General features: G+C 42.4%; 1 protein-coding gene across 1 annotated transcript; it reads right to left on the minus strand.

Moving 5' to 3' along the window:
• Window positions 1-1,735: 1,735 nt before the first annotated feature.
• SLC2A9 (solute carrier family 2 member 9) lies at window positions 1,736-103,470 on the minus strand. The gene is made up of 12 exons (XM_070948180.1): window positions 103,419-103,470; window positions 95,692-95,790; window positions 85,432-85,592; window positions 78,291-78,415; window positions 35,348-35,493; window positions 34,731-34,863; window positions 29,113-29,300; window positions 22,184-22,294; window positions 19,581-19,682; window positions 18,197-18,272; window positions 4,661-4,788; window positions 1,736-3,832 (listed from the first exon to the last, which is right to left on the minus strand). Exons 1-12 carry the CDS (start codon window positions 103,467-103,469, stop codon window positions 3,578-3,580), a joined length of 1,575 nt encoding a protein of 524 aa, XP_070804281.1. The 5' UTR covers window position 103,470; the 3' UTR covers window positions 1,736-3,577.
• Window positions 103,471-144,179: the final 40,709 nt, after the last annotated feature.

A 144,179-nucleotide genomic window follows, 5' to 3' on the forward strand; every position in this document is an offset into this window, starting at 1 on the left:
TCCATATGAATAAATTCATTTAACAGTTTTTTAAATCTATTTGCCATTATTGAAGCAAAAATCATATAATCCACATTTAGCAATGAAATCGGTCTATAGTTTTTTAATCAATTGTAGGTCTGTATCCTCTTTAGGTATAAGTGTCACATAAGCCTCCCTCCATGAGTCTGGCATTCTTGCCTTCATTACTAATTCATTAAATAGTTCCAACATTACATTACTAATCACTTCTTGTAATATTTTATATAGTTCAGCTGGTAACCCATCTGATCCTGGTGCTTTCCCATTTTTTTGGCCTTTTATCGCTTCTGTTAATTCCATCATTGTTATTCTTTCTTCTAACATTCCCTTATATTGTTCTGGTATTTTAGGTAAATCTGATTTTTCAAAATATTTTAATATCTCTTCACCTTTTCCCAATTCTCATATTCAGAAAAAAAATTGTAAAATGTGAAATAACTTTTTTGTGTAAATCTATATGCCTTTAATCTTGATTGATAACCTATATATAGGTTTCAGTTTCCTTGCCTTTGGTTGTCCTTTCCTCCTAATTGTTTTGGGAATGTGCACCCATGCATTGCTGCCAAAGATTCTTAAATGTGCCAAAGATGGTTGTCTTTTTATAACATGTAATATAGAGTTTCATTAATTGCTGAACTCCATAGTCTATTGACCAAATAATTTGTCAGAGTATGAACATTCATGGACTGGAATAGATCAGCTTGGTCTGAATGGAGACATGGTAACAAGATCAGCCAGTGAATAGGCATGGTAACAGGCGAAGGCTGTTTAGAAACAGAAACTTCAGCTAGAAGTCTAGGTGTGGCTTAGGCAACCGAGTCTGTGCAGCAGCTTAACTGTCCTGTATAGAGGAGGCTCTCTTTGTATTAAGCTCTGTGCTCACTCTGAAATGAAACAAATCTGGACTTGAATCTCTGCTGTACTGCTGCTTGTGTTTTGCTTGTAACTGCTACTACTTTGAAGAAGAATCTATATTGGTATTGTAAATTTACTTCATTTATTATTGTGTATATAAAGAAGTTAATGAATCCTGGTGCATCAGTCTGCCTGTGTGTGCTTTCTGGATTTGATTTTTGCAACAAACTCTGACAGGTTATGGGCCCAGAACACACAGAAAGATTGAATTGTAATTGAGCTAGAAGACTGCTTTCTAGAAACCAGGAAGAGAAAGATTGCAGGATGGCTGCTGTTGAATTTAAGGAGAGCTCTCTGCCTCATTTGGGACAGAAGAACTATATTATCTGTATTATCCATCTCCATCTAAAGAATTTGGGTCTTCAAATACAGGTCTAGGAAGAATATTAAATTATTTGATTTTATTTCTATTCCAGTCATGAAAGGAGGAGTGTCAGAGTATGAATATTCATGGACTGGAATAGATCAGCCAATAGGGACAGAATGGAGACATGGTAACAAGGTCAGGCAATGAATAGGCATGGTAACAGGCTCAGCCAATGAAGGTTGTTTAAAAGCAGAAACTTAAGCTAGAAGTCTTGGGCGTGGCTTAGGCAACTGAGTCTGTGCAGAAGCTTAACTGCCCTATATAGAGGAGGCTGTCTTTGTATTAAGCTCTGTGCAGAGCTCTGAAATGAAACAAGTGTGGACTTGCATCTCTGCTGTACTGCTGCTTGTGTTTTGCTTGTAACTGCTACTATGTTGAAGAAGAATCTATATTGGTATTGTAAATTTACTTCATGTATTGTGTGTTCTGACCTAGGCTTCCTGAATCATTAAAACACACAAGTAGTCCCAAAAACCTCTTTTATTGCAACAGCTATGAATTCTGTTCATTCACAGATGAGTCCCAATTAGTTGTAGAGAGTCCTTCGGGAGAAGTCCTTCAGGATAATCACCAACCTTTATCTCCCTTGACACGCTGCCAAAGACCTAATTGGCAAAGCCACACAGAGTCCAGAATAAAACAGAGCTTCAGGCTTTAAGCTGAACTGAATGAACAAACATTGCTTCCTGCAAAGGCCCACGTGCCTTTGTTCCTCTTTTAAGTCTTATGGGAGGGGCCAATCATCTCCCAGCCTTACTCCCAAGTCATCCCTTTTGTTTTAACTGTTCTTGCCTTCTGGCAGCTGTGCGCATGCGCACACTGGGAATAGGTTCCCCCTGTTCCTCTGCCTCGCTGAGGTCTGACTCTGGAGGCTCTAGAAGCAGCACGTACCTCCCAGATGGCCCTTTCTCTGCCTCCAACGCAGAGCCCTTGTCCAAGCCTTGCCCAGACTCCAGGACTGGCCCATGGTCCTCCCCAGCCTCCTCACTCTCCAACGCTGCTGCCAGCTCCGCAGGCTGCTGGTGGACCACAACATTGTGTATATAAAGAAGTTAATGATTCCTGCTGCATCAGTCTGCCTGTGTGTGCTTTCTGGATTTGATTTTTGCAACAAACACTGACATAAGTGGCAGTTAAAATTGCCTCACCCCAATACAGCTTACCTATTCTTGCATCTTTCATAGTTTGTAACACATCATTCTTGTGTTCAACATTATGTAACTAAAACTACAGTATTTTTCAGAGTATAAGACGCTCCGGAGTATAAGACACACCTTATTTTGGGGGGAGGAAAATAAAAAAACAAATCTGCTTGAGAGGCTCTCAGTTTGAGAAGCTGCTTTTGTAGCCTCCAAAAGCTCCGTTTGCAAAGGAGCTTCTCTTTGCAAAGGAAGCCTCTCAAACGGACCTTTTGGAGGCTGTTTGGGAGGCTCCATTTGCAGCCTCCAAAAGCTCCAAAAGGGTGGGGCCCAGTGGGTGGGTGGGGTTACATTCAGTGTAGAAGACACACCCAAATTTTCACCCTCTTTTAGGAGGGGAAAGTGCATTTTATACTCCGAAAAATACAGTATAAAAATACAGTATAAAAATACAATATAAAAATACACTATAATGATAAAGATGAACCACAAAGCAAGATATGTTTTCATCATTGGACTGACTTGGGATAAAGATACTGTAAGCACTAGATTTACAAAGTAACTGCCACTCAAAGATGTAAAACAAAAATAGTCCGCAAAAACCTAAAACCCTGATTATATTTAAAGAGAAAAAGATACTGAAGATCTGAGATTTAAGTATGTCCTCATAGATAGAATTGCCATGAGTCTAAGAAGTTATCTATATGGGACAAATTATTTTAGCATTAACCTCAAAAGGTTTAAACCCTCCATAAATCCAATCTTCGCTATAAAAAAATCTGAATTTTAATTAAAGTTGTAAATAAAAAATAGGTTTTTGAATTTGCAAAACATATGCTTGAGAAAGTGAATCATGCTTGAACCATGAACCCAAACTAGTAGTAAAAGTCAACTGCACTCCTACAATTAATCAAGGAAGTTTCATTGGAAATGATAGCTACTTAATATGCCTCAATGCTCAGATGTGAATTTGCATAGTTAAATGAATCAATGATCTTGTTCAAATAATCCAATTCCCCATTTTTTGACTCTTTATCAACTCTAGTCACAACTTCTCTCCAACCACGACAATTAATAAATAGCTTTTTAAAATGAAAAAAAAAAACAAAAAAAAACAAACATGTAAAAATTGAATTTAGGCCATTTCACTTTTGTTTTTTTCATTTCCCAATGAATGACAAAAATTGGATTCTTGTACTTCACTTGATTTTCCCTTAGGATCAAAATGACCCATTTCCTGGATTTCCAGAGATATTTTCTTCTTGGCAAATGCCTGGTTGATTTCAGCAAGTGTTTTCTTTTTTGTTTCGGGTAAAACACAGAAAAGGAAAGTGGCTCCAATAAGACAGATGGCAGCAAAAACCAGGAAACAGTATGTTTGCAACCCTTCCTGAAAGCACAAAGCAAAATGAAACCTGGATTATCAGGATCCCTACCACAGATATCAAGCCAGTCTTGGTCTACAAATGTATAAGAACATCTTCCTTTGACTAAACACATGCCTTCTATTACCAGCATTTCATAATATGCTTTGAAGCTGAGCACTCCATTTTGATCTCTCTAGCTTAAAAACAATAAAACCTGTAAAAAATCATCCAGCCCGAGCTATTTTGGACTATCCACACATATTCTTAACCTCTAGCTCTGGTCATATTAAAACTGTGCTATTTAATTGCATACAAAATTATGTAGGAAAGTTGATCAGAACTATTTTCCATGGTCACAAAAATTAGGGTGGAAAAGGAGTATAAGTTGTAGTTACCTAAGCTTTATTTAAATGTAAGGAAAAACTTCCTTAAGTAAGATTTGTATAAGTTACCAAGGGAGCTTGTGGTTTCTCATTTTTGGATGTTTTAAAGAGGTTTAGCCTTTGTGTGTATTATGCAAACTGGCACATTAAGTTGCCTCATAAACCGGAACAGATCAATATACCTTTTCAGAGCCTCGTCTTTTCATGTGTATTTTTCAATTAATTCTTTTGTTAATTTTTATTTAAATTGTCCTATGTTTTTATTTTTATGTCCCCGACCCATGATGGTTTGCATGTAATGACTTAAAGCTATTCTTTTTAAAATAAAAAATAAATAAATCAGAAGTTTTAAAACACTGAAAAAAGACACTATAAATAGATCAAGAGGGTTATATATTGATTTCACTGCAAATCATATTTTGCCATTTTTAAAATGTTCTCGTACCTTCTGTAATTTGGAGCCCATACCTGAATGAAAGGGAAAAGGAGTCCAACTATGAAATTGCAGAGCCAGTTGGTTATTCCTGCAATCATAAACGCTGCTGGCCTTTGAGTCTGTGGAAAGAACTCTGCAGTGAGGATAAATGGAATTCCACCTGCAAGAAAGAGACAACAATTAGGTGCTTCATAAACCTATTCCTAATAAGAAAAACAGAGGCTTGAGGTCTATACAGGCCAGGAACCTATTGCTAAAGTATACTCAAGAGTGTGCTGCCATGAGGCCTTTCATCCTCTTGTAAATAATAATTTGTACACCTAGGAATCATCACTCTTGATCATTATATATTGAAATTAATTTTATTTTACCATGATTCCATTAAAAAAGAATGATAAACACAAACAAGAATAGGTTTGATTCCTTGTAAATGGTATGTGGCATCGTGCTTGGCATCCTGACTTGATATTAATAATCCAATGACATCATACTAATCTCACCTATTGTCTTCTCCTTTCATGTTCCTCAATTTGACAAATTTAATATTTTTTTTAGTCTATCTTCTGTCCTATCCTAATATAAGATCTACTCCCAAAATAAGGCCTTGTTAAGACCTTACAGCTGGACACCATGTGGCACTTGCCCAGTGCTGCCGCTTACAGCAGGAGGCTGTATGGCATGTTGAGCCAGTGCTGCTGCTTGCAGCAGGACATGTGCCACTTACAGCTGGACACCATGTGGCACGTTACATCAGTTCCGCCGCTCACTGCAGGAGACTAAATGGCTCATTGCGCCGGTGCTGCCACTCACATGCTCAATGGCTCAACATGCCACGTGGCCTGCCACAAGCAGTGGCACTGGCACAAGCCACACAGCCTTGTGCCGCGAGTAGCGGCACAGGTGTGATGCACCATGTGGCGTCTGGCTGCAAGTGGCCATAAGCAGCCACAGAACAAGTCAGGCTGCAGTGCAACAGGTGTCAGAGTGTGGGCTGCAGTGGTTCTAAGGCAGTGGTGAAATCTAAAAATTTTCCCTACCGCTTCTGTGGGTGTGGCTTTGTGGGCGTGGCTTTGTGGTCATGTGACCGGGTGATCATGGCCAACTCAATGTCACTCACGTCAAGGGGTGCCTCACCTGGACCTTCCCCTCCCAGCCATTCTTTGTCACACCCAGCCTCAACATATCTATAGTTCTGTAAAAATGTTGTTCACTTTTTTTCAACTTTCTTATCTACATACTATGTACTTTTATGGACCACTGAAAGGAGGAAATGGCCCACACACTTTGCCCAAGAGTGTGATAGGCAACAGGCTTTTAAGGGGCTGCCAGAAAGAAGGGGGGGGCAATGTATTTTCCAAAGCACCAGAAGGCAAAACAAGCAGCAGTGGATGGAAACTGAACAAAGAGAGAAGCAGCCTAAAACTAAGGAGAAACTTCCTGACAGGGAGAACAATTAACCAGTGGAACTGCTTCACTAGAAAGGCTTTCTTTTGCTCCAGAAGAAAATCAGAATACACTGGAAAAGCCTTCACAGGAAGAGGCTTTTTTGTTCTGCTGTGAAAGAAAAATAGAAGAAAGAGAGGTTCTGTGGAAGAGGCTCTCTGCTTTTGCTCTGGAAGAAGCCCAGACATCTCATTAAAGCTAGTATTCCTTTCCCTGCTTGGGGGGGGGGGAGGGGAAAAAGCGGCAGAAAGTGTCCCTTTATTATTCTAGCTGACGGCAAATGAGATTAAGACTCATTTACTATTTCTTAGCTCAGCTGAGGTGGCAATCGCTCTGTCGCGCAAATCAGCTGAGCTAATAAACAATAGAATATAGGAGAGGTGAGAGGAGGGGGAGATGGGCAGGACCAATCAAAATTTTCCTTACCAGTTCTCCGAACCAGTCAAAATTTTCCCTACTCGGAAGGCAGAACTGGTCCGAACTGGTAGCATTTCACCCCTGTTCTAAGGTAAACGGGTAATACATCCCCTGAAAATAAGACCTGGTGCTTATTTTGGGGCCCAAAAGAAAATAAGACTGGGTCTTATTTTCGGGAAAACATGGTATGTTGTCTCCCAGAAACAAAAATCAAAGATGTGACTGACAGCCTTACTAAAATAATCAAGCCCACATCTTTCTCTTTCATGTGGGGATGAATGATACAATGAACCAAAAACACTATCAAGACGCTATGGCATGAAAGCTAAAGACTTAGGAGTACAGATGGTGTAGTAGTCATCTGTACTTCCAAAGAGGGAGCAGAGAATTTTAGAAATAAACCAGTGGCTTAACGGGTGGTGGTGTCAATAAAACTTTGAATTCTTAGACCATGGTCCACATTACTTACATGAAGGCCTTCTGGCAGGGGATGGGCTGGGAAGAATGTATTTGAAAAATGACTGGCTTATCTTATCCCAGAGGCTTTAAATTAAAACAGAGCAGGGAGGGTGACCAATCTTTAAAATCTTTAAAACCTAATCCCAGGCATAAACCCCAAAACAGCTAACCAAACAAATTGGTAGGGAGTGGTGGGAGGGAAGAAAGACTCAGATATAAAACAGGAGATGTAGGCAGCATACCCAGGGTCAGCCATAAAGGACTCAGATGCCTAATGCTCAAAGTTTGGCAAACAAATAGGGCAAACTTGAAATACTAGTACATGAGGACAGGTATGGTATAGTTGCCATTAGCAAAACTTGGTGGATGAAATTCTTGACTGGAATATACTGCTGGAAGGATATAAACTGTTCAAAAGAAACAGACCTAACAAAAGAGGAGGTGGAGTTGCATTATACATTAAAAAACCACTATAGAAATGCATAAAACCAAGGATGAAAGCCTCCTCGAATGCATATAGGTTAAAATAAAAGGAAAAAGGAATGACATTGGCAAAGGTGTATACTATAGGCACCCAACTAAGTAGATGTCATGAGTGTTTTCAGGATTGCTGTAGCTACTTGATCAGTTACAAACAGTATGGATCCAATCAAGCCATCTCCTGTTTGCAATTAACTGCAAGCCTTCCCGCCCTAGTTAATTGCAGGTTAACTCTCCATAAAAGCATGGACCTTTCTGCTTGCTATTTGGGCCTAAACGCTGTTTAGGCCTAGATGCAGAGCCAGTGCTGAAGCACCTGGACCCAGAGCAGAGCTGCAGAAGGAAGGAGAACTCAGATAAGGAGTCCTGACGGCTGCAGCAGAGATAGCAGCAGAAGAGGAGCTGAGCTGTGTAAAGATACTCCCAAGGAGCTAGCTGCAACTGTGAGTTGAGATAGCTGAGAACCTTTTGAAGTCTCCAATTTTGGCTTGCCTTTTGCTGAGTTGAAGCACGCAAGCCAACATCTGAACTGTTGCTGCTGGACAGTTTCCCTCCCAGGAGCTTCAAGCCACGTTTGCTGATTTGAATTGTTTTTCACAGGTGACTTTTAGCTGTGAAGCCTATGCTGCTGCCCTTCTACCACCTCGATGATGTATCGACACCGAAGCTGTTTAATGTCATGTTAGTTTTTTCCTTATGGACTGTTTCGGTATTGTGGAGAGGAATTTAGGGAGATGGCTTGGCTTCATTTAACTAAGATAAGACTTTGTTATTAATGTGCCTTTTTAAAGATATAGTGTTTTTTAAACATTTTGAAGTAAAGTATATTTTTATACAAGACTCCTCTGCTAGTTTTATTTCAGTCCCAGTGTGTTTGCTCGTGAGCTGGTTCACGGTTCGGGGACAACCCTCTACCCCATCTTGACAGTAGAGGAGATAGATTAACATTTTGCTAATCAGTTAACTAATGTGTGCAGTAGTAATGTGGGACTTTAATTGCCCTCACATCAACTGGGAGACAAACTCTGCATCAAGTGCAAGATCAAACAGGTTCCTGACAAGCTTAGTTGACAACTTTGTCATCCAAAAGGTAGAGGAAGGAACTAGCGCAACTAGCTCCACAAAGGCAAAAATTGTTGTGATGCATCATGATACATCACGTGACATGATCGAGTTTGACACCAGTAAACTTGAGGGTCAGCTATTCTGGACTTAATTCTTATTAACAGACATGAAATGATAGAATGGGTTGAAGTTGCAGGAACTTTGGGGGAGGATGACCATGTCATATTGGAATTCAGTATAATGCAGACATAAGCAATAGAATAAAATCTAACTAGTGTCTTAGACTTTAAAAGAGCTGATTTCAACAAATTTAGAGCTCGGGAAGGATTCCATGGATGAAAATCTTAAAGGGGAAAACAACTCAAGAAGCTTGGGAAACTCTGAAAAATGTGATTATAAAATCCCAGTCCAGCACAATACCACTTTATGCACAGTTGCATAAAGAACTCCCTGATAAACTGAAAAACTCCCTGAAAAAAAATGGGAAGAGGGACACATAATTAAGGCAGAATACCAACATATAGCCCAAATCTGCAAAGATGAACTCAGGAAACTAAGGGTCAGAATGAACTAAGACTTGCAATAAATGTCAAGAATATTTTTTAAGCTTTTTTCAATATGTAAAAAACAAGAAAAAGTTAAGGAAATGATTGGTCCACAACATAGCAAAGAAATGATGGGCAGCAGGGAGAAGTAGAACTGCTTAATTCATTCTTTGCATCTGTCCTAATCTAGAAAATGGTACAACAATACCTGTCCACCTTAGAAGGATTCAAATCACCAGGACCACATTTCTGAAGTTGCTGGCAGATTTGATTTCAGAACCACTAAACCATATCTTTCAAAGAACCTGGAGCCCCATGAAACTACCAGAGGATTAGAAAAGAGCTGATATGGTTCCCATTTCAAAAAAGGGGGAAATGGATCCAGGAAACTAGAGACCTATCAGTTTGACATCAATACCTGGGAAGATCCTGGAAAAAGTAACCAAGCAACAAACAAATCTGCAAACACCTAGAAGCAAGCAAAGCTAGAAGCAATGAAGACAAACCATGGGCCTGTCAAAAACAGAACATTTATTTATTTTATTATTTTATTTTATTTTATTTTATTTTATTATTTTATTTTATTTTATTTTCATTTTATTTAGTATAATTTGTATGCCACCCTATCTCCGTAGGACTCAGGGCAGCTCACAACAAATAAACCAAACCCCAGTAAAACATAAAATACATAAATATGCATACATAAAATACATAAATGTATAAATATATAATTTAACATATATTAAAACCCATTAAAATAATCAAAAAACCCCTCAGTCCAGGCTGGGCGATGTGAACAGCCATGTTTTTAATTCACGGCGGAAGGTGCGAAGGTCAGGAGCCAACCGAAGCCCCAGGGGGAGTTGATTCCAAAGAGTGGGCGCGCCCACAGAGAAAGCTCTACCCCTGGGGGCCGCCAGCCGACATTGTCTAGCCGACGGCACCCGGAGAAGGCCCTCTCTGTGAGAACGCACCGGGTGATGGGAAGCCGTTGCTGGCTGCAGATGGTCCAACAAGTATCCTGGGCCTAAGCCATGTAGGGCTATATAGGTCATCACCAGCACCTTGAATCTCATCCGGAGGGCAACCGGTAACCAATGCAAGTCGCGCAGGAGAGGTGTAACATGGGAGTATCGGGACCCTCCCATCACAACCCGTGCGGCCACGTTCTGCACCAGCTGAAGTGGTCCTCAAGGGCAGCCTCAGGTAGAGAGCATTACAGTAGTCAAGACAGGAGGTGACTAGCGCATGAGTAACTGTGCGTAGAGCATCTCGGTCCAAATAGGGGCGCAACTGACGCACCAGACAAATCTGGGCATATGCCCCTCCGGTCACGGTTGTTATATGATCATCTAAACTCAACCGTGAATCCAGGAGGACACCCAAGTTGCGTGCCCTGTCTACGGGGGGTAAAACTTCACCCCCTATAGCCAACAATGGAACCTCTCCTTCGGATCGAGATGCCGGTACCCACAGCCACTCAGTCTTGGCAGGGTTGAGCCAAAGCCTGTTCCTCCCCATCCAGACCCATACCACTTCCAGGCACCGGGACATCACGTCGAGTGATTAAAGTGATTTAATCACTTTGTCAAAGAATGCAATAAGATATATATCTTATTGCATTCTTTGACAAAGTGATTAAATTAGTTTGACAAAGTGATTAAATTAGTGGAAAAGTGAAAAGATGTGGACATAATATACTTGGTCTTCAATAAGGCATTTGAAAAAATAGACCACAACCTATTTCTTGGTAAGACAGAAAAATGTGGGATAGTATCACCACCAAATGGATTCGTAACTAGCTGACAAACTGCACTCAACTTGTGGTCCTCAATTAAATTACATTTACATGGAGGGAAGTATGCAGTAGGAAGCATGCCCAAGGTTCTGTCTTAAGCCCAGTACCCATCAACATCTTCATAAACAATTTAGATGAGGGGATAAAATGAGAAGCATCAAATTAGAAGATGACACCAAGTTAGGAGGAATAGCCTAAAGATCCAGAAAGATTTTGACACACTTGAATACTGGGCCTTATGTAACAAAATGTGATTCAGTGGCAAGAATGGGCGTTGGTCCTACCTGAACACCATTTCTAGTAGAGTTGGAAGAGAGCATCCAGAAATGCATAGTAGCTCTATCTTCTGCATGAAGACTGAGCACATGATCTTATTTGCATCTCTGGTCACTCCCTCCTTGACTGGTGATTCCCCAGTTCGACGAAGGCATAGCGATGAATAGACTTGTGACCTGCAAAACAGTAGCTCCTCCCGGACTGTGGACCAGACATTAATAAGGATGGGGCTGGATGCTCTCTTCCAACTCTACTAGAAATGGCGTTCAGGTAGGACCAACGCCCATTCTCCCTAGAGCTGGAAGAGAGCATCCAGGAATGGGACAAACCAAAGCCTGCCTGTCCCCTATGGGTGGGAGCAGTCTGGTCTCCAGCCCCCTCCCCCTGACACTGTGAACTCTCTGGAGGACTCGCCTCCCAAATGCCGCCTCTGCCGAGGCAAAGGAGTCTAATTTATAGTGCCGAATAAACGGAGATAGGGAGGACCAGGTAGCTGCCTGACACACTTCCTCAATAGAGGCCTGTGTCGCCCATGCCGCAATCATGGCCGTGCTCCTGGTGGAATGCACTGTTATGTGCCTAGGTGTTGGCAGGTGTTGCACCTCATATGCCTTGGCAATACAAGCTCTAATCCAATGACCAACCATTGAAGGAGTGACCCTGTTACCTAGTGTAGATGGTTGAAATGAGATAAATAAAGATTCCATCTTCCGGAAAGAAGCCACGCATTGATGTAGATACGGAGGGCCCTTCTCACATCCAGCTTGTGCCATCCCTGTTCTAGGGCATGTCTCGGGTCTGGGCAGAAATTGGGTAAAATCAACTCCTGGGCCCTATGGAACCATGAATTGACTTTAGGAATGAAAGAAGGGTCCAAACGTAAGACCACCCTGTCCGGGTGGAATATGCAGAGGTCCTGTCTCACAGAAAGAGCCGCCAGCTCTGAAATCCTTCTGGCTGATGTAATTGCGACTAGGAAGGCCATCTTAAAGGAAAGGAAATGTAGACTGGCTGACCTTAAGGGCTCAAAGGGACTCTCTGCAAGGGCCTGTAAAACCTTAGTCAGATCCCAAGTGGGATACCTGTGAACCACAGGTGGTCGCAAGTTGGAAGCATCCCTGAAGAATCTGCAAACTGTGGGATGTTTGGTAAGTGACTCTAAACTTCCACATGATAGGACAGAAGACAGCACTGATAACAGTCTCCGGATGGTGTTGGGCATTAACCCCTTGTCCAATCCCTCCTGGAGGAACTCCAGAACTTGTGGCACTGATACCCCCAAGGGATCAGTCCCAGATCTAGAGCACCAGGCACAAAATGCCCTCCAGATGGAATTATATATCCTGTCTGTGGACTGTCATCTAGAAGCCTGAATGGTTTGAATGATTCTGAGGGAGAAATTCTCCCTCTTCAGTGACTGCTACTCAATCGCCAGGCGGTCAGTTGGAGCCACTTAGGCGCTGGATGGACCAGGTCCCCTTGGCTGAGGTAAAGCCTCTCCCGAGGTATTCTCCAGGGAGGTCTCACAGACAGGTGGACCAGGTCTACAAATCATGGTCTCCTGGGCCAATAGGGAACTATCAAGATCACCTCCGCCTTCACCGTGAGAACCTTCCTGATGACTGCTGGGATCAAGGCCGGGGAGGCCACTGACATCTCAGGGCATCTGTTCCTGCCGTCCCCCTTGTTCTGAACCTGCTGAAAAACCTCAGCAGGTGGGTGTTTTCTGGAGAAGCAAACATATCTATAACTGGCCTCCTGTAGTGGACTGTCAGCTCCTGGAACAGGGGTGTAAGCGCCACTCTGAGTGGTCCACTGTCACCCTGCTGAGACAATCTGCCTGAACATTCAGGGTCCCAGATATGTGCTCTACCTTTATGGACTGAAGATGACTCTCTGCCCAGTGCCCCAGACAATCCGCCAATCCGCCATGAGGGGTCTGGAATGTGTCCCCCATTAGCGATTGATGTGGGCCTTGGCTGCCACATTGTTTTTTGTTTTGTTTTTTAATTTGATTTATATGCCGCCCTTCTCCGGAGACTCAGGGCAGCTTACAATGCGTTAAGCAATAGCTTTCATACTTTTGTATATTTATACAAAGTCAGCTTATTGCCCCCACAATCTGGGTCCTCATTTCACCTACCTTTGAAAAGATGGAAGGCTGAGTCAACCTTGAGCCTGGTGAGATTCGAACTTACAGTAATTGCAGACAGCTGGTATTAATCACAATGCTTTTAGTCTGCTGAGCCACCAGGCCTTAACATTGTCTGTTAAGACCAACAGTGTTGTCCCACTATGGCTTCTTTGAAACTCTTGAGGGCCAGGTAAACCACCCTGAGCTCTAGCCAATTGATCCTGTGCAACAAATCTGCCTTTGTCCACTGGCCCTGCGCAATCTGTGACTGGCAGTGTGCCCCCCAGCCATAAAGGCTGGCGTCCGTCATGATGGTCAGATGGTCAGATGGTCTACTTCAGGGGTGAGCAATTGTGGCTCTTTTACAACCTTTGGACTTCAACTCCCAGAATTCCTGAGACAGCTTGGCTGTCTCAGGAATTCTGGGAGTTGAAGTCCACAGGTTGTAAAAGAGCCACAATTGCCCATCCCTGGTCTAATTCTTTGAAGAGGCACCCTTTTGCAAGAGTCTGTGACGTCCACCACCGAAAGGACTGCAGTACCTGTAGAGGAACTCTTACCCTGTCCTGGGAATTGCTCCTGCTGGATCGTTGGTAAGGCAGGAGAAACCACTGCAGCGCCCTGGCGTGAATTCGTACCCATGGAACGATGGCAATGCACAACATCATCTTCCCCAGGAGCTGTGAAAGGTATATGAGTGGTATTGTGTCCATGGCCATGATGCAGCTTGCTAACTGTTATAAGCTGTCCTTTCTCTCCAGGGATAGAGAGACTACGCATACAGATGTATCTATAATGGCTCCCAAATGGAGAAATCTGGTGGTGGGATGAAAATGGCTCTTCTTGTTGTTTATTGAAAAGCCATGTTTTTGTAGAACCTGGATTGTGATCCGAAGATCTGCTTCTGCCTGAGGACTGAATCAGAATGTCGTCCAGGTATCATTGGACTCTGACTGGCACGGATCGAAGGCTGCTAAGGCTGCCAATATCTTTGTGAAGGCTCGTGGCGCTGAAGACAGGCCAAATGGCATTGCCTTGTATTGGTAATGCTTTTCCGCATATGAGAAACAGAGGAACTGTCTGTGAGCAGGTCTGATGGGTATATGGAGATATGCCTCTGTGAGGTCAATGGAGGTGAGGAAATCGTCCTGGCGTATGCTTCCCAGAATTGATTGGAGTGACTGCATCCTGAAGCATTTGTACTCCAGACACATATTGAGACATTTGATATCTAAAATCGCTCTGCATCCCTCGGAGCTCTTTTGAACCAAGAACAGTATTGAGTAGAAACCCAGTCCCCGTTCCTCCTGTGGGACAGGATGAATTGCCTGGATTTCCAGCAGGTGTTGAATCGCTGAGTTCATAAGGCTTTGTTTGGCTGCATTCCTGGAGTCAGGGCAGCTGATTAAAAAACTTGGGGGGGGGGGTGGAGAGGAATTCTAGAGCCAAACTTGAGCGTATTGTGCTGAGTACCCACCTGTCTGAGGTGGTGGCCTCCCACTGATGGTAGTGGAGGCTGAGCCGACTGCCCAGATGCGTGACAGTCCTGCAGTCATTTTGAATGATGATATGGGCGACTTCCTGCTCTGTGAAAGGGCCGCTTGCTCTGAAACTGTTGGCAGCCCCGGAACTCCGATCTCTCCATCTGTCTCTCCTGTCTGCCTGAGTAAGATCACTGGAACTGTTGGAATTCGCCTCCCAACTCTGGAGCACGAAAGAATTGCCTCCTAAAATAAGGAGAGTACCTCCTGTCCCCCCTCCGAAAAAGGGAGGGCATGGCTTTGCCCCTGCCCTTGGTCTCCACCAGAATGGATTCCAGAGCCTCTCCAAACAAGTCATTGCCTGTGAAAGGGGCAGAAGCCAACTTCCACTTGTTTTTATCGGGCCACCTGCCAATGTTTAAGCCATAGCAAACGACAGGCTGTTACTGAAGAGGCCAGTGATCTGGATGTGAACTTTGCCACATTCAAGGTGGCATCTGCTGAAAACTCAGCTCCAGCTGAGTTATTTATATCCTGATGAATTCTCACATCTTCAGGGGGGATCCTGTCCTGTAACTGGCAAAGCCAGAGCAAGGAAGCCATATTGAAGAAGGAAGCTGATGTGGCAGCCTTAATAGCCCAGGCAGCTGCCTGGTGGGCCTTCCTCAAGGATCCTTCAGCCTTTTTGTCCTCTGCGTTCAGACAATCCATTGCCTCTGCAGGCAAGAATGCCACTGAAGTCATGACAGCCACTGGTTTGTCAACAGCTGCAGACAGATCTGAAGCTACATTGTAAAGCCATTTTTCAGCTATAGACTGAGGCATGCCCGCTCCAGGATTAGTCCACTGCCTTTGAACTACATCCAGAAATAACTTGGGTGAAGGAATCACCTCGGTTTCCACAGTAGGTTCAGAAAAGAGCAAATGACCGGAATCCCCCGGGCTCTGGGTAGATACAGAAGCCTGGTCAGGATCCAAGTTAGTGATAGCTTTGGCCTTATGTAGCAATGATTTAAATAAATCTGGCTTAAAAAGACCTGTAAAAGGCAATGGATCTGGAGGCTTCCCCTCATCTCCTGAAAGGTTCTGGAATTCCTCCTCCTCGGCCGAGGAGTCCCCACTCCTTATAGAAGGAGCTAGAAGTAAGCTCACGAGGATCCAACCACTCCTCCTGAAGGATAGGTGGTGCTTGCTGATGGCGGTAAGAAGAACCCCCTTGAGAAGGGAAATTCCTCTGCTGCAAGCCTGTAGCTTTTCCCTGCGTAATAGCTTAGAAAATTATCTGTTGTAACTGTTCAGGAAACTCTGCAACAGCTTCTGCCACTGGGTGGAGCCCTGCTGCAGTGGGAGTAAATGAGGCAGCTGGCCTGGCTCTTGCAGGAGGAATAAGCTCCTCTGGCAGGGCTTGCAATAGAAAAGGCTTCAGCCCTATCCAAAACCTCTCCTAAAGTTTGATTACACGTCTCACCAGTGCTAGCTGGTGACCATTGTCTGCAAGAGGCAGTTTGCAAAGGCTCTGGATCATTAGCAGGAGCCAATGGCCTTTCTTCCTGAGGGTGGGAAGCCGCTGCCTCTCCTATAGGAGAGCCTTCTGGATCCAGGCTTTTCTTAGCCTTACAGATCTTAGCCAGCTCTTTCTCTAATGCCTTTTGGCATCGTTCTGCGTCCTTATCCGCCATCTTGGAGCCTCTGCCACTCCTAGAAGCAGTTGCATGACTTATAGTTGTGGCTCCCCTTGCTGCAGCTCTCTGTGCAGATGGGCTCAGGCTTAGAGCCGGAAAAGCCCCAGGGGAAACTCTCTTTCTGCCCGTATCAGGCTACTGGCTGGTGGAGCGCACACGAGACACCATCTTCCACCTTAAATAGAGGCAGGTGGACCCGCAATGGGTAACTGCTGCCGCAGCTCAATTCGGACTCCCTGTGCTACCACCACTTACCAGAATGCCTCAGATGCCACTGGGCGGTGACTGAGTCCCCCTTCCGCCTTCCAGGCAGGAATGCCCGGGCCTCCGCTCGCCAAGGAGCCAGATGCTATTTACCGGCCCTTACCACTAACCAGGACTGGCTGGGACCTCAGTTGATCAAAGCCAGCAAGGGAGACAGCTGATCGGCAGACAAAAAAGCTTCCCGATCTCTGGAGTGATCCACAATTAAAGAAACAATGTTTTGTTACGCTCAAGAGTTGGAGAATCCCAGCCAAAGGCGCAGCTCTCTCCAATACATCTCTTCTGCATGAAGACTGAGCCGAACTGGGGAATCACCAGGCAAGGAGGGAGTGACCAGAGATGCAAATAAGATCATGTGCTCAGTCTTCATGTAGAAGATAGAGCTACTACCCATTCCTAGATGCTCTCTTCCAGCTCTAGGGAGAAGAGTAAGGTTTTACACTTAGGCAAGAAAAACCAAATTGCAGGTATAGAATAAGTAGTACCTGGCTCAACAGCAGTAACTGTGAGAGGGATCCAGGGGTCCTAGTGGACAGTCACTTAAATATGAGTCAGCCATGTGTAGCTGATAAAAATGCCAATTCAGTTCTGGGCTGCATCAACAGAGGAATAGAATCAAGATCACATTATATATTTGTACTGCTATATACTGCCACACTTGGAATACTGTATCCAGTTCTGGTCACCATGATACAAAAAAGACATTGTAACTCTAGAAAGAGTGCAGAGAACAGCAAAAAAGATGATCAAGGCACTTATAGCAGCTGGCTATGTCTAGTCTAACAAAAACTAGGGGTGCCATGACAGCAATCTTCCAATATTTGAGAGCTTGTCACAAAGAAGAGGGGGACAATTTATTCTCCAAAGCAACTGAGAGCAAGACAAGAAGTAACGGATGGAAACTTAGCAAAGAGAGATCCAACCTAAAATTAAGGGGAAATTTCTTGATAGTGAGGATAATCAATCAGCATTTATCTGGAATGGTACAGAATCTCCTGCTTAAGTGGAGGGTTGGACTAGAAGACCTCAAAGATCCCTTCCAACTGTTATTCTGCATTCTGTAAAAAATGTAATAGATTTTAATTTATATATTTAGATTTATAATCATATAATATATGATTACAAGGGCAATGGGTACACCATTGCAAGATCTGAAGGGCCAAGTGGGTGACCAATCATCCTAGGGAAGATCTATGTGATCACAACAAGCTGACACTTTCAAAAGTATATAATAGTCTAATCAATAAAATAACATAATATATAGCATTTGCATATAATAATGTTATAGTGTATATTATTATCCTTAGATACATGTAACCTAGTAAGTATGTCTTTCTCAACTGCCACAATATATTTATTATCACCTGAAGTACATAATACTTTATACTATTACAGAGATTTTGTATTTCCTCTTTTACCCCACTCTAATCCAACTTTACAGGCCATATTATGAGCAGTTTAATTATATTAGAAAAACCATCACAACTCTCTCTGTCAGAGCATCTTTGAAAAGATGGTCATTACCTGGTCCGATGCAAAATGAGACAATGATTGCAAGAATGCAGACTATACTGAGATATCGAAGCCAGACTGCTTGATCCTGAAAAATACATGATAGCATTAAAAATGAATTATTTTTTGTAAACCTACAGTAATTTATACAGTGTTTTTATTTTATGTTTTATTGTTTGTGTTTTATTCAAATTGTAACTTTTTATTATGTTTGATTTTAAACCATCCAGAATAGTTTTTGGGCATTTTTTTTTTAAATAGCAAATCAAATACAAAGAGATCCTCAGACTGCTTGTAGAAAGCAAGAACATTTGCAGAGTGATACAAAGACCACTTTGCTGATACCCTATCTTTGGAAATCTGTATGTCATTTAATACATGCTTAGAATAATAAATTCTAGTCATTAATATGTCATGGGTAGCAAATAAATTCCAGCTTTATTACTCAGATTAAAGGAACAATAACAGAAATACTCTCTACAGACTGAGACTAATCAGTGGAAGACATCCAAAAAGAGAGAGGGCAGGCCCTTGCTCTGTGTGCAGCAGCTTTCTAGTTCAATGCCATCCAAGCTCTGTCTCCTCTTGTCAAAATCAGCCAAGGTCATACCTAATCATAGTCTCTGATTACCCAGAACTAAGACTGTTGGATTGCTTAGCATTTCCATCAGAAATGGATTTGGCTGAACGCAAAGTTTTAATTCTAGTTTTCCCCCTTGTTATTCAAGACTGATGGAAGTGCTCTGACATTCAAATGTCATAAGAATATGAAAAAAAATCAATATTCACTAGCAAGAAGGACAACTCACAGCACCTCACATTTGTCAAGATCTGTACGATCAGGCCAAAGGGCTGTCTTGGGCAGACAGTTATGCAGAGCAGTCCCAGATCTTTGGAAAAGTGGAACAAACATATATGCTTCAAAGCAATTTTCACTACCTCCACAGCTGTGATCCTGAGAGTATGCTTTAATCTTTGAAAATGAGATTTTAATTAAAACTGGAAATTAGGACTGGTGAAGACATAGTTTAAAACCATGGTTTGTCATAATGGTTCTGAAACATTTCCATGTTTTTCAGTTTACTATAAATAAAACTGGGAAGGTATTACTGCAAAAAATATAATGCAGTTAGATATCAGGGGGAGCACTTCATCATTATGCCTGTTTGTTACATTACAAATCCTGTAAACTACAGTAATATTTTTAATGTAAGGTTTGAACTTGCTTCTTAAATACAGTTCACAAAAGAAAATTAGTATTTGTCCATTATTCTAATTCAAGGTTGCACAGAAAAGATCTAATATTTGTTGCATATAAGAATGATTTTTAAAAAAACGTTTAAACCTGATGATTTCACGTATTTAAAAGAAAATAGATCGATTAACATTTACCGACCTGTAGACTCATACACATAGTAAGTATGATGAAGAAGCAAACCATCAAACCAAATCCCCCAATCAAAAGAGGTCTGCGCCCAACTCTTTCAATCACTAAACCCTGAAGAAAAAATATATGGTTAATTATATTACAGAATTGTGGATGGATTCATCCTAAGACCCTAGTAGAACAGAATCATCCTTAGGCAACTCATTAAATTCACAGTATTAAGCTTTTTACAAGGCAAATCAAGAGTAATTTCCATAACTGCTTAACTGCTCTTAAATCAATGTATAAACAGACTGCTTTGAATTTTGGTTTTCTAACTTTATAGGATGCTTTATGTTCTTATCTCAATGTCCTATTCTGTCCTTTTATTCCTCCTTTAGCAGAATCTGACTCATAAAGCTAGTAGGTTTATTATGCACTTGGTACAAAATTTCCAATTCAATGTATAAGAGTTCCAAAGGCTTTGTATACACTTTCATATTCCAACCTCTATTGTTCTGTAATACAGAATATATCACTAACTGCATACTGCAGAGTGGGTGGGACACCACAGGGATTAATGGCTAATAAGATTGTGCAAAGCTTTGATTTAGAATCAATTTGATCGTATCTGTTTGAATCAAGTCTGAATAACTAGGTGGCTTAGTGGCTAAGGCACTGAGCTTGTCGGTTAGAAAGGTCAGCAGTTCAGCGATTCGAAACCCTAGTACAGGTCTCCTGCATGAGCAGGGGGTTGGACTAGATGACCTTCAAGATCTCTTCCAACTCTATTACTGTTATCATTAACGTAATCAATGTGATGCATCAAATCTAACTAGGTACATTATTCAGTAAATTAATGTGCTTTTACACTTTCATGCTTCATCAAAATGAATCAAATTTGTGAATAAAACTGATCTGATTATTTGAATTCAATCCAGCAAAGCTCAGATTCAAATGTACTAAATCAGATCAAAATTCTAATTAAATCTTGGCTACTTTCACATGCTTGCAGTGCTTAAAACCAGCAAGCTTGCAACCAGCAACAGACCTGAAGCAATATCAATTACTGTATTTCTATACTCAAAAAATAAAACTATTTTTAGTTTTTTTTAAAACTATTATACATTTGTTTTTGGTTTTTTTGAACTATAATAATTTTTTTTAAAAAAAATAGATGACCTTTTAAAATTTCTTTTTGCTCCTATATACTCATGACCTCACTACATCTTCAACTACATTATTAAATGTATATTAATACATTATTAGAATAGCAATTAGAATAACAATGTATTAGTAGCAACATATACCGTAAATATATTTTGTAAGTAGATTTCAATATCTCATGGTATTCAACAATCAGAATGATAAGGGCTAGAGTTGTCAGTGGCAACCTCTCTACATGTAAAGAAGTAAGTGGCATTCTTGACATTCTACAAATCACAGTTTCATACAAAATATTATGCATATTTCTTTCTCTTAACAGCTTTAAAACAAGGGCTTCAGGCAGTTGTTTGCAAAATGTGGCTTTTTCAGTATTTTCTCTGTAACAAAAAAAGTTTGTCTTTAAGAAAAATATCCTTGAATGGTAGAGGTGAATAAGAAATCTTCAAATAGTATAGGTCAATGTTCCCCAACCTTTCTGGCTCTGCTGACCAGCAGTGATAGTGGAGGGGGGAAGGGGATGGTTTCGCATGTGTGCCCGCTACCTGCATAAATGGAGTTTCACCTGATCCCCTGCCGCTTGAGTAACCCAGTACCCAATGACCCAGTGACCCAATACTGGTCTGTGAACCGGGGGTTGGGGATCTCTGGTATAGGTAACAGTTTTATCTAACCCAAAGTTCAAGTGTAATCCTAAACATTTTTTCTTGGAAGTTCCAATATTCTTCAAAGAGCCATTCCAATTATTTCAACAAGAGATTAAAATGTACATTTCAATTGCAGCCAGGAGTTCTTACACACTTAACATTAGCTGTCTATATTTTAAACATAAATTAGTTGTCATTAATAACTTTCATCTATTTTTTTTTCATTAATATGTTATGGAGTACATTTCTTCATGCCACTCATGATTCCAAAAAATTAAATAAATATTGATCTATTCAAAAGAAAGAACACCTAAATTTGTAACAAAACATTAGATACAATCTCGGTTCCTTACCTGATTAACTATTTTCCCCTCAGATTTTCAAAACAAGTAAAATCATTGAGATGGTGAACTATGTCTGTTATTCACTCTAAAGTGTTGTGCACATTTTATTTATTTATTTATTTACTTACTGTTTGTTTGTTTGATTTTTATCCTGCCTTTATTACTTTACAAGTAACTCAAGGCAGCAAACATACATAATACTCCTTCCTCCTCCTGTTTTTCCTCACAGTGACAATCTGTGTGTGGTGAGTTGGGCTGAGAGAGCGTGACTGGTCCAAAGTCACCCAGGCAGTTTTTAAGCCTAAGGCAGGATCAGAACTCACAGGCTCCTGGTTTCTAGTGAAGATTTTTATAAGATTCAGTCCTTTTATTTCCTTATTGCCAGTTCAAAACTAAGATGGAAACTGAAAAAGATTTCATTCTAAATTATATACTCCTTATACATTTCTATAGGTTTTCCAATCCACTACATACTTACTGAGAAAAGAGCAGCCAAGATCTCCACAGCTCCTGTGCTTAAGGTAACATATGGTATCATTTCAGGATTTAGGCCAGCTCCTTTGAAAATGTCATTTGTGTAGAACCAAATCTGGAATAGAAGCCAGTTACTATGTTTCAAAAAAATAATTTGGCCCTATCAAATTCTAAGTTCTACATATATACATACATTTAATGATGGTCTGGAAATTGTCAAAATAGTTCTCCATAACCTCCAGATGCCAAGCCTATGGACATCACAATGTTGAAAACATTTGTCTCTGGGTATATTATTGAAGACAATGTGAAATATTTATCAGGTTGCTTCAAAACAGCACCAAAATGAATAGAAACAATACTATTCACTCAAAGCTTGAGTTTTTGTTTTTGTCCATTTTCCAGTGTCAACACATTAATGTTTTCCCACCCCAAAAAAGAGAAAAAAGGATCAGAATAGAGTGGTGAATTCTCTTCTTATACATGATAAAGGACATTTTTGTGGGATGTGAGGAAAGAGTCCATTACCCTTATTTTCATTTAGCTGAACAACCAACAACCAAACAACAAAGAGAAAAAAAGATAACGTAGGCTAAGTTGTAAGGTTTTTCTGTACCTCAGCTTTCAGCTCCTTGACGCCAGGACAAAAATTAAACTGCTTAAGAAACCCCTTTCTGGATTTCAGTCAATTTCATTCATTCATTTCATTCACTTTTGCCAGTGATGGTTGGACTGCATTTGCCACAAGCCCTAACTGGAGATTTACTTTCCCAGGGAAAGGGGACTGAGAATTTACTAGGGAAGGGAGTGGAAGGGAAGGGGAAGGAAGAAGGGAAGGGCGTCAAAAACAATTTGAAGAAAATATTTTGGAACTGAGGGAAGCATGAGCCCAGCACCACTTTAAAGTAGCTGGTGTCTCTTTGTAGTTTTCTGCATGAACCTGAAAAAAGGCACTGCTGCTTTAAGGAATCATATTAAAAGTACAACTACTTTGAATTGCCCTGTGCTCATGGTCCCAGTTTATGAAGCAAATCTTTTGAATGGCTATTTGTTTGTTTAGGAAATTTATTTGCTGCCTATCTCATATCCAATGACTCTAGGCAGCTTACAGCATTAAACATTAAAGCAGAAAGATATTGAAATCAAGTCATAGCACACAGCAGATAAAATCATTGACAATTATAAACCATTAAACCCAGATGGGAAAGGTGGTAGCCGGATCACAAAGGGTGGGGAAGTCTGATGAGAAGTGGTGGCGCAATAGTTAGAATGCAGTATTGCAGGCTAACTCACTGCTGACTGCCAGGAGTTCAATTCTGACTGGCTCAAGGTTGACTCAGCCTTTCATCCCTCCAAAGGTGGTAAAATGAGGACCCAGATTGTTGGGGGCAATATGCTGACTCGGTAAAACGTTTAGAGAAGGCTGTAAAGCACTATGAAGTGGTATATAAGTCTAAGTGCTATTGCTGTTAGGTTTTAATTAATCAACCACCTCCAATATGAAGCTTCCCCATTGGGTTTCCAAGCCATCTGGCAAAGCTAAATCTTGAGGCTCTTTTGAAACCTCAGGAGAGTGGGAGCCAATCTCATCTCAGGGGGTAAGATGTTCCAGAGGGCAGGAGCCATGGTACAGAAGGCTCTTCTACTGGAGCCCACTAGCCAACATTCCTTGGTTGATGGGATCCACAGATTCCCCCCTCTGCTGGTGTGGGTGATGCAGGCCAATCCCATCAGGGTGAGACAGTTCCTCAAGTAGCCTGGACCCATGCCATGCAGGGCTTTAAAGGTGATGATCAGCACTTTGAATTGCATCCAGAACCAGACTGGCAACCAGTGCAGCTCGCACTGATGTACTCTGCACCAGTTGTAGCTTCTGAATGCTCTTCAAGGATAGCCCCATATAGAGCACATTGGAATAGTCCAAACATGAGATGACTAGGGCTTGAGTGACTGAGCGGAGGGACTCCTGATCTATGAAAGGCCAAAACTGCCACACAAAATGAAGACGGGCAAAGGGTCTCCTGGCCGTGACTGCCACCGGTTTTTCGAGCAGGAGTTGCAAGTCTAGTAGAACCCCCAAATTGTAGACCAGATCTATCTGGGATAGTGCAACCAGAAATAAGTTAGTCCCAGATCTTGGAGCTCCATGCACCCATAGTCACTCAGTCTTACCGGGTTCAGCAGAAGCCTGTTGTCCAGGCCCCCACAGCCTCCAGGCATCATGAGAGGGCAGCCGTAGCATCACTGGGTAATCGGGATGGAGATATAGAGCTAAGTGGTGGTGGTGAGGGATGATCTCACCCAGTGACTTCATGTAGATGTTAAAGAGGAGAGGAGAGTGTAGAGTGAGGGCTGGACCTTTCACTCCTTATTAACACCGGTTGGGACCAGCCTTGAAGAAAGGAGCCAAACCAGCACAAAACTGTGCCACCCAACCCCAGACCCCATAGCCGGCCCAAAAGGATACTATGGTTGATGGTATCAAAGCTGCTGAGAGGTCAAGGAGAACAAGGATGGTTGCACTACCCCCATCCTGCTCTTGTTAGAAGCCATCAACAAATGAGACCAATGCTGTTTCTATCCTATAACTGTAACTGAATCCTAACAGAAAGGGGTACAGATAATTCACTTCATCCAGGATCCTGTGAAGCTGCCAGACCACTACCTTTTCCACAATATTCCCTAAAAAGGGAAGATTGGAAACTGGACAGAAGTTGTCCAGGCAGATTGGATCAAGCAATGGCTTTTTGAGGAGGGGACGAAACAGGGCCTCCTTAAAAGGTCCAGGAAATGTCCCCTCCTGAAGTAATATATTAATCAATGCTTGAACCCAACTGCTAATCAGTGTCCTGGAGGCTTTCACCATCCAGGAGAGACAAGGATCTAACTGGCAGGTGTTATCACTGACAGCATCGAGGATCCTGTCCACTTCATCATGATCAACAGAATAAAACTGTACCCAGATCATTGGGCAAGATCCCTCCCCTGGCATCTCATAAGGATCTGCCTCACATGGGTCTCAAACTGAGAATGAATCCAAATGACTTTGTCCATCAGGTGTTGAACAAATTTCTCTGCATGGCTCTGAAGATGATCACATGAGTCCTCCCATCCCAGGAGGGATTGCATAATCTGGAACAGGGCCACTGAGCGACACTATGTGGACATAATAGGAACAGAGAAATAATGCTCTTTTGACATTCTTGCTGCCACAAGATAGGCCTGGATAGTGACTCTAAGTTGTGTCTGGTCGGCATCATCCTTCATTATCCTCCAACAATGCTCTAGGCATCTCTTAACCCTTTTCAAAACCCACACCTCCTCCATGAACCACAGGAAGAGTCAGGAATGATGGGTGAAGAGAGGTCGCATAGAAGCGACCTCTGTCCAAAGCCCTGGTGGCCTGTCGGTTTCAGGCCATAACCAAGGCTTCGACAGGGCCATGAAGTCGAGCCCCTAGGATAGCCCTCAGTTCCCTCTGAAACCCAATTGGGTCCATCAGTCACTAGGGATGAACCATACAGATAGGCCTAGCTCGGGGGTGAAATCCAGCAGGTTCTGACAGGTTCTGGAGAACCAGTAGTGGAAATTTTGAGTAGTTCGGAAAACCGGCAAATACCTCTGGCTGGTCCCAGAGTGGGGTGGGAATGGAGATTTTGCAATATCCTTCCCCCAGGAGTGGGGAGGGAATGGGGATTTTGCAGCATTCTTCCCCTGGAATGGGGTGGGAATGGAGATTTTGCAGAATCCTTCCCCCACCATGCCCACCAAGCTACGTCCACAGAACCTGCATTAAAAAAAATTGGATTTCAACACTGGCCTAGCCTCCCTGCAGAGAAGGGAGTGGGGGGTGATGTTAAGGCCTAGTATTGTTCAATATCTTCCTAACAGCAGGTGAAGCTAAGCAGAATCACATCAGATACCTGTACAATTAGCACAAGGGCCCCACAAGGCTGTGTGCTCTCTCCACTTCTCTTCTCTCTATATACCAATGACTGAATCTCAAATGATCCATCTGTTAAACTACTAAAGTTCACAGATGACACAACAGTGATCGGTCTCATTCAAGACAATGATGAATCTGCATACAGATAGGAGGTTGAACAACTAGCCTTGTGGTCCGACCGGAACAATCTGGAACTGAACACTCTCAAAACCGTAGAAATGGTGGTAAACTTTAGGAGAAACCCTCCCATACTACCACCACTTACAATACTAGACAACACAGTTTCAACAGTAGAGACCTTCACATTTCTAGGTTCTACCATATCTCACGACCTAAAGGGGACACCCAACATCAAAAACATCATCAAAAAAGCACAACAAAGAATGTTCTTTCTGCACCAACTCAGAAAGCTCAAACTGCCCAAGGAGCTGCTGATCCAGTTCTACAGAGGAATTACTGAGTCTGTCATCTGCATCTCTATAACTGTCTGGTTTGGTTCTGCAACCCAACAAGACAGACACAGACTTCAGAGGATAATTAGAACTGCAGAAACAACAATTACTACCAACCTGCCTTCCACTGAGGACCTGTATACTGCAAGAGTCAAAAAGAGGGCTGTGAAAATATTTACAGATCCCTTGCATCCTGGACATAAACTGTTTCAACTCCTACCCTCAAAACGATGCTATAGAGCACTGCACACCAGAACAACTAGACGCAAGAACAGTTTTTTCACGCCATCACTCTGCTAAACAAATAATTCCCTCAACACTGTCAAACTAGTTACCAAGTCTGCATTACTATTAATCTTCTCATCGTTCCTATCACCCATCTCCTCCCACTTATGACTGTATGACCATAATCTTGTTGCTGGTATCCTTAAGATTTATATTTTTCCCTATGACTATTATATATTTCCCTATGACTATCATTAAGTGTTGTACCTTATGATTCTTGACAAATGTATCTTTTCTTTTATGTACACTGAGAGAATATGCACCAAGACAAATTCCTTGTGTGTCCAATCACACTTGGCCAATAAAGAATTCTATTCTATTCTATTCTATTCTATTCTATTCTATTCTATTCTATTCTATTCTATTCTATTCTATTCTATTCTATTCTATTCTATTCTATTCTATGATTTAGACTAGAAGACAGAAGGGAAACTCATCAAATTTGCAGACGACACCAAGCTGGCAGGACTAGCCAATACTCCAAAAGATAGGTTCAAGATACAGGAGTTTGATCGACTTAAACACTAGCCCCTATCTAACAAAATGAAATTCAATGTAGAGAAAAGGAAGGTTTTACAAGTGTACAGATATAGAACAGGTGGTATCTGGCTCAATAGTAGTAACTGTGAGAGGGATTTTGGGAATCCTAGTGGCCAATCACTTAAGCATCAGCCAGCAGTGTGCTGCAGCTACCAAAAAAGTCAACACAATCCTAGTCTGCCTTAAGAGGGAAAGAATCAAGATCATGTAAAGTGTTTCTAATGCCTTGGTAAGACCACACTTAGAATATTACATCCCGTTTCTGTTGAGACTCTAGAAAGGATGCAGAGAAGAGGAACAAAGATGATTAGGGGATTGGAGAATAAAACGCATGAAGAATGGTTGCAGGAATTTGGTCTAGTTTAGTTTAATGAAAAGAAGGACTAGGAGTGATATGATAGAATTCCAATATCCAAGGTCCTGCCACAAAGAAGAGGGGGTCAACCTATCTTCCAAAGCATCTGATAGCAGGAGAAGAAGCAATGGAAACTAATCAAGGAGAGAACTAACCTAGAATTAAAGAGAAATTTCCTGACGGTTAGTACAATTAATCAGTAGAATGCCTTGCCTCCAGAAGTTGTGGGTGCTCCAACACAAGGTATTTACCATATTTTTTTGGACTATAAGATGCACCAAGATTTTGAAGTAGTAAGAAAGTAAGAAAAAAAAAGGTTTTTGCCCTCATCAGCCTCCAGGAGCACTCTGGAGGCTTCCCAAACCCTCTGCGTGCCCTGTTATTCGCAAAAACAGACCTGTTTTTCACCCATTTTTGTGAGGAAAAAAAATGGGCAAAAAAACGGGCCCATTTTTGTGAAAAATGGGGTGTGTGGAGGGTTTGGGTGGCCTGCAGAGTGCTCCTGGGGGAGGGCGAAAGCGCCCCCGTTTTTGTGAAAAACAGGCCCATTTTTCACAAAAGTGGGGGCGTTTTGTCCCTCCCCAACCCCCAGAAGTACTCTGCAGGCCTCCCAAACCCTCTGCACACCCTGTTTTTGCAAAAAACGGGCAGGGCGGGGCAGGGCTTCAGGCAGGGCTTCAGGGCTTCTGAAAAATGGCTGTATTCGGTGTATAAGACACACCAACATTTCCACCTTTTTTTGGGGGGGGGGGGAAGTGCATTTTATACTCCGAAAAGTATGGTAAGAAGAGATTGGATAACCATTTGTCTGAAATGCTGTAGAGTTTCCTGCTTGAGCAGGGGGTTGCACTGGAAGACATCCAAGGTCCTATCCAACTCTGTTATTCTGTTAATTGCAGATTTGCAGTTCATATATTTTCAAGAAGGGGAGGGGAAAGAGGAAAAACACAAACAGAAACAAGTGACAATTGTATGTTCAGTAGTTTAGAGCAGAAGTGGGTTCTACTTACCTTTACTACCTTTACTACCGGTTCACAACGGGGCCGTGTGCGCTCTCTCGTTTGCTCGCTCACGCTCTCTTCTGCACATGCGCAGAAGCTTCTGCACATGCGCAGAAGCATTTTGATGATGTCAGGGTCAGTGGGCGGAGCCTCGCGCTGGTTTTACTACTAGTTCTATAGAACCGGTGCGAACCAGGGGCAACCCACCACTGGTTTAGAGCTGGAGTAAAAGCAGGAAGGGACAGGTCATATATCTCTTGGCCAACATATCTCCCAGATTTTGATGTTGAGGGAGCACTATTATAAATTACTGTGAAAGCAATAATTAAATATATATTTTATATAATGACTTACAGCATTAAGGCCACAAAGTTGATAGCAAGCCATGGTTACAACTACAGTGAGAATCTGCCACCGCTTAGTGTTGTCACACAAAAGTTGAAATACAGATGCTACTTGAGTATTTCTCTGTACTCGACTCTCTTCCAGAACTTCTTCTATTTCATGTGACACGTCAGATTTTCCAAGGAACTTCTGAAATGCTGCAGGCCCACAATTCATACAATTTATACACAATTAGTATTATTCACATGAAACTGTACTTTACACCAAATTGTACATCAATTACACATTTTACACATCAAATTGTAATTTACACCAAATATTTATCTTTTTATCTTTCAAAAACAGACCCTTTAGCAAAATATGTCAGCTTCATCAGTAATGTTTGGGTTTACTCAAATAAATAGCAAATAGTGATTCCACATTATTCAATAATAATTCCACAAATATTTACAAGTTTCATTTCAGGGCCAACATATTGCAATTTTGTAAATTCTAAATCTGCTGCTTTTGTTCATGCATTTAAAATAACAGCCTATTGTAACTATTATGTTACATATCTTATTTCCAATATATTTCTAAATATTTGTAACTGTACACATCTCATTCACATCTTTTTTCATTATTATGCAACAATATAACATGATTTTATATCTTTATTTGTTGGCAAAATCAGGTAATACAATAACTAATATGGTCTCTTGTAAGTAGAAATTTAGAAGCACAATGAAATCTAAACTGCAATCTTATATTTACTTCTCCTGGAATTAAGTTAAAGACATTTACTTCTAACTTGGATTTACAGTATGTCACAGATGTGAGTACCTCACATTTTGCAAATATTGAAGTATATCTTTTCATGTGACAACACTGAAGAAATGACACTTGGCTACAATGTACAGTAGTGAGTATACAGCTTGTATAACAGTGTAAATGTGATGACCCCTCAAAATGACACAACACACAGCCATTACTGTCTAAACTGCTGGCAACAAAAGTGAGTACACACCTAAGTGATAATGTCCAAATGGCGCCCAAGTAGCCGTTTTCCCTCTCTGGTGTCTTGTGACACGTTAGTGTTACAAGGTCTCAAGTGCGAAGGGGGAGCAGGGGTGTTAAATTTGGTGTTATCGCTCTCTCTCATACTGGTCACTGGAAGTTCAACATGGCAATGAACTCTCTGAGGATCTGAAAAAACGAATTGTTGCTCCACATAAAGATGGCTTAGGCTATAAGAAGATTGCCAAGACCCTGAAACTGAGCTGCAGCACAGTGGCCAAGACCATACATGGTTTAACAGGACAGGTTCCACTCAGAACAGGCCTCGCCATGGTCGACCAAAGAAGTTGAGTGCTGGTGCTCAGCGTCATATCCAGAGGTTGGCTTTGGGAAATATACGTATGAGTGCTGCCAGAATTGTTGCAGAGGCTGAAGGGGTGGGGGGGGGGGTGTCAGCCTGTCAGTGCTCAGACCATATGCCGCATGCTGCATCAAATTGGTCTGCAGGGCTGTCGTCCCAGAAGGAAGCCTCTTCTAAAGATGATGCACAAGAAAGCCCGCAAACAGTTTGCGGCAGACAAGCAGACTTAGGACATGGATTCCTGGACCCACGTGCTGTGGTCTGATGAGACTAAGATAAACTTATTTGGTTCAAATGGTATCAAGCATATGTGGCGGCAATCAGGTAAGGAGTACAAAGACAAGTGTGCCTTGCCTATAGTCAAGCATGGTGGTGGGAATGTCATGGTCTGACGCTGCATGAATGCTGCCGGTACTGGGGAGCTACACTTCATTGAGGGAACCATGAATGCCAACATGTACTGTGACATACTGAAGCAGAGCATGATCCCCTTCCTTCAGCGACCGGGGGTGGCAGTATTCTAACATGATAACGACCCCAAACACACCTCCAAAATGACCACTGCCTTGCTAAAGAAACTGAGGGTAAAGGTGGTGGACTGGCCAAGCATGTCTCCAGACCTAAACCCTATTGAGCATCTGTGGGGCATCCTGAAACAGAAGGTGGAGGTGCGCAAGGTCTTTAAAATCCACCAGCTCTGTGACATCGTCATGGAGGAGTGGAAGAGGATCCCAGTGGCAACCTGTGAATCTCTGGTGAACTCTATGCCCGAGGGTTAAGGTGGTGCTGGAAAATAATGGTGGCCACACAAAATATTGACACTTTGGGTCCCATTTGGACATTATCACTTAGGGGTGTACTCACTTTTGTTGCCAACAGTTTAGACATTAATAGCTGTGTGTTGTGTTATTTTGAGTCATTCTAGCTCTGACTTTAGACTTTACAAGATAAGGGACTCCAAAAGGTGCTTTTTTCAAGAGGCAACTGGACTTTCTGGTTTTTCTTTGAATATGTTTTGTTTCTCATCCAAGAAGTTTCTTTAACTCTAACTGGATGGTAGGGAATGGAAAGAGTCTAAATACCTTTGGGTCCGTCTAGGACCATGAAGGCGAACCTATGGCACGCATGCCAGAAATGGCACGCAGAGCCATCTCTCCGGGCACACGAGCCGTCACCCGTTGCTCTTCTAGGTTCTAGCGCACCAGCCAGCTGGTCTTCACATGCGCGGGAGCACCGGAAACTGAAAGAGCTGCCACCTGGTGCACATAGACGCACTGGGAAGATGATCTTCCGGTTTCTGGTGTGCACATGTGCACCGGCCAGTAGGTCTTTGTGTGCACATGCGTACCAGAAACGGAAAGATCAGGTGGCTGGTGCGCATGTGCATGCCGGAAATCAGAAGACCGTCTTCCCGGCACACCATGCACATCAGGCAGCTGGTCTTCCAGTTTCTGGCACGCACGCATGTGCTCCCATTTTGGCACTCGGTGCCGAAAAGGTTCACCAACACTGGTCTAGTACCTTTAGGCTCCTACCATTGGCCATGCCTCCTTCGCCTCCAGCCACCCACCTCTGCCCATTCACAGCCAGCTTTCCTCCTCCACTGGCCCTCCCCCGGCCATTCTCCACTGTTAATGGGCCCAGTGGTGGGATTCAGTCATTTCGATCCAGTTCAATAGAACCAGTAGCAAATTTTTTGCTGAGTTCGGCAAACCAGTTAGACGTGTTCTGGAAAATCTGTGTTTTCCAGAACACATCTTGTTTTCGTTCAATTTCCTTCCAGGCAAGGGAAAAAAAAACCCTTCCCAAAAGTCCAAGAGAGGAGTGACAGAAACCTTTGATCATGTCACTCAGGTGAAAACTGTCTTACTTTCCAACAGGCGATGGGGACGGGGCTTGCACATAAGGTGGCAGCTCCCCTCTCCCCCATTTGCATTTCACTGAGAGCTCTGCATTTTTACTTCTTCAATGGTGTGTGCTTACAGGTGGGATGGTGTGTTCTTAAGGAAGTGTGAGTATCCCAGGCAGTGGTTCAATGAGAGGGGAAGTCTAGAGCCCCATTGCTTCTCCTGTTCTGGGAGGATCTGTACACTGGTATAAGGGTTCATGAATTGGAATAGACATGGTAACAGGTCAGCCAATGAAGACTGCTTGGTGACCCAGATGGCTCAGAGCCTGGGCGTGGCTTAGGTTCAGTAATCTGTATATATATGAGTGCTTCTGTGATTATTGATTCTGTAGTTCTGGATTCTGAGTTTTGGTTCTGGTTTCTGCTGCATGGGTATTGTATATAAAGAAGTTTCTTATATAAATGAATCCTGCTGAATTATTTACTTGCATGCTGGTTGGATTGCTGCAAACTCTAACAGGATCCTGGGTTGAGAAGCTGAGTATTTACCATCATGCCCATCGCTGCCTCTCCCCAGAATCCCAGGCAGTGATTCTCTGGGAAAGGAAATCCCGAGTGCCTCTACAGTAATGGCCCCACCCACTGGAAGTCCCCCTGCAATTGTATCTCTTGTAAATGCCCCCATGGCAAAGATCCAGCTGCTCCCAAGCTCCCACCCAGCACCTCAGATATCCCTGCCACCAGACACCACACCCAGCCTCTCAGCCTTCCTTCCTTCCTTCCTTCCTTCCTTCCTTCCTTCCTTCCTTCCTTCCTTCCTTCCTTCCTTCCTGTCAACACATCTAAGAGGTGCCAAGACTGAGAAACACTGAAAAAGAAATGCGGACACAAGAGAAGCTGAGATGAAAAATTATTATTGTCCCAAATTGCCATGGTGGCTGACCAGGGCAAACCCCCCTGGCACTGAACCATTTCCACACAGTTATAATTCTGAATTATTTTCCACAGTTGTCTTTGGACTAAGGGAGGTTTGGCAAATGCCTTGTAGAGGATTAAAAATGCAAATGGGGGTGAGGGGAGAAAAACAGGGGAAGGGAGATCTTTTACTTAATTCAATTATACTCGTTCATAACCGGTTTCCAGAGGTTGTTGGGAGGAGTGATACTTTTCTGCAAGTAGAGGGTCATGGTAAAGATTCCCAGTTTTCATTTAGATTGCCCTCCCCCACATGCGCAGAGCAGGAAGAGTAAAGTGGAGCTGAGAGGAGGAGGAGTCAGCCAGGCGCAGCTCTTAGGGATGATGGGCAACCAGTTGCATTCCAAGCAAAGAATGGAAATTGTGTGCAGGAGGGGCATATGTGCTTAAATGTGTTAAACCAATGCAATGTTCACAGAATACTACCAGCGTATGTGTGAATATGGAGGCTCTTTTCCCCTTCCGCCTGTTATAATGCCAGAAGCCGCACCGGCCTTGCCTCCCCCCTTTCGTTGGAGCTGACTGAGTTACAAGCCAAGCTGTCTCTGCAAAATCCCCTAGAGGTGCCCCTCCCTCCCTTCCTGGTCTACCCCAACACACTTTTGACTGTCTGCCCCCACCAACAGTGGCAGTTATTCTTCTCCCCTCCACTCCCCCGCCCCTTGGGTCCTGGTGACAGATCTGCGCTACCCCAATAGCGGGATGCTTTTGTGCTGCAGCTTTACTATTTTCAATACTTTCCCCTTTAAGAAAAACTTGCAGAGCAGCTGCAGCACTTTAAAAAAAATCTTGCATTGCACGCTGCTCCCCTCCCTCCCCCCCCCAGTCCCTGCAATTGCCAATTCCACACTAACCACACAGCACCATTGCTTCTGCCTGCCATCCAACTGGCTGGGGGCTATTTATTCTGTGCAGCCAAAGGCCTGGATCAAACAATATTTGAGCAAATGAGCCAGGCCAAAGGGCAAGGGATGGGGGGCCAGGAGCCCACTGGCTGTGGAGAATGGTTGGAGGAGGATGGCCAGCAGAAGAGGAAAGCTGGCTGTGAATGGGCTGAGGTGGGTGGCTGGAGGCAAAGGAGGCATGGCCAAGGGTCCGTGCCTAAATGTCTCATTCCGCCTTTGGGACAACCATGATCTGGATGACTGAGAATCTCCATAGACAAAGATAAGGGACTGTTTCCAACAGGAGAGAATGTGCAAAAATCCTATAATTCAATGATCATCTCATTTTCCTTTAGGCAGACCAAGAGTAATTTTAAGCATGGCATTGCTGTTTTGTTGTTGATATTGATATCAAACCTAAAAGACTGGAGAACCACCCTACGGGCCAGATATCAGCATATAGTGCTCCTGAAGAATAATATTGCATTTGTGCTTATGATTTTTGCTTTTAAACCAGATGAACAATAGGATCAATTGAGATAAAATATGAATGTGGCAGTACCTTTTTCTGCTGCTTTTGTGTCATTTTTTTCAAGTAAGAGGAAGCGAGGACTTTCTGGAAGAAAAGGCAGGACTCCAATTTGGAGAGTTGATGGAACAATAATCATTGCAAACAGATAAGGCCACAGGAACTCCTGTAATTAGTCAAGAAAATTAGTATTGGTGTTGCTGCATTTCATGTAAAAATGTGATACTAAAAACATGGGCAAAATTCACAGTTCAGTAACAGAACAGATGCTCTATACTTAGGCAGGAGAATGCCAATTATGTAACCTAACAATAAGTATTTTAATTGTGAATGTCAACACCACCAATAAGTGTAAAGTTAGGAATGCAGATGAGTGTAGTTTCTATCCTTATATTCTCTCTTAAAAATTGACAGTAAAAAGATGTTTTTAAAAATTTTAAAAACTCATGTCTTATCAAAAAATCTCCAGCAAAAGTGAACAAAAGTTGTACAGCTTCTACTTATTTACACAAGACTGTAAATAAATCTTATTATTTGGTATTATAGTAAAGAATATCTGGATATCATTTATCTGTTTATAATTAATGGGCTTTCAATCTCAATTTACACAGAGTGCAAAAATGAATAAACAATTCAGAATTATTACAGACCTTTCCAAATATCTCAGGTAGCCCCAAAATCTGTCCACTGAAAACACCAATACAGATGAAAATTGCTGTAATTTGTCCTAGTGATCCACGGATCTGCTTGGGAGAAATTTCACTCAAATACATTGGGAGTACACTCAGAGATACCCCTGTGAAAAAGAAAAAAATGGTAAAGAACATTTTTTTAATAAAAAAGAAAAATTGTAGGCAGGCAGGCAGACATGGAAGAGAATATTTGCAGCCCTATGGAAGAGAATATTTGCAGCTCAGGGTCAAACTATGGGATTCTTGGTGCTCTTGACCTTGGTTGTTTTCTTGCAGATGTTTCATTACCAAACTAGGTAACATCATCATTGTTAGAGGGAGTGAGGTTTGCTCTCATTATATATGCTAGTGGCTTATCCTGTCAGTGTTGTTGGGAGTGGTTCCTTGATTGGGGTATTGTTTATTTCTTGATTGTTGGTCTACTGTTAATCTTGGTATTAACCTCTGCTCATCTGGGTGTTGTTGCGGGTGAGGAAATGTTTTGGTCTTTTGGATTGTCTCTTTTGAATAGTATGTAAATGTTGAATAGTATATTCCTGTTGATGGCTGCTTTGTGTCAGTGCCTGGCTTCCAGGAATTCTCCAGCTTGGTTAGGATGCTCAGTTTCCCAATTGAAATTATGGTTAAGTCTGTCCATGTATTGTGAAATTAAGGAGTTTTCATGTATTCTGACTACTAATTGGTAGTCCTCTTATCTTGTTTATCCTACATAATGGCTGCTACAGTCCTTACACTATTGTAGATGACTGTTTTTTCTTCTGAAGTTGCTGGGTTTTTTGGTTTTCTTAGATTGCTTTGGAGGACTTTGATTGGTTTGTGTGGTACTATGATATCATGTGGTTGTAATTGTCTATTAGTGCCTTCTGATATGTTTTTGATGTATGGCAGTGTTATGCTTTCAAAGCTTGTGCTGGTTGTGCTATATTGGGTTGAGTGGTCAGGCACTTTTTGATAAAGTTGCATGTGTGTATCCATTTTGTCAGAAGATGTTGTATTGATTATCGTTTCCTTTTTTCTGATGTTCAGAACTGCTGCAGTGTGTTTGTGCTCATTAAATAGTGTTCTTACATAGCTTCTCTTGTGGAAGGTTGGGTTGTTACTTTGCAAGGTTGGTATGGGCAGTTTTACAATAGACTTGTGTTTCTAATTTGTCATCATTGCCTCTACTGATGAAAACATTGAGAAAAAGTAGCATGTTGTGGTTTTTTTTTTTGTTCTCTTTTGAATTTTATTCCTTTGAAGATTGTGGATAGTTCAATGCAAAAATGTCTGCAACAAAACAACCAAGCTCAGAGAGCATCAAGGACTCCACAGACAGATCTCTATTTATTCTTGAACCATCTTGAGCAAAGTTTTAAACTGGATAGTTTAGTTTAAGGTTCAAATTGGAACTTTTTTCAATGTTGTTTAAGAATGAATTATGGATTATCATGCAAAAGCAGGGAACATATAAAATAGCTATTCAATATTCCAAAGACAGTCATTCTAGATTCAGTTTCAAATTTCAAGTATCTTCTGATTTTCCATTAATGAACTACCATACAACAGAAAAACTGATGTATATTTAAACTTTTTAAAAATATTTTTTACTGAAGTTTTTCAACAGAATTAAAAACAGCACAAATTTTGAATTAAACATCAATAAAGAAAAGAAATAAGTGAAAAAGAAATAGAAAAGGAAAAAAAAAGAAGAGGAGAAAGATTCTAAAGAAATGGTTTGGATCTTGTTGACAGTGATTTTAGATAAATATTTTAGCCTTTTCCCTCCAAGGAGGTTTCCAGCCACCAATAAATCAAATTAGTGATTAGTCTCTAGATTAGTCTCTAATCGAATTGTTCTATCTTTGCTCATTCTGTCATCTCCATCATCCAATCGTCCAATGTAGGTATTTCAGAGTCTTTCCATTTTTTGTGCACATAATAGTAATCAAAGCAGTATAAAAATAATCTTCTATATATAAAAATAATCTTTCATGGCTCTTTTCTAATTGACTACAATTTCAGCAAGAAAAATTCTGGTTTCAGTTGAATGTTGATCTCCAAATTTTTTTGTATCATAATATATGTATTTGAATCCAAATATTCTGATTTTTTTTTTACCAGGCATGATAAAATGACCTTTCATTCTGTCCATATTTGCAATATAAATTGGAAGAATTATTAGATTCTTGTGCCAGTGCCTGGAGGCTGGGAGTCAACAGGCTCAGACTTAACCCAGACAAGACCGAGTGGCTGTGGGTATTGCCTCCTAAAGACTATGTCAATTGTCCATCCTTGGTTCTGGGGGGGCGGAGAGAAATTGTCCCCCTCAGAACGGGCTCGCAATTTGGGTGTCCTCCTAGACTCACAGCTAAGATTAGAGCAACATCTGACAGCTGTGGCTAGGGGGACCTTTGCACAGGTTCGCCTGGTGCACCAATTGCGACCCTACTTGGATCGGGAGGCTCTCCTCACAGTCACTCATGCCCTTGTCACCTCACGGTTAGATTATTGCAACGCGCTCTACATGGGGCTACCCTTGAAAAGTGTTCGGAGATTACAGTTGGACCAGAACACAGCCGCGTGAGCTGTTGTGGGTGCACCTAGTTACACCCACATTACACCAATTCTCTGCGAGCTGCACAGGCTCCCTATTGGTCTCCGGTCACAATTCAAGGTGTTGGTTATTACCTTTAAAGCCCTACATGGCTCAGGGCCAGGTTATCTTTGAGACCGCCTTCTGCCGCATAGCTCCCAGCGACCGGTAAGATCCCACAGAGTTGGTCTCCTCCGGGTCCCGTCAGCTAAACAATGCCGGCTGGAGGGCCCGCGGGGGAGGGCCTTCTCTGTGGCTGCCCCAGCTCTCTGGAACCAGTTACCTCCTGAGGTCCAGACCATCCCCACCCTATTGGCCTTCCGAAAAGCGGTGAAGACCTGGCTTTTCTGGCAGGCCTGGGGCCGTTGATCTCGCTCTTGTGATCTGGCAAGATCCGGCCATGAATGGTGTGAATGAGTTTTTAATGTTTTTAATTTTTCAATGTTTTTTTTATAATGATTTTTTAAAAAGTATTGTGAGCCGCCCTGAGTCTTCGGAGAGGGGCGGCATATAAATTAAATTAAATTAAATTAAATTAAATTAAATTAGATTCTAGAGAATTTTTCTGGAATCATATGCTAATAATACATCATTTAAAAAAAATCTTTTCTAAATTATAATAATGTAAATTTAATTCCCTTTAACCACATATTTCCCACTATTTCAGCATACGTTATGTTTAAAGTTCTTAGCCCATTTATTTTTAACATTTGTTTTAATAAACTGGCTGTTGTAATTTGTTTTTTCCTGCTTTTGTTTCCATAAAATAAATTTGTTTTTAGACCAGTTAGCTAATTAAAATAGTTCACAAAACATCCTTGTATATCTACTGTATTCCTGATGGAGATTAAGCAACAGCGAAGCATAACAAAGTGGGATAATTTGCATGATCTCTTGGCTTTTCTAGGATGTGTAACTGGGCAACTGAGGACTGGTTTGGCAGATGTTCAATCTAATCTGTCCCCCCCCCCCCCCAATTTTCTGGTGAAGCTGCTGTAATGGCCTATTAGCAGTCTTCTGAAAGCTGGCTGTGGACCTGAATTCCCCAGAGGGCTTCAATTTGGATCAAAATGGATTTTACCTGTCCATTCCACTTCAAATAAATGAAGTTTTGTTTTGAATTATTTCCTGGAATCATCTTTCAACTACATTTGATGCACAGCTGCAGCTACTGCAAAAATAGTTCATATTTTTTCCAAATACCTTAGAAAATAACAGAATAACAGAGTTGGGAGGGACCTAGGAAGTCTTCTAGTCCAACTCCCTGCTCAGGCAGGAAACCCTATATTATTTCAGACAAATGGTTGTCCAATCTCTTGTTAAAAACTTCCAGGGTTGGAGCAGTCACAATTTCTGGAGACAAGTCGTTCCACTATTTAATTGTTCTGTCAGGAAATTTCTCCTTACTTCTAGGTTGCTTCTCTCCTTAACTATGAGAAAGTGTATATTAACATGAAGATCCATTAGAAGACCCATACAAGGATGTTTTACTTTCAAGCATATAATTAAATATAGGCCATTAAGGGGAATGCTGCTGATGAGAATTTTCCTTCCTTTGTGTTCCCTAACACCAAAGGACCACACCTATACTGCAGGGAGACAAAAGGCACAGAGTGTGGGTATTGGTGGAAGAGAGAAAGAAGACTATTGGAGAACTAAAGTAATGATTTGTACTATATGTGGAGGAGGTAAAACTAAAGCAGATGATGAAGTAAGCAAAGAGATTCGGAAGCTACTATAGTTGAAAAAGGAATAAAGTCTTACAAGGCTTCCAAAGATGGAGACTAGCTACAGCCACAATAAGTAATTATTTTCTCCCTCTTCTAAGCTGGTAAGGACTGAGAGGCAGAGAAACAACTCAAAGGGAGCAGTGATCAGGCTACTTCAACCTCCAGCATAACCTACTAAAGTACAAGGGCTGGAAATAGAGGATAATATAGGTAGGCCTTGAATTACAACCACCTGTCCAGCAACCAATTAAAGTTATGATGATGCTAAACAAGATGGACTTAAAATTGTTCACCATTACAATATTACACTGAGCTGCAGTTATGTGATCACAATTTCCAACATTCCTTGCCAGCTTTCGATAAGCAATTTGAAGTCTCTCCTGCCCCTTTTGTGCTCCAGAGTGCCTGCCCAAAGCACCCCTCCCACCTGCTGAGTTCCTTGCCTGGGACTCCTGCCTCTTCCTGGGTTATAATGGCAACTGGGATTGCTTGCTGGAAATGCTGATGCTAAGCGGTGTGGTCATGTAACTTGAGGACTAGCAGTGTACAGCTAAATGTAAGGTAAAAAGATCCACATTCTCAGTCCTTAAAGGGAAAAACCGAGAAAGCATTGTCGCAATACTAGGAAAGCCGGGCAGTCAAGAACATAGGCAAAAAAAAAAGAGGAAAATTGTAACTTGGTTAAGGATTATCACTTTGTCAACATATTTTTGGTCAAAATCTTCGTTTTATCTTTATTAATTTTCAAACCAGATGCTTTCCCAAACTCTCCAATATTCTCTATCAATGTATTTATTGATGTTAATGGTTCTTCAATAATAAAGACCAGGTCATCAGCAAATGCTTGCAATTTGTATTCTTCTTTTTGAATTTTCATTCCTTTTATATCTTTTTCTTCTCTAATATTTCTATTTAAGACTTCTAATGTCAATATAAACAACAATGGGGACAGTGGACATCCTTGTCTGGTACCTTTTTCTATCTCAATAGAATCAGTCAATTCTCCGTTTATCATTACTTTTGCCGTTTGTTTGTGGTATATAGTTTCTATTGCCTGAATAAATTTTCTGCCAAAGCCCATCTGTTTCATTTGAAGCAGCATAAATCGCCAATTCACATTATTAAAAGCTTTTTGTGCATCTAAAAATATCAAAGCCATCTGTTTTTCAGGATGGGCTTCATAGTATTCCAGAGTATCCAAAATTATTCTAATATTATCTCTAATCTGTCTTTTTGGAAGGAATCCATTTTGGTCTGAGTATATAAAGTTATTTAAATATCTTTTAAGTCTTTCTGCCAGTATTGAAGCAAAAATTTTATAATCTGAATTCAGCAGGGATATAGGCCTATAGTTTTTGATTTGTTGTGGGTCTGTGTCTTCTTTGTGAATCAATGTAATATATGCTTCAGTCCATGATTGAGTATTTTCTTTTTCGTCATCACTTCATTCATAACTTTTAATAATGGGAGACTTAAAGAATCTTGTAATGTCCTATAGTATTCTACAGGCAAACCATCTGGCCCTGGTGCCTTTCCATTTTTCTGTTTCTTAATTGCTTCTGTTAACTCCATCATCGTTATAGTCCCCTCTAACATCTCTTCCACATCTTTGGGAATCCGAGGTAAATTTGCTTTCTGTAAATATCTTGTCATGCTTTCCTCCTCTATCTTTTCTCTCTCATAAATTGTCTAAAATATTCCTGTATTATTTTTCTCATCTCTTTGACAAAGCAAAAAGGAGAATTGATGGAGATATCAAAGATGCAGGTCACTAATAAAGTTAAATACTTGGGGATATATTTGACAGCAAGGTGTAGTACACTTAAAGAAAACAACTATAATAAACTTAAGCAACAGATGGGGGCAGACTTGGCGAAATGGGAAAATTTGCAGCTTTCCTTGATTGGTAGGATATCAACTATTAAGATGAATATTTTGCCTAGAATTTTATATCTGTTCCAGACAATTCCAATTAGATTGGGAAAAGACTTTTTTGAAGATTTGAATAAAATGGTGTTAAAATATATTTGGCAGAGAAAGAAGGAGAGGATAAAATTAAAGTTATTACAAGATGCTAGAACGCGGGGAGGCTTTGGTTTACCTAATTGGGAACTTTATTATCAAGCAACAAGCCTGATGTGGATTAAAGAATGGATAACTTTAAGAAATATTAGATTATTGAATCTAGAAGGACATGATTTGTTGATGGAGTGGCATGCTTTTTTATGGTATAAAGGAATAAAAATACAGGGGTATTTTAGAAGACACTACATACGTGAGGCTCTGTTATTGAATTGGGAGAAGATTAAAAAACATTATTTCAAAGTTCCAGTCTGGATATCTACAATTGAAGCATTTTCATATTCAGTAGTATTCAGAAGGGAACAAATTGTTAGATATAGTGAATTACCATATTTTCCGGCGTATAAGACGACTTTTTAACACAGGAAAATCTTCTCAAAAGTCGGGGGTCATCTTATACGCCGGGTATAAGCCTACCCGGGTTGATTTGACAGACTGACGGAAGCGGTAAGAGTGGCTACTACCATCTCTAGTCATTGCTAGAGATTTCTAACCCGAATCTGAGTTGCCGGTGCTGACTGATGATGCTACGGGAGCACCGACAACATTGAGGGGAAGCTGTGCCGATCTCGTCAAGGCTGCATGCCGCTGAATGCTGGACCCAGCTGGTTGCTGCGCAGAGCTTCTCCCACCGTCCCAGGCATCCAGGTAGATATTACCGATGCTCTGACTTCCCCAGACAGCTGGGGCTCGCCATCACTGTGGGTCTGGGGTAGTCGGAGCGTCGGTAATATTCACCTGGATGCCTGGGATGGTGGGAGAAGCTCCGTGAAGCAACCAATTGGGTCCAGCATTCAGCGGCATGCAGCCTTGATGAGATTGGCACAGCTTCCCCTTAATGTTGTCAGCACTCCCGTAGCGTCATCAGTTAGCGCCGGCAACTCAGATTCGGGAAGCTGTGCCGATCTCGTCAAGGCTGCATGCCGCTGAATCCTGGACCCAGCTGGTTGCTGCACAGAGCTTCTCCCACCGTCCCAGGCATCCAGGTGGATATTACCGATGCTCCGACTTCCCCAGACAGAGTGTTCTTCTGGGGAGGAAGCAGGGTGAGGCTCCCTATCCAGCTCGCCGAGGCTCCGGACTCCGGGGGCAACTCTGCTTTTTGCAGAGCCAGACGATGCGACCAACATAACGAGCGAAAGCCAAAAGAACCTTTCAAAATAAGCAGGGTGGAATCTGGACTCAAAATTTAAATCGCAAGTATTTTGATTAGCCCTGTGAATGAATCTAATAACTGAGTGAAAGTAATCTTGTTAAAATGGCATCTGGCTTTAGCAACAAGGAAAGCTGAAAGCGAAAGTGATTTTGCTTGAGTGTCTAAGGCGCTACAAAGTAATGAAAAGTAACAGCGCTGGCCAGAAGAAAAGGGAAAAGTTCTTTTAAAAGTGATTTGATCTGTTCCCTCTCTCTTGGGACTTGACTAAAGCTGGGGAAATTTCTGAAAGGTTTTTGTGGTGGAAAGGGAGAGAGGACATCTTTCTTAGAAAGAATCAGGCTGCATGGAAGAATGGCTTCAAAGCAGACAAAGCCAGCTAAAGCTGCAGGGTGGGGAGTTCCCCCACTCACAAGCCACAAGAGCAGCCTTTAAGTTTGCAAACACAGAGCCAAACACAAGAGTCTGGATTTAAAGATTTGAAGGAATTTATTGCTGTGGCTTTGAGGAATCAAAATGAAGTTTTAAAATCTGAGAAATTTGAAAAATCTCAGCAGGAATTTAAGGAGGTGGTTCAAGAAAAGTATGACAAGATGAAACGGGACATACTGACAGTTATGACTGGTTTGTCAGAAGTTGTGGTCCAGATTGATAAAAAAGTGGAACAACTTAGCTCAGAAGTAGAATCCAAAATGAAGGAAGCTGATCATAAAATTTCCAATGTTGATAATAAAACGCAAAGGCTTGAAAATGAAGTGACAATGATGCAATTTAGATTTATGGAGTTTGCTGTAAGACTCAGAGGCATAAAAGAGAACAATAGAACTTGAGACTTGACTTGAGAAGGGTTTGTGCTGATGCTCTTGCTGTAATGTTAAAGGTTGATCCTGAGGAGATTTTATGCAAGATTGACAACGTCTATAGAGTGAATTCCTGGGTGGCAAGGCAAAAGCAATTGCCCAGAGATGTCGTGATATACTTTACAGATAGAAGAATAAGAAATGGTATCTTACAAAAGTCTTTTGTTTCTACTATTCAAGTGGATGGAAGAGAGATTGGGCTCTACAAAGAGTTGCCACCTAAGATGTTAAGAGATAGAAAAGATTTTGGATTTTTGGTGACTGAATTAAAGAAACAACAAATTCCATTCAGATGGGACACTCCAGTTGGTATAATATTGTGGTATCAAGGAGAGAGATATCGGTTAAATACTCTTCAAAAAGAGGAAGAATTTTATTTCAATGTTTTTAAAACTGGTGCAGCATCTCCATGTACTTCCTCAGTGTTAGCTATAGTGGAGGGTGAGAAAGAGAAGCAATTTGAACAAGAACTTGAAGAGCAGAGGAAACAGATGGAGAGGGAGGCAATGGAGACTCAAGGAGCAACAGGGGGTTTTTTAGATAAACCGTTGCTGGATCTTCCCTTAGAGCCTATAGGTGAACCACCTAAAAATACAAGAGAAGTGGCAGCGGATCTTGACCTGATGTTGCATAGTGCTAAAGATCAGCGCATAACTCGAGCAGCTTACAAACAGATTTTAGAGAAACAACAACACCAGCGCTCTAAGCTACCACAAGACAAACAGGGAGTCAATGGTAAAGCACAAAAATCCGAAGCCATGGGAGGAGCTAAGCCGAAGACTACTAGTTTGGAACAGCAACTTCAGCAAATGCTCTTAACGCTTCAGGAGAATACAAATGACAATTAAGTTTTTATCTTGGAATGTGAACAGATTGAACTCACCACAGAAAAGGAGGAAGATATTTCATTATTTGAGACAATTTAATAATGATGTTATTTGCTTACAAGAAACTCATATTAGAACACAAGATCAAAAGACCCTGTTATTAAGCTGGTTATTAAGACCAGCTGCCTGCAATTACTGCAGGGTTCGAATCTCGCCAAGGCTCAAGGTTGACTCAGCCTTCCATCCTTTCTAAGGTAGGTAAATTGAGGACCCAGTTGTGGGGGCAATAAGCTGACTTTGTATAAATATACAAAAGGATGAAGGCTATTGCTGAGCACATTGTAAGCTGCCCTGAGTCTTCGGAGAAGGGCGGCATATAAATCAAATTAAAAAAAAATTGATAAATTCTAGATTAGGAACACAGTTTATAGCTTCAAATTTGGAGAAAAAGAATGGTGTAGTGATTTATATAAATAAAAGACTGCCAACAAAAATTATAGAAGCAGATGATTGTGGAAGATATATAGCAATAGAACTTCTTACAGATAATGGTCCAATTCTGGTGATTAGAATTTATGCTCCTAATCAGCAACAAGAAAACTTTTATAAGTTATTGCATTCTAAAATATTACAATGGGACTATAGATCTATCTTACTTATGGGAGATTGGAATGGAGTAATAGATCCTAAAAAAGATAAGAAGAGTTTAGCAAAATCATGTGTTAAACTACCACATATTTTTTTTTATATGAAAGAAGATTTGGAATTGAAAGATGTATGGAGAGTGCATAACCCAAAAGAATTGGACTTTACTTTTTTTTCAGATAGACATAGATCCTTCTCTAGGATTGATTTTATTCTACTTACGGTTGACTTACTTTTAAAAACAAAGAAAACAAAGATATTTCCGAGGACTTTATCTGACCACAGCCCGGTATGGATAGAAATAGAAATGGGAAAGAATGAGAGAAGATCTTGGAGAGTAAATGAAAATTTGTTTAGATATGAAAAGAATGTAAATGAACTTAAAAAACAAATCAAGGAATTTTTTGAAATGAACTTGAATAAGGGTACCCCTATTGAAATTGTTTGGGATGCGAGCAAGGCGTATATGCGGGGGGTACTGATTTATATGAATTCTAAACAAATCGACAAAGAAAAAGATTAGAACTGGAAGGGGAGATAAAGAAAAAAGAGCAGTTGCTTATAAAAAATCCAACAGATGAAAAATTACAAGGAATTATAAAACTTTTGAAAGATCAATTCCACATGCTCACAAGCAGCAACTAATTTACAATTTGCGAAACACAATACATTTTGCAATGCCAACAAACCGGGCAGGTGGTTGGCTTACACACTGAGGAAACAGCAGAGTACTCGGACTATTGGTAGTATTGAGTATAGAGGGAAGGAAGTATATCAACAAAGACTAATCAAAGAAGCCTTCTTAGATTATTATACCAAACTATATGCCAAAGATGATATACAGAATGAACTTATAAATAAATATTTAGAAGAAAAGAGAGTTATAAAAATTTCTAGTGATCAAAAGGAAAGCACGAGTCTACCAATAACAGCTGAGGAGATTATTGTTGCTATTAAACAACTGAAAACAGCTAAAGCTCCAGGAACAGATGGTTTAACTGCGGTGTACTATAAAACTCTACAAGCAGAAATGATTGAACATCTTAAAGACTTATTTTGTAGCATACAACAAGGGGGAAAAATACCCCCTTCATGGAAAGCAGCTTTTGTCTCTTTGATACCGAAAGAGGAGGCAGGTTCTACAAAACCAGAAAATTTTAGACCAATATCTCTCCTGAATACGGATTATAAAATTTTTGCGAAAGTATTAGCCAACAGATTAATGCCAGTTATTCAAGAGGTGATTCATCAAGATCAAGCAGGATTTATAGAAGGCAGATATATGAAGGATAATGTGAGGCAAATTATAGACTTATTGGAATATCTTGAGAAGAATAAACAGATCTCTGCAATGCTGGTGTTTTTGGATGCGGAGAAGGCCTTTGATCGAGTGAATTGGAACTTTCTATTAAAGACTTTAAAAAAGATGGACTTCGGGGATCAGTTTGTACAGGCGGTTTCAGCAATCTATCAAGAGCAAACAGCACAAATTATTATTAATGGAAGTTTAACTACAAATTTTAGTATAGAAAAAGGCACAAGACAAGGTTGTCCGTTATTCCCGTTGTTGTTCATTCTAACTCTAGAAGTCTTGTTGAATACAATACGGGACTCGAGCACTTTGAAGGGAATAGTGATAAGGCAAGAGGATTATAGAACAAGGGCATTTGCAGATGACCTGGTTGTTACCCTAACACAGCCGATGGAATCAATAATTCAGATAAAAGACATTATAGAAGAATATGGTATGGTATCAGGATTCAGACTGAATCAGAAAAAAACCAAGATGATAGTTAAAAATATGACAGTTGATCAAAAGAAGGAACTGGAGAGGAAGGCAGGCTTTGAAATAGTATCAAAGGTGAGATATCTAGGAGTTCAAGTTGCAGATTCAAATATAAAACTGTTTCAAAATAATTATGAGGTGTTGTGGCGAAAGGTACAAAAGGATATGGAAACCTGGAAAAAACTGCAGCTGTCTCTACTTGGAAGAATAGCAGCAGTTAAAATGAATGTTCTATCTAGATTTTTATTTTTGTTTCAAATGATTCCGGTGCTTAAAAATGATAAACACTTGATGGAATGGCAAAAAGGAGTGAATAAGTTTGTTTGGAATGAGAAAAAGCCAAGAGTTAAACTGAAAATTATGCAAGATGTTCGTGAAAGGGGTGGTCTTAAACTTCCAAACCTGCGATTGTATTATGAAGCAGCAGCGTTTACTCAAGCAAGTGATTGGTTTGGAAGGACAAAGACTGGAATATTGAATATTGAGAGCTATGACCTTGAATTTGGTTGGCATGCATATTTATTCTATGAAAACAAGGTGGATAAAGTATTTAACAGCCATATACTTAGAAGCTCCTTGATGAGAGTTTGGAAGAAGCGCCGACTCAAATGGGATTATAAAATACCATTGTGGTTGGATCTTGGTCATATTATATGGAATATAAATATAAAGTCATTCGGGTTTTTATATAAAGAAGTACTTTTTAATGATGGGGGCAGATGGCAATTGAAGTCATTAAACACACGTTGGAAGAAGGGATTAACTTAACTTGGTTACAGTATAATCAACTTCAACTGAGATGGAGAGAAGATCAAAAAATTGGATTAATGTTGCATGAAGAAGAATTGGTTAGGCAGATAAAAGAGAAAGGCCCAATGCATATTAAGAGGGTTTATAATGTTTTGTTAGAAAGAGATTCAGAAAATGAACTGGTTAAAGATTGTATGATAAAATGGGCGCAAAATTTTGGAGAACCAGTTATGATGGAAACATGGGAAAAAATATGGGTTCAGAATGTTAAATTCACACAGTCGCAGAATTTGAGGGAAAATTTTTATAAAATGTTTTATAGGTGGCATTTAGATCCTAAGAAATTGTCATGCATGTATCCTAATGTTCAACCAAAATGCTGGAGATGTGATTGCTTAGATGCTACATATTATCATATATGGTGGACATGCAAGAAAGCAAAGGCTTTTTGGATAAAAATTTGGTGGGTTATGCAAAATGTTTTGAAGAAAAAAATTCAATTTTCTCCTCAATTGTTTTTATTGGGTATAGTTAAGGGCTTTTCAGTGGGTGAAACAAAATTGATATTGTATATGGTGACAGCAGCTAGGTTATTGATTGGTCAATATTGGAAAAGGGATGATATGCCTACAATTCAAGAATGGACTTTGAAGATGGCCAGTTTTGCAGAAATGGCGAAGATATCAGCATATTTAAAAGACCGGACTCAGGAGACTTATTTATGGGAGTGGAAGAAATAGATAGATTATGTGCAGAATAAATATCAAACTAGGAAGTATCAGATAGCTTTTAGCTGAATGTTGTGTAGAAATACATAGTATATAGGGGCCAAAATAGCATATTGTTATGTAGAAATGTATAGTGCACAGGAGGGAGAATAGAGGGGTGGTAAAGTATGATATAATAAAATGTGGACGGATTTCACCTTGGGGAAGTCATGGGAAGAGGGGAGGTTAGGGAGGGTTAGGGGAGGTTAGGGAGGGATGGGGGGGGGGAAGGGGGAAAAATTGGTTTTTGTAAAACTTTTTCAATAAAAAAAAAAGTGTGAGGACCTGTCAAAAATTACTTTTTCAGCTCTCTGAGTAGTCCATATGCACATAGGGACTACCCAGAGGGCTGAAAAAAGTGATTTCTGACAGGTCCTCGCACTTTTGACCAGTCATCATTTATGCCCATTGCAGCATTCTTAATTAAATTAATTAAATAAAAATGACCTGCTGGAGCAGTCAGAGGCAGTCCAAGGTGGGCGTTCGGGCCAGCTGCAGGGCAAGGTGATAAAACCGGGGTAGGTAGGCCGCTGCTGCCCAGGTGGGAGACGTGTGCAGGCCTACAGGGCTGGCTGCAGGGTGAAGCGATCGGAAGGGATAGATCCAGCGAGGCGCTTGGATCGGGTGGCCACCAAGGCGTTTGGATCGGGTAGCGTCTCCATCCAAGCGTCTCGGCTTGCCACCCACCCAGCAGGACTATCCTGCGGCCGCCTCCCACCCACGCGGCACCAGCCTACCCTACCCCATCCAGTCACTGGGGGAGACGCACAACTTTTCTCCGCCCGGAACACTGGCCGCCCAGGCTGCAGCTGATGCTCCGCATCGTAATGGGCTCCAGGAGGAGGAGGGGCGCCGTCTGCCCCATTGCGAAGCTCAGTAAGAGCAACTAGAGCCGGTGCATGCGCAATGTGGGGGAGAAAGAGAGATGAAGGAGAGAAAGAGAGATGAAGGAGAGAAAGAGAGGGAGGGAGAAAGAAAGAGATGAAAGAGATGAAAGAGACACACAGAGATACCTGTTTAAAAGTAAATACTGGGAGCCACAAAACCTGGCTGGGAGTAAGTGATATGGAGTTGGCAATGCCCATCCAGGTTTAAGGTTGTGTTTAAGTGTTTACATGTGTTTAAGGTTGAGTGTTTAAAGTTGCAGACCCCTGACCTACCCCATCCAATCGCTTCACACTGCAGCCAGCCCTGTAGGCCTGCGCCTGGCTTCCACCTGGGCAGAAGCGGCCTACCTAACCCAGTTGTATCACCTTGCCCTGCAGCCGGCCCGAATGCCCGCCTCTGACCACTCCAGCAGATCGTTTTTATTTAATTAATTTAATTAAGAATGCTGCAATGGGGCAGGCAAGCCAGCAATTTAACAAACGGTTCGTGTGCTGCGAGGGCCAAGGCCAATAAATAGTGGTGCGGAGGGGCGAGGCGAACCAGCAATTTAACAAATGGTTCGGCCGAACCACCTAGAACCGGCAGAATCCCACCACTGCCAATATCCCTTATTAATCAGGACGCTAAGATTTTTACAGCAATATTGTCAAATAGATTGAATATATTTATAGAGAATTATATTAAAAATGACCAGTGTGGATTTATAAGAGGTAGGCAAATGTCAGATATAATAAGAAAGTTAGTAAAGAAGGGATTCCTTAATATAAAAAAAATCAAAAATTGAATACAAGTGTATTAGCATTAGATGCATTTAAGGCCTTTGATTGTGTGGAATGGTCTACATTGAAGATATTAATAGAGAAGTTAGGTTTTGGAAAAAAAATTAGACAAGTGATAAATCAATTATATTCAAAGAATAAAGCAAGTATAGCTTTATTCTCTGATGGTGTTACAGAGAAAATAACCTTAAACCGGGGAACGAGACAGGGTTCCCTTTATTCCCCAGTTTTATTTGCATTATTGATGGAAGTTTTGGCAACTGCAATTAGGGAAGATTCACTGATTGAAGGAATTGGTATACAGGACTTCCAGGTGGCTCCGCAGGACTTCGCTGACATCCCTCCGTGGGCATCCAATCCCCGGTCTTGTAAAAGCCCAGAACAGCCGAAAAACAGCTGTCTGGGGCTTGAAAACCCTCTCCCCGGGCAAAGGGGAGAGAGAAGAGCCGGCAGGCGGAGGTAGAGCCCCCCAAGTGCCTTAGGAGAAATCCTGGGGCGCGAAGGGCAAGGGCTCCCTAGAAGCCTGCCAATCTGCTCTGGACCTGGGAAGACTCCGCTAATTAGCGGGCTAGAAGCCGCGACCATTTCTGCTGACAACAAATGAGGGATTTTTAACATCTTTAATTGCTGCAGGCAGAACAAGCCAGGAGAAGTCAGACTGCAAGTATTCACACTTAACTCCAAAGCTTTGCCTCCTTCAGAAGTAACAAGTTAGCAATTTGCATCAAAATGGCGATTGAAACCTGAAAGGGAGGGGCGGAGAAAGGGAAGGTTACAGAGAGTTTCGTTTCCCTGGCAGCCTCTTGCCTGGAAAGAATTGCTGTGCTGAGAGAAGGAGGATTTGAAACGTTAATTTACGATTGGGAAAATTCTTGGACTTTGATGAACTTTTCTTTTTGGCTTCTGAATAAAATATAACGATTAATTTAAACTGAAAATGGCCTCAAAATCTGTAAAGACTGTTCCTATTATAGGAACTGGGAGTGCTGGAAGCTCCCCAGCTCATACCCCTAGATTGCAAGCCTCTGCCCCTCTAACAGACCCACAGACTTTAACGTTTGAGATGATACAAGAAGCCCTAAATGCTACACAAAATAAAATTGCTACTGTGATTAATGAAAAAATTAATGAAACCAATGAAAAAATTAATGAAACTAATCAAAAAATACAGGCTGTTTCAGATGAGATTTTAATTCGGAACCAGCAGATTAGAGAGGATATTCTATTGGCATTTAAATGTTTGGCAGGTGACATTGAAATGGTGGATGATAAAGTTGAAGAAATTAAGCAATCTACAGAAATTTTGGACAAAAAATTAGGAGAGATTCACAGCAAACTTGAGCGAGCTGAAGATGATGTAATTATGTTACAATACCGAGATATGGAATTTGCTTTAAGATTTAGAGGGGTGAAGGAGAATAAACAAGAGAATTTGAAAGAAATGATGTCAGAGGCATTGGCACAGTTGCTGGGGGAGACAAAAAATGAACTGGGCTGGCAAATTGACAAGATATATCGTGTCAATTCTTGGGTGGCCAGACAGAAACGCTTACCAAGAGATATTGTAATATATTTTACTACAAGGAGAGTACACAATGAAATTTTACAGGCTACTTTTAAAAACAAGCTTCAGATTGAAGGCCAGGAGGTGATGACAATGAAAGAAATCCCCCCCAAGATGCTGAGAGCAAGAAAGGAGTATGCTTTTCTGGTGGATGAGCTGAAAAAACGTCAATTACAGTACAGATGGGAGGTCCCAGCCAGCTTAGTGGTGAAGTATCCGGAGAGAGATATCGGCTTAATACAATATGGAAAGCAAGAGATTTTTATATCAATGTATTAAAGGCTGGGACACCCAAATCACCAGAAGGAAAAAGAAAAAAGGAAGTACTGGAAGGAGAGAGAGAAGAGCTACTGACAGTGGTTCAGGGGGGAGTTTTGACTGGCCAAGAAGAACCACTACAAATTCAGATGGCTGTTCAAGATGTGGAGTTAATTGATATTTTTGAAGAACCGAAGGATCAAAGACAGACCAGAGCAGCAACAGCTAAGCATAAGGAAGAATTAAGACAGCAGCAGCAACAACAACAACAACAACAACAACAACAACTGCAGATAGCAACCCAAGAAACTACCAAAACAGAAGCTGTGGGGGAAGCAAGACCTAAAGGTCAAATGAGGCAAGACCATCAAAAATTGTTCCAGACGCTTCAGAGGCCCAGAGATGGGAACTAGATTTTTGACTTGGAATGTCAATGGTTTGAATTCTCCACAGAAGAGAAGGAAAATATTTCACTATCTTAAACAATTTAAAAATGATGTAATTTGTTTACAAGAGACTCATATTAGGATACAAGATCAAAAATATTTGAAAAATGCAAGATTAGGTATACATTATGTTGCAGCAGCATCAGAGAAGAAAAATGGTATAGTTATATATGTGAAAAGAGATTTAATTGCAAAATTAGTTGAAGCGAATGATCAAGGAAGATTTTTAGCGATTGAACTTTTAATAAAAGGAGAAAAAACGCTTGTAATTGGAGTATATGCCCCGAACCAACAACAAGAAAAATTTTATAATTTACTACACTCAAAGTTGACACAATGGAGATATAAAACTTGTATCCTATTGGGAGATTGGAATGGTGTTTTGGACGTAAAAAAAGATAAGAAGGGACCTAAACAAAATGTTTTAACAAGAGCAAAATTGCCCAAACCGTTCTGGGAGATGATGGACGACTGGGAGTTGAGGGACATTTGGCACGAAAGAAACCCAGAAGAAAAAGATTTTACTTTCTTTTCGGATAGACATCAATCTTTTTCAAGGATTGATTTTATATTAATTACTAATGATTTATTATCTAGGGTGAAGAACAAGAAGATCTGTTCAAGAACATTGACAGACCATAGTCCTGTCTGGATGGAATTGGAGTATGGGAAAGGGCCTAGGAGGTCCTGGAGGTTAAATGATAATCTGTTTAGATATGAAGAAAATGTAAAAGAGTGTAAAAAATTTATGAAAGAGTTTTTTGTTATGAATATGCAAAAGGGTACATCTATGGAAATGGTATGGGACGCAAGTAAAGCCTACATGCGAGGAATTTTGATATATTTGAATAATAAACATAGAAAGAAACGGGGGGCAAAAAGAAAATAATTAGAAGAGGAGATTAATAAACAGGAACAGGCTTTAATAGCCAACCCAACAGGTAAGAAAATTAAAGAGGCAATTAATTTACTGAAGGGTCAGTTTAATATGTTAATAGGAGATCAAGTGGCAACCAACTTACAATATGCAAAACATAATACTTTTTGTAATGCCAATAAACCAGGTAGGTGGTTGGCATATTTGTTAAGGAAAAAGCAGAAAGCAAGGACAATAGAGAAAATAAAATACAAGGGTAAGGAGGTTTATGAGCAGGAATTGATTAAAAAAGCCTTTTTAGAGTTTTATTCAAGGCTGTATACTGGTGATAAAATTCAAGATATAGATATAGATAGATATCTGCAAAAAGAGAATATTTGCATAACTTCAAAAGAGCAGAGGGATAGCTTAAATCAATTGATAACTTCCGAGGAAATTATGTTTGCAATTAAGCAGTTGAAAGTGGGTAAAGCTCCTGGAACGAATGGTTTGACAGCTATTTATTATAAAAGTTTACAGGAGGAAATGGTGGAACCACTGAAGGAATTATTCCATAATATACAACAGGGAGGAGAGGTACCTCCAACTTGGAAGACAGCATTTATATCGCTGATACCAAAAGATGGGCAAGACTATACAGACCCTAAAAACTATAGGCCGATTTCACTTTTAAATATAGACTATAAGATTTTTGCTAAAATTTTAGCAAACAGATTAATGACAGTTATGCAGCAAATGATTCATCATGATCAAACTGGTTTTATAAATGGAAGACAAATGAAAAGTAATGTAAGGCAAATTGTTAACTTATTAGAGTATTTGGGAAGGAACAACCAGGTCCCCACAGTGCTAGTTTTTCTGGATGCCGAAAAAGCTTTTGACAGATTGAACTGGCAATTCTTATTAAAATTAATAGAAAGGATGCAATTTGGAGAACATTTTATACAATCTATTAAGGCAATATATCAAAAACAAACAGCGCAAATAATAATCAATGGTGGTTTAACAGATAATTTTAATATAGAAAAAGGAACAAGGCAAGGCTGTCCTTTGTCTCCGTTATTGTTTATTTTGACACTGGAAATTTTATTAAATAAAATACGTGGGACTGATATAATAAAGGGAATCAGAATTAGACGGCATGAATATAAGTTATGATCATTTGCGGATGACCTGGTGGTTACCTTAGCCCAACCAGTACAATCGATTACAGCCTTGATGGATATAATCTGCTCATATGGACAAGTATCTGGTTTTAAAATAAATACAGCTAAAACAAAGATAATAGCTAAAAACATGGACAGAAGCCAGAAAGAAGAGATAGAAAGGTTAACAGGATTTGAAATAGTTAAGAAGGTTAAATATTTAGGGGTTTATATTATGACTGCAAATATGAAATTATATCAACATAATTATGAACCGTTATGGCAAAAAATACAGAAAGAGATGGAAAATTGGAAGAAATTGCAACTGTCTTTGCTGGGTAGGATAGATGCTGTAAAAATGAACATCTTACCAAGATTCTTATTTCTTTTTCAAATGATACCCATACTTAAAAAAGATGAAAATTTGAAGGAATGGCAGAAGGGCATAAACAAGTTTGTGTGGGCAGGGAAGAAACCACGAGTTAATCAAAAGATAATGCAAGACACCCGAGAAAGAGGTGGTCTTAAAATGCCCAATTTAAGATGTATTATGAAGCTGCTACCCTCTCAGCAATTACAGATTGGATAAATTTAACGGAGGAAGAGATACTGAATATTGAAGGATACGGTCTGGTCTACAGCTGGCATGCTTACCTATTGTATGACAAGAAAGTAGATAAGACTTTTAAAAGTCACATATTAAGAAATGCTCTATTGCGTGTCTGGAAAAAGTATAAATATAAACTAAAGGATAAGTTACCAATATGGACAGTACCCAGACACGCGATAGAGAATATAAATTTGGAGCAAAAGCAAGATAAGTTTACATATAAGGAACTCCTTTATAAGGAAGGAGTTAGATTACAATTAAAATCTATGGAGCAATTAAGAGAAGAAGGGATTATTAAGACTTGGTTTCAGTATGGTCAGCTGCAGGCCAGATGGAGAGAGGATCAAAAAACTGGTATTTTGCAGCAGGATGAGAATTTGATAAAGCAAATAAGAGATAAAGGTCAAATGCATATTAAAAGGTTGTATAATGTATTAGTGGAAATAGATTCGGAAACAGAGCTAGTCAAGGATTGTATGATAAAATGGGCACAAAACATAGGTGAACCAATAATGTTGGATACATGGGAAAAGATATGGGTTAGAAATGTAAGATTCACACAAGCTCAAAACTTAAGAGAGAACTTTTATAAAATGTTTTATAAATGGCATTTAGACCCCAAAAAACTAGCTTGCATGTATCCAAATTTACAACCCAAGTGTTGGCGATGTGAGTGTGAAGATGCTACATATTTTCATATATGGTGGACATGTAAAAAAATTAAGGCTTTTTGGATTAAAATATGGTGGATTATTCAAAATATTTTAAGGAAAAAAATTAAATTTACACCACAGTTTTTTTTGTTGGGAATAGTCATGGATTGTACTGTAATAGAGACTAAGTTGGTTTTGAATTTAATAACAGCTGCCAGGTTACTGGTGGCACAGTACTGGAAGAAGGAAGATCCACCTACCATTGAGGAATGGACATTAAAAGTTGTGCATCTGGCTGAGATGGCAAAAATTTCATCATATCTTAAAGATCATTCAAATGAAAGATATATATCAGAATGGAGAAGATGGATTGATTATATGCAAAAAAAGTACCCAAACAAGAAGATTTATATAGCTTATGAATGAAATATTTTTAAGTAGTTTATGTTTATAGTTTTTGAGCTATAAGGAGTTAAAGATCTAGGGAGAATATGAATGCAATAATTTGTTAGCATATTTTAGCTTTATGTTTGTGAATGCTATACCCTATGCCTGTTCTGGGAAGTCTAGGGAGGGGGGTGGGGGGGAAGGGGGGAGGGGGAAAGGATGGGGGGGGGAAATGTTTATATTTCTTATAAAACTTTAATAAAAAAAAAGGAATTGGTATACAGAAGAAAACTAAAATAAATTTATTTGCAGATGACACATTATTAACATTTCAACAGCCTGGATAGCTCAACAGACTAAAAGCCTGTTATTAACATTCAGCTGTCTGCAATTATTGCATGTTCGAATCTCCCCAGGCTCAAGGTTGACTCAGCCTTCCATCCTTTCTAAGGTAGGTAAATTGAGGACCCAGTTGTGGGGGCAATAAGCTGACTTTGTATAAAATATACAAAAGTATGAAGGCTATTGCTTAACGCATTGTAAGCTGCCCTGAGTCTCCGGAGAAGGGCGGCATATAAATCTAATTAAAAAAAAAAAAAAATCCCGTAGTTAATATAGAGAGGATATATTTACATCTGAATGAATTTGGGAAATATAGTGGATTACAAATAAATTGAGAAAAATCAGAAATGATGTTTATATAACCATAGTAAAGAAGAAGTAGATGTATTGAAAGGAAAATATAAATTAAAAATAGTAGATAGTGTTAAATATTTAGGTATTGACATCCCAAAAGATATTCAAAAATTAAAGAAAATAAATTATGAAAAGCTAAAGAAAGATATAATAGATAAAATAGATAAATATTGAGAAAGTAAAATTATCATGGTTTGGAAGAATTGCAATGATAAAAATGAAAGTTTTACCAAAAATTATTTTTTTGTTTTAGATGATACCAATTAAATTTTCAGATCAAGAATTAAAGCAAATACAGAGGTTGCTGGAGGTGCATTGTAATGTAGGTAAGAGAGCAAGAATAAGTAAAGCACTGTGGTATGAACCATTAAAAAAGGGTGTGCTGGGTCTTCCAAATGTTAGAAATTATTGGGTAGCTAATCAATTAAAGGTGGTCCAAGATATTATAGCAATAATATCTATATGGAGGGATATAGAGTTGAAAGAATTAAGGGAAATAGATGATCCTATAGAAACATTTTGGTTTAAAAAAGGTATTTTAAAAATTGCTGGGAGGATTCAAAATCCCTTTTTAAAAAATTTGATAGAATTATGGAATAAATGGAGATACTGGCTAATGCCAGGAATTTCTCCTTTAACACTGGTGGGGGAAATGGAGAAATTCCCTAAGACTGAATTGAAAGAATGGATTAGTAAACTAAAAGAAAATCAGATATATAAATGGGAAGACTGGAAGAACAAGATAAAGAATAAAACACAACTAAAGAATGTTTTAGCAGATATTAAATTAAATTGGTTGAATTTAATACAATTAGAGAAATGGATAAAAGTGGAAGAAAGATTTGAGGAGAAATATAGACAGTTAACATGATTAAATGATTATAAAAGAATGTGAGGTGAATGAAGAATTCCCTCTATATGGGCCTGCCCCTGAGATGCACCCGGAGACTCCAGCTGATCCAGAATGCAGCTGCATGGGTTGTTATGGGAGCCCCTCGTTACTCCCATATAACACCCCTCCTGTGTGAGCTGCACTGGTTACCAGTGGTTCTCCGGGTCTGCTTCAAGGTGCTAGTCCTCACCTATAAGGCCCTTCATGACTTAGGTCCAGGATATTTGCATGACCTTCTCCTGCCTGCCTCTCACCGTCCTATTCGCTCACATAGGGCCGCTCTCCTCAGGGTTCCAACAGCGGCCAATGTCACCTTGCTGTGCCCAGGGGTAGGGCGTTCTCTGTGGGTGCTCCCACCCTCTGGAATGAATTACCTACTGAGCTCCGGACGATTCCTGATCTCCGCTCCTTCCGTCGGGACTTGAAGACTTGGCTTTTCAAACAAATAGGCTGAGACTGATTCCGGGCTTTATTATTTACTACTAATTAATTATTTGGATTAAATTATGATTTTATTGTACTTATTTCTTAACTTGTGTTCGCCGCCCTGAGTCCTTCGGGAGAATGGCGGCATATAAATACATGTAATAAATATAGAATATTAACTGAATTAGAAGAGCAGGCAAAAGGTTTAAAATTAATTTGGGAATCAGATTTAGGAGAAATAAATGACAATGATTGGAAAAATATTTGGAATAGAAGAGTATATAAGAATATGCCAGTTAGAGTTAAGGAAAACGGATATAAAGTGATATGGAGGTGGTACCTAACACCATGTAAACTAAATCAAATAGATGGCAAATATACAAATATTTGCTGGAGGTGCAAGAAAGAGGTTGGAACATATAAAATACATGTGGTGGGATTGTGACAGTGCACAAAAATATGGGACATGGTGTTTAGAGAAATTAGAGCAATTTTGAATGTAAATTTATATATGTCACCGAGAATTGCATTATTGTTGCTGGTGGAACAACGGGATATAAATGAAACAAAAAAAGAAATGATTGTAAATTTGATAATGGCAGCTAGATTAGTGATGGCTAAATATTGGGGATGAAATTGGGATATTCAAAGAAATGAATGGTATAATGAAATTTGGAGTATGGCAACAAATGATAAATTAACAACAGAACAACAAAAAAGGGATGATTAAAGCAAACAATTATAATGAAATATGGGGGGATTTTATAAAATCAGTGTTGTTGGAAGGCAAACCTACTCAAGAACATATGCTGTTTTGGAGGGGATAAGGGCACAATTAAAATATATTATATATCTTTTAGCTGTTATAGAAGAAGAAATATAAGGGGGGGGGAAATGGTCTCTGGGCGTGGGAGTACACTGTATTATTTGTGTTTTTTTCTTTTCTTTTTTTTTGCATTTAGATGTATATGTATATGTTTGTATTGTTTGTATTATTATTTAAAAAAAAAAAAGATGAATTATGGATTATCATGCATAAGCGGGGAACAAATAAGATAGCTATTCAATATTCCAAAGACAGTAATTCTAGATTCACAGTCTTCTGATTTTCCATTTATGAACTGTCATACAACAGAAAAATTAAAGTATATTTATAGCTTACAGCTATAGCATATTATATTATTAGAAACAGATAAGACTAATTGTATATGCTCAAAGGTTGGGGAACAAAAAAAGGTGAACTAGAAGTAATAGTACACGAGGGTAGGTATGACATATTTGCCATTACAGAAACCCGATGGGATGAAACCCATGACTGGAATGTACTGATGGACGGATATAAATTGTTCAAAAGAAACAGATCAGCAAAAAGAGGAGGTGAAGTTGCACTATATGTGAGAAATCACTACATATCTACAGAAATGCACATGATCAAAGATAAAACCCCTCCAAAATGTATATGGGTCAATAGAAAAGGGGAAAAAAGTGACATTCGCATAGTTGTATATTATAGGCCACTCAACCAATCAGAAGAAATAGATGAACTCTTTGACAACTAGTTAACAAATGTAGGAAGCATACCACAGTAGTAATGGGGAACTTTAACTATCCAGATATCAACTGGGAGACTAACTCTGCAGCGAGTGGGAGATCAAACAGATTCCTAACCAACCCAGCCGACAACTTTATCATCCAAAAGGTAGAGGAGGGAACTAGAAGTAAAGCTATACTGGACCTAATTCTTACTAACAGAGAAGAAGTGATAGAGGGAGTTGAAGTTGCTGGAATCTTGGGTGAAAGTGACCACATCATACTGGAATTCAATACAATGCAAACACAAATAATAGAAAATAATCCAACCAGTGTCTTAAACTTTAAAAGAGCTGATTTTACCAAACTCAGAGAGAGCATAGGAAAGATTCCATGAATGGAAATCTTAAAGGGGAAAACAACTCAAGAAGAATGGGAAATTCTGAAAAATGTGATCATAAAAGCCCATTCCAGCACAATACCACTGAAAAAGGAAAACAAGAAATTCAAGAAGCCAGCACAGCTGCACAAAGATCTCTCTGACAAATTGAAAGACAAAAAGGACAAGCACAAAAAATGGAAAGAGGGACACATAACTAAGGCTGATTATCAGCAGATAGCCAGAACATGCAAAGATGAAGTCGGGAAAGCAAAGGCTCAGAATGAACTAAGGCTTGCTACAAAAGTCAAAGATAATTTAAAACGTTTCTTTCAACATATTAAGAACAAGAAAAGTCAAGGAAACAGTAGGTCCACAAAGGAGAGAAAATAGCAAGGAAGTAACTGGTAGTAGAGAGAAAGCAGAGCTGCTTAACTCACTCTTTGCATCAGCCTTCACACAAAAAAGAAATTTTAGCCTAACATACCAAAAAAAACTACTGTAAAAGACAAACTAGCAATAAAAATTAAAGTAAGCAAGAAAATGGTAAGACAACACCTATCTGACCTTGACAAATATAAATCACCAGGACCTGACAAATTACATCCCAGAGTTCTGAAGGAGCTGGCAGATGTTATCTCAGAACCATTGTACTGTGTCTTTCAAAAAATCCTGGACCACCAACAAAGTACCTGAGGATTGGAAAAGGGCTGATGTGGTTCCCATCTTCAAAAAAGGAAAAAAATCAGACCCAGGAAACTACAGACCAATCAGTCTAATATCAATATCTGGGAAGATCCTGGAAAAGATAATAATAATAAAAAAAAAAACAGATCTGCGAATAACTAGAAGCAATATATAGCCATCACACATTTGTTAAAAACAAATAATGCCAAACCAATCTTATTTCATTTTTTGATAAAATGACTAATTTAGTAGACCAGTAAAAACTGTGGACATAATATACTTAGATTTCAATAAGGCATTTGACAAAGTAGACATCAATCTACTACTTGGTAAGCTAGAAAAATGTGGAATAGACAACATCACCACCAGATGGATTTGTAACTGGCTGATAAACCGTACTCAATGAGTAGTCCTTAATGGTACTATATCCATATGGACAGAGGTAAGCCACCGTGTTAGGCCCAGTACTCTTCAATATCTTCATACATGACTTAAGAGGAGGGAGTAGAAGGGGAACTCATCAAATTTGCAGATGATACTACACTAGCAGGAATAGCCAACACCCCAGAAGATCCAAAAAGATCTTGACAAACTTGAACAATGGGCCCTATCCAACAAAATGAATTTCAATGTGGAGAAAAGTTTTACAATTAGGCAGGAAAAATCAAAGGTATAAGTACAGATTAGGCGATACCTGGCTGAAAAACAGTAATTGTGAGACAGACCTTGGAATCCTAGTGGATTGATCATTTGAATATGAGGCAGCAGTGTGCAGCAGCAGCCAAAAAAGCTAATACAGTCCTGGGTTGTATAAACAGAGGCATAAAATCAAGAACACATGAAGTACTAGTGCCGCTTTATAAAACCCTAATAAGATCACATCTGGAATACTGCAACCAATTTTGGTCACCATACTACAAAAAAGATGTTGAGACTTTGGAAAAAGTTCACAGAAGAGCAACTAAGATGATCAAAGGCCTGGAGACTAAACCATATGAAGAACGGCTACAGGTTTTGGGTTTGGCTAGTCTAAAGAAAAGAAGAATTAGGGGTGACTTGATAGCAGTATTCTAGTATTTGAGGAGCTGCCACAAAGAAGAGGTGGTCAAATTATTCTCCAAAGCATCAGAGGGCAGGACAAGAAACAATGGTTGGAAACTAATCAAAGAGATAAGCAACCTGGAATTAAGGAAAAACTTCCTAACAGTGAGGACAATTAACCAGTGGAACAGCATGTCTTCAGAAATTGTAGGTGCTCTATCACTGGAAGTTTTTAAGAAGAGACTAGATAGTTACTTATCTGAAATGATATAGGTTCTCCTGCTTGAGCAGGGGGCTTGTCTAGAAGATCTCAAAAGTCCCTTCCAGCTCTATTCTATTCAGTATATATTACATTTAATATATTAGAACCGTATACCTTGTGTAATAAAACAACCTTGTGTATATATATAAATAAACATTTATTTATATATAAATGTTGATTCCTCTTGATCTGAGGTTTCTACCATAACTTAATTGTAATCCTTTCACACCTTATAAAACATTAAAATAAAATTAAAACAGGAAATACTAATGCAATAATGGTCCAATGTCTATTTATATGTAATATCTCTATTGTAGAGGCATGCAGTTGTGTGGCATGCAGTTCCTCTACATTAGGCAAGGATTTTTCTAGAGGCAAACTCCTAGATAGGTCATGTGATCACTATATATATTAAGGGCTGCTAATCAGGGGCCCTGTGCTAATTAGTGAAGAAGGCAGTGCTTGGAAAAAGGCTGATCAAATGCTGATTGTTTGTGTTGCGACTTGATGTGGGCAGAAAGGGTCATGCTGGGTAGCATCCATGCATCCAACTGTTCAGGTTAAAGCAGGGGTGAAATCCAGCAGGTTCTGACAGGTTCTGGAGAATCAGTAGCAGAAATTTTGAGCAGTTCGGCGAACCAGTAGCAGAAATTTTGAGTAGTTCAGAGAACTGACAAATACCACCTCTGGCTGGTCCCAGAGTGGGAAGGGAATGGGGATTTTGCAGTATCCTTCCCCTGCCATGCCCACCAAGCCACACTTTTACACCACAGAACCGGTAGTAAAAAATTTGGATTTCACCACTGGGTGAACCACTACTTTATCTTCTACTAGTTTTTAATTAATTACTCATAATTTTATATATCTTCCATTTCCTATATAATTCTGCATGTAAATGGCATCTTTTAATTGAGGGCCCAGTGATTGCTCTATTCTTTGAATGCTCAGTAAACAAACCTACTGCAGATTTCTAGTAGCTTTGGTTCCTTATAAGTAGGGTTAGATCTTTCCACAACAACATGATTTAACTTTTTAGGGCATATAAGGACATACTTTCTATGACATACTTTCATTAAAGAAAAAACATTTTTTCTTTATTCAAACTGCTAAAAGCTTGTCCATCTTTTTCAATGTACTTTTTACAGACTGATACGTATAATGGGCAATGTAAAAGCTGATGCAATCCATAATGATGATTATAAAGACATTTGCATAACAGGAATTTGCTAATATCTATCCTTAAACATTGCTGAAGCTATAATTTGCATTCTTTAAACTGAATGCTTGTCAGATTTTGTTCAAGATTATATACTTTCTGCAAGATGACACCATAAGGTTTCTATTTCTCCTACCACCCAAATCATAAAACAACTGCAACTCCTTTCATTCCAATGAAAATATATTTAATTACAGTCAAGACTAACAAGATAAAAATACAGAAACAACAAGCAAATACAACATAATGTAAAAGTTGACTTAAAAAACAGAGAAAGAGAAAAATGAAAAAGATGCAATAAAGCATAAAAGGAATAGAATAAAAAAATTAAAAAGACTTAGTGACATTACATGAAGATTTTGGCATTTTATGTCTTTTTGTGGAAATCACTGCAGATAGGACCAGCAATTATATTGATGAATGTAGGATTCCAGTCTATATGAGTAGGAAACTAACAATCATGAGCCATTGACTGCAGTTCGGCAGTTCAAATCTCACCAGCTCAAGGTTGACTCAGCATTCCATCTTTCCGAGGTGCATAAAATGGGGGCTCAGATTATTGGGGGTAATGTTGACTCTGTAAACCACTTAGAGAGGGCTGTAAAGCACTGTGAAGTGGTATGTCAAACCCTGAAGCCTGGAGTTTGCCATGCCAGGGCAGGACGGAGCACTGGTGATGGGGGGTGTCAGAAACATGGAAACTTTAGTGACGGAGCAGAATAGGTAGTACTTGGCTCAAACCAGTAACTGACAGGAGGATTCAACTGGAAGCATCGCAGCGAGACTGTCGGGGAATTAGCGGGCTCTGATGAGCTCCGCGAAAACCCGGACTGACAAACCACTGCCGAGGGGTCTTTGGACCAGAACCATCCTGTAGGGACAGGGAAGAAGGAGAGGCACCTCGGAAGACCAAGAGGAACAGGCAAGTTCCTCGAAGGTCAGAGGAAATTCTCTCCAATTCGGCGGTGGGGGCGGCAGCCATTGCGGCTATCAAGAAGCTGTGGCAACCAGGCTAAGTACTGAGCAGGAGCGGTGACTGGAATAGAGTTTTTGAAGCTGGGTGAGTGACAGCCAACCCACAGGCGAAATAACAACAACAACAAAACTTTTAAATTTGAAAAAACCCCAGTGTAAAAATAGCAGCTAATGGGCATGGGGGGGAAGAAAAGAGGATGTATGAAGCAGAATTTAAAGGGACAAAAACACGAAAAGAAGATTGACTCTTGAATAAAATTACTTGGAAAACTAGAAGAAGTAACCCCAAAATTGGCTAAGGATTGGAAAGAAAATAAATAGATCCTTTTTTTTTTTTAATATTAAGGAAAATAAAAGAATTGGACAATAAGCCCTGCAACAGAAGTGCTGTATAACTAAAAGATAAATAAAAGAAAAAAGAGGAGGAAAGTATTGTTTAATTTGGACTGCTCTACAAAATTGACTTGGTATTTTTAAAGTTAAAAAGAAGAAAAAAGAAGCTAGTAAAGATTGTTAACGTGGATTGAAACAAAATGGATCTTAGAAAACTAAGAGGAATTGTGGATTGAAGAGAGACATCTTCAGGAGAAAAAAGATCATTGCAATTTGGAACCTTTGTTTTGGAAAATTCTGAACTTTATTAGTGATAACAGCCGTGAGAACTTTTGGAAAGGATTGCTTTGTCTGCAAGCGGCTTGACTTTGGGAAAAAAAAAAAGAATATAACGAAACTTTTAAAATTGGAATAATATCAACCCATAAAGAGTAAAATGGCACAGGAAATTAGAGAAATGATGGAAATGATGTCCTTGTCATGGAAAACGGAAATAAGAAAAAATAATTACAATGTTACATGGAGAATCGAAAACTGAGGACCCAAAAATTGCATGCTCAAGCTGACAAGGAAATAAAGATGGAGAAGCAAGACAGAGACTGAAAATAAAGAAGACAAAGACAATGAAATTAATTTTGAAAAATTAATGGAATATGTGGATAGTAACAATAAAAAGGAGATTACATTGGGAATAACAATGGAAAAAACAGAAAGGATGGAAAAAGACAAAAGAAAGAAAGAAGAGTGGAACAGAAAGAATTTAAAAAATTCAAATGATTACACTGGGATTAACAGTAAAAAGATAAAAAAGAGAGAAAAAGGGTGGAAAACAACAGGAAATACAGGGCAAAATAGAAGAGTCCAGGACTTTGACATTCAGAATGATTACACTGGGATAAACAGTGGGATAAACAGTGAAGAAATAAGAAAAGGAGAAAAGAGATGGGAAACAAGGGGAAATATAGGGCAAAATATAGAGTTCAAGATTTTAAAGCGCAAAAGAAAAAAGGGGAAAGAAAAAGGCAAAAATAAAATGGAAAGGGCGAAAAAGAGGAAAGAAATGAAAGAGAAATATGCTATATATATTTAGAATTGACATATGAATTGTAGTAAGAAATAATGAGAAAGCATATGATTGTAAAAATGAAATGAATAATAATTGGAATATTTTTATTTGCATTATTGAAATTTAGATAATGATAAGTTTTTTTAGAAATATGAATAAGTTTAAACTGTAATAATTGAAATACCTTTATTGGTACAGTATATGGTGGTGAAAGTAGAAATGATTAAATTGTGGCACTGAGCAAGACATGGGGAAAGTTATATGATTAGAGGATAACAGCTATAATATTTTAAAATTTAACTAGGGAAACTGTACTAATTGAAATATTTTTAATTGTATATTATGGTGAAAGCAGAAATGATTAAGAATTGAACAATTGTAATACTACATAATTAATTAACTTGATATAAAAATATATGACAATGGGAAGAGGTACAACATAAAATAGAAATAATGGAAAATCTTGATTGTAAAAATGAATTGAATAATAATTGCAATATTTTCATTTGCACTTTTCAAATTTAGATAATGATGAGCTTTTTAGAAATATGAATAAGTTTAAACTGTAACAATTGAAATACCTTTAATGGTATATGGTGGTATATGTAGAAATGATTAAGTTGCAGTCTTGAGCAATATATTTACTTATTTATTTATTTGTTTATTAGTTCAATTTATATGCCGCCCTCCTCCGAAGACTCAGGGCGGCTTACAATGCACTTATAGAAATAGCCGTCATTCTTTTGTATATACCTGCTTATTAGGGCTTTTGGCCCCCCATAAGCAGTGTTTCTACAAAGTCAGCTTATTGCCCCCACAATCCGGGTCCTCAATTTACCTACCTCGGAAGGATGGAAGGCTGAGTCAACCTTGAGCCTGGTGAGATTTGAACTCGCATTAATTGCAGGCAGCTGGCAGCTAAGTGCTACATAACAGCACTTAGTCCGCTGCACCACCAAGGCTCAGTTTACTCGTGAGCACCATTGGCCTTTCTCCCTGCCTCTCCTGGCCAATGGTGCTCACAAGAAAACTGGAGGTAGGATCTCCCGCATGCTTCCCTCGCAGCCCAGGCCAGCTTGGGGAAACACACAGGAAGAGGCTGTACCACCAATATGGGGAAAGCTATATGATTAGAGAACAACAGTCAGAATGCTTTTAAATTTAACTAAGGAAATTGTAGTAATTGAAATATTTTTAATTGCATATTGTGGTGAAAGCAGGAATGATTAAGTTGTGGTTTGAAAAAGGTGACAATGGGAAGGGGTATAATATAGAATAGAAAGGAAAAATTGAATTTGGTTAAGATCAGAGATGAAAATGAAGGGTAATATTGGTTTTTTAAAAAATAGATGAGAATAAATATGGCAAAAAGGAAGTATAGAAATTGTAAATTTAGTTGAAATGACTAAAAACTGTTTAAATTTGTGAATCGGCCAAATACTCTGTTCAGAAAAAATACATTGTATGTTTGTATGTGTGTTTGTGTAAAAAATAAAAAAAAAAAAAGTAGTAACTGATAGGGATCTAGGAGTCCTAGTGGACAACCACTTAAGTATGAGCCAGCAGTATTGTGCAGCTGCCGAAAAAGCCAATTCAGCCCTAGGCTATATCAACAGAGGAATAGTATCAAAATCACATGAAGTCTTAGTACTACTTTATACTGCTTTGGTAAGACCACATTTGGAATACTGTGTTAAGTTTTGGTCATCATGATACAAAAAAAGATGTTGAGACTTCTGGAGCACAGAAAAGAGCAACAAAAATGATTGAGGGCTGGAGGCTTAAAATATATGATGTAGGACTATGATGTATGACTAGTCTAATGAAGAGAAGGACTTCAGGTGACATGCTGGCAGTCTTCCAATATTTCAGGGGTTGTCACACAATTAATTTAATTTAATTTAATTAATTTAATTTATATGCTGTCTCCGAAGACTCAGGGCGGCTCACAATACATTTTAAAAAATCATTATAAAAAAACATTGAAAAATTAAAAACATTAAAAACTCATTCACACCATTCATGGCCGGATCTCACCAGATCACAAGAGCGAGATCAACGGCCCCAGGCCTGCCGGAAAAGCCAGGTCTTCACCACTTTTCGGAAGGCCAATAGGGTAGGGATGGTCCGGATCTCAGGAGGTAACTGGTTCCAGAGAGCTGGGGCAGCCACAGAGAAGGCCCTCCCCCACGGGCCCGCCAGCCGGTATTGTTTAGCTGACGGGACCCGGAGGAGACCAACTCTGTGGGATCTTACCGGTCGCTGGGAGCTATGCAGCAGAAGGCGGTCTCGAAGATAACCTGGCCCTGAGCCATGTAGGGCTTTAAAGGTAATAACCAACACCTTGAATTGTGACCGGAGACCAATAGGGAGCCAGTGCAGCTCGCGGAGAATTGGTGTAATGTGGGTGTAACTAGGTGCACCCATGACAACTCGCGTGGCTGCGTTCTGGACCAACTGTAGTCTCCGAACACTTTTCAAGTGTAGCCCCATGTAGAGCGCATTGCAATAATCTAACCGTGAGGTGACAAGGGCGTGAGTGACTGTGAGGAGAGCCTCCTGATCCAAGTAGGGTTGCAATTGGTGCACCAGGCGAACCTATGCAAAGGTCAACCCAGGTCGAAAGCACTTGAAGGCAGGACAAGATGTAATGGATGAAAATGTATCAAGGAGAAATTCCAACTGGAACTAAGGAGAAATTTCCTGAAAATGAGAACAATTAATCAGTGGAACAGCTTGTCTCCAGAAGTTGAGGGTGCTCCATCACTGGAGGTTTTTAAGAACAACTGAACAGCCATTTGTCTGGAATGGTATAGGGTCTCCTGCATGAGCAAGGAGTTGGACTAGAAGACCTTCAAGGTCCCTTCCAACTCTGTTATTCAGTTATTAAGTCTCTTCATGGCTTGGGGCCAGATTGCTTGTGGAATTTTTCTACCTGGTTGTATCTCCCTATTCTAGAAAGAGGACACCCTCCCTCTTTCCGCAATCAAGTTCCCATCACTATTATTTAGCAAATTCACTATTTTATTATCAAGTCAACTTTAACAATGTCCTCTAGATCTTAATTTTTGATGGATATAGAATTTCTGCACCATTAAGGAATTAAAACAATCTACATGTCACAGAATGCATAAATTGTTATACATGGTGATCTAATCAAGTCATATGAAATTCAAAAAGTCCCCTCTATTGTTTATTTTGATATTAGAAGTTTTGAATATAGATATCAGACAAGATGATAAAATAAGGGGTATAAATATTAAGAAAGAAATTTATAAATTGAGAGCATTTGCTGATGATCTGGTTATATTTTTACAGGACCCAAAAACAATACAGAATATTTGATGAGGAAATTAAATGAATTTGGGGCTTTGGCAAACAAACAGAAAACAACAATGTTGATCAAGAATATGTCTTCTCAGGACAGTGATATATTGCCCAAAAAGTTGTTTTTAGGGTTGAGAAAAAGGTGAAATACTTAGTGGTTATGTTGATAAATACAAATATAAAACTTTTTCAAAAAAAATTACCTTCCTCTTTGGAGGAATATTAAACAGGACTTATAAAGATGGGATAAACTGCTTATCATTATTGGGTAGAATCTCTGTAATCAAGATGAATATTTTACCAAAGATGCTTTTTTTATTCCAGACGTTACCAATACTTGCAACTGACAATCCATTTAAACAATGGCAGAAGGATATTTCTAAGTTTATATGGCAAGGGGGAAAAAACCAAGAATTAGATATAAGCTACTGCAAGATGCTAAGGAAAGAGGGGGTTTGGGTCTACCAGACCTGAAATTGTATTTTGATGCATACTTTCTGGCCTGGTTAAAAAAAGAGATGAACCTCCCGAATAAGAGGTTACTTGAATTAGAGGGCCATGAATTAAGGTTTGGATGGCATGGCTATTTATGGTATGATAAAATTAAAATTCATATTGATTTTAATAATCATTATGTTAGACGTGCCATACTAAGAGTTGGAATAAATATAAAACAAGTCTCTCTACAAAGTTCCCTCTTTGGGTGTCACCCCAGGAAGCTTTTTTTTAAGAAAAGAAATGGTGGCGAAGCCAGACTAGTTGACATATAGCAAAATTTAATCTTTCAACTCTGGTGACCCAATATTAAAGCCGAGGAAAGAACTTGAAACAGAAGGTTATGTTTGCCATTATTTTACTTATCAACAACTGAAAGATTTAAATTGTCTAAAAAGCTAATTTAATTGGCGCCGTTTGAAACAGATACAACAATTTGGGTAAGACACTCATTTTAATTGTCGCTATCCTCCCTAAGAAGGAGATCTGGAGCTTCCCCCACTTCTCTAAGTCTTGTTTTATGCTTTTTATCAAAGGGACATAATTGTCCTCTTTGAGAGCCAAATATTTTGTTGAGATCCACACTCCCAGATATTTAACTTTCTTCACAATTTGTATTCCCATGGATTTCTCCAGAGCTTCTTTCTGGTTTTTCGTCATATTTTTGGTGAGCATTTTGGTTTTAGATTTGTTTAATTTGAGCCCCGCTACTTCTCCATACTTGTCAAGTACTTCCAATATTTGTATGCGTTTCCGCCGGTTCTTCCATGATTAAAACGACATCATCCGCGAACGCTTGGACTTTATATGTTTCCTTCCTGATTTTGAGCCCTTTAATTTGATCTCTCTCTCTAATCTTCTTTAATAGCACTTCTAGTGCCAATATATACAGGAGTGGTGACATTGGGCATCCCTGTCTTACTCCTTTACTGATCTGAAATGTTTTAGTAAGTTCACCGTTTACTAGGATGTTAGCCCTTTGCTTCTCATAAATCGTGTTTATTGTGTTTGCAAAATTTTGTCCAAATCCCATTATATTAATTTGTTGTTTTATAAACTCCCAATTTAGATTGTCGAAGGCCTTCTGGGCATCTAAAAATACTAATGCCACCTCTTTGTCCGGGTGTTCCTCATAATATTCTATCACATCCAAAATCGTCCTTGTGTTATTCCTAATTTGCCTCCCTGGGAGGAATCTATTCTGGTTGCTATGTATTATTTTATTGAGGATTCTTTTTAGTCTTTCCGCTAATATGCTCATATATATTTTATAATCAATATTGAGAAGGGAAATTGGCCTATAATTCTGTATCAATTTGGTATCCGATCCTTCTTTTGGTAGAAGTATAAAATAGGCCTCTCTCCAAGATTCTGGTATTTTATTTTTCATTAAGGCCTCATTAAAAATTTCAAGCATTCTTGGGTGCAGAATGTCTTCTAATTCTAAATTTTTATATAATTCCCCTGGGAATCCGTCCGGGCCCGGAGATTTGTTCTTTTTCAATTTGGCAATTGCTGTCTTTAACTCTGTTAATGTAATCTCTTTATTCAACATCTTTTTTTCCTCCTCTCCGATCTGTGGCATTCCCTCCTCCAATAGATATTGTTTTACTTTCTCTTTGGGAATATCTTCTTCTTTATATAAAGACGCATAGTATTCGCGTGCTATTTCCAGTTTTTCTTCTTCCTTAGTTACGATGTGGCCTTCCGGGTCCTCTAATTGGAAAATGATTCCTTTCTCTCTCTCTTTTTTAATTCTGTAAGATAGCCACCTGCCTGGCTTATTGGCGTTCTCAAAATAATATTGTTTTGTTCTCTTAATTTCATATGCTAATTTTTCTTGATCCATTATATTTAATTTGTGACGGATGGTCATCCAATTTTCTTTTATTGTTTCGTTGTCAGGGTTTTGTTGTGCCTCTTTCTCTGCCTTTGCCAGTTCTTCTAGCAATGTTCTTTGAGCTTCTCTCCTCTCTTTATTTCTGTATGCTCCGTATGCTATCATTAGGCCTCTTAAATAGGCCTTCATCGTATCCCAGATTATTCCCCGGTCCATTGGTTCTTCTTCATTTTCTTCAAGAAAAATTGTTAGCTCCCCCCTAACTTTGTCAATATTTTTTTTGTCTCGTAGGAATTGTGTATTCATTCTCCATCTTGTGTTCTTTCTCTTGTATCTACTCTTCCATCTAATTTCCAGTGGATTATGGTCTGCCCAGGTGTTGGGTAAGATCTCTGCTGATACAATGTCCGTTCCCATGTTCCTGCTCACCCATATCATATCTATTCTAGACCATGATTTATTAGGATTAGAATAGAAAGTGTACTGTCTTTTATTGGGGTGTAATGTTTGCCAGATGTCTACGAGATTTAGTTCATCCACTAAGTCGAAGAAGGTTTCTGGTAGATTTTTCCTTTTTTTTTTTTTGGCCTCTGGGTCTTTTATGATCTTTATTTGCGTCTACCACTCCGTTAAAGTCCCCAATGATGCAAATATTATTATTATCCATTCTCCTTATTATTTCTCACGTTTTATCATAAAACTCTTTCAAATTTTTATTTGGGGCATAGAAATTTTTCAGAGAATTCAATGCCACCATTAGGAAATTTATTTGGGGAGGGAAAAAGCCAAGAATAGCAATCAGGAGTTTACAAGATAAAAAAAAATAGAGGAGGGCTTGGACTACCTATTTGGGAAACTTATTATAAGGCAGCAATTCTTGTTTGGCTAAAAGATTGGGCGACCCTGGCAAACAAAAGAATTCTAACGTTAGAAGGGCATGATCTTCAGAAAGGCTGGCATGCCTACCTATGGGAAACAGGGAAAAAAACAAAAACACACTTTAATAAACACAAATTGAGAGATATATTGAAGTCAACCTGGGAAGAAATAAGACGAAAACACTATACTAAAATTCCCAGTTGGCTTTCAACTATGGAGGCGATAATATACCCAAACGTTCTGGAACATGGTAAAACGGTGAAATATAAAGAAATATTAGATGAGGCAGGGAACCTTAAAACAATAGAACAGTTAAAAGAACAAGGCACTCATATAGAATGGTGGACATACGCACAGATAAAATCAAGATACAAAAAAGATAAAGAACAATATGGTATAGAAATGGGTAGCAAAGATTTTGATAAGATTTGTATGAGTACGGACAATAAATTATTAGCTAAATTGTACAATTATCTGGTAGATTATGACTTGATGGAGGAGGTGGTCAAAGATCCAATGTTAGCATAGGCCAAAAATATTGGGAAAAATATAAATTTGGAAGAATGGGACCAAATATGGAACAATAATATAAGACTCACTAAGGCAACCACCTACAAGGAGAACCAGTATAAGATGATCTACAGGTGGCACCTAGCACCAGCTAGGATTGCCAAAATTTATCCCAACCTAAATCCAAAGTGTTGGAAGTGCGGACATCAGCAAGGTACCTTTTACCATTGCTGGTGGACCTGCTCTCAAGCAAAAAAATATTGGAAGATGATTGGCAATTGGCTTTCAGAAATAATAGGTGAAACCTTTGAATTAGATCCTAAAATATTCCTCCTGGGAATTCTCAAGACGGAAATGGCAAAAAAGAAGAAATACCTAGCAGTGCATATAACAACAGCAGCAAGAATCTCTTTTGCTCAACAATGGAAAGAGAAAAAAATACCAACTAAGGAACAAGTAATCGGTAAAATAATGGAATGTGCAGAGATGAATAAACTAACGTTGGAAATCAATGACAGAGAAGATTCTGATTATTATAGCGTGTGGGACAAGTGGTACGGGTGGTTAGAGAAGAGGAAAATGAAATAAAAAAAAATGAAAGAGACTAGAGTGAGTATAAGAAATAGTTAAATGAAATAGAAAGAGAAGATGTACCGTAGATGGTAGAAAGTAAAACGAGGTAAGGAAAGGTTACATAGGTAGGCAAAAGATATGACTTATGTATTTATTAATCTACCTTTAAAGACCAATTATATATATATACATTAAGAATGATATAAGTATACATTTATATACCATGTAACTGAATAGCAAAGATCATCTATATGTACATACATCTGTATTTGTATTTATTTCCTTTTCCTATACCATGTAACCGGATGGACAAAAATTGTATTATAACAATTTCTTAACAATAAAATATTTAAAATAAAATAAAATAAAATAAAATAAATTGTCTAAAAAGCTATGGATTTGATTGTTAAAAATAAATTGGAAATTTCATTATGTGGCAACGATGAACATATTATTGCTAAGATTTATAAAATGTTATTGAAATTGAATTTGGAAAATGAACATGTAAAACACTATATGATTCAGTGGGCAAGGAATTTTAGATATAACGTGATGCTTGAACAATGGGAAAATATGTGGACGAAGGGTTTAAAATGTACATTAAATTATAATTTTTTTAAAGATGATGTATCGTTGGTACTTAATTATCTAAGATGTTTAATGGTATGTCAAATTAATTTTGGAAGTGTAAAACTAAAGAAGGGACTTTTTATAATCTATGGTGGACATGTGATAAAGAAAAAAAAAATTGGAGTATGATTTTAATACAGAAAATTTTGAAAATGAAGATAAAGATGAAACCAGAAATTTTCCTTTTGGGCCTAATGGAAAAAGACTTGGAGAAAAAAATGGAACTTTAGCGGAAATTTGGCATGGTTCACCAAACCGGTAGCGACCTCTGGCTGGCCACGCCCCCAAACCAGTCCCCAGTCCCTGCTCGCTCACCCCACCTGCCTGATGCTCACTCTCCCCGCCCAGCCACTATTTGCACAATCTATCAGCGTACTTCTGCTCACCGCTGCTGGCAAAGGTAAGGCCAAATGAAACTGGCCAGCGGGTGGATGGGCCGCTGGCTGGCAGAGGGGTGATACCAGTGGTGGGTGGACCGATGCCCATGGAGAGGGAGGGGAGCGCACGGGAGATCACAGCACCAGAGCTCTTCCCGTGTGTTTCCCCAAGCTGGCCTGGCCTGCGAGGGAAGCATGCGGGAGATCCTACTTGCAGTTTACTTGTGAGCACCATTGGTCAGGAGAGGCAGGGAGAAAGGCCAATGGTGCTCACAAGTAAACTGAGGCTCCTAAGGGGGGTCAAGCCTCCCTGCTCACAACATCTTTACCTGAGAGCATCGGTGGCAGCCGCTTCCTGCGTCAGGAGGTCTGTGCTCTTCCAGCAGCGCTCAGCTCCTTGATGCGCAGAGGCAGTTTCTTTCGCTGCGGGTAAAGTGCAGGCGGCGAGCAGCAGAGTGAGTAAGCCAGTGATCTGCTGATTCCCTCTAATCTGCAGTTTACTCGTGAGCACCATGCTTACAAGTAAATGTGCTCATGAGTAAACTGCAAATTAGAGGCAGCTGGCAGCACGGGCGACAGGAGTGTTTGTGTGTCCCTCTGCAAGGACTTGGATGTAGACACTGTGCCTCTGAGGAAAAGAGGCGACGGTGAAGTCCTGGCTGTCACCCGGGAGAGGACCACGGGGGACACGTCACACGCCCGTTGCCCTCGCCACCGCTACTTTTGCTCTTGGCTTCTTGATGCTCTTAAAGTAGATCTTGAAGAGCTGGAAGACGTTTCCTTAGATCACCACCAAATTCATCTTTGGGAGAGGTGTAGGCTAACCCCTGAATATACAAGTCTTCTTCTCCTTCTCGGCCTTAACGTGTGTGAGCAAACATGCACATCATGAGGTGTGTGCACCATGAGGTGTGTGCAACTGTGCGTGTTTGCTCTGTGATACAAAGCGAAGAAGTGTTCAGGGGCTAGCCTACTCATCTCCCAAAGATGAGTTTGACAGCGATCTAAGGAAATGTCTTCCAGCTCTTCAAGATTGACTTTAAGAGTGCTGAGAAACCAAGAGCAAAAGTAGCAGCAGAGAGGGCAACAGGGGCATGTGATGTGTCCCTCTGCGGTCCCCTCCCGGGTGACAGCCAGGGCTTCACCGCTGCCTCTTTTCCTCAGAGGCACAGTGTCTGCCTCCAAGTCCTTGTGGAGTGTACATATGCCCCTGTCACCCCCGCTGCCGGCCACCTCTAATCTGCTGTTTACTCATGAGCACGTTTATAAACTGCAGATTAGAGGCAGCCGGCAGATCACTGGCTTACTCACTCTGCTGCTCGCCGCCCGCACCTCGCAAGCAGCAAAAGAAACCGCCACCTCCTGCCTCTGCGCATCGAGGAGGCTGAGCACTGCTGGAAGAGAGCACAGACCTGCTGATGCAGGAAGCGGCTGCCAACGATGCCCTCAGGTGAAGATGTTGTGAGCGGGGAGGCTCGACCCCCCTTTGGAGCCATGAAGTGCTCGCTGCCCGTCTGACACCCACCAAGCCTCTTCCCACCGCGCTTCTCTTCCTCCTCACCAGAAGCAATCGCAAGTGACAAGACATCTGTTATTTTTGGGGAGACTGCGGGATTGCCCCCATCTGGTCTTCAGTACCTGGCTCATCGGCCTCCAGACGTCAGTTTCCCACCACCCAGCACCAGTTCAGAGGTTCCTTCCCCACCCCCACAGACAGAGAGAGAGGGAGGGAGAGAGGGAAGGAAAGAGGGACAAGAGATGGGGGAAGGGAAAGAGAGACAAGAGACACAGAGATGGGGGATGGAAAGAAAGACATGAGAGAGGGAGAGAAAGAGACAAGAGACAGAGAGAGGGGGAAAGAGAGAGACAAGACACACACACATACACATACACAGAAAGAGATGAGAGAGAGATGAGTGAGAGGAGATGAGAGAAAGGAAGAGAGAGAGGGAGAGATGAGAAACAGAGAGGGAGAAAGAAAGAGATGAGAGAGATGAGAGAGAGATAGGGAGAAAAAAAAGAAAGAGATGAGAGAGAAATGAGAGAAAAAGAGAGAGGACAGAGAGAGAAGGAGAAAGAGATGTGGGGGGGAGAGAGAGAGGGAGAAAAGAGACAGAGAGGGATACCTGTTTAAAAGATAACGGTCACTCATGCCCTCGTCACCTCCCGCCTGGACGATTGTAACACTCTTTACATGGGGCTCCCCTTGAGGAGCACCCAGAGGCTCCAACTGGCGCAGAGTGCAGCCACGCGGGTGGTAATGGGAGCGACATGGCGTTCCCATGTAACACCCCTCCTGCGCGAGCTGCAGGAGGCTCCAGGTGGTCTTCCGGGTGCGCTTCAAGGTTTTGGTTACCACCTTTAAAGCGCTCCATGGCTTAGGACCTGAGTACTAGCCTCCCACCGGCCGGTACGCTCCCATAGAGAGGGGCTCCTCCGGGTGCCGTCGGCCAAACAATGCCGACTGGCGGCCCTCAGGGGGAGAGCCTTCTCTGTGGGGGCACCTACTATCTGGAACGAGCTCCCCCCGGAGATACGGAGGATCCCGGATCTGCGCACCTTCCGCCGCGCTCTAAAGACCTTTTTATTTCACCAGGCGGGCGAATTTTCTCCCTCTTTTATAAAAGATTTTTAATTTTTAATATTTTTTAGTATTTTATATATTCAAATTTTAAAATTGGTTTTAAATTGATTGGGGTTTTAATTTGTCTGGGCCAAAACTATTTAATTTGATTTTAATTCCACTTTTTAAATTTTGTATGTATGTATTTTATTGTTTGGCTGTCCACCGCCCTGAGTCCTTCAGGAGTAGGGCGGTATAGAAATCAAATTAATTAAATAAATAAATAAATAAATAAATAAATAAATAAATAAATAAATAAATAAATAAATAATAGAAAAATTGCTCTTTGAGTGTTTAAGGTTACAGACCCCTGAGTTAGGCAAACACCATGGCCATTAAGTGAACCTTGTGCTCATTAATCGAACACTGTGGTTGTTAAACAAGTCCATTTTCCCCAATGGACATTTTTTAAAAAAAATTGATTTATATGCCGCCCTTCTCCGGAGACTCAGGGCGGCTTACAATGTGCTCAGCAATTTTTAAACATTTTTAAATGGAAACCAGAAAGAATTGTTGGAAACTGGCAAAAAACATAGAAAACCTCACTTACATGACTCTGTGGGATGTTGCAACTGGTCATAAGTATGTGTGTGTGTGTGTGTGTGTGTGTGTGTGTGTGTGTGTGTGTGCATGTCTGTCAAAACTCCAAAAACAGGTCAAGTAGATCTGGGAAGGTCAGTCGTAAATTTGAACACTTTTTAAGCAACCGGCCATCAAGTGAGGACCACTTGTATTTGGTTTGCCTTAAGGGTTCAGAGCTATATGGAATCTGGTTTCCTATGACCCTTTGCAGATTGCAAAAGGTCCGGAGGCAGGAATCCTCATCGGAGGAACTAGGATCATGACCACCTAGTCACCCCACGCAGTCACATGACCACCAAGCCACACCCACCCCATCACATGACCACCAAGCCACACCCACCCCATCACATGACCACCAAGCCACGCCCACCAAACAAGCCACGCCCACAGAACTGGTAGTAAAAAAATTTGAATACCACCACTGAGACTGATAGATCCTTCTAGAAATGGCTAGTTTATATTATTATGAAAAAAACTAAAAGTTGTGATTTGATGTTAATGCCTTATTTTACTGCAACAGAGAGAGTCGGAAGTCAATGCTTCTTTTTTCTTAATCCTTCCTCAATTTTCTTCCCCCTTTCCTCCCCATTGTTTTCATATTTTCTTTTGTATTTTGTATTTTATAAATAAAAATGTCAACGAGAAAAAAAATGCATCAAAAAATTTATTTCTTAAGAATTCAGCCTATTTTTCCAGGTCCAGGTAATTCAGTTGAGATGTTAAAAGACTAGTGTGCAGGGATTCACTAAACATCAGTTTCTTGCATAAATTAAATCATACCTCCATCAATGCCCATTATGAATCGGCCCAAAATAATCATTTCCAAGATTCCTGCCAGCAGTGAGAAGGCCATAAACAATGCAGCCACAATGGCAAACACGTTATTTAGCAGCAACGTTCGCTTTCTGAAAAGAAACGAATTACTTATTACCTCCTTATATTGCCAGATAAACAGTTTTTCATAAAATAAAATAAGTAAAAGTTGTCATGACAAATAGAGTAAGCCAAAAGTATGCCTATAATGCCAAAATTAAGGATATACAAATATCCTTCAAACTGCTTAGGAGAAGGCAATGGAAAACAGACAAACTAAAAACCCATGGATAGAAAGGCTAAAGATAGTTAAAAATCATGGATACAAAATACTGTAGATCAAATGAATCTGACTGTAACTGTCTTGCCAGGGAGTCTCTTCAGAATTTATCTTAAAGTAGGTGAGACAACCAGCAGCCCCAGAACTGTGCAGGTTTCAGAATAACAGTTGTAAGGGATCTTGGAAGTCTTCTAGTCCAACCTCCTGTTCAACTAGAAGACCCTATCATTCCATATAAATGCCTGTCCAGTCTCTTCTTAAAAATTTCCACTGATCTCTCTCACATTCAATGATGTTGAATGTTCAGTGATAGACTACCTCATTTTGTCTTTCACCTCCCACCACCTCACTTTGTGGCTGCCACACCAATGCATTGCTCATCCTCCTGCTCTGTTATGGTGGCGAGCAAGGAGAAGTGGCAAAGAACGAAGGCGAATGAAGCGAGGCAGTGGGGGTGGGGTGGAGGACGAAGCAGTGCAGGTCGCCGTGGAGAGCATGGTTGGTGCCACCACTATGAGGTGGGGTGAGAGAGTGAGAGAACAATCTGATCAAACCTCTGTGTTTGAGTGAGTGTGTGTGTGTGTGTGTGAGAGAGAGAGAGAACTGCTTTCAGCGCTGCTCGGTTTCCCACCCCACACCCGCCAGGCTGGTCTGATCTTCTGCCTTCTCCACCGTGCCACAAACAGGGATTCACCATCCCTCAAGTCCCGCCACTTGTCAAAGTAGATCCCGGGCGCTGTGCTGCAATGGACAGATGAAAAGTGCAGCTTTTGTCTGAGGAGGAGCAGGGAGAAGAAAGAGGGAAAGCGGCCGAGTGAGAAGTGCCCCACTGGCCAGGCACTGAAGCACACCGCTGCCAGCCCTGGTATAACTCTCCGAGGTTGGATCGGATCTCTCTCTCTCTCTCTCTCTCTCTCTCTCTCTCTCTCTCTCTCTCTCTCTCTCTCTCTCTCTCGTTTTTCATTTTTTTTGGCAAAGTGACTAAATTACTAGACCAGTGAAATGCCATATACTTGGATTTCAGTAAGGCATCTGACAAAGTAGACCACAACCTACTTCTTGGTAAGCTAGAAAAATGTGTGATAGACAGCATTACCACCAGATGGATTTGTAACTGATAAACAAACTATATTCAACATGTAGTCCTTAATGAAACTATGTCCACATGGAGGGAGGTGGGCAGGGTTCTGTTTTAGGCCCAGTACTCTTCAATATCTTCATAAATGATATAGATGAGGGAATAGAAGAGAAACTCATTGAATTTGCATATGACACTAAGCTGGCAGGAATAGCCAACACCCCAGAGGATAGGCTCAAGATTCAGATGGATCTCGACAGACTTGAACACTGTGCCCTATCTAACAAAATGAAATTCACTATGGATAGAAGTAAGATTTTGCACTTGGGCAAGAAAAACCAATTGCACAGGTACAGTCTAGATGAAACTTGGCCAGTAACTGTGAGAGGGATCTTGGAGTCCTAGTAGATAATCACTTGAATATATGCCAACAGTGTGAGGCAGCATACACAAAAGCCAATGCAATCCTAGTCTGGATTAATAGAGGGATAGATTCAAGGTCAATATAAAAAGATGTTAAGACAATGGAAAAAATTCAGGGAAGAACAAGAAAGATGATTGGGGGTGGGGGTGGAAGCTAAAACTTATGAAAAACAGTTTAGTGAAAAGAAGGACTAGGGGAAACATGATAGCAGTGTTCCAATATTTGAGGGGCTGGCACAAAGAAAGGGGGGGTCAACTTATTTTCCAAAGCACCAGAAGGCAAGACAAGAAATGATGGATGGAAACTAATCAAGGAGAGAAATCACCTAGAATTAAGGAGAAATGTCCTAACAGCGAGAACAATTAACAAGTGCCTTCCTGCCGAAGTTGTGGATGACCCATAACTGGAAGCTTTTAAGATTGTCTGAAATGGTATAGGGTCTTCTGCTTTAGCAGGGGATTGGACTAGAAGACCTCCAAGGTCCCTTCCAACTCTATTATTCTGTGGTGGTGCAGTGGTTAGAATGCAGTACTGCAGGCTAACTCATTGCTCACTCCAGGAGTTCAATTTGACTCAGCTTTCTATCCTTCTGATGTCAGTAAAATGAGGAGCCAGATTGTTGGGTGGAATATGCTGACTCTATAAACTGCTTAGAGAGGGCTGTAAAGCACTATGAAGTGTATATAAGTCTATTGCTGTTCTAGTACCTGGCTCAACAGTAGAGCCTGTGAGAGGGACTTAGGAGTCCTGGTGGATACCTGCTTAAGTATGTGTCAGCAGTGTGATGAAGTTGCCAAACAAGTCAAACCAACAAAATCAAAATCAAAATCATGGGAAGTGTTAATACTGCTCAATAATCAATACAATTCAAATGAGGCCACACTTGAAATAATGTGTCCAGTTCTGGTAACCATGATTCAAAAAAAGATGCTGAGGCCTAGAAAGTGTGCAGAGAATAGCAACAAAGATAATAAGAGGTTGGGGGCTAAGTTGTACAATGAACTGCTAAGAGAACTAGGTATATTTATCTTAACTAAGAGAAGGCTTAATCTGGCTCTAGGTTGTGCCTCAGCTTATCTTTTCCAATATGCAACCAAGTCAGAATATAATTTAAAAACTATTTATTACTCTTATAAAATGGGGTCTCCCTATGAAAAGGATAAGGGTCATTCCATGTCAAGTGGTCTGAGGGTCCCTGCTCTCAAAAGAGAGGCTTTTTTTGAAGGTTAAGACTTATGGCAAATTATTAGTAATACATTTGAAAAAACAAATTTAAAAGAAAAGAAAACCCATGTTAGTCAGCCAATGCAACAGTACTACAAAAATCATGTTTCAAGTATTACAAAGTCCATCCTATGTGGCCCTCACAGGTGACATGATAGCAGTCTTCCAATACTTGAAGGGCTGTTACAGGGAAGAGGTAGTTGATTTATTCTACATAGCACCTGAGGGCAAGACAAGAAGCAATGAGTAGAAGCTAATCAGAGGGAACTTCAACATGGAATTAAGATGAAATTTCCTGACAGTGAAAACAATTAATCAATAGATTAATAGCTTGCATCCCAGAGTTGTGGATGTTTCATCACTAGTGGTTTTCAAGAAAAGATTGGACAACCATTTGTCTGGGATGGAATAAGGACTCCTGCCTTGGGCATGGGGTTGGACTAGAAGATTTCCAAGGCCCCTTCCAGCCCTATGATACTATGATTATTACATTACACCAAAATGTCCACTGTGAAGAAGCAAAATTCTATCATCAAAACGTATTCAGGAGCATTGTAGGTTCAAAATAGCTTGAGAACCAAAGAAAGCAGGCCAGTGTTAGTCAGTTTGAGATACTTCACATAATAAATGCAGAGGTGGCGCTGTGGTTAGAGTGCAGTACTGCAGCTACTTCAGCTGACTGCTAGTTCAGCAGATCAGCAGATCAAATCTCACCGGCTCAAGGTTGACTCAGCCTTCCATCCTTCCAAGGTGGGTAAAATGAGGACACAGATTGCAATATGCTAATGCTAATGCAATATGCTAATATGCAATATACTATATGCTAACTTTGTAAACCGCTTAGAGAGGGCTGTAAAGTACTATGAGGCGGTATAGAAGTCTAAATAATAATTTTAAAAAAGTAAGACTATAAAATAAAAAATCCAAGCAAATAATACTAATGCAAAATAAAGAAAACCAAACCAAACCAAACCATAGGAAGAGAAAAGCAAAACTGACTGGTGGGTGATGCTCCCTTTGATAAAGTATTGTTTTGGAGGTAAAAGCAATGGATTAGGTTTACTTTTATGACAACAAACTGTTCTACAACACTGCATTCCTGCAACTGCCACACTTGCATGTCACATATGTAAACAGTTGTAGGACATAGAAATGGGTTCCAGGTTGGACAATAGCAGCCTAATTCTTACCATACCCAATATTTAAGGAGAAACTCCAGGAAACAGAATTGGGAGCATCATTTTATCTGGCTGTATTGCTCTATTTCTGTCCCAGCAATACTCCCCGACCAATCCTTTCTGCCTCCTCTGAGGAAGAGATTTGCCTAAATTAGTGGAGCTGCTGCTGTAGATAGTAAGCACAGCTGTAGATTCAGTGGCCTACAAGAAGACCTCAAGCTGTAAGAAGTTAGAACCTGGAGAGTGAACTTAGCCAATTCATGCACAATTCTCTTGCAAGTACATGCAATTTTATTTTGTCCCCAGATCTGAATCAAAAACAATGCTGGGCAAGTCTAAAACACTTTTTTGATACCATGGGAGAGTTGACCTGTGATCTTCAGCCATACAATTATCAATACGGTGGTACCAGGGGGCCATATCATGTTCTGGAAGTGCGCACTCGCTGTCTTCGAGCGATTGTGCACTCCGGTCCCCAATGCTCTTCTCGTTCCCCGGGTTGCACAGATCCTCAGGGCCTGGGCCTCCAGCTGATGTTGTACAACGCCAGGTCCGTGGTAAATAAAGCCCCCCTCATTTACAACCTTATCCAGAAGGGGGGAGTGGACCTGGCGGATATTACGGAGACCTGGCTGGGTCCGGGGGGGGTGCCCCTTGTTGAAATATGCCCACCAGGTTTCCGTGCATTCCATCAGCCGAGGGCCCAGGGTAGGGGCGGGGGGGGTGGCTATTATTAAAGAAGGTCTCTGTCCGAGGGAGGCCACTGTACCTCAGATAGCCGGATGTGAGTCCCTCCTTGTGAAGTGGTGTCGTGGGGTTCAGATGGGTTTGCTGATTGTATGCCTGGCTCCCTACCACGTAGCGGCGGCCCTGCCTGAGCTGCTCAACGTAATAGCCAGGGTGGCGGTGGATACCCCCAGACTTATAGTCATGGGGGATTTCAACCTGCCATCTGTCAGTGAAACGTCGGAGGCAGCTCAGGAGTTCATGGCTTCCATGACGGCCATGGACCTGACCCAATTAGTTCAAGGCCCTACTCACACAAGGGGAAACATTCTGGACCTGACTTTTGTCTCTGGTCAGTGGTTGAATGATCTAGAAACAAGGGATATAGTCACCAAGCTTGTCATGGTCAGATCATTCACTCCTTCGACTAGACTTTCAAGCCGCTACCCTCCGCCACAGGGAGATGGAACCGACTAGGTGGTTCCGCTCCCAGGCGCCTGATGGATCCGGATAGGTTCCTGACGGAGCTTGGGCCATTCCCTGAGGCTCTGGCTCATGACTCGACTGAAAAACTGGTGGCCGCCTGGGATAGGGCGGCCGTTGGAGCTTTGGACCGCGTCGTGCCTTTGCGGCCTCTGACCCAGTGCTGATCCCAATTGGCTCCCTGGTTTTCTGAGGAGCTGAGGGAGATGAAGCGCCGGAAAAGACACCTGGAGAGCGATTGGAGGGCCATCCGTTCCGAATCTGACCGAACACTGGTGAGGTCTCATATTAAGATCTACCTAGTGGCGATAAGAGTGGCAAAATCGAATTATTTTTCCACTCTTATTGCGTCTGCAGAGAACCGCCCAGCCGCCCTGTTTAGGGTGACCCGCTCCCTACTTCAGTTGGGAGCGGGGAAGACCCCTTACAGGGTAGGGCTGAGGATTTTGTGCAATATCTGCATGATAAAATCGCTCAGATTCGGGAAGGTCTGGACTCCAATTGGGTAGGTTCAGATGGGGTGACGGAGGTGGGTCTTGAGAGTGTTATCTGGGAGGAGTTTGACCATGTGACTCCCGAGGATTCTGGGTAGACTTAGCGCTGCCACATGTTTATTGGACCCGTGTCTCTCCTGGTTGGTGCTGGCCTCCTGGGCGGTCACACGAGGCTGGCTCCAGGTGATTATTAACACTTCCTTGAGTGAGGGCTTCTTTCCCTCTGCTCTGAAAGAGGCGGTGGTGAGGCCCCTCCTCAAGAAGTCTTCCCTGGACTCGGCTGTATTAGCAAACTATCGTCCAGTCTCCAACCTTCGCTTTGTGGCGAAGGTTGTTGAGAGTGTGGTGGCGCGACAACTCCCCCAGTACCTGGATGAAGCTGTCTATCTAGATCCATACCAGTTGGATGATTTATAATAATTATCTTATTTAATCGTTACACACCTTGCCATTAATTGAATTCCTAAATATTTAACTCTCTTGACTATCTGTATACCTATTTTCCTCGTTAGTTCTTTTTTCTGTATGTCTGTAACATTTTTAACTATTGTTTTGGTTTTTTCTTTATTTATGTTCAGTCCTGCAACTTCACCATATTCTTCTATTTTTGTAATTAGTTTAAGTCCATTTTCTTGTGGGTCTTCCAACATAAAAAGAAAATCATCTGCAAATGCCTGTAGTTTATATTGTTCCTTTTTTATTTCCATACCTTTAATTTCTATATCTTGCCTAATATTTCTATTTAACACTTCCAATGTCAATACAAATAGTAGTTGGTGGTGAAAATGTGAGAGAAACTGTCTACTCTTGGTATAGGATATAAACCAATCCTCCTGCACTTGGTTTGAGGAGAATTATGGGTTCATATATCAGGACATTCTTGTTAGATTTATTGAGAAATAAATATCGTAATCAATTTTGTCATAAATAGAATTAGATGGCCACTAGATGGCAGCAAAGAGATGCAAAAACTGTGATAGTTCAGTCCCAGAGACTCATTGCTATTTTAGACTTCTAAACAATATTTTTAAAAGTAGAACTTTTTTTCAAAAAAAGCCTAATTTATACAAAATTGCATTTCATACATTATTACTTGCTAATAATCACAACTGTTTTATCATGGGAAGTATCTTACTTCATATTTTAAATGCAGATGCAAAAATATTATCAGCTAGAGGAAAAGAAAAATATGCAGAGTATTGTTTTCAATATAATGCTTACCGACCAAAATACTTGACAGCTGGAGTAACAATTAATGCACCCAGAAGTCCACCAACAGCAAAAATGGAGACCGATAAAGTCCACAGCAAGGTAAGTGACTGCTCAGTGATTGACTGGTTATATCTTCTTTCCCAGGTTTCATTGTAAAACTTCTTAATAAACTACAAGCAATCCCAATAAATAAATAATAAATAAATAAATAAATACTTATCAGTGTAGACAAATATAATTACAAATTAACATTTTTTTAAAACATAAAACCAAATTATTTCAATACTTAAAAATTCCGCCATAAGGAGTCTTTTTAAAATGGGATGTGCATTTTACACCAACTTGCCTACTGACACAGAGCTTTATGGAACATGTGGGATGGGAAACCCCCCTTGGTTGTATTTTTGAAAGTTTAAAGGTCGCTATTGGTTTCCTGTTTGTGTAGAGAAGCAAGCCTGCCCCCACTCCACTAGTCATCAGGGGAGGGGGCATAGGGGCAGTAGGCTCTGTCCTTCACTTCTGTATGATCATTACAACATTTGTAGAGACTACAGACAAAAAGTCTTCAAAGGTTCCTGAGTAGTACCTGTACCCTCCTTCCCAGTTTTCTCGTGGTCATGTTTGCAGAGAAAATAGCAGCAGAAGCATTATGTACACTATCTTGAGTTGAACAAAATAGAGGTGGGATATGATGATGATAAAGATGAAGTGCTCCTATTCTATTGTGTCCTGGACCAATAGGATCTCTTCAGTGCCATAGGTTTTCCTATGACCCTCTATTTCCAAGGATCTGGAATAGTTCCTGGAATATTGAGTCTCAGAGTTGGTCATACATGTCAGAGTTTGTTGCAGCAATCAAATCCAGAAAGCACACACAGGTAACTGATTCAGCAGGATTCATTAACTTTTCTTTATGTATAATAGAACACATGAAAATAAATATACAATACCAATGGCTGATTCTTCCAACATGATAGTAGTTACAAGCAAAACACAGACAGAGGAAAGAACAGTTTCAGTCAGCAGACTAGTTTCAGTTTTAGAGCTGAGCACAGAGCTTAATACAGAGCCATGCTCAGGTTCCTTCCTGTTTCAGCTCCCACTGGGTGACTTTGTTGCTATGCCCTATTCATTGGCTGACCTTGTTACCATGTCGCTGCCAGTCATGAACTCTCATACATACTGACAATACACTATGGCCTCAACTACAATCCTTCTCATGGATAACATCAACCGCTTTCCAAAAATGCTCCAGAAATAATGCAGATAAGCATGCAAACTCTTTTATCATTAATTATACAATAGTACCTCGGTCCTCGTCAGTAATCCATTCTGAAAGATATGTTGAATATCAAAACTGACAGGTAGCGAGAAAACCATGTGACTTATCATTTCAGCTGGAAGAAATAGTGAGTCACAAGGCAGCTGACATCAGCAAGTTCTTCCTTGCATGTTGACTACCAGGAGAAAGATGAGCACCTGGACAAGATTTCTGCTTCAAAACATGTCAAATACGAATTCAAGGAGTTTTGAAGTAGTCGAGTGCCAAGGTATGACTGTACTCAGATTCCAGCTGGAATGTAGTGAATCTACCATTACTAAAAACATGCTTAAGAAAATCCAACTACAAAATTGTTTATTGTTACATGATTGTCAGACTGTCAAGATTGAACCACTTCTTTCAAACCTAATGCTTTTCAACTTGCAAATGAACTGGTGGTAGGGAAATGGAATGTGGAGAATGTATGCAGAGATTGTGAGAGCAGGGAGCCAGCAAAGTCACCACTGTAGGAGATTGAAACGAAAGACAGTCTCATAATTGGACAATGTTATCAACCAGGGGTAGGGAGGAGGAGAAAGTATTGTTTAACAGGGCGAGCATCTGCACGGGAAATTAGAGCTGGTTTTGTTTCTTCAGTATCAACATGGTGTATCCAATAAAGTTTTACTTTTGGTAATTCAATTCTCCCAAGAGTGTTTCCTTGTTTTGGGTTCGCTAATTGGACAGTAGACACAGACATGAATTTAGCTTTGTAGAGGCCTGGAATAAACAGAGCAAGTTATCCTCTGCTACAGTATGTCATCTCAAAACAGCTCCAGAGAGGCTTCTATCAGTAAGTAACTGCCCAAACAGCTTGAGATTTGCATCACTGGAGCACGTTCAACCAGGCAGAGTGAGAGATAAGCAGGCATATGTCATGTCCAGTGCTTCCTAAAACCCAGAGCCCAAGAAGTGCCATAAATGTTGAGTGCTATAAAGCAGGGGTGTCAAACTTGCAGCATCACAGCAGTGTCACATGACATATCAGGACTTTTTTCCCCTTCACTAAACCGGATGTGGGCACGTGACGCATCTAGGCCGTGGGTCGCGAGTTTGATATACCTGCTATAAAGGAAGAAAGGAATTAAATTTGCCACAAGCTCCATCCAAGTTAGATTATGTTGTAGCAGTGATAGAATGAGGTAAGAGTTAGAGATAATTAATTGATTCAATCAAGCTGAAGACAAGGAAACACATCAAATCCTATTGGGAAAGACAGAAGTCAATGAGCAAAGCAGTAATTTTAGACCAGAGTGGAAGTGATGTGTTTTTTTTTGCATTCAGCACTTCCCCTGCAATTTACAGTCAGGTCCAGAAATATTGGGACATCGACACAATTCTAACATCTTTGGCTCTATACACCACCACAATGGAGTTTGGATGAAACAAACACAATGTGCTTTAACTGCAGACTGTCAGCTTTAATTTGAGGGTATGTACATCCAACTCAGGTGAACGGTGTAGGACTTACAGCAGTTTGCATATGTGCCTCCCACTTGTTAAGGGACCAAAAGTAATGGGACAGAATAATAATCATAAATCAAACTTTCCCTTCTTAATACTTGATTGCAAATCCTTTGCAGTCAATCACAGCCTGAAGTCTGGAATGCATAGACATCACCAGACGCTGGGTTTCATCCCTGGTGATGCTCTGCCAGGCCTCTACTGCAACTGTCTTCAGTTCCTGCTTGTTCTTGGGGCATTTTCCCTTCAGTTTTGTCTTCAGAAAGTGAAATGCATGCTCAATGGGATTCAGGTCAGGTGATTGACTTGGCCATTGCATAACATTCCACTTCTGTCCCTTCAAAAACTCTTTGGTTGCTTTTGCAGTATGCTTTGGGTCATTGTCCATTTGCACTATGAAGTGCCGTCCAATGAGTTCTGCAGCATTTGGCTGAATGTGAGCAGATAATATTGCCCAAAACACTTCAGAATTCATCCTGCTGCTTTTGTCAGCAGTCACATCATCAATAAATACAAGAGAACCAGTTCCATTGGCAGCCATACATGCCCACGCCATGACACTACCACCACCATGCTTCACTGATGAGGTGGTATGCTTAGGATCATGAGCAGTTCCTTTCCTTCTCCATACTCTTCTCTTCCCATCACTCTGGTACAAGTTGATCTTGGTCTCATCTGTCCATAGGATCTTGTTCCAGAACTGTGAAGGCTTTGTTAGATGTTGTTTGGCAAACTCTAATCTGGCCTTCCTGTTTTTGAAGCTCACCAATGGTTTACATCTTGTGGTGAACCCTCTGTATTCACTCTGGTGAAGTCTTCTCTTGATTGTTGACTTTGACACACATACACCTATCTCCTGGAGAGTGTTCTTGATCTGGCCAACTGTTGTGAAGGGTGTTTTCTTCACCAGGGAAAGAATTCTTCGGTCATCCACCACACTTGTTTTCCATGGTCTCCCAGGTCTTTTGGTGTTGCTGAACTCACCGGTGCAGTCCTTCTTTTTGAGAATGTTTCAAACAGTTGTTTTGGCCATGCCTAATGTTCTTGCTATCTCTCTGATGGGTTTGTTTTGTTTCTTCAGCCTAATAATGGCTTGCTTCACTGGTAGTGACAGCTCTTTGGATCTCATCTTGAGAGTTGACAGCAACAGATTCCAAATGCAAATAGCATACTTGAAAAGAACTCTGGGCCTTTTATCTGCACATTGTAATTGGGGTAATGAGGGAATATCACACACCTGGCCATGGAACATCTGAGAAGCCAACTGTCCCATTACTTTTGGTCCCTTAACAAGTGGGAGGCACATATACAAACTGCTGTTAAGTCCTACACCGTTCACCTGAGTTGGATGTACATACCCTCAAATTAAAGCTGACAGTCTGCAGTTAACGCACATTGTGTTTGTTTCATTCCAACTCCATTGTGGTGGTGTATAGAGCCAAAGATGTTAGAATTGTGTCGATGTCCCAATATTTCTGGACCTGACTGTATATACTTGTTCCACCTGGGAAGATCAAACTGGATGCACATATCACAACTGGGCACCAAGATTGATTTCAGAAATGGAAAATTCCTTTGTGCTCCTAAAGGTGCTTTAAAAAATATTTTCTAAACAAGTAAATCCACTTTGAATGCTTTTAATATTAAAAAGTGGGATAAAATTACATAAATAAAATTCCTCTAAAAGTTCTGAGAAAAAAGATGTCAATTCCTCCTTTTGTTCCAGAAAAGCAGAATTTCTAGGAAACTAAGAAAAGCTATGGGAGTAGTCTTTCAACGTTCTCATTTCCATCCCTACTTTTCTTTTTCAATGTGCCATGATTACATAGCCTGCCTTTGTTGATTCAGAGAGGCCCCTTTAAAGTCACCAAGATTCTGAGATTCTCCCATGAATCCTGCAATTTGAACAGGTGGTGCTTGCATTGCAGTTTAAAAAAATAGTTGGAATCTCAATTGTTTTTCACATTTCAGAGGAAATTCCAACATTTCAGATAAACCTGTTTTTCTCCATTTTCTCCTCTTTAACAAGTATTTATTATGTCACTGAAAACTCAGCATTTAACTTCCCTTGGAAGTGGTAAAATTTTAGATGCTCTTTTTTCATTTGCAATGAATGTACAAGTAGTTCTCTGCTTACAGCTATTCGTTTAGCAACTATCTGAAGTTATAACAGCACTGAAAAATGTGACTTAAGACCATTTTTTGCACTTAAAACTGTTGCAGCATCCCCATGGCCATGTGATCAAAATTCAGACCTTGGCAACTGGCTCATATTTATGATGGTTGCAGTTTCCTGGGATCATGTGATCACCTTTTGTGACCTTCTGAGAACCAAGGTCAACAGGGAAGCCAAATTCACTTAACAACTGTGCTACTAAGTTAACAACTGCAGTGATTTACTCAACAACTGTGATAAAAAGATTATAAAATGGGGACAAACTCATTTAACAACTGTCTTACTTAGCAATGGAAATGTCGGGCTCAGTTATGGTCATTAGTCAAAGACTATCTATATTTTCCATAGTTCATTTCTAAATTAAAGAACTTAACTACCTCTTTGTTATTTGAGGGGGGGAACACAATAGGTCAATTACCATTTAGGGACTGGTTTACACTCATCAAACACAACACACACAAATGCTTTTCCTTCAGAAGAAGTCATTTCTGAAGTCACATTTGAATAAAATGACCTGTGTTTACTAGATCAATTGCTGAAGCATGTAATGGATTTCATCAGTGACCAAAGTGCAAGTAATGGGGTCAAAGGTGCGAGATAAACACAATTTCACCGTGACTAATTTAGTGTTCCAGTGAAAAATAATCTGCACTTTGTATGACTATCATGAATGACCATCAACAATATTGGAACACTACTGAAATAACTATGTAATAAATGCTCATTTCTCCTTTGGTCACTGTATATTCTGTAGTAATTTTTTGGCTACCATATTGTGTTTGCATGCACTGTCTTGCACCTGGACTCAGCACAGCAACTTTGTAAGGGCTCTGCGAAATATGGTTCCAATGAACCACTAAGGTGGTCCATTTATAGATAACTATGACACTGACAAGCATCAGAACTTTTTTCCTCAGACTTCTGAGGTTTAGTGACCTCTTTCTTTTCAGTCTAAGACAAACTTCCTTAACTTTTTGTTTTCATGACCCCTTCCTGTTTTTAAAAATGATGGAGGACCCCAAAGGGGCTTTTGTTTTATGGGTTATATTTGCTGATATTTGCCATATTATGCTTAATTAAAATTAAAATGGACACATTTGTAAAATATATACTGAATCAATCATATTATAAACCCATTAGACGTTAACGTAAATAAAAACTCTATATTTTTAACAAAGAAAAATAAAGAGCTGTTTTAAATTTTTACAAATATCTTCAATATCTGGCAAATAATTTTGATTTCCTGGAGAATCTTGGATTATACTTTAGGAAACACTTGTCTAATAAGCCCTTTCCAAAAAGTCATTATCAGATGTGAACTTAATTTGCTCAGATAGCTCAAATCTAAGTCTTTGCTTAATGCCAAACTGAGGCCATAATAGCATATTTAAGTAATATTGCTTTGCTAATAATGTTAAGAGTAAGAGTTTATGTCAGCTTTTCTTTTATACCTGTTTACAAGTCCAAATGATAATGGAACTATCCATGATCGGTGATGCTACTTTAACCTCTTTGGACAACAGTTGTTATATAGGTAATTGTTATTATACACAACCACAGTTGAGCCCAACATTTCTATTACTAAGCAAGACAGTTGTTAAGTCAGTCTTGCCCAATTTTACAATATTTCTTGCCATAGTTGCCAGAATCACTGCACTGCAGTTAGTAATACAGTTATTAAGTGATTCTGGCTTTCCTATTGACTTTATTGTCAGAAGGTTGCAAAAGGTGTTCTGAGGACACTGCAGTCATCATAAATACATACCAGTTGCCAAGCGTCTGAATTATGATCACATGACCATGGGAATGCTGCAACAGTCATAAGGTAAAAACAGTCATAAGTCACTTTTTTCAGTGCTGTTGTAACTTTGAACAATCACTAAATGAATGCCTGTAAATCAAGGACTACCTGTAGCCACAAGCTGTTTAAGGAAATTGCACCTAGTTAATTTTATACATTGTCTTGAGTATCAGATAATCTGTATATCTGGTATTTCTAAGCATCTCCCTAATTTTAAATTTATAAGGTATCTAGTTAACTAGTATTAAAGCACTTAGCTGGAAAAGGATTTCAGCTTTAAAGAATGAGAAGCTGGTGAAGCCAAGAAATTTCTAGCAAAGCACCCACAAATGAATAAAGCTTATGTCTTCCCATGAAAACAGCTACAGTATTCATAGCCAAAGTGTGGACTCAGTGTATCTATAAATAGCAATAGCACTTAGACTTATATACCACTTCACAGTGCTTTACAGCGCTCTCTTAAGTGTTTACAGAGACAGCATATTGCCCCCAACAATTTGGGTCCTCATTTTACCCAAGGATGGAAAGCTGAGTCAACCGTGAGCTTGGTGAGATTTCAACTGCCAAACTGCAGGCAGCTGGCAGTCAGCAGAAGTAGCCTGCAGTACTGCACTCTAACCACTGTGCCACTATGGCTCGTCTATAAAGAAGATGAAACACATGGAACTTGATTTCCCTGTCCCACTAATATTTATTGTTACAGCTACAATAATGTGTAAAGCTTACTGACCACATCACACTTTATGGACTTTTATTTCCAAAATGTTAACAGGTAGAGGTAATCCTAGAGTTACAAATATAATAGAGCCGGACAATTACATTTGTAACCTGTGGATTCATTAATTGGATCACGTTAAATGAATGTGATCCTTCCCTGCTTTACCCATTGCATTTACTAATCAAATGCACAGGTTGTTAAGTACACATGAGATATCTCAGGGTGGGGAAGACCATGAGGGCTCTAGTGCTACTGACCACCCAGGGCTCCCACAACCCACTGAGATATCTCATACTTCCTCCTCCCCCATCCTGCCCCACCAGGTCACTTACCTTTCAAAGATCTCGATAATCAAGCAAGCTGTCCCCTCCAGCTTCTCTGCCATAGTTTCTTTGTCTGCTCAGGGCACTCCAAAAGTGAAGCAGTGAGAGCAGAGGCAGAGCAGGAGGAGCCTGCCCTGCTCAGCTTGGCTAATTCACTAAGCTACCTGTGCAGGACACCAGATTCACTTTTGGAGTGCTGGGCAGTCTCGGTGAGTCTGAAGGAGTACAAGACCAAGCCACCAAAGGCTTCTCTTCTCCATGCCAAAAGGTTTTGCAAAAGGATGGAAGCCTTCGGAGGAGTGATCTTGCACTGCTTGAAACCTTCCGTCCCTCTGCAAAAGCTTTTGGCTTGGAGAAGAGAAGCCTGAAGGACCATGAGACTATGCCCCAAAGGTTTCTTTACTCTGCGCCAAAAGCTTTTACAAAGGGATGGAAGGTTTCAAGGGAAACAATCTCGTACTGCTTGAAGCCCTCCATCCCTTTGCAAAAAAAAAGAAGCAGATCAGGCATCCTGCACAAGCAGCATTGGTAAGTCAGCCAAGCTGAGCAGGGTGTATTTGTCCTGCTCTGCCTTTACTCTCACCGCTCCGCACCATGCTGCCGCACAAACCCCACAGCAGAGAGGCTGGAGAAGAGACAGCTCACTTGAGGAGAGAGAAGGAGCGGTCAGCCTGTTCTAGAACTCTGGATCATCAAAAGGTAAGTGAGCAATCAATTGGTAATGGAGTGGGAAAGAGCCAGTGGGCTAGCATAGCATGACCAGGTCCCTGGGGGTGGAAATAGACAGGGGGAATATTGCAATGTCTCTGTGGTCAGTCATAAGGGTGAATGACTGCCATGGTGCTGCAACATTCGTAACTACGGGTCTGTGTCATAAGTATTGGGGGGAGGGAGACACAACTTTGAACTGTCGCTAAGTGAACTGTCATAATTCGAGGACTACCTGTATAAAAACAAGGATAACCATATATGGATGTAACTATGCAGTCTTATGCAAATTAACCAAGCAAGGAAAAGTAAAATCAGAAATACAAGAATAGTGCTTCCACTGAAGGAATAGATTCCCGCTTGTTCTTTATTAAATTTAAAAAGGGGAAATAAAAAAATACCAATTGTGAGATATATTAATTACTTCAAGATGGTATGTTCTCACTTAAAAAGATAACGACTGCCAATAATATATTAAGTGTAGATAAAAATGAACAATTAATAAAAAACCCTTTTGAAATTATATAATCATTACTCCAGAGAATTTAATCAATTGCCTGAAAACAGTAGTGGGATTCAGCCGGTTCTCACCGGTTCAGTAGAACTGGTAGCTAAATTTTTGTGGAGTTCAGAGAACTGGCTGAATAGCCTTCCTCCCCGACCCAACCCGACCCCTCTCCACCTGCCACCTCCAAATTGCAGTTGGCTAAGTGCCATGGCACTTAGGAGGGGAGAAGAGACAGCAAGAGGAATCCCATCTCGCTCCATGAACCCCAATAAAAAGCAGCAGCAGTCCGGCTGCTTCCCTTTCCCACCACTTCCGCAAAGGAACAAGTCACTCCCTTACCACAGCCTTGGCTTGCCTCCCTCCCCCCCTGCTTGCACATGCACAGCCCCAGCAAGGGAGCCCAAGATGGCCACCTCTTTTATCGCTCCCTCCCTCCCTGAACACAGGCATGGGAGAGGCACTGCAGAAAGAGGCAGAGTGGGCAGGCGCATCAAACTAGAGGCCTTTAGGAGAAGTGCACTGTTTGGGGGCAGAGAAGAGATGCAGGCGGCGCTGCTCTTGCGTTTCTTCTTCTTTCACTTTGTTTGGGCTGGAGTTGCCATGATTTGCCCTCCTCACTTTATCCAGTGACAGAGGTGGCATCTTAGGAAGCCATGGCTTAATTACGGCATTCAGCACGTGTTGGAATCGTCTTTCTTTCACCATCTTTCTTGGGAGAAGCGAGGGCATCTGGGCGGTTGTGGGTGGGGCAAGCTCCATGGCACGGTGCTGCATTGCAATGGAGAAATGGGCAATGGAGTAGATGGCACAAGGGAAGGAGGAGGCTGCTTTCCTTATTTCTTCTCCCTGCTCCTCCTCCTTCCCTCGTGCAATTTCTCCATTGCAGTGCAGCACCCAGGATCCACTTTGATAGTGGGGGTGTGTGTAATTTAACAACTGGTTCACCCAGGTCAGGTTGGCCATCGTAGGAGGCCCGTCCCACATGTGTGGCAGAGCTGGAAGACGGGGATGGGCCATGCCTCCCATGACGGCCAACCTGACCCTAGGCGAACTGGTTGTTAAATTATTTGAATCCCACCACTGCCTGAAAACATCTTCATTCCTCTTCTGCTGAGAAAGAGCCAATTTACAGCTGGACAAAGAAACAAGGAACACAGGACAAGTGTAGACCAATCCTGCAAAAACTTTCTGTTACTACATCCCATCGCTGTATCAAACCGATTTTAGACTTTAAAAAATCATTTTCTCACCACAGTCGGAGCATTCACCACAGAGAGATTGTAACCATAGAGGAAGGAGGATCCAAAGGCTCCAGCCAAAGATGCTGTTATAAGACTAATAGACCAGTCCTGAAATGAAAAGAGAACACTGTTAGAGTACAGAGAAACAACAGAAATTACAAGTAAACACTACTTGCAGAAATACAGATTGGAAAATCTTATTTTTCTAAACCAAAATCAGAGAGAAATTGTCTGTCTTAAGGAATTTATATGAAAATGTATTTAATTAGGGAACTAAAATAGAACAATTTCTTAGGAGGTACCTAAGAAATTGAGCAACCTGTCTATTCTGTTTATACCAGCTTTCTCCAGCTTCTCCAGCTTGAAGAACTGCTGATGGTCTAAGTCAGGGGTGTCAAACGGTGGCCCGCGGACTGGATGCGTCACACACATGACACATCCAACCCAGTTCCGTGAATGGGGAAAACGTCTCAAAACATCATGTGACAGCAATATGACGTGGCAAGTTTGACACCCGTGATCTAAATCTATAGTTCTCCAAAAAAATCAATTCAGGTGTTGTCCATGATGGGCAGCTGGAAATTCTTGGAGTTGTACTTGGGGTGCAAGATATGGGAAAAGTTGAAATATAAATCAGGATCAGAATTCCTGAAATATGCTGTTGATTCATTTCATGAGTGACTTCTCTATAACATTTTTCTTAATCATTTACAGAGAATCATTTTCTTATTTTTTTAAATTCTTAAGGAAAAAAGTTTCCAGCAAGTGCACCAACTTGTAACAATTCACTTTTTAATAATTTTGGCCAGCCTCCACACAATCTAATGCTCACATATACAAATCCCCTCACTTCTAGATAGCATGAACAAGTGTCACTCTCTCCTAGTATAATCAAAATCTAGAGCAATTATAGAACTCTTTGTACAGTAATGGGTCTCATTAAAACAAAAACAGAACGGGGTAAACTTCTAAAAATAGCCAGACTTAAATTACCTATTTACAATTTCAAAAAATAATGAATTGCCATATTCTACATGTCATCCTTGACATCGAATGATTATTTGATTATTACCCATTGGATATTCATGTAAACAGAAGATAGATAATTAGGCTTATAGGAAAGGGTGCACTGCTTTCTTGAAACACAGATCCTTGTAGCAAAAATTTGAATCACAGATTTCCTGGTTCAGTCTCTAAAGTAATTACATTTGCGTAAGTACTGTATGTACCTGGTACACATACACACTTCTATTTTGGATATGAATCCCAGTAAGGTATTCTACCCGTTTCCTTAGGATTATTCCATCTTTTAGTCAACAAGCCCAGGCAAAAATTCTTACCTGTAATAAAGACTACTGAATATGAATTTGGCAAAGACTGCATGTTGGAAAAACAGAAAAATATGAAAAATCCTTATGTTCTATGCCCGTGATGGCGAACCTATGACCCGCGTGCCAGAGGTGGCATGCAGCGCCCTCTCTGTAGGCATGTGAGCAGGCACCCCAGTTTAGCTCCGCCGCGCATGTGCGTGCGCCTCCCATTGGCCAGCTGGTCTTTGGGTCTCTGCTTTGTATGTGTGGGGGCCTGGGGGGAGTGCGCGCATGCGTGGGGGGACAGGTTGTGTGCAGGGGGCGTGCATGTGTGGGACGTGCATGCGTGGGGCACTCATGTATGTGTGGGGATGGGACACATGTGCAGGGGCTGTATGTGCATGCTCAGGGGTGGGGTGCATGTGCAGGGGCCGCACACGCATTGCATTTTGGGGATTTGGGGCGTGCATGCTTTGGGTACTTGGTCCAGAAAAAGTTAGCCATTACTGTTCTATGCCATCATATAGCAATCTAGTCTACGACAGTAAGAAAAATAAGCAAGTAAACAAATTCCATTTATCAGCATTATAAACTGACCCCAGAAACAAACTAGTAACACAGCTACTGTAGGTTGGGTGTGAAAATTTAAGTAATGGCAGCTTCCAGAAATATAGGTGCCCAATTTATCAAAGCTACATCTTTTTGCATGTTTCCCTCTCTTCAAAGTTGAAAACTCAAGCTGCTCAAATAAGTAACAAGGTTTTTCAAGGAGAGTACAATCCTATCCAAGTCTTGTCCAAGAAGACATATTTCTCTCTTACCTAATTTAAGTATTTTATGGCCTCATTCAGCCCTTGACCTTCTAACAGTTGAGGGCAAGACTGAGTTGCATATCAGCTACATTTTGATGCAATGGAAAATGCTGTAGACAATTCAACAAAGCCGGAGGAGAAATGTCCTGGTCAGAAAAGCTTCACAAAAAGCGGAACAATAAGTTTTCTTGGGCTTTCCTCTTCTGGAGTCATTTAAGCAAAGGCCATATTGTTATTGCATTTAGCACTGAACCAGGTCTCTCTTAATTCAAGACTCTTTAATTTCACTTAGTACCAAAGTTTTAAACTGAAAAATTGATTGAATGAACCTAGGGAGAATCTGTAATTAGTAAATGGGGATGTTTAGACAACTTGTTTAGATCCCCAGCCTATTTTTACAACAATGGCAATAGCACTTAGACTTATATACCGCTTTACAGTGCTCTACAGCCCTGTCTAAGTGGCTTACAGAGTCAGCATATTACCCCCAACAGTTTGGGTCCTCATTTTACCGACCTCAGAAGGATGGAAGGCTGAGTCAACCTTGAGCTGGTGAGATCTGAACTGCCAAATTGCAGGCAGCAGGCAGAAATAGCCTGCAATACTGCAACCACTATGCCACCACAGCTCATACATTACCCAATTTCTTTTCCAGTATGAGGGCTTTTGCCATCAAAGTATACAAAATAGCAATGGATACAAAAGCAGATCTGGGAAATACTTTCTAGTCTAACTACAGATAGTCCTCAACTTACAATCACAACTGAGCCCAACATTTCTGTTGTTAAACAAGACAAGTGATGCCCATTTTATGCCCATTGTATGACCTTATTTGCTACCAGTTGTTAATTGAATCACTATAGTTGTTAAGTGAATCTGGCTTTCCCCACTGACTTTGCTTGTCAGAAGCCAGCTGAGAAGCTTACAAATGGTGATCACATGACCTCAGGACACTGCAACTGTCATAAACACATGCCCAGTTCCCCAGCGCCTGAATTTTGTTCACGAGACTATGAGGATGCTACAACAGTTGTAAGTGACAATCAGTCATAAGTCACTTTTTTCAGTGCCATGGTAGCTTTGAACAGTCACTAAAACAAATGGTTGTAAATTGAGAACTATCTATAGTTCTTTCTGCTCTTCCAGTAACATTGCTGCATTACTACCCATATCCTTGCTCAGCCGGGAGACCCTGACACTCCCCAAAGAAAGAAGTTTCTTCCATAGTTGGAAGAAAATAGAAAAGATAAAGCATAGCTCTCCCATGGAATAATGCTGTTTGCCTCTGCTTTAAAGCATGCTTTCTGAATCTGGGATTTATCAGGCCTCACTTCCTCAGCAACTACTGCCCCCAAAAACTGAGAAAAAGGACAGAACACCTATATGATTTCACCTTTCATAATATAGATTCATTTTTATGTAAAACTGAAAATGAAGGGAATTGAAGTGAAGAGAATTGGAGTGTCATTTAGATCCCCAACGGAGTTTATTTTTTTAATAAAGTTTTTTTTTTATTTTTTAAACCCCCAAACATATAATACATCTTTTCTGAACAGAATATTGGCCTGGTCTTAAATTTGTACAGATTTTTGTTCATCTTTAACACAATTTTATATGTTCAATTTTTCTCATATCATTTATTCTCTCTAATTTTAAGAAACCAATATTACCCTTCATCTTAACTTCTCATCCTATTATAGTTCAGTTTTTCTTTTCCCGCCTTAAAATTTGAATCCCAAATTTAAATTCACATAACATAGTACAATCCCCAATTATTTCCTTAAATTCTCTTATTCTAATCACCAATGATTCTTTTATCAACTATTCCAAATAATACAATTCAACATATTAGTAAAAACCAATTAAATATCTATCTTAACCCAAATGTCCCGACTATTATAATTTCATATATTAAACTTCTTATTTCTGAGTCTTATTTTCAATTCTTAAACATCCCCACCTTTTATCATTTCTTCATATTGACTTAAATAATTTATTATCATCATTCTATTACTTCATCAATTATTTATATTCTTATCTCTTATTTTAAAAATAACCCATTTATCATAATTTCACTAATTAGTTAAACATATTCAATAAAAAATCAATTATCAATCTTACTCCAGTACCCATAAATTTAAACTCATACAACATAATACAATTCCTAATTATTTTCTTAAAATCTCCTGTTCCAATCTCAAATATTTTTTTCTTTATCAACTGTTCCAAATAATACACTTCAACATTTTTATAAAAAAGTTAATTATATCTAATTAATTCATAATCCAATTTCAGCTTTATTTTCTTATTTAGTTAAATTCCAAATATGTAATTAAGACTTCGTTATTATAGTCCCCTTCATTAATTAAAAATATTCCAATTATTACATTCATCATACATCCATATAGTTTAAAATCACTTCATTAAAAATACAATTTCATCTTTTCTCTAGTATTCATTTCATTTACCCCATATTCCTCTTCCATTTCTTTCTCCCTTCTATCTTTATATTTTATTTTATTTTTCTTTCCCTTTCTTTTCTTTTGTATTTTAAAATCCTGAATTCTCTTTTCCCTTTTTCTTATCTTTCCACTGTTAATCCCAGTATAATCATTTTGTTTTTTAAAATCATAAACTCTTCTATTTTGCTGTCTTTCCCATTCTTTTCCATTCCTTTTCCCTTTTTCCTATGTTCTCACTGATAATCCCAGTGTAATCATTTAAGTTTTTTATATTCTTTCTATTCTATCCTTTTTTCTTTCTTTCTTTCCCCTTTTTTTATTCCTTCCATTGTTAATCCCAATGTAATTTTTAAAGTTCTCCTTTTTATTATTACTACCCACATAAACATTTAATTTTCCATAATCAATCTCCTTGTCTTTGTCTTCTTCTTTATTGTCAGTCTCTTTTTCTTGCTTCTCATTAGTTATTTCTTTGTCAGCTTGAGTGTATCCTAAGTCAATTTTTGGGTCATCAAGTTTCAATTTTCCATGCAACATTGTGGTCATTTCCCTTATTTCCATTTTCAATGATAAGTACATCATTTTCATAATTTCCTTAAGTTCCTGCACCATTTTGTTCTTTCTAGGTTGATATTATTTCAATTGAAGTTATGTTGTAATCCTCTTTTTTTTCCCTCAAAGCCAAAACACTTGTGAACAAACAAAGCCTCCTTAAAAATTCTCACATGCTGTTATCCCTTTCAAAGTCCAAGTTTTTTTTTCAAAACAAAGATTCAGTGTTGTAATAATTTTTTTCTCCTGAAGATGGCTCTCTACAATCCACTATTACAATCAACAAGCTTAAAAGGTATCCATTTTGTTTGCAGTCCACTTTAAACAGGTTTTACTTATTTAATTTTTCTTCTTCTTCTTTTTCACCTTATATATGCATCAAATCAATTTAAAATTCAGTCCAGATTTGCATAGTCCAAATTCCATGTTACATTCCAATTTAGTTTCAATTTAAAGTCATTAACCAGTCCTTTCTATTACAGGTTTTTCTTCATTCTTTAACCTTCCACCCTTTAAAGTTCCCAAATTTAAGAAGGATCTTTTCGGGTTCTTAATTCTTCTAATTTTTTTTTAAAGTTCTCCAAATACTTAAATCAAAGAAAAAAAAAAAAAATTTTCTGATCGAGTTTTGTCACTTTATAACTTCCGCCTTAATCTTCTTCCGTCCTTTCCCACTGTTAGCCGCTGTTATAGTGCCAGGACATTTACAATTATTTTTAAAATCCTCTTTTTTTTTTCTTTCTGCCTATGAGTTAGATGTCACTCACCCAGCATCAATATTCCATTCAATTCTCCTCTCCTGCACAGTGTTTGGTCCGGTTGCCCCAGCTTACTGGCGGTTGTAATTCCCCCCCCCCCCCCGCTGCAGAGTCAGAGAGAATTTCCTCTGATCTCGGAGGAACTTGCCTGTTCCTCTTGGTCTTCCGAGGTACCACTCTTTCTTCCCTGTCCTTACAGGACAGATCCGGTCTGAAGACCCCTCTGCAGCGGTTCGTCAGCCCAGGATTTCGCGGAGCTCCTCAGAGCCCACTAATCCCTGACTGCCTCGCCGTGACGCTTCTAGTGAACCCCCAATGGAGTTTATGTGGGAAGGATCTGGGGTGGCTTTTGCAAGGCCAAAATGGTGAATTCTTAAAAGATCTGAGCAGCAATAGGTCTTGTAATACAGAGACTAGGCCACTTTTAGGGCTGACAATACATGTATACCCACTCCACTTAAGAATGATTAGGCCTAGCCAGGTCCCCTCTCCAACAATGACCCTTGGATGGGACCTAGGAGGGAGAGATGGGAGCTAGGGCTGCAGAAAATGAAGCTAGAGGGTAAAAGAGGCTGCCAGGCTTTAGAATGGATGGGTGGGTGAGGTGTACTATTTTCATTCACATGAAGGGCCGGGGGCAGGCTGCCATTCAGGCTGGGATGCAAGACGCAGGCTACCATTGGTGCCCTGAAAAATGCAGACAGAATACTATAAGGCAGTACAGGGAGTTCTCGAGTTACGATCACAACTGAGCCCAAACTTTATGTTGCTAAGTGAAACATTTGTAAAGTGAGTTTGCCCAATTTTACGACTTTTCTTGCCAAGTTGTTAAGTGAATCATTGCATTTGTTAAGTTAGTAACATTGTTAAGTGAATCTGGATTCCCCATTAATGTTGCTTGTTCAGAAGTTCACAAAAGCTGATTACATGACACCCCCCCCCCCCCAGGACACTGCAATCATCATAAATATGAACTAGTTGCCAACCATCTGAATTTTGATCATTTGACCATGGAAATGCTGCAACCAGTTGTAAGTGTGAAAAACGGTCATAAGTCACTTTTTTCAGTGCCATTGTAACTTTGAATGGTCACTAAATGATCTATTGTAAGTCCACAACTACCTGTATTCTGCTGCGGGGCTGCATTCTCCTCCTTTCCATCCCCCTAATAATAACCCACATCATCTCCCTGGAGATCTTCAATACTATAGGTTGAGTAGTATTTTTAGCTATGAAACCAACAGGTGCAGTACCAAATTTCTCTTAACTTTGCTGCTCCCTCTCTAACCCTCCTTTAACCACTCTAACACCCTTCTCTCTGCTCCCTTTTTAACCTCCTTCCCCAGTTTCTGACTGGAGGGTAGAAACCCAGTTCCCTGAGCGCCGGTCAACTGTAAGCTCTCCCCCCCTGCCCCCGCGTACGCGGGTGCCAGATGGGCTATCACGGTACCTCCCCGTTTTCCCGGGAATCGGTCCCGCGATTCCGAAAGGGCAGGAAAGCGTTACGTCCCGGAGTGCGAGCGGGCACCAAGCCTACTCTTCTCCTTCCTGGCGCTTGAGAGACTCCGGCCTCATGCAGAGGAAGGCGGCGACCCTGCGGGTCAAAGGAAGAAAGAGCGGCACCTGTCACCGGAGACTCCAACTGTGTCGCCAAAGTCGGAGCTCTTGGCTTCTTTCTCAGGGAAAGGCGAATACCGTCGGGCGCCGCTTTCTTGGGAGCGAGTCCTGGATGGGTCACTTCCGAGGAAGCGGGCGCGCACAGGTTGCGCTGTGCAGCCGAGCCACGTGAATTGCTGAGCAAGATGGCTCTCTTTCCCCGAGAGTTCGCGTTTAGCTACTCACGTTTCTACCTCGTTGGCTACGCGCTGCGACGAGGGGCACTAAGTTGGCCATATTCGACGGCTACCCTGGCCTCGGTGCGCGTCTGCGCTCGCGACTGCCAGCTCCTCTACCTGTGCCCCAGCATGCGGGCGGGGCGCCGAAAAGGTGGAGCCCGGAGCCAGTTGCCGCCAGCTACAAGAAAGAGCGCGGCTTGGAGCCCAGGCAGAGGTCGCAGGCCTCCGTTCCCGGGCTGCTGGAAAGCCGAGTAGAGAAAGGCAAGTCGCCGCCTTGTCCTGCGGGGGACCTTGGCCAGGTGGGGGAGAGTTTTCTCCAGAGGATTGGGATTTTCCCAACTTGAAAAAGAGTTCCCGTGTCAGAACGACTTTACACTTGGCTTCTACATCCCTGTTCATTCATCTAAAATTTGCCACTTTAAAGAGAGACCATAAGAGCATTCCAACTGCCACTTGTTCTTCAAATCCAAAAAATCTGAAATATAAAATAAAAAATCATACTTATGCTATCTAATGATGGGTGGTGCATCTTTACAAAGAAAAGTGTTTTCCTCAGATTCCACTTCCAATTTAAATTTAGGCAAATGACCTCTTGTGGGCCTCCGGGTTTGTGTGTGTAAAATGAGTTGTGCCACATAAAAGATCTTACATCAGAAGTGGACTGTAGACAAGTTCTCTGACAAAACCAAATTATTTGGGGAGTTTCAAATTGAGGCAGTGGATACTTCCAGAAGAAATTTTTTTTTAGAGTATGGCATGTGTTAGCACACAAACAAGTTTAAAATTGACTCTTAATTTCCTTGGTAGTTTTTAATTTTAAATTTGTGTAAAGCTTCAATCAATGATAACAAGAAACTTAAAGTTCAAGTTGGTCACTTTTGGATGATGTGTCAATTTCCCCTTTCTTGACTACTACCAAGGAAATTAAAAGCCCAAGGAAAAGGTAAAGTCATACATTAAATATTAGTGGGTTAAGGAAAACAAATCTTAACCTCTCTGAAAATCAGAGCTTCCATAAAATCAAAAGAAATTGGTGAGGAAGGAGTGAAATGTAACTGGTTTCTATTATTAGTGTTAACTATCAGTAATTGTGCTTGTAATTAAAAGATAAAAATAAAAGAGGAATTCCCACTTTACTCATGCCTGGCACCCTTAATTCTTTTATCTATGGATTTTTAGTTACTACCATGAAAAAATCCAGGAACATTATATCTAATAAATTGTTCTTTATCTGTGAAAAAAATTGCAACAAAACTTTCATTATGACCTATAAAGCATATTAATAAAGGAAAGATAAAGAAAGGAGTCATTGAAATGATCCAGGGTGCCCCAATTTCCCTTCAAATATGTCTCAAAGGAGTTTTTCCCTAGAATAAATACATATTGGATAGTGTAGAGATAGCCGATAAGAATACTGTGGAGGTTTCGTTGCTGTCATCTCATTCAGATAAAGTGCTCTTGTACAGCTACCCCAATGTTATTCTCACTCCAGTGTGCATTGTTGTCAAGCACATGAAATCTGGTCATATATGTGCATGTTGGTCAGAAAATGGGTAGTTAAATGAGGAATGAGTATACTATAATGGTCTCTGTTAACTAATAGTACCGTAATTCATATTCACATTCTGAGCTAATGTAACAGAATTCTCAACATTCAGAGTTGGAATGGACCTTGGGAGATCTTCTAGTCCACCCCCCTGCTCAAGCATGAAACCCTATAATATTTCTTCAACATTCTGAATGTTGAAGAAAATTATCAATGCTCCAGGTTTTATGAAGTTTCTGTTGCCCTTGTCATCAAATCAAAGTAACTTTTATTATGGTCAAAGACCATAAGAGGGATGGGATACAAGGAATTTAAAAGCATAAAATACAAAACTAAAATTATATTAAAAGCTTTAAAAAAATTAAAACCTTTTTTTAAAAATCTAAGAAAAGTTAAAAGCAGGGACAAAAACAATAAATCAATATAAAAACATGGCAAACTAAATTTGTCTAATATAAATAATACAGTAAGTTTAATATAATTATATAAATAAAAATGTAAATATCCGTTTGTACATAACCGCACATCTCTGAAAGTTCTTCACCGATTGCTTTCAAATTTTGACACAACTTTGCATTCAACTTCAACTATAAAAACAGGCGTGTTTTTATATACCTATATTATATACATGTCACATCTGTGACAGGTAAAAACATGAAAAACATTGGAAAACATTGAAAGACATTGAAAAACATTGAAAAACAGCGCCATCTGCTGGACGTAAAACCAACATGGCAGTCTCCCAGCCCTGATTACGCTCAACAGATTTCTGCTCCTTATATTTAGACTCTCCATATTGCTTCTAAGAAACTGCACATTTGGAAGGCAGAGACGCCCGAGGGCCATATCCTGCCACCAGGCTCAGCAGGTAGGCAGCTGGCTCCCCGCCCGAGCCTGGGTCTGGCCTCCCCCTCCCCCGGCCACCCCGCGAACTAGCCTTGCCCGCCACTGCTGCCCATCGCCCTCGCCAGCCGCTCTCGGGGCTCCCTCCAAAGAACACCTGGCAATGAGGCTACCTGGGTCCACCGAGCGGGAACCCTCTGTCCCTCGCCTGGCCCGAATCACGCCTGGCCCAGCACTACCACGGGCCCCAAGGTCAGAAAGACTAGCCGCTAACCGGCACTATGCGAATCCAGTCAGTGAGTGGGAGATGGAGGCAACTGGAACCTCAGGGTCACCTTTGACCAGCACCGCCTTTGATTCCCAGGTGGGCGCTCTGGCACTTCATGGAGCCTACATGAAAATTTTGGCCTCTGGCAGAAAAGGGGTCCGGGGAGGCTTTGGGGGGCGGAAACAGGCAGGAGGGAGAATGGCCAACCCTCCTTCGTTTCGCCTGGAAGAGCAGGGGATTTAATCATTCCCCTGCCCTTGGCAGGCGGGAGAGGAGAACTGCGCAGCAGGGGTCCAGTGGGGTGTGCGTGGCTCCTGGCTTTGCCACTTTCTTCCTTCGGGCGGGAAGCCCAAAACCAGCCTCAAACTCCCGCCACACTCCCTCCCTCCCTTCCCTTCCCTGCTATGCATCTCCCTGTCGAGCCCTCAGAGAACATCTGTGTAGGGAGGATGGAGGGGGCCCCCAAGTTTCTGCTGTGCTGCGGAGAGCTGCGAAGGCCTGGCCTGAAAAGGTAAGGGCAATGGCGGGTTATGCTGAAGAGGCCGGGCCAGAGATAAACAGAGAGTGAGGGAGAGAGAGACATAGAGAAATACAGAGATACGGGGGGGGAGAGAGACACATAAAGAGATACAGAGAGAGAGGGTGGGAGAGAGAGAGAGAGATACAGAGAGGGGGAGAGAGAGAGATACAGAGAGGGGGAGAGAGACAGAGATACAAGGGGGAGAGACAGATACGGGGGGGGAGAGAGAGACATAAGATACAGAGGGAGGGAGAGAGAGACACAAAAAGATACAGACGGGAGAGAGAGAGAGACATAGAGAGATACAAAGAGAGAGAGGGAGATGGAGGATTTTGTGGTTCCCATTGTTTTTTAGCAACCAATTCTCTGCCCTAATCACCAGCTGGGTAGGCATCGCTTGGGGGCTGTCATGTGACTGATGAAAGTGAGTGACGTCAAGTTGGCCACACCCACCAAATGTTTGTGGAGAGTTTGGAATTTTAGCCTCGCTCTATTAGCCCAGCGGAAGCACCAGACTGGGCCACAGCAACGCGTGGCCGGGTACAGCTAGTAAAATAATAAATAACAGTCTAGAGCAGTGATGGCGAATCTTTTAGGGACCAAGTGCCCAAACTGCAACCCAAAACCCACTTACTTATCACAAAGCCAGCCTCCTGGGGCTGCCGCTCCCACTGTAACTCCCAGAGATCAGCATGGAGCCACTTCAACTGCTTCCCTGTGCCAGGAAAGCACGATGGCAGGTGCGCGAGTGAGGCAACAATCCAGGAGGACCTCGCTTTCTGTGGTGTCACGCGGCTCTCCCAGGGAGGTAGGAGACAGAGAGGTACAGTCCCCGGGGAACTGACCAGGAGCATCCAGCAGGCTTGGACTAGGCTGGCTGGCTTGTGAGGCGGCAGCCGGGATCACCATTCGGAGGATATCACCGGCCCTGGATGTGGCAGGATTCCCTCACCTGAGCAGCTCCAAAGTTAAATGCAGAAATGTCAGAGAGGCCAGCAGGCAAGGCTGGTTGGTGAGGGCTCCGAATCTAACAAATGGGCCGGGTAGGGGGCTTCCTGCCCTCCCTCTTTTGGGCCATTTTAGAAAGAAAGGGCTGAGAACTTCAAGCCAGGCATGCCCCACAGCACCTGCCTTGCCCACCCCCCTGGCAGCTCTGGCCTAGGCAGAGGTTTGGCATTCCCAGCTGGCTGCGATCCCTGATCCCCACCTTCCCTGCCCTTCCTCCGTGGCTGCTGGCAGAGAGCCAGGCTGAGCTACCGCCGCTTGTCCCACGCCCCCAGCCTGCATCTTGCCCCCACCCGGACTCTCCGCAGCTGCTGGGCTTTGCCTGCTGTGGCTGCCAGCAGATGGAGGTGGCCAGGGGCTGCAAGATTGTGCCATTCACATTGCCTCTCCTCCAGCCGGCCCTCATCTGCCCGCCCGGTAAAGTTGTGGGAGAGCTGGGCCCAAAAGACGGCCCAGCCTTGCCTTGTCACCCCACCAAGCAGCCCTTAGGCAAGCATGGTGGGGCTGGAGCTGGTCTCCTCCCCTGCCATTGGCCTTACCTTCTCAGGCCAGGTGAGGAGTGGCTGGGAGGGGAGAGGCGAGGGGCCCCCACCTGAAGGCCTCCGCCCACGAAGAGGCCACCCAGGTAGCTATGCAGCACCAGCAGCAGCTTGTGGATCATGGCACTGCACAGAGACTGTGTTGTAAGCCCCTCTTCGCCCCCATAAGGAGGCCCCTGGCCTCCTTAGGGCAGGGCCAGCTCTGGGCATTAGATTGGCCCCCTGCAAAGCCTGTTGTCTGCCGAGGACCCCAGCCGAGGCCTTGCTCGCCGCCCGCTGAGACGCCTGGACTCCTGGTGACAGGTGGGGTCCTTCACACACTTAGCTTGGCTGCCTGTTTAGTAGCTCCAGCCCCTCCCTCCGAGTGCCCTGTCAGAGCTGCCTTGCTTGGAAGGGGGAGGGGGTCAGTTAGATGCCAAAATGGCCTCAGGAGAGGCTGGCCAAGGGGAGGAGTGCATGGGGGGAGGGGAGGGGCCAGCCAGTGATGGGATCAGCCAGTTCGCCAACTGCACACAAAGTTAACAACTGGTTCGACAACTGGGCCAAACCAGCTGAATCCCACTACTGAACAAGCCCCTGAAACTATGCAATCATCAAATTTCCATTTGTTGTTGATGTCAAGAAAAAAATGTGGGCCACCAATTATACTTCCATTGCTACCCCTTAGGGATCTTATTTTGATGATACTGTAGTAAAATAGAAAAATCAAAAGCTTTATGTTATATTACTGAAGAGATTTAGAGATCACAGTGACAATTAATGCTACCATACAAGTGGTTATTTGATTCTGGCTTTCAAAAAAATGGCCTTTTGGAAAGCTATTGACAGTTGGTAGCGGCAGTCTTAACCATGTGGAACAACAGACTGGTTTTGTATCCCTGGCATTCACCCTCTAAGATTCCAAGAGTCTCCTTCAACAGCAGTTCCTCATAAAACACATACTCCCTGAATTGAGAAGACTCCGGATAGGGAATTTAATACTCTTCCAATTGAATTCAGTCTTTTAAAACATGTTTTGTGAATTCTACACTCAGTTATGGTATTCAGGATTTCTAATTTCTGGCTTGGACTGATCCAATCAATTATAATTGCAGTAGCTGTGAAGTGTTTTTTCAGGTATTAGTTTCCCAGCTCTTCTGGTTTCCAATCTTAGCTAACTTTGTTAACTTTTTACAGGATAGAGTTACATCACTACTATGCTACCCTACGCAATCTTTAAAAGTCCAAACTGCTATATTGCAAAATCTTTGAGCATAAATCATTATTATCAACTGAGGCAATTCTCTGTTTCCACATCAAATCTATTCAAATATTTCAAAATAAAGAAAAAGTACACTTGCCACTTTCATAGTTATTGCAGCACTGTCTTTATCTTCGGTTGTCTCCTGTTTAGTCTTCACTGCATTATTGTCCATGTTGTTATCTGTTGATGACATGGAAAATATTTTAATTTAATTTTCTTAAAATTAAGTAGCAATGTAAGTTTATTCTTTGAGTCTATTCATGTATAACCAGCATGAACCCACCTAATATGTTTAGGATCCAGGGATGACCAATTTTTTGAAGTTTATAGCTCTTGGCTTTCAACTCAGAGGAAGTAAAAATAATTTGCTATATTACAGGTTGCAGATTAACAAAGGGACCTTGTAGGTCATCTAATCCAACTCCCCACCCAAGCAGCAGACCCTACACCATTTCTGACAAATAGCAGTCCAATCTCTTCTTGAAAGTCTCCAATGATGAAGCTCCCACAACTTCCGAAGGCAAGCTGTTCTATTGGTTGATTGTTCTCACTGTCAGAAAATTTCTCCTTATTTCTAGGTTGAATTGATTAATTTCCATCCATTATTCCTTTCCTTCCATTATTCCTTGTCTGACCTTCAGGAAAATAGTTTGACCCCCTCCTCTCTGTGGAAGCCCCTCAAATATTGGAACACTGTTATCATGTTTCCCCTGGTCCTTCTCTTCATAGACTAGCCATGCCCAGTTCCTGTAACCGTTCTTCATATGTTTTAGTTTCCAGTCCCCTAATCATCTTGGTTACTCTTCTCTGCACTTTTTCTAGTGTCTCAACATCTTTTTTATAGTGTGGTGATCAAACCTGGATGCAGTATTCTAGATATGGTCTTCCTAAGGCTTTACAGAATGGTATTAGTACCTTACTTGATCTTGATGGTATCCCTCTGCTAATGCAATTTAGGATTGCATTGGCTTTTTTGGCTGCTGCTGCCGCACACTGCTGCCTCATATTTAACTGGTTGTCCACTAAGACTCCACATGCCTCTCAGAGTTACTGCTATTAAGCTTGATTTCACCAAGTCTTTTGGGATTTGTGTACTTTTGGGTTTTTTTGCCTAAGTATAAGACTTTACTTTTCTCTACATTGAATTTCATTTGTTAGATAGGGCCCAGTGTTCAAGTCTGTCAAGATCCATCTGGACCGTGAGCCTATCATCTAGAGTGTTAGCTATTCCTGCCAGCTTAGTATCATCCACAAATTTGGTAAATTCCCCTTCTATTCCCTCATCCAAGTCATTTATGAAGATATTGAAGAGTACTAGGCCTAAGATGGAATCTTGTGGTATCCCACTGCTTACTTACTTCCATGTAGACATAGACCCATTAAGGACTACTTGTTGAGTACAGTTTGTCAGCCAATTATGGATCCATCTGGTGATGATGCTATCTATCTAGCATACCAAGAAGTAGGTTGTGGTGTACTTTATCGTGTTAGATTAGGCGCAGGAAATGAAGACGTGACCAGCTCGATGCATTTAGTAACTTTATTAGCTACAGTAACAAGACAAGACAAGACTGGCCGCGCGCTGCCGGAGCTCTCCTTATATTCGCTCCGGCAGTCGCACCGCCCCTGACAGAGATTCAAACTTTCCCACCCGATGGCTGGCAACCAATCCGGGCGGATGTCCTTATAAGGACATAACACTCCTCCCCTCTTAGTCCGGGAACTGTCAATTCTCATTAATGAAAGTCACGTAATCACGCAGGTACGTAGGACGCCTCGGCACCCTAGTTGACCTGCGCAGTCTCACTTCTTCCTCATCCCCGACCTGGACGGACGGGGCTCCTGTGTCTCCTGGTTCCCTCCCCGGAACCGGGCTCGGTTCAGCTGGTGAGTGTGCGGGGTCACCCTCAGCGCCTCCGGCCGGACCGCAGACCTTGGATGGCTGGTTCTGGTGGTCTTCCTCCTGGCCTGTGGATCTATCGTCTTGTCGCGGTTGCTCGGTTCCAACCCGGGAAGAGCGTCTGAGTCTCGGTAAGTCCCAGGCTGTCACTTGCTCCTCCCCGGTCTCCTGGGCGCTGCGGTTCGGCTGCGGTTCGGCTCGTTGTCGTCTGGGGGGTGGTTCGGATCGGTGTCCTCGGGTCCAGTCTGCCAGCTGTGGGTGGTGTTGACTCGTGTCGTGCTGCCTGACCTCGCAGGGGTGGCGCAGGTCCCCTTGGTCGGGCTGGCGTTGGCCTACCCCGTCGGGTCAGCGGTGGTCGACCTGGCCGGGATGTTGTTGTGGGGCTACCTCTGCGGATCGGCGGAGGTCTCCCCTGCCGGGGTGGTGCAGGCCTCCCTGGCCGGGTTGTTGTCGGCTTTCCCTTCGCCCTACCGCCGGTTGGTGACTGGGGTCATCAGGGTCGGGTTGTTGTTGCCGGGTTGTCTTCTGTGTTGGGCGGGGGTCCCCCTCGCCGGGGAGTTGTGTGCCACCCTCACCCATGGGTAGTGGGGTGTCCATCTTGGCTGGGTCCCGGTCTACTCGCCTGGAACGGAGGTCTCCCTGGCCGGGCTGGCGTCGGCTGCCTTCACTGGCGGGGTGTGATGCTTCCCCTCTGGGCAGGTCCCGGTCTACTCGGGGGCTGGGTTGGTAGTCCCTTGCCCTGTCGTTCCGGGTGCCCACCTCGCTGGGTTGGTGTTGCCATCCCCCATGCGGCTGGCCCCGGTCTACCGCACTGGACTGTCGATGTGATAGTGCCTGGTAGTGTGCTTGGCCGGCCTCGTCGGGGTGGTGGTGGTCTGCCTCGCAGGGGTGTGGTAGGCCTACCTTGTCGGGGTGTTGTAGGCCTACCTCGCCGGGGTGTTGTAGGTCTACCTCGCCGGGGTGTTGCAGGCCTACCTCGTTGGGGTGTTGTAGGCCTCCCTCGTCAGGCTGGTTTTCGTGCGCTCCCCCCCCACCTTTTCCGGAGCTGGTCGATGTGACGTCTACAGACCTGTCCATCTTCCAGCTCCACGGTGTAGGACTTCGGGCCGGTTGTGCTGTCTATCTTCCCCTTCAGCCACTTAGGAGAGCCATTGAAATTCAGCGCGAAAACTGAATCTCCCTTGCTGAAGGCGCGGAGCGGGCGGCTGGCCGTTGCGGTCACTTCTGGGCTGTATTGGGGGTGCAGCCGGTCCAAGGGTGACCTCAACCTTCTGCCCATCAACAGTTCGGCCGGGCTCTTGTGGGTGGTGGCATGCGGCGTGATGTGCTGGGTGAGGAGGAAGTTGACTATCTTTTCCTGCCAGTCTCCCGTGCCCATCTTGGTGAGTGCCTCCTTGGTGAGTCTCACCATCCGTTCCGCTTGTCCGCTCCCAGCCGGCCTGTATGGGGCAGACAGGGCATGGCGGATGCCCAGTCCTGCCAGGAATGCTTCCATGGCCAGGGATGTGAGTTGGGGGCCGTTGTCGGAGACCAGCACATCCGGTAGGCCATGGGTGGCGAAGAGGCGGCGCAGGGCCCGGATCGTTGCTTCTGTTGTGGTAGATGCCATGGGTACCACCTTGAGCCACTTGGAGAAGGCATCTACCACGATGAGGAGGTGTCGCCCTTGCATCGGACCCGCGAAGTCGATATGGATCCGTGACCAGGGGTTGCTGGGGGTCTCCCACTTCGCTGTCTCGGTTTGTGGCGGCGCTGGGTGTACTTCTTGGCATGGGTCACATCTGGAGACCCACTCTTCGATGTCTCTGTCCAGTGAGGGCCACCAGACGTAACTCCGTGCCAGGGCCTTCATGCGGACGATGCCCGGATGCCCTTTATGTAAAGTCTCTAGCGTCCGCCATTGCAGAGTGCTTGGGATCAGCACCCTGTCTCCCCATAGCAAACAGCCCTTCATGGTGGACAGCTCCCTCTGCTTCCTGGCGAACGGGCTGAACTTCTCCTCCGTCTTCTCAGATGGCCACCCCCTGAGGATCCAGGACTTCACTTGGCAGAGTGTGGGGTCCTTTTGGGTGTGGACGGCCACATCTGCGGATGAGACTGGACAGCTGGCGTCGTCATCTATGTGGAAGAGGTGGAGCGTGGGGGCTGGGTCTTCTACTGGATCCTCCAATCGGCATCTGCTCAGCGCGTCGGCGTTTCCTATGGCTGTGCCTGGCTGGTGCACGAGCCTGTAGGAGTAGCCGGCTAGGAAGATGGCCCATCTCGTCATCCGCGGAGACATGAAGGTCGGGGTGGGTTGGTTGCCTGCGAGGAGCCCCAGGAGTGGCTTGTGATCGGTGACTATGATGAAACTCCTCCCGTAGAGATACTCGTGGAATCGTTTCACTCCTGCAACGATGGCCAGGGCTTCTTTGTCCAGCTGACTGTAGTTGCGTTCCGCGCCGGACATGGTTTTAGAGAAATATGTGATTGGGGCTTCAGCGCCATTGGGCGGTGGCTGAGGACTGCCCCCACCCCGTATGGCGACGCATCGCAAGTCAGCTTGATGGGGAGCGTCTCATTGTACTGGATGAGGACGCTTTTGGAAGTTAAAAGTCCTTTTATGGCTCGGAATGCTGCTTCCTCTTCTTGGCCCCACTTCCAGGAAGTCGCTTTCCCCAGCAGGCGGTGGAGTGGCTCAGCAACTGTGGCTTTCTGTTTGAGAAATATGGCATAGAAGTTAAGCAACCCAAGGAATGCCTGAAGTTCCGTTTTGTTTTTTTGGGCTTGGAGCTTCATTGATTGCTTTCACTTTTGATTTGGTGGGGTGGATGCCAGTACTATCTATGAGATAGCCCAGGAACTCGACTTCCTGTACTCCTAGGATGCACTTATCACGCCTGACCCTCAAGCCCTTGGCCTTGAATCGCTGCAGGACAAGCCTGAGCCTTTCAAGGAGTTGTGCTTGTGAGTCTCCGGAGATTAGCACATCGTCGAAGTAAGGCACCACCCCTGGAACGCCTTGGAGAAGGCGTTCCATCATAGATTGGAAAATGCCAGGGGCAGCGCTGACTCCAAATTGGAGGCGGTTGCATTTGAATGCCCCCCTGTGCGTGACAATTGTTTGCGCCTCCGCCATTTTTTCGTCCACTGGCAGTTGCTTTGTAAGCCTGGGCCAGGTCCAGTTTCGCAAAAATTGATCCAGTTCCCAGGGAATGCAGCAGATGTTGCACTACTGGGACTGGGTATGCGCTCTGTGCCAACGCCTTGTTGATGGTACAATGGTAGTCGGCGCAGATGCGCACAGACCCATCATGCTTCAGTGGGGTCACAATGGGGGTCTCCCATGAAGCATGAACGATCGGTTCCAGGACGCCCTGGGCGATCAGCTTATCCAGCTGCTCGTCTACTTTCGGCCGCAGGGCAAAAGGAACCCGGCGGTGCTTTAGCCTAATTGGGGTGATTCCCTTGTCCAGATTAAAGGAGATTGGCCTTCCCACAAATTTCCCCAGCTTACCATCGAAGACTTCTTTGAACTCTTTGATGAGGTTGTCGAGTTCATCCCTGTGAATTTGGTGGATGCCTCCGATGGATAGCCCCAGCGGCTTAAACCACTCCACTCCTAGCAGGTTCAGTCGGCTGTTCTCCATGACTGTGATGGGAAGCTCGCCTTGGAAATCCTTGAAGGTGATGTGGATGGTGGTTCTGCCCAGGACTCCGATGGGGTTTCCGCTGAAATCCACGAGCCTCGACTTCAGGAGTTTCAGCTGGGTCTTCTCGCAGGATGGCTTTAGGTGCTTCAGATGCTGCCAGTCCATGATGGAGTAGGCGGACCCGGAGTCTACTTCTATCTTGCACGGTGACCCCTCTGCCAACAGTGTCACGTGGAACTTGGTGGCACCCTCGTCGTTCGTGTGGGCGATGGTGATCTGGTGCACTGCTCTGCTGTGGGGATATTCCTCATCTCCGCACCTGGACTGGTTCGAGGACCGTTTGGATGTCCTCTGGGTTTCTCTGCGGTTTTCGCGGAATCTTGGCCTGGGTGGTTCCGGGGCTGGATCTGCTGCTCTGCATGCCTCGGCGATGTGTCCCCTCTTCAGACAGCGGCGGCAGGTTGCGTCTCTCCATCTGCAAGTTGCCCTGGGGTGGTCGCCTTTGCAGCTGCCGCAACGTTCCCCCCGGTCGCCATGTTGGGGGTTTTCCCACCTGGGAGGGCGGGAAACCTTGTGGACGGCCATTTTCTCATCAGACTCTGATGGCGTGGTCGAGTCATCTGATGAGTTCGGGCCTTGTGGATCTTGTGGATCCCTCTTGCCTTCACCATCGCGGCGGCTGCTTTTTCGGACGTCTCGGCGGCTGTGGCTTCTTCGAGGACTTCCTTGAGTGGGATCCTCTTGCGGCTCAGGAACTTCTTCTGGAGACCCACATCCCGCATTCCGAAAACAACGTGGTCCCGGATGGCATTGTCCACGTTGTCGAATTCGCAATTGGCAGCGATTTGGCGAAGTGCTGCCACGAATTCTTTGATGGATTCACCTTCCCATTGATTCCTCTGTTGGAAGGTGAACCTGTTGGCGATCAGGGTGCCTGTGGGTGCGTAGTGCTCCTGTAGGACTTCCTGCAGATCATTCCAGGACATCTCCTCAATGTCCCTGGGCGCCACGAGGTCAATTGCCATTTCCAGGACATCGGACCCGCAGTGAGCCAGGAATAGGGCTCTTTTTCGCTTGTCGTCGAGGTTCTGGTATCAATTCCCTCGCAGGAATTGCCGGAATCTGACCATGTATGACCTCCATTTCTCTCGTGCCGGGTCGAATGGGTTCAGCGAGGCAATCGGTGCTTGCGGGTTTGCAATTCTGAAGGTCGCTGCGGTTGAGTGACTTCAGCTCGGTTGGGCGATTGTGCCACGAGTCTTGCTCAGGTTCTCTTCTCTAGTCCTTCGTCGCCAGTGTTAGATCAGGCGCAGGAAATGAAGACGTGACCAGCTCGATGCATTTAGTAACTTTATTAGCTACAGTAACAAGACAAGACAAGACTGGCCGCGCGCTGCCGGAGCTCTCCTTATATTCGCTCCGGCAGTCGCACCGCCCCTGACAGAGATTCAAACTTTCCCGCCCGATGGCTGGCAACCAATCCGTGCGGATGTCCTTATAAGGACATAACATATCGAATGCCTTGCTGAAGTCTAACTATATTACTTACTGAGGTGGTGCAGTGGTTAGAGTGCAGTACTGCAGGCTACTTCTGCTGAACACCGGCTGCCAGCAGTTTGGCAGATTGAATCTCACCAGGCTCAAGGTTGACTCAGCCTTCCATCCTTCCAAGGTCAGTAAAATGAGGACCCAGATTGTTGGGGGCAATATGCTGACTCTGTAAACCACTTAAAGAGGGCTGTAAAGCGCTATGAAGTGATATATAAGTCTAAGTGCTATTGCTATATTATTTCCTCAGTATTTCACTCGTCTACTAATTTAGCCACTATGTTGAAGAATGAAATAAGATTGGTTTGGCATGATCTGTTTTTAACAAACCCATGCTGACTGCTAGTTATTACTTTACTCATTTCTAGATGTTGGCAGGTCTGGTTTTTTATTATCTTTTCCAGTATCTTCTCGGGTATTGATGTTAGGCTGATTGGTCTGTAGTTTCCTGGGTCTGTTTTTTGAAGATGGGAACCACATCAGCTCTTTTCCAGTCCTCTGGTAGTTTCCTGGTGCTCCAGGATTTTTGAAAGATGTGGTACAGTGGTTCTGATATTCACAAAGACCACTTTAAAAATAACCATAGTTTTGAAATTAGGATGATTCTATTCATTCTGGCTATCAGTAATTCTACAAGTGCTTTGGCAAAGAATTTTTATTAGTGTAAAGTAATATTACATGGACAAAATATACACCCTTTTGTCTTGTCAATTCAGAAAATCATTTCTAACAACAGTTACTGCAAAGCCTGTCTTTTGAAATATCAGAATTCTAAATCCCTATTTTGATAGTGAGGTTAACTAAACAGAGGCTTAGGAAAAGCCAGGTGAAGAAAGTTATGGCATTAACATCTGACTTCTGACTCTATTAAAGTATAGACAATATACAATATACAGATGCTGTCTTCATCACTCATAACTCTCTGTGTATTCTAAATTTGACAATTCTTGGTTGAAGCAAAGGAAATCTCCACACAAGTTGCATTGCTCTTGATACAGATAGGAGCCCCCATCCAAGTTATCTGTCTCCATCTCAGTGTGCATGGAGAGGCCTTTGGCCCATGGCCTCTGTAAAGATCAATAAACTACAAGTTTGGATTCTGCCCCTTTTGCCTTGGACTGAGTCAGGGATCCAACTGAATTATTCACTTCTCTGTTTGTTACTATTGATGTCATAATGCTTGTAACTATTATTATAAACGGCTATAAGTATTCTATTTATTAATGGACAAAGTGTTCAAGAATAATAATAACTAAACTGAAATTATATTTACTGAAGTTAAAATAATAACTAAAAGGAATGCTGTAATTAATTCTTGTGAATTTTAGTAGAAGTGATTAAATTTGCCAGCAATTCTTTGGAGACATATCTCTAAAGTTTCAAGTTAATAGGTTTGTGGAGGGTTGTATAAAAGTAGTATTTATATTCTCATACAAAGAGAAAACAGCAAAACTTCAGAAAACCTGTGGGGGTGGGGATAGGGAGTTGTAGAAGATGAGCCTTTAGATTTTACAAAAGGAAAACATTCCTTTTCTCCAGAATATTTTTAAAAATACTCTCACAAAGTTCAAAGGGGCCTGGTGGCTCAGCAGACTAAAAGCATTGTGATTAACACCAGCTGTCTGCAATTACTGAATCTCACCAGGCTCAAGGTTGACTCAGCCTTCCATCCTTTCTAAGGTAGGTAAAATGAGGACCCAGTTTGTGGGGGCAATAAGGTGACTTTGTATAAATATACAAAAGTATGAAGGCTATTGCTTAACGCATTGTAAGCCGCCCTGGGTCTCCAGAGAAGGGCGGCATATAAATCAAATTAAAAATAAATTAAAAAAGGAAAAAAAGAAAATGTGTGCATACGTCATGAATCTATAACAGGTGCAGATATTTTGATGTTAAAAAAAATCACATTGGCTAGGAATAAAAGATGACTTCAGAAAACAATCTGGACACTCAAGGATTTTAAAAACATGGTAACTGCAAGGTTTTAGATATTAATGAGGTAGGGGATAGAGGACATGTATGCAATTTGCATGAAAATAAGCAGGTACTTGCAAAACTATCAGAAGTAATTTTGAAGGATCAATTTTATTTTATTTTTTGCCAAAATGTATATGCCATTTATGTTTCCAATTCAAGGTGGTTTACTTCATATTAATGAAATTAGAGCATTCATTCATAAAATAATGAATAATAAGTATAACTATTAAAAACTATTAATCAGCCCATTGCTGCCACTGAATGGCACTATAGTCACAATGCCAAGACAAGAATGACTGCAGAGTCAGCTGTGATAGTGGCAAAAGAATAGATAATTCATCATTCTCTAAACCATCACCAACCCCATTCTACATCTCACCAAATCTCTATGAATGTTCTTGAATATGAGAGAATTGATTAGCATGGAGGAGAGCACTGCAATAACTTTGTCACCATTATTCAAATCTATTTTAAGATTTGAATCACCACAGAATGAAGAGAAATTCTGACTGGTACTACCTATCCTATCCTAGCTACAGGGGAACATGTGCCTATTGTTAACATAATACCATCTTTTTGGGTAGCTACACAGTCACACACTCTATATTCTCTCACAATATAGAGTAACATGTGCAGTAATCGCACATGTTCCTGACCAACCTGACTGACAACTTTGTCATCCAAAAGATAGAGGAGGGAACCAGAAGGACAGCAATACTGGACATAATTCTTACTAACAGAGAAGAAAGGATGGGGTGGGAGTCGGGGTAAAGTTGCAGGAACTTTGGGGGAGGGTGATCATGTCATATTAGAAGTCAACATAATGCAGACACAAGCAGTACAACATAATCAAACCAAGTGTCTTAGACTTTAAAAAAAGTTGATTTCAAAAATGTAGAGAGCTTGGAAAGGATTCCATGGATAAAAATCTTAAAGGGGAAAACAACTCGAGAAGTTTGGGAAAGTCTGAAAAATATGATTATAAAAGTCAGTACAGCACAATATCACCAAAAAAATAAAAATAAATCCATGAAGAAACAAGCATAGTTGCACAAAGAACTGTCTGATAAGTTCTGAAAGACAAAAGAGATAAGCATAAGAAATGGAACTAAGGCAGAATACCAGCATATAGCCCGAACTTGCAAAGATGATGTCAGGAAAGCTAAGGCTCAAAATGAATTAAGACTTGCATCAAAAGTCAAAAGTAATTTTAAAAAAGTTTTTTCAACATATAAAAAATTAGAAAAAAGTCAAAGAAACTATTGGTGCATTAATGGGAGAAGATAACAAGGAAATGACGGGCAGCAAGGATAAAGTAGAGCTGCTTAATTCTTTCTTTGCATCTGTCTTTACACAAAAAAATAAAATAGCTCAACCTACCAAAAACAGGACATTAAAAGACAAACTAGGACTTTAAAATTAAAATAGGCAAGAAAATGGTATAAGAACATTTGTCAACTCTAGACCAGTTCAAATAACCAGGACAAGATGGATTATATCCCAGAGTTTTGAAACAGCTGGTAGATGTGATTTCGGAACCATTGAACCATATCTTCCAAAGATCTTGGAGAACTAGGGAACTACCAGAGGCCTAGAAAAGAGCTGATGTTCCCTTCTTCAAAAAAAAAGGGGGGGGGGAATAGACTTTCGACTCAGTGGATCTGATCAGACGTGTCTGAGTCATCTCACTCCTCATTACACTCGACTAGGATTTTCTCTGCTTCATTTACGATCTGCGCTGTGCGAGCTGGCCACTTCAGTCTGAGGCTGAAAACGCCGCCGCCGTGCCACCGCCGCTGCGGCTGCCGCTTCACAGCTGACCAGTGCAAGCGCTCAAGCGGCCCTGTCATTCTCGGCCGATTTCGTCGCTGCCACCGCCGCTGCCTCTCCGGCACCGCCGCCTCACAGCTGCTTACCGCTGCAGCACTCAGTGGATAGCTTCCGCTCTCGCCTCATTTCCACTCTCTAGCAGCTCGTCAACCATTCGATCCCAGGTACTCAAGGAAAAGCCTAATGGCTTTCCGGCGGCCATTTCTGTTTGTGGTGGCCATTTTCTATATTGCGGTTGTCTGTCACATGACCTCTTTCAGCGGCGGCCATTTACAGCGCTGTTTTGACCTCGGCACTGCTCCTTCCTGCTCTCAGAAAGGAAGACTTAGGCATATTCCAGACTACTGGACACGCCGCCCTCTTGTTCCCACTGTGTTAGGCTGCAATGGCAGAACAATCAGCAGAGGTTGGACGTAAAGCCTCATCCAAGTCTGTTTCGGGCAGGAAGGCCCATCAGCCATCCCAAGGGGAGCTGAAGGATCTCCAGCGGCACCATAAAGCCCTGGAGCGTCAAATTTTACTGGCCGAAAAGGAGAGCACTGACCAAGGGGCTCATGCTATCATTGCCGCATCTGACCCTCAGGACCAGGAGGCAGAGGACGACCTCGACCTCTCCAGGGCATTGTCTCCGGAGGAATCAGAGTGTCATCCTGAAGTCCGGTCATCGCCCAAAACTGACCAGGCTAACGCTGACCCATTTGCCTGCCCTGTGGCTACTCGAGAGCCCCCTCCGCATCCACCACCACAACGCTCCAGCTCCGTGGACCTGGAACACCTACCCGAGACAGTCCAATAACTAATTGCCAGGGCTATCTCTCAAGGCATAGCCACTGGCATTCGGGAGCATCGCTCAGCATCTGTTGTGTCAAAAAGCATCCATTCCCGATGCTCCCGTGTATCTCCTTCCGCCAGCCTCACCGGGTCACCCGAGAGGTCACCTGAGTGGTCTCCATCATGATCTAGAGGCAGCACTGACCTGTGTCTGGAGGACGAACCGCAGAGGGATACTGATCTGTCTGATGATGAAGGTGACCCGCTGGACGTTCCAGCCTTTACCGGCCTGTTCCCACAGGGGCTTTTCAAGTCCCTGCTACATAAGGCCAAGGTCATCTCTGGCCTTTTGGATCCCGCTCCAGACCCTGCTCCACCTGGAACCTCCACTGCCGGCCAGGGCATCTTCTCGGAACCTGTGACAGAACAGCTATTTGTCCCAGCTCCCAAGCTGTTTCTCGACGTGGTTCGCAAGCAATGGTCCAACCCTGCCTCCCTGCCCACTCCCAGTGGCACCAATCGTTGCAACTATAACATGGACCCCACGCTCGCCAACATCTTACAGTTACCCTCAGTAGATGGTCCAGTGGCTGCCCTCTCTCCCTCTTCCTCATACCTCACAGGAGATACCTCAGAGGGCCTTAAGCCTGAGGACAGGAAGTTTGACCTGTCGTTCAAGAAAACTCACCAGGCCTCTGCCTGGGCGATTCAGGTTTCTACCGTGGCCTCTTTCTTCTCCCGTTCCTCCCTTTTATGGCTGCAACAGCTGCAATCTCGCTTACCACCCCATGAGGTTAGGGTCCACCAGGACCTTAACAAAATAATTGCGGCCACACAATTCGCTTCTGACGCCACACTCAACGCGGCCAAATACACTTCCTGAGCGAGGGCCTCCTCTGTCACCTCACGACGCCTCTTGTGGCTACGCCAGTGGCCAGCTGACATTAAGGCCAAGTGGCACCACGCCGTGGCCCCGTACTCGGGGACCAAATTGTTCGGCAACTCCCTCGAACCCCTTCTGGTTGGGGACAAAGACAGAAAGAAAGTCCTTCCTTCCGCCACTAGACGGGCGGACTGCCGGGCCACCCCCTACTACCGGAGGCAGCCTCCCCGATTCTCTCCCCAAGAGGGCACCAGTCAGCGCCCTTACTCGGAGGGCTCCTTTCGTCCCCAAGATAGGGGCTCCTTTCGAGACAGATCTCGGAATTATGGACTACAAAAACGTTCCACTCGCGGGACTGGCGGCCACCAGCCCCACCGTCAAAAATGACTCTCGCCACAACGCTCCCATCAGGGGCAGACTGAGCCTCTTCCTGGACAGGTGGGCTCTCATTACCACGGACCAGTGGGTCCTTTAAACCATTCAATCCGGCCTCCCTCTGGAGTTCCTCTCCAGCCCTCCAGCCCTCCAGCCCTCCAGCCCATTTTGTACCATGCCCTATTTCCAACTCTCTTCACAAACGCAACCTCATGGAACTGGCCATTCACCATCTCTTGGACATCAAGGCGGTAGAGAAGGTTCCTCCTGCCCTCTGGATTCTACTCAATCCTCTTCGTGGTACCAAAGCGCTCTGGGGGCTGGAGGGCGATTCTAGACCTAAAGTCTCTCAACTCCCACCTTGTGTACAGGAAATTCAAAATGAGCATGCTCAAATCCATCTTGGAGGGAATTCGGCCCAGGGACTTTCTAGTGTCCATAGACCTCTCCGAGGCCTATCTACATATACCCATAGCGCCAGCCCATCAGCGTTACCTCAGATTCAGCTACGCGGGGTGTCATCTTCAATACCGTGCCCTCCCATTCGGGCTGGCATCGGCCCCGCACAGCTTCACCAAGATTCTCACGGCATTAATTGCCCACCTGCGGTCTGTTCCAGTACGGCTTTAATCCTACCTGGACGATATTCTGGTCCAGGCCCCCTCCCTCGCTCGGGCCCAGGCCGATCTACAGCTAACCCTTCAAGTCCTACAGGACCATGGGTTCTTGATAAACCTGCCCAAGAGTCAGCTGGATCCCCAGACATGTTTGACACATCTAGGGGCAACCATCGACACCTGACTAGGTCAAGTGTTCCTCTCTCCAGAGAGACGGAACGATATCAGGCTACTCACAATGGCAGAACAATCTGCTGATTGTTCTGCCATTGCAGCCTAACACAGTGGGAACAAGAGGGCGGCGTGTCCAGTAGTCTGGAATATGCCAGCACCTAAGTCTTCCTTTCTGAGAGCAGGAAGGAGCAGCGCTGAGGTCGAAACAGCGCTGTAAATGGCCGCCGCTGAAAGAGATTGCTCAAAATGGCCGCCTCACATGGTGACAGACAACCGTGATATAGAAAATGGCCACCGCAAACAGAAATGGCCGCCGGAAAGCTGGTAGGCTGTGCTGGGATCGAGTGGTTGACGAACCACTAGAGAATGGAAATGTGGCAAGAGCGGAGGCTATCCGATGAGCGCTGCAGTGGTAATCAGCTGTGAGGCGGTGCCGGAGAGGCAGCGGTGGTGTGGCGGCAGTGGCGACGAAATCGTCCGAGAATGACAGAGCCGCTTGAGCACTTGGCGCTGGTCAGCTGTGAAGCGGCGATGGCCGCGGCGGCGGCGTTTTCAGCCTCAGACTGAAGTGGCCAGCTCACACAGCGCAGATCGTAAATGAAGCGGAGAAAATCCTAGCCGATTGTAATGAGGAGTGAGATGACCCAGACACGTCTGATCAAATCCACTGAGTTGAATAAACTGGAGACAAGGGAGGCACGAGGAGGCGTGGCCAAAACAACTCGACTCAGTATCTGGTCAGACCATCTGGATCATCTCACTCCTGACCCACTCCGCAGCCTACTGGGAGAAAGCTAATCAAGCAACAGATCTGCAAACACTAGAAGCAAACAAAGTTATAAGCCATCATGGGTTTATCAAAAGCAGATCATGCCAAACAATTCTTTGGCAAAGTAACTAAATTAGTGGACCAGTGAAATGCTGTATACTTTGTCAAATGCCTCAGTAAGGCATTTGACGAAGTAGGCCACAACCTACTTCTTGGTAATTTAGAAAATGTGGAATGAACAGCATCACCATCAGATGGATTCAAAACTGGCTGACAAAACTGACTGACAACATATAGTCCTTAATGGAACTACATCTACATGGAAAGAAGTAAGCAGTGGGGTACCCCACGGTTCTGTCTTAGGCCCAGTATTCTTCAATATCTTCATAAATTATTTAGATGTGGGAATAGAAAGGGAGCTCATCAAGTTTGAAGACAATACCAAGTTGTCAGGAATAGCCAACACCATAGAAGATAGGCTCAAAATATAGATGGATTTCAACAGACTTGAACACTGGGGCCTACCTAACAAAATGAAATTCAATGTAGAGAAAAGTAAGGTTTTCACTTATGCAAGAAAAACCAAATACAATTAGGTGAAACTTGGCTCAATAGGAGGAACTGTGACATGGATCTTGGAGGGGACAATCAGTTAAATATGAGCCAGGACTGTGTAGCAGCAGCCAAAAAAGCCAATGCATTCTGCATTAATAGAGGGATAAAATCAACATCATGTGAGGTACAGGTAATCCTCAACTTACAACCACAATTGAGCCCAAAACTTATGTTGCTAAGTGAGAAATTTGTTAAGTGAGTTTTGCCCCATTTTACGACTTTGCTTGCCACATTTGTTAAGTGAATCCCTGCAGTTGTTGAATTAGTAACACGGTTGTTAAGTGAATCTGGAATGCTGATTAAAGGAATCTAAATTAAAGCCTCATTGACTTTATTAATGTTGATTTATGCTTTATTAAAAATGTTTTTAAAAAACCAAGAATTGCTAAAGACTTACAGGTTAAACTTCTCAAGCAGGAATTCAGAAATTAGAAGATTTTCTGAAAAAATTAGCAGTATTGCTCAATGCTTCAACAGTTTCCCCTCACTTAAAGAAATTGCATTCAAAAGAGACTTTGTCCTTGTCCGTTGTGGGATAGAATGAAGCAGCACCCCTCAAGAAAAAGGGAGAGGAAAGTACCGTAGTTTATAAGTCATCCCTATAAGTCATGGACTTCTTTCTTTCTTTCTTTCTTTCTTTCTTTCTTTCTTTCTTTCTTTCTTTCTTTCTTTCTTTCTTTCTTTCTCTCTCTCTCTCTCTCTCTCTCTCTCTCTCTCTCTCTCTCTCTCTCTCTCTCTCTCTCTCTTTCTTTCATATCCCACCTTTATTATTTTTATAAATATTTCAAGGTGGCTAACATCCAACAGACCTTCCCCTATTTCCCTAGAACAATCCTGTGAGGTGAGCTGGGTTGAGAGAGAGTGGCCCAAGATAATTCAGCTGGCTTTCATGGCTAATGCGGGACTTGAAGTCATGGTTTCCCACTTTCAGGCCTTTACCACTAAATCAAACTGGTTCTCATTTCACCTCAGCTGTTTTTTATTATCACAATTCAATATCCACTGTGATATTCCTCATTTCATCTCTATGTGGAAATGAATTGGACTTGTTTATCTTGGCTGTGTTATGTATATAGTTTTGGCGGGAAAGTTTGAATGTAATTGCTCTCAGCTGATTGGCTGATTGCCAGGACTATAGAGTATATAAAGGGAACTGTTTCCCTGGGTCAGCTGCTGGATTCACGCCATGAAGTAAAGAGCTGTTGTTACTAATGACCTGGCTTCTGTGTCCTCATTCAACCTACTTAACATTGGTGATGAACGTGGGATTCTGAGGCACAGAGCTAAGGAAAGAGCTGAAGCCATGGAGAAACAGAACTGAAACAGAGAATCCAGCCAGGCAGACGAGCGGAACACCCAGAGAGACAAACACGATGTCTGCTTACGTGCTGCCAACACCTTTCGACCCAGCCGGAGAGAAATGGGGGTCATACATGACTCGATTTGAATGTTTCCTGGAGGCAAGCGACCTACAGGGGCTTTCGGACAACAGGAAAAGAGCTCTCTTCCTAAGCCATTGCAGACCCAAAGTGTTCGACATGGCCGAGTCACTATCTGAACCGACCCTGGTTCAGACCGTATCATGGCAAGCTCTACAGGCTGCGCTGAAGGCACACTACGCTCCAGCGCCTTCCAAGTTCTTACAGAGGTACGAGTTTCACCAGCGACTGCAACGAGAGGGAGAGCCGATCAGCACGTACATGGCTGCCCTGCGTAAGGCAGCGACGCACTGCGAGTACAGAGACCTAGATGATGCGCTCCTAGAGCAACTAATCTGTGGTGTGAGAGATATTCGCCTACAGAGAAGGCTGCTAGCTCAAGCCAATCTAACTCTCCACATCGCGCTAGACAAGGCGAGGGCTCATGAATCCTCCACGGAGGCTGCAGAAACCCTACAGAGACCAGCTCAAGCAAGGACAATGCAGCGGTCGACCCCGGTACACCGTGAGACGATCCAAACAGAAAACGAGGAGGAGTCTGACAAAGATGTCTTCCGGACCAAGAAATACCGGTGGGACCAGAGAGACCACCGAGAAACCTGTGCGAGCTGGGGAGGGTCCCACCATCGCCAGATCTGCAAATTCATAGATGCCATTTGCAGGCGCTGCGATAAGAAGGGTCACCTGGCAAGGGTCTGCAGAGCTACTCAACCAGCCAGCCACAAGTCACGAGGCTCCTCTAGTCAACCAGAGCCGGCACCGCAAAAAAGAACCAACAAACACATTGGCTAGAGGAAGGGTGCGAAGACTGTGAGACCTACGCCATTCGCATTGGCCATCCGCATTGGCCATGCAAGCACAACGCCGGCGAAAAGGGTGTACACCATGGTTGAGATAGAAGGGAGCGAGTGCAGAATGGAGCTCGATACCGGCTCGCCGCTAACCATCATGTCCTGGGCCAACCTACAGAAGGCTGTATCCGGCATCAAGAAACACCACCTAAGACACCAGAGATTCGGACTACGTGACTACCAGGGCAACCGCATTCCAGTGGAAGGAGGCAGCATGTTCCAGGTCGAGTACGGGGAATACTGGAAGAAGCTGCCCCTCACCGTGGTCAGCCAGAATCTTCCAAGTCTGGTTCAACACCCTGGGAATGGGATTCATCAGAGTCTGCAACGTAAGCAACCGCCACGAAAGCAGCACCCTGAAGGACGACCTGATGTGGGAGTTCCAGGACATGTTCGACGAACGGCTCGGCAAGTATGTGGGGACCCCTATTTCATTTAATCTTGACCCCAATGTTGCCCTAATTCGGCTTAAACCCAGGAGGGTACCTTTCGCCCTAAAGCCAAAGATAGACATTGAGCTAGACAAACTAATCAAGCAAGGGGTGCTAGTTCCCGTCGACCATACCAAACGGGAGACCCCAATTGAGCCTTGATAGTACAGGGGTTTAGTGCACCCTGTTATTAACACAGCTGCCTGCAATTTCTGCTGGTTCGAATCTCTCCAAGGCTCAAGGTTGATTCAGCCTTCCATCCTTTCTAAGGTAGGTGAAATGAGGACCCAGTTTGTGGGGGCAATAAGCTGACTTTGTATAAAAATATACAAAAGAATGAAGGCTATTGCTTAAAGCATTGTAAGCCGCCCTGAGTCTCCGGAGAAGGGCGGCATATAAATCAAATTTAAAAAAAAAAAAATTGTGACCCCAGTAAAGCCTGACGGGTCTGTGCGCATCTGCGCAGATTATAAATGCACAATTAATAAGGCTCTCCAACAGAGCGCTTATCCAGTACCTATTGTGCACCATTTGCTCCATTCCCTGGGCCCTGGCAAGATTTTCGCTAAACTCAATCTTGCGCAGGTGTACCAGCAATTGCTGGTAGATGGCGCTACCGCAGAGGCACAGACTATCGTAACACACAGAGGTGCCTTTAAGTGTACTAGACTCCAATTCGGAGTCAGCATAGCCCCAGGGCTGTTTCAGAGCACAATGGAGCAGCTGCTACAGGGTCTGCCAGTGGTAGTTCCCTATTTCGATGATGTCCTCATCACAGCAGAAGATGAGCAGCAATTAGGGGACAGATTGAGGGCAGTGCTAACAAAATTCAGGAGAGCTGGCCTCAGAGCCAAACGCAACAAATGCATGATTGCAGTCCCTCTGTGGAATTCCTGGGGTATTGGGTAGATGGAACTGGCATTCACCCCACCAAAAGCAAAATCAGAGCAATTCAAGAGGCACCCACCCCTAAGAACAAGGCGGAACTACAGGCGTTTTTGGATCTCCTAAACTTCTACGTGATCTTCCTGAGGGACAAGGCAACGGTAGCAGAACCCCTGCACTGGCTATTGGCAAAGAACACACCATGGATCTGGGGAAAAGCTGAATCTGCCACATTTGCCGCTGTAAAGAAACTTTTATCTGCAGAAAGTTTCTTGAGCCAATACAACGCCACGCTTCCTCTTGTGTTAGTCTGCGATGCATCCCCGTTTGGAGTGGGGGCCGTGCTGAGCCACAGACTACTGAATGGACTAGAGGCGCCCATTGCTTATTATTACCGCACCCTGTCCAACGCTGAGCGGAACTACAGCCAAATAGACAAGGAGGCTTAATCAGCCATATCCGGGGTTAAGAAGTTTCACGAGTATTTATTTGGCCGAGACTTCAAACTTGTCATGGACCATCAGCTGCTTTTGGGCCTCCTGGCAGGGGACTGTCCGATTCCTGCTGCCTTGTCTCCCTGGATGACACGCTGGGCAATCTTTTTAGCGACGTATTCATATCGCCTGGTATATTGGCCAGGACTGAGTTTGGGACATGCCAATGCCCACAGCCGCTGCCCATTACCAGACATCTTAGAGGACCCCACACCTGGAGTTCCAGTCTTGCTTATCAACGTGTTGGACTCGGGGCCTCTCACTTCTGCAGAAGTGGCGAGAGCCTCTGCCAAAGATCATGTGCATGTCATGAGTTGGGTGGCCAGGAAAGACTGAAGGCGGGGAATTCAAATGTTTTGTCAGCAAACACAACGAATTATCTATGCAAGGGGGTTGCTTATTGTGGGGCGATCGGGTCGTTGTTCCCTTGTGCCTAAGGGAAAAGGTTTTACAGTTGTTGCATGAGGGACACCCGGGGATTGTGTGCATGTAGGGGCTAGTCAGGAGTTATGTATGGTGGCCGAACATGGATAACAACATCACTGAGTGGGTGGGGAAGTGTCAGTCCTGCCAAGAGTCTAGGCCAGATCCCCCCACAGCACCGTAAGAGAATGGGAACTCCCCCAGGGCCCCTGGTCAAGAATCCATATAGATTTTGTGGGCCCCCGTCACGACCAAACCTTCCTGGTCGTAGTAGATGCTTACTCGAAATGGCTCAAGATCCAGCTAATGAAATCCACTACCACTGACACAGTCATCAGGGTGCTCAGAAGGTTATTCGCCACCCATGGATTCCTGTACACGCTGGTCTCAGACAATGGGCCCCAATTCACTGCCACACAGTTCGAGGGGTACCTGGCAGAGCTAGGGATCAGGCACGCCCTGTCTGTCCCATTTCATCCAGCCAGTAACGGGCAGGCTGAACATTTTGTGAGAATGGCTAAGGAAGTACTCTCACGATTGAGAGATGCACCGCCACCGGGCGCAGTCCAGCTGAACTGCTGATGGGTCGAAAACTCAGGTGTATACTGGATAGGTTACATCCTAACTATTCCCCCGACAGTTTCAAGGGATCAGAAAAGAAACTGAGGGAAATTCCGATAGGGACGCCAGTGTATGCCAGGAACTATGCAGACGGGCCCTTATGGACAGCAGGGACAATTACAGACACAACCGGGCCCAAGTCTTATACGGTAGACATGGGGGATGGAAGGGTATGGTGTAGGCACATAGACCAGTTACGAAAAAGGGTAGTCGCCGAACCAGAAACCATGCCTGACGATACAGTCCCTAGCTACCAACCACTTCCAACAGTTAGCTCAAGCCCGAGACAAGCGGAGAACTTATGTGAAGACTTCGGTGTCCGGAGCTGGCAACCCGAGGAAGTGAGACCAACTGAAGAAGTCAAGCCCCTGGAGGAATCCAGGAGGTTCCATTGGCGGAGCGGGGAGAAATAAGAGGTCCCTCCGACCCGCTCGACACCACACCACAGACTGAACTACACAGGCCTACTAGGGTCCGGACACATCCTGGTCTCTTGTGTGATTTTGTATGTAAATGTGTATCCCAAGTGCCTTCTGGGAGGGGAGGGGTGTTATGTATATAGTTTTGGCGGGAAAGTTTGAATGTAATTGCTCTCAGCTGATTGGCTGATTGCCAGGACTGTAGAATATATAAAGGGAGCTGTTTCCCTGGGTCAGTTGCTGGATTCACACCATGAAGTAAATAGCTGTTGTTACTCACGACCTGGCTTCTATGTCCTCATTCACCCTACTTAACAGCTGAGTGGGTAATCTTCCCTCTACTCCTAATTGCATCTCCTCTCCTGCATTTTACCCACAGAAGTGTGAGGCAGTAGCCGTTCTCTCCTTTAGGAAAATAACTAAAAAAATTCTGTGATCCTATGCACTTTATGAATCGTTATTTTAACAAAGACACCTATTAAATAAAATATTTTATTAAAATAAACTGTTGTATTAGAAAAATTGACCTTCTCCGGATAGTTGTAGCTTCCCCGCACCTCTTGCACAACACCAGGCCATTGTGTGCATAAGAAAAAAAGAACCAGTTAAAGAAACAGCAATTCAGAGGAATAGGAAAACAAAATCAACAGAAGAGGTTGAAGGAAAAGAAGATAAAAGTGGGAGTTTTATCACTTGAGACTTTCAAGAAGAGATTGAACTGCCATTTGTCAGAAATGGTGTAGGGTCTCTTGCTTGGGGGGGGGTTAGACTAGATGACCTACAAGGTCCCTTCCAACTCTGTTAATCTATTAAATCTGTTAAAAATGGGGCACTTCAAGAGAACCTGAGCCCATTATATTGTGAGGCCTGAGCTGCATCTTGTATGACTATTATACAGTACAGAGGGTCTGAAATTGATGATCATTGGTGGGTCTGCGATTGGGGTAATGTGGCACAGTCTTCTTTTTCTCTGTGTCAGCTCCAGACAGTCGGAGAAGATGCCTAACTTCAAAGCCATGCTTTAAGAGATTCTCCAGGTTCCACACTATCTCTGTTCCTATTTAATTTCTATCAGTTGGGTGACAGCAGTACACATCTCTCAATTACAGGCAAAAATGGTGATGTAATCAGGTCTGGTTTCCCCAGTGGTTTCCCCAATGTCTGGAGGCCATAGTCAAGTGCCTAAAAGGGGAAGAACAAGCTTCAGTTTAACCCAAGTTGCAGAGAGGTTTAGCCCCCCCGCCCCCCACTCCAAAGAGTGCAGAGAAGAGCAACAAAGATAATTAGGGAACTGGAAGCTAAAACATATAAAGAACGTTGCTGGAATTGGGTATGCCTACTTTAATGAAAAGAAGGACTAGGGGTGACATGATAGCAGTGTTCTGATATCTCAGCAATTGCCATAAAGAAGAGGGAGTCAAGCTATTCTCCAAAGCACCTGAGGGCAGGGCAAGAAGCAATGAATGGATATCCTCAATGTGTCTGAGAAGTGGGTGTGGCTCACTGATGATGCCTTAAAAGGCAGAAATAGCTATCTGACTCTCCCAGAGAGCAACACAGAGTTGCAGTTTGTCAGCAGAAAAAAGGCCCAGAAACTTGTGAATGAGATTTCACAGAACCTAGGGCTGTAGAACAACTAAGTTTACGTAGGTAAAACCTGGCTAGAAAGAATATGCACATAAAAGCCTACGAAAAAGGAAAATATATATATATATATATATACATATACATATACATATACATACATATATACATATACATATATATACATATATACATATATACATATATACATATATACATATATACATATATATATATTAGTTGATGGAGTTGATCTACTAATCAAGATGTAACAACACAGCCAACCAACCCGCTTACAACAGCAAAGCCAGCACTCCACACCTCTCCACCAGTATTTATAGAGAGACGGCATCTCTGATCACGCTTTGCTCGCACAAGCATGAAGCCAAAGACACCAGCCTGAAGATGACGAGTGGGACCTCGTCAAAACATCACCAAGATACTCTCAATCTTACACGGGAAAAGACCCGAATACGCCAAGACTTGCATACCTGTACCCTCAAGTTTTGGTGTATTCGGGTCTTTCTTTTCCCATGTAAGATTGAGAGTATCTTGGTGACGTTTTGATGAGGTCCCACTCATCATCTTCAGGCTGGTGCCTTCGGCTTCGTGCCTGTGCGAGCAAAGTGTGATCGGAACTGCCGTCTCTCTATAAATACTGGTGGGGAGGTGTGGGGTGCTGGCTTTGTTGCTGTGAGCAGGTTGGTTGTTGTTACATCGGTTGTTGTTACATCTTGATTAGTTGATGGAGTTGATGTTTGCAGATTAGTCATCAGTGAAGAGATCCAGCAAAGAATCATCCCCAGAGAGAAATCATCCAGATGCCCCAAGCTCTATGGCTTCCCCAAGATACACAAAGAAGGAACACCACTCAGACCCATAGTCAGCTCCATAGGCTCACCTCTACAGAATCTTGCCAAATTTCTTGCCAAACAACTTCAGCCCTATGCAGAATCCATCACCTCACACGTACAAAACTTATTCCACTTCATAGAAACAATAAAGAAACAAAACCTACAACTCAGCAATCTACTTGTGAGCTTTGATGTCATATCCCTCTTCACCCAAATACTTATTAAAGAAGCCTTGACAGCTATCCAAAACAAATACAACACCCCTAAGCACATCCTAGATCTGACCAACCACTGCCTAACCAACACATACTTCATCCACAATGGACAAAGATACAAACAGATAGAAGGAGCACCCATGGGATCACCCCTCTCACCTGTCATTGCAAACCTCTACATGGAACACTTTGAAACCCAAGCTCTAGAAAAATCTGATCACAAACCCAAACTCTGGCTCAGATACGTAGACGACACCTTCATAATCTGGCCACATGGGAAAGAAAAACTGGACAACTTCCTCACACACCTCAACAGCCTACACCTCAAAATACAGTTCACCATGGAAACAGAAGCTAACAATCAACTTCCCTTCCTGGATGCCTTAGTCTACAAGAAATCCAAGGGCTCCCTAGGACACACCATCTACCAGAAAAAAACACACACAAACCACTATCTGCACGCACTCTCACACCACCACCCAGCACAGATCAACTCCGTAGCCAAGACACTCATCTCCAGAACAAAACGCTTAGCTGACGAACAACACCTAAAAACCAAACTACACACTCTCACTAACATACTAACATCCAACGGATTCCAAAGAAATAAGATTACCAATCCAAAAAGAAACCCCCGCTAAAATCCAAGACAGAGAACAAGAAAATGGCAAAGCCCTCCTCCCATACATAAAAGGCACCACAGACAGAATCAGCAAGATCCTTCACAAACACATCAAGACAGCATTCTGCACAAACCGAAAAATATCCACCATCCTAAGAAACCCCAAAGACAAAATTGAGTTAGAAAATCAAGGAGTATATGAAATCCCATGCACCGCCTGCCCCACCACATACATCGGACAAACCAACAGAAGAATAAGTACATGCATTGAAGAACACAAGAACTCGGTCAGAAAAGAGGAACCAACTTTTTCCCTGGTCCAAAACCTTAAAGCCACAGGACATGATATTGACTTTAAAAAGACCAGAACTATCGCCAAAACTGAACACTTTAACAACAGAATAATCAGAGAAGCCATCAAGATAGAAAAACGCCCACACAGCATGAACAACGAGATGATACCTCCCGCCTACCAGCCATTTGGAAACCCGCCCTCATTGACAAATGAGTCCCTAACACAAAGAATGACACCAGACCCACACTCACGAAAACCACACAGGATGTCACCACCATATATCCACGCAAAAAGCAAACCCACACCGATGAGGCACGACCACAAACCAGAAGCCAGACCACAGCTGCATCATTAGCCACTTTAAACCCCTCCAATCCATACATGAAGCAAACTGACACCCACCATGAAGATGTGGCACAACCATGAACGCGAAGCCAAACAACAGCAACGCAGCTCACCAGCTCAAATCCCCCTGCAACTCAGACTAACCCGAGCACAACCAAGCCCCCACCTAAACAGAACACACCCCCATCCAATCAGAACACACCTCCACCCAATCAGAACACAGCCAAGCTCCCAGCCAATCAGTTCACACCCCCAGTGGCAGTTAAAAGGAAGAAACAGCTGCGATCACACTTTGCTCCTAGAAGCACGAAGCCAAAAACACCAGCCTGAAGATGACGAATGAGACTTCGTTGAAACATCGCCAAGACACTTCCAATTTTACGCGGGAGAAAACCCGAATTACCAAAGGCCTACATATATATATATGTAGGTCTTTGGTTATTTGGGTTTTCTCCGGCGTAAAATTGGAGGTTTCTTGGCAACGTTGCTCCTAGAAGCACGAAGCCGAGAACACCAGCCTGAAGATGACGAATGAGACTTCGTCAAAACGTTGCCAAGAAACCTCCAATTTTACGCGGGAGAAAACCCGAATAACCAAAGACCTACATACAAACACCCACGAAAACCTCGAAAATATATATATATATATATATATATATATATATATATATATATATATATATATATATATATATATATATATATAAAACGCCCACACAGCATGAATAAACGAGATGATACCTCCCGCCTACCAGCCATTTGGAAACCCGCCCTCATTGACAAACGAGTCCCTAACACAAAGAATGACACCAGACCCACACTCACGAAAATACACACACACACACACACACACACACACACACACACACACACACACACACATCAGAAAGAATTGAATGTGGGGATCCAGAAGTGTCACGGCATGACTGATTGTGAAAATACCAGGCTCCAATGAGCCTGGCGAAACCCAGCCAGACGAACCGTCACCGGGGGGGGGTGTTGTCTTCGGACTGAAACTGTCCTGTAGGGACAGTGAAGAAGGAGAGGCAGCTTGGTGGCTAAAGAGGAACAGGCAAGTTCCTTGGAAAAGCCAAGAAACTCTTCGATCTGGCAATGGGGTGGCGGCGATCAGTGTGAATCGCCATGAAGCTGGAACTTCTGGAGTAAGTTGTGTGCAGGAGTGAAGATTTGGGCAGAGTACTGGTACCGAGTGAATAAGTGGCCAATTTACAGGTAAAAAAAGGAAAATTGTAAACTTTTAAAATTAGCTCAGCGTGGAATAGTGGCTAAATAGTGACGGGGGGAAACAATGGAGAGAGAGAAAACAGAAATGATAAGCACTCGATAGGAGAGCCCAACAAAGGATTTAAAATTGAATGTGAATGGAAATGTAAAGTTGGAATTTGGAACTTTCAAATCCGGATTGGATTATAAACTGATTGGTTGTATATAAAAGGAAAAGAAGGAGTGGAAAAATTTCTTTTTCTCTTTTTTAAATTGGTAAACATTGATAAATGAAACCCTCCTGCGCATGTCCAAGATGGCCGCTCCCAGCTGAGCGGCGGCGATACCTGGGGGAGATTCCCCGGCTTTTGGGGGTTTTCGGGGGCTGGACCAGCTAATTTTGCCCCATGTCTGGCGAGGGGAGCTTCCCACCAATCGGATGTTGTCTTTTTGAGAGCTGGCAGCTTTCCAGGACGTGATGGCCGGGAGGAGAGGGAGGCGGCTGCGCTACAGTTTTACGAGCAGGGAGAGCGGCTTCGGCGTCTCCCCACGGCTGCCGGACTGTTGGAGTAGGCGGTGGCAGTGTCGGCGATGCAGTCTCTCCCCGGAGCTCCGAGGGGATGGCAGGGGCTTCCCAGCGATGGATGGAGATTTTTTTTTTCAGAGAGCTGGGATCGTCGGGCTGGCACTTGCTACAATACTAGGATGAGCGGCTGTGAGGGATGACACCAGAGGGGGCGAAAAGGAGGAGGAACTTGCTTAGGGAGTGCGAGGAGCCTCTGACCACAATATACTATTAATGTCAGTTCCTTGGAACTGCTATTACAACTTAGATGGAAGGCTTACTTGGAGGGGGCCTCTTCCTGGTTCTCCCAGAGGTTTCCCCCCTTCCTTATGTGGATGGGGGCGAGCTAGAAACATTGCTGGTTCTGATGGTTGGAAAAGACCTGGGGCCAAGCTGGTCCGTTAGCCTCTGTGAGGCCACTTATCATCTGGAGGTTCCTCTGAACAATAGGATGATATTTGCCTCCCATGGACATCTATAGCCTCCTGATTCGCCTAAGGTGCAGCCGCCAGAACCATCGGAGGCTTCGCGGACCTGTAGATTGGTGGCTGCTATTAAAGCCCCCCAGTTGTAGAGTGAGATATTCCAGATTTCAAGCCTTGCATGGAGCCGGACGATGACTGCGGTTTCTGGCCCTTCCCAGCTTTTGTGAGAGGGCAGCTGGTGTCAACATCTGGCCTCGAAGTGGCTTAAGACTCCATCCACTGCTGTGAGAGAGCAGTGGAATTTATTGAATTTATTGACTTGGAATTGATTGAATGTCCCTCCCCAGACTTTGGACTATCTGGATTACCCCCAGGCCGTGGACTTCCCCCAGATTAATTAATTAACTGATTGATTAGATGTATTCGCCAACAGAACTTCTTATTCTGCGAGACTCCCCCCTCTCGCAGGTGTGGCCCTCCACTTTATCAAGGGCCTACCTTTATGACGGGCTTTGGCACCCCGAGAGGTGGCATGCTGCAAAAAGGGGATTGAGGGGTTTTTTAGGGAAACTTTTTGATAGATTTTTAAGGGATTTTAAGGGGTGGGAGGGTTGTGTGGGTTTGGGGGTTAACCCACAGGGGGAGGGGTCCGGCCCAGCTGTCAGTGGGGCCACGGAGGGTGCGGATTCCGGGGGTAAGGGGGACATTAGAGTCCATTCTGTCGAGGGCTTTTCTATCAATGTGTTGAGTGGGAGGGGCAGATATGGCGGGAGCAGGGGGCCGCATCATGTGGTGGGGGCGCGCACTCGCTATCTTCGAGCGGTGGTGCGCCCCGGTCCCCATAGCCCTTCTCGTATCCCAGGCTGTTCAGACTCTCAGGGCCCGAGCCTTCGGCTGCTGTCGTGCAATGCCAGGTCCGTGGTAAATAAAGCCCCCCTCATTTGCGATCTTATTCAGGAGGGGGGAGCGGACCTGGCAGGTATTACGGAGACCTGGTTGGGCCATGAGGGGGGGTTCCCCTCGTGGATATGTGCACACCAGGTTTCCGAGCATTCCATCAGCCGAGAGCTCAGGGCAGGGGCGGGGGGGGTGGCGGTTATTATAAAGGAAAGTCTTGATCCGAGGGAGACCACTGTTCCACAGATAGCCGGATGTGAGTCCCTTTTTGTGAGGTGGGGTCGTGGAGTACAGATGGGCTTGTTGATCACGTACCTGGCTCCCTGCCGCGTGGCAACGGCCCTGCTCGAGCTGCTCAACGTCATAGCTGAGGTGGCGGTTGGTACCCCCAGACTTCTAGTCATGGGGGATTTCAACCTGCCATCTGTCGGCGAAACGTCTGAGGTGGCTCGGGAGTTCATGGCTTCCATGATGGCCATGGACCTTACTCAGTTAATTCATGACCCCACTCACACGGGTGGACACACTCTGGACTTAGTTTTTGTCTCTGGTCAGTGGTCGAGTGGCCTTGATACAGGGGATATAGTCATCGAACCCTTGTCATGGTCTGACCACTTGCTCCTTCGATTGGACTTTCTAACCGCTGCACCCCGCTGCAGGGAGGCGGGACCGACCAGGTGGTTCCGCCCCAGGCGCCTGATGGACCCTGATAGGTTCCAGATGGAGCTTGGGCCATTTCCTGAGACTCTGGCTCATGACTCGGCTGAGGACCTGGTGGCCGCCTGGGATAGTGCGGCTGCCGGGGCCTTGGACCGTGTCGTGCCTTTGCGGCCTTTGACCCGGCACCGAACTCACCTAGCTCCTTGGTTCTCCGAGGAGCTCAGGGAGATGAAGCGCCGGAAAAGACACCTGGAGAGTAGTTGGAGGACCAGCCGCTCCGAATCCGACCGAACACTGGTGAGGTCTCATATTAAGACCTACCTAGTGGCGATAAAAGCGGCGAAATCTAGCTATTTTGCCGCTCTTATCGCGTCATCAGATAATTGCCCGGCCGCCCTGTTTAGGGTGACCCGCTCCCTCCTCCATCTGGAAGCGCGGGATGACCCCTTGCAGGGCCGAGCTGAGGACTTTGTGCAGTATCTGTATGACAAAATCGCTCAGATTCGGGAAGGGCTGGCCTCTGACTGGGTATGTCCGGACGGGATGACTGAGGCAGGTCTTGAGAGTGTTATCTGGGGGGAGTTCGATCCTGTGGCTCCCGAGGACATGGACAGGGTCCTGGGACAGCTGAACGCGACCACATGTTTATTGGACCCGTGTCCCTCCTGGTTGGTACTGGCTTCCCGGGAGGTGACACGAGGCTGGCTCCAGAAGATTGTTAGCGCTTCTTTGAGTGAGGGGGTCCTGCCGGCCGCTTTGAAAGAAGCGGTTGTGAGGCCCCTCCTCAAGAAGCCCTCTCTGGATCCGGCTGTTTTGGCTAACTATCGTCCAGTCTCCAACCTTCGCTTCGTTGCGAAGGTTGTTGAGAGTGTGGTAGCACAACAGCTTCCCCGGTACCTGGATGAAGCTGTCTATCTAGACCCGCTCCAGTCCGGCTTCCGGCCTGGGCACAGCACGGAAACGGCATTGGTCGCGTTGGTGGATGATCTCTGGAGGGCTCGGGATAGGGGTTGCTCCTCTATCCTGGTCCTGTTAGACCTCTCAGCGGCTTTTGATACCATCGACCATGGTATCATGTTGCACCGGTTGGCGGGGTTGGGGGTGGGGGGCACCGTTCTGTGGTGGTTCTCTTCCTACCTCTCTGACCGGTCGCAATCTGTGTTGACGAGGGGGCAGCGGTCAACCCCGAGGCACCTTGCTTGTGGGGTGCCACAAGGGTCGGTCCTCTCGCCCCTTCTGTTCAACATTTATGTAAAGCCGCTGGGTGAGATCATCCGTGGCTTTGGGGTGGAGTTCCATCAGTACGCTGATGACACCCAGCTGTACATCTCCACCCCAGGCCACCCCAACGATGCCCTTGAAGTGATGTCCCAGTGCCTGGAGGCCATGCGGGCCTGGATGGGGAGAAACAGGCTCCGACTCAACCCCTCCAAGACCGAGTGACTGTGGCTTCCAGCGTCCCGATATAGCCAGCTGACGCCATCGCTGGCTATTGGGGGCGAATCACTCGCCCCCACGGAGAGGGCTCGCAACTTGGGCATCCTCCTGGACGCACGGCTGTCTTTAGAAGATTATTTGACGGCCGTGGCCAGGGGGGCTTTTTATCAGGTTCGCCTGATACGCCAGTTGCGCCCCTTTCTAGATCGGGACTCTCTACGCACAGTCACTCAGGCACTAGTCACTTCCCGCCTGGACTACTGCAATGCTCTCTGCATGGGGCTCCCCCTGGGGTGCACCCAGAAGCTCCAGCTGGTCCAGAACGCAGCCGCGCGGGGGATTATGGGGGCGACGAGGCGCTCCCATGTGACACCTCTCCTGCGCGAGCTGCACTGGCTCCCGGTGGTCGTCCGGGTGCGCTTCAAGGTGTTGGTGACCACCTTTAAAGCGCTCCATGGCTTAGGGCCGGGGTACTTACGAGACCGCCTTCTGCCACCAATAGCCTCCCACCGGCCAGTACGCTCGCACAGAGTGGGCCTCCTCAGGGTGCCGTCTGCCAGACAATGTCGGCTGGCGACCCCCAGGGGGAGAGCCTTCTCTGTGACGGCGCCCACCCTCTGGAACAACCTTCCCCCAGAGTTACGTATAATAACAGACCTCCGGATTTTTCATCGGGCCCTGAAAACCTATTTATTTCAACTAGCTGGGCTGGCTTGAGCTAAATTTTAAATTGATTTTAAATTGGGTTGTTTTAATTTACGGACAAAATATTTAATTATTTTAATACTGTTTTTTAAATTTTGTATGCTCTGTTTTTACTTAGGCTGTACACCGCCCTGAGTCCTATTTGGAGAAGGGCGGTATAGAAATTTAATTAATAAATAATAATAAATAAATAAATAAATAAAGTGAATTGCAAATAAAATGGATACTTTTTAACTGGCTGAGTGGAATTATGGATTCTAGAGAGACATCTTCAGGAGAAATAAGAGTATGAAACTGAGCTTTCTGCTTTGAAGAAAAACTTTGAAGTAGCGAGAAAAAAAACTTGAACTTTTAAAATGATAAACAGCGAGAACTAAGGAGGATTTGTTTTGTCTGCAAATGGTTAGACTTTGATGACTTTGAGGATCAAAAAAGGAGGATTATAATGTGGCTTTAAATTGGAATAATATCAACCCAGAAAGAATAAAATGGTGCAGGAATTTAAGGAAATGATGAAGATGATGAGCTTGGAAATAAAGGAAATGATTATAATTGTTGCAATATTTTCAGGATCAGACTCAATAATGATAATAAGAGTTAGAGGTTTAAATATATTTCTCTTTAATTATAACAGGCATTCTATATTCACTGAATATTCACAGATAGAAGCGAGGAAAATGGTGAAGGTGGCTCCTTATATATACAAGGGGTGGAGCCAAGAATGGGAGTGGTGAATTATGAATACATTAGGAACCAAAGAATAAGTTAACCCCCGATGTCCCATATATACATTATTTACACATTAGGGAATAAGGCATTTACATCTCACAAATCCCCCTCTAAATGCCGGTTCGCTATACAACACCAATTACATTCAGATTCAGGACAATATAAGACATATAATTTTGATGTTAAATATTTGTGCTGTTTAGAAGGTAAAGGCTTCGTCAATATGTCAGCTAATTGTTCAGAGGTATCACAATGCACTGCTTTGATAAATCCATCTTGAGACAATTGTCTCACATGCTTAAATTTTATATCTATATGCCTGGACCTTTGTCCAATGGCATCGGATCTGGATATTTCAATGGCTGCTTTATTATCTTCATGCATAACAAAAGGCAAAGCAGGTTTTTTCCAAACATCTGAAATCAAATCATTAAACCATACAAGGTTATTTGCAGCTTTGGACAAACAAACATATTCCGCTTCTGTGGTCGAAGTGGCTACCAGTTCTTGTTTACCAGTGTACCAGTAAACTGGACAGTCATTTAATAGAAAAATATAACCAGAAGTGCTCTTTCTGCATGATATATCTCCAGCCCAATCCGCATCTGCGTAACATGTAAGTTTTGGTTCTTTACCATTACTAGGTTCTAATACTAAGCAAAAGTCTAATGTACTTTTCAGATATCTTAGAATTCTTTTGACTGCTTCCCAATGATACATTGTTGGTTTGCTAACATATCTTGACAATAAGTTGAGTGGTAATGCAATATCTGGCCTGGTCCAATTAGATATATAAAGAAGTGAACCTATGACTGATCTATAAAATGTATTATCCTTGAATTCAGGGGAAGATTCATCAGTGTTTCTAAGGAAATCAGTTTGCATAGGAGTGTCACAGGGTTTGGCATTGTTTAAATTGCATTTGTTCAGAAGTTCAATGATTTTATCTTTCTGAGTAAGTTTGAATCCCCTTCTAGTTTTGTTAATTTGTACACCAAGGTATTTGTTTACCTTACCTAGAGATTTCAACGAGAAATGTTCGTTTAGCTTATTTACAAAGGTTTCTCTTCTCTCCTTGTGTTTTCCTATATATAAAATATCATCTACATAAATTAATACAAATTCAATATGATCATCACTCTTTTTTACAAAGAAACAGTTATCAGCAGTGGTAGCGTTGAAATCCATGGTCTTAAGTACTTTTACCAAGCAATCGTACCATCTTTTGCCAGATTGCTTTAATCCGTATAGACTCTTGTTCAATAGCCAAATTTCATTCTTATTAGTGTATTGACTGTGTGGTGCTCTTACATATATTTCCTTATCTAGTTTTGCGTGTAAATACGCAGTCTGTATGTCATATTGAAATACATCAAGATTGAGTGCAGATGCCACTACTAGAGCTGTTTTAACACTCTCTGTTCTCACTGTGGGGGAGTATGTGTCAGTGTAGTCCTCCGGATATTTTTGTGCATAACCTTGTGCAACCAATCTAGCTTTGTATAGAGTATTGCCTCCTTCTAGATTCTTAATTTTATAAATCCACCTGGTACCTATAATCGTTTTATCTTTAGGTGCAATCGCAGGTGTAAACACATTCAATCCTTGCAAACTTTCCATCTCTTTTTTCATAGCTAGTTCCCATTTTTCCTTTTCTTCACGAGGGAGTTTTAATACTTCCTCATATGTATTAGGTGTCATTTGTTCACCATCCATATGCATTATGTAATCTCTGTATTTATTTGGTACTTGATTTCTATTGTTTCTAATAGCTCTTTCGGGTTTGCTATGGTTATCATGCAAATATCTTGCTTCCTTTTTTGTTAATGTGTCTGTCTTTATTTTGTGCTGACTATTTGTCCAAGTTTTGGTTTTGTTTTTATTTTTGTTGATATTTTGATTTTCTATTGTCCCTTCCTCACAAGATTTTGTATCTTTGCATTTATTTGGAAATATTTCATTAAGATGTAATTTAGACCAATTGGCCTGTTCATGGAACACAGCTGTTCTGGAGACTATAAATTTGTTATTATTATCAATGAATCTGTACCCTTTGGTGCCAGTTTCATATCCCATAAATCTTAATCTTCTGGATACGTTTTCTCCCTTTCTTCTCAACTGCTTAGGTATGTGTACGTCTGCAGTGACTCCAAATATGTGCATGTGTGCTAATTTGGGTTTTCTATTATACATCACCTCATATGGTGTTTTATTCACAATACTGGACCAGGTTCTATTTTGAGTGTAATTTGAATAATGTAAGGCCTCTGACCAAAATTGTTTGCCTAAACCAGCATCCTCTAATGTGCACCTAATCATGGTTTGTAGTGTGGAATTCTTTCTCTCTGCAATCCCGTTTTGGAACGCAGAAAATGGACTAGACGTGAAATGTAGCATTCCTCTATCCTTTAACCATTGGGAGAATTCTTTAGACATGAATTCACATCCCCTATCTGTCATAATTTGTTTTATTCTGATATTATGTTGTGTTTCTATGCGTTTGTAGAATTCCTTAAATTTCTGAAAGGTTTCATCCTTGTGTTTTAATGTGTAAACAAAACCATAGCGACTGTAATCGTCTACTATTGTTAGGAAGTAACGTTTTCTATAAGTGATTGATGGAGTTAATGGACCAACTAGGTCCATATGTACTAAGTCAAAAATTTTGTTAGTTGATCTGTTGGATTTTTTTGGTCTGGGACTAGTTTTTAGTTTAGTGGATTTACATACTGAGCATTCCAAATAATTTTCACAATTTTTTATTTTGACACCTTCTGCGTGTTCAGTCATTTTTTGTACTACAGGAAAACTTGCATGTCCTAACTTCCTATGCAAGATGTGAGCACACTCATCATGAATTGGTTTACCTATTCTTGGTTTCTTCTCATTGTGTGTATTTGCGTGATCATGAGATATTTTACATTCATCATTGTCACTGTTACTAACATTTTCATCATCTGCCTCAATACAATCTTCCATATTTGAATCAATGTTATGTAACCATCTTTCTTTTGTTATTAGATAGGGTAGGCCTCCTTTAATCATCACAGTGCCTACATTTGTTTTGTCCTTCTCTAAAGTTGCTTTCCCCTTTGAGAAAACTATATTGATGTCAGAATCTCTGCTTAGTTTTATGGCACTTAGTATGTTATGAGGTATTTCTGGAATTAACAATACCCCCTCTATTTTTCCTAGGCCAGGCAAGGTCACATTTCCTCTGCCTAATACTTGAACCTTTTCTTGATTAGCTACCTTTATTACAAATTTATCTTCTGTAAATGAAGACAATATATTTTTGTTATTAGTGGTGTGGTTGGTTGCCCCAGAATCAATAAGCCAATTATTGTTCTCATTTTGTTGTGTTTTAGTGCTGTCTTGTTTATTTAGTCCATTCAGTGAACCAGATTTTCTCTCTTTTGAATTTTCTCTACCCCCTCTACTATCTCTGTAATTTGGTGGGCTTCTATATTTATGTCTATCTGTGGAAGACTGTCTATAATTGTATTTGCTCCTATACTCTGACCTATGTCTCTCCTTTGAGATTTTGGGACAGTCTCTTCTATTGTGTTCCCTGGACCCACAATTATGGCATT

Source organism: Pituophis catenifer, unplaced genomic scaffold (assembly GCF_029215685.1).
Source record: "Pituophis catenifer annectens isolate HBS135680 unplaced genomic scaffold, rPitCat1.0.hap2 SCAF_8, whole genome shotgun sequence".
Classification (NCBI taxonomy): domain Eukaryota; kingdom Metazoa; phylum Chordata; class Lepidosauria; order Squamata; family Colubridae; genus Pituophis; species Pituophis catenifer.

Bases quoted from the DNA above. Each gene is read 5' to 3' on its own strand.
- SLC2A9 (XM_070948180.1), bottom strand. From the start codon at position 103,469: ATGGCCAACTTAGTGCCCCTCGTCGCAGCGCGTAGCCAACGAGGTAGA. The intron at 22,295-29,112 runs GTAAGTCATTAT...CTTCTATTCCAG, and splicing joins AACTTTGTGGCCTTAATGCT to ATTTGGTTCTACACAAATGA. The intron at 3,833-4,660 runs GTATGGGCTCCA...TTGTGCTTTCAG, and splicing joins TCCTTTTCCCTTTCATTCAG to GAAGGGTTGCAAACATACTG.